Source organism: Eublepharis macularius, chromosome 9 (assembly GCF_028583425.1).
Source record: "Eublepharis macularius isolate TG4126 chromosome 9, MPM_Emac_v1.0, whole genome shotgun sequence".
NCBI classification, from domain to species: Eukaryota; Metazoa; Chordata; class Lepidosauria; order Squamata; family Eublepharidae; genus Eublepharis; species Eublepharis macularius.
Window position 1 is genome coordinate 29,574,678 of NC_072798.1, and position 144,179 is coordinate 29,718,856.

At 42.4% G+C, this 144,179-nt stretch overlaps 1 protein-coding gene across 3 annotated transcripts; it reads right to left on the bottom strand.

Moving 5' to 3' along the window:
* Window positions 1-19,221: 19,221 nt before the first annotated feature.
* Window positions 19,222-115,196, bottom strand: IGF1 (insulin like growth factor 1). 3 transcript variants are annotated; one of them, XM_054988382.1, is made up of 6 exons: window positions 114,893-115,196; window positions 110,245-110,407; window positions 43,945-44,126; window positions 30,006-30,061; window positions 29,054-29,105; window positions 19,222-20,771 (listed from the first exon to the last, which is right to left on the bottom strand). In XM_054988382.1, the coding sequence occupies exons 1-5, from the start codon at window positions 114,953-114,955 to the stop codon at window positions 29,063-29,065; spliced, it is 507 nt and encodes a 168-aa protein (XP_054844357.1). In that variant the 5' UTR covers window positions 114,956-115,196; the 3' UTR covers window positions 19,222-20,771; window positions 29,054-29,062. The 3 variants fall into 3 exon arrangements, with proteins under 3 accessions (XP_054844357.1, XP_054844359.1, XP_054844358.1); XM_054988384.1 differs by lacking the exon at window positions 114,893-115,196 and adding an exon at window positions 112,728-112,795; XM_054988383.1 differs by lacking the exon at window positions 29,054-29,105 and having other exon boundaries at window positions 114,893-115,195.
* Between the last annotated feature and the right edge of the window lie 28,983 nt (window positions 115,197-144,179).

Sequence of the window (144,179 nt, forward strand, 5' to 3'; positions counted from 1 at the left end):
TGAGAGAAATGGGGGAGCACACCTGTGAGTGGTGCAATAATGCCACTTCAGGACCTGATGTCATTGCACTCTTCTGGAAGCGTGTCCAGTGTCTGCTTTCCCAGGTTGCCTGCCAGTGACAGGCAATCACTGGGGAGTTTGCAACTCCCCAGGAGATTGCGTGCCACGGGTGGGCAACTAGAAAGCTTGCTTATCAAGGAAGAGTAGGATAAAAATAGATAGAAACCCACACTTAGAACATTTTAAAAGGCACCCTTCAAAGGCAAAAACAGGGATCAGAAACAGGGACTGTGCTTGGATGGGGGCTCTGGTACTTACCCTTTCTGTTCTCCTTTGTGTGTGCGTGAAGTGCACACATGCTCCTGGCCCAGCATCATGACTTTACTTCTATGATAACATAGCTGGAGAGCAAGAAGCTGGGAGAGCTGGCTGGCCGGCTATTCTCTGGGTGTGCACTGCAAAGCAGGCCAGACAGGCAACAGCATGCTGAGATTCTAGGGTTGCCAGCCTCCAGGTGGTGGCTGGAGATCTCCTGACATTACAACTGATCTCCGGACAATAGAGATCAGTTACCCTGGTGAAAATGGCTGCTTTAGAGTGTAGATTCTATTGCTTTATGTCCTGCTGAGACACCTCCCTTTCTGAAACCCCACCCTTTCTAGGCTCCACCCCCCCCCCCCCCCCAATCTCTAGAAATTTTTCAGCTCAAAGCTGGCAACCCTATCAGAGAGGCCCCAACAGCAGTCCCAGAGCCTTGCAGGGCCTTTCTATAACTCAGGAGAGAGTAGGATTGCCAGCATCCAGGTGGTAGGTGGAGATCTGGAATTACCACTGATCTCCAGACCATAGCGATCAGTTCTCCTGTGGAAAATGGCTGCTTTGAAGGGTGGACTTTGTTGTTATACACTGCTGTGGTCCCTCCCCTTCCCAAACCCCACCCTTTCCAGGCTCTGCTTCCCAAATCTCCAGGAATTTCCCAATCTGGAGCTAGCAATCTTAGGAGAGAGGCAGGACTGAGGTAATAGTAGGCCACAGCTGGGAACAGGCCAGGAGGGTAAGCCAGCAGCACCCAGGGCTTCTTGGAGCCAGAGCAGGCAGGCACAGCATCCTCTTAAAACCTCTGAGGAGGGTGGACAGGAAAAAGGAAAGCCCAGCCAGGGAGGCCGTTGGCCCAGATTCCCTTCATTCACCTTGGACCCATCTCTGAAGAGAGGGTACCTGGGGGAGTTCAGAGTCAGCCTCTCTGCAGCCCAGAGTAGGGCAGGTAGGGAGTGTTGGATTGTTTCCAAGAGAGAGGGAGGTTTTGAGTGAGGGGTAAGTGGAGCAACAGAACCCTCCTCCTCCTCCTCTGATACTGTGGCTTCGGGAAAAAGGGATGCTAGAAGGAATGGTTGCCAATCTCCAAGTAGTGGCTGGAGATTTCCTGGAAATAGAACTGATCTCCTGGCCACAGAGATCAGTTCCCCTGGTGAAAATGGCTGCTTTGGAGGGTGGACTCTATGATACTATACCCCAATGAGGTCCCTTTCCTCCTCAAACCCTGCCCTCCTCGGTCCCCACCTCTAAATATCCAGGAATTTCTCAATCTGCAGTTGGCAACCCTACTTGAAGGTGCTGTGGCCCAAGGCTCCACCCCTGCTGAGGAAGAGTCTGACAAACATATTTAATAACTTCTAGGAGGCTGTCACCTGAGACTGTGAAGTCCAGGTTTTAAAATAAGATCTGTTGTTAGAGTCTTCTGTACTGTCTAGTCTACTGTGATAAAAATAAGTTTTATCCTGAGGTATTTTGGAAGCAATGATAGACTACAGCTATCTTAAACCTCTTAAAGAAGAGGTTTTTGTTCAATTTTTTGTTCTGAATACAAGCAACTACCATTTCCATGTGTGTATTGCACAGGCTGTATATAAAATGTGTGTACTAATGCTTATACCTAAAAAATTAAAACAGTAGTGGGCAGTAGGGTTGCCACCTCCAGACTGGAAAATTCCTGGAGATTTTGGGGGTAGAGCTTGGAGTGGGTGGGTTTTGGGAGGGGAGGGGCCTCAGCAGGGTAGAATGCCATAGAGTACAACCTCCAAAGCAACCGTTTTCTCCAGGGGAACTCATCTCTGTTGGCTGGAGATCAGTTGTAATTCCAGGAGATCTCCAGCCACCACCTGGAGGCTGGCAACCCTAGTAGGCAGGCAGCAGAATGGTAACCATGGTAATCAAAGTCAGTTCAGAATCAGGGACTGCAGCAGGTGAATATGGCAGTTTTACTCTCTACCACTAACAGTTGCTTAGGGTATCTGAATACATAAACATATTTACAGATGAAAGACAATTATGTCCTCACATGAAAGCAGTTTTAGTTTTACACTTGGAAATATTGAATCATATTCTTAAAAGCAAGTGCTGTTTTTAAAAGGTTTATGTTATTTATATGTTGCCTTTCTCCCTGAGACTCAAGTGGGGATTATGTAGAGTAATTCAATATGATCAACAGCTGAGACATTCAGTAAACAATACAATAGGGCAGGGGTGGGCAAATTGCGGCCCGCGGGCCACATGCGGCCCACTACAGAGTTTTTTGTGGCCCGTCAAGACAGTAGAAAAGTGTGATAGGGTACATTTGTCTCATTAAACTGATTCTAATATTAAATGTGCTTGCAGCTATAGATGATATGAAATTAGCACAATAAATAAATTGAATAAAACTACCACTATTTTATTTAATTTATATTTATTGATTTTTAGAAATGCAAAGTTAACTAATGAATGCAATCATTTTAAAAGGTGCGGCCCTTCGCTAACCTCCACTCCCACAAAGTGGCCTCCGAGCCAAAACAATTGCCCACCCCTGCAATAGGGTATAGGTTGGGAAAAAATGGAAAACAAGCAGAAATCTGATACAAAGCTGAAACAGTATTGAAATAAAACTGTAACAGGCTGCATTTTTTAAAAGCTTAGAAGTCTGTACAAGCAGCTGAAGGACTGTGAAGGGTAAATGCTTAACAGAAACCAAGAGATTTGAGTGACAGGTTACTCCAAAGAAATTGGATTCGGCAGTATGAGCTGGACAGACTTCTGAACTGGATGCTGGGGACAGAAAAGTCCGATTTCAGCTGTAGGTGAGAGCATGGGCGTAGACTTGCCAATTCCCGGGGGGGGGGGGGGGGGGCTGGGGTTGGGCCAGAGGCATTGCTATGCTAGGTTCTGAAAAGAACTGGGGCCCAGTGACATCATAGGGAGGGGTCTCTACTATCTATGGAGGTGGGGCCATGGGGGATATAGGGAGGGGCTCCCTACAAATTTAGGAGGCCTGGGTACCCCTGGACACCCTCTTAACAATGCCCCTGGGCTGGGCCAAACCTAGGAAAAGGTGGGAGTTGGCCAGCGGTTATAGTACTATCTCACTGATCTCCTGCTGTGTCCTCTTTTTCAAATTCATTTTTAGGATAGTCACTTTAAGATCTACAAATATACACATCTTGTGCATACGACAAGCTAATGGTCACACATTTGACACTAAGAAAGACAACACAGAAAAGCCTGTAGGGGAACATTGTTGAAGTTTTTCTGGATGTTCATTTACAGGAGTCTTGTTTGTGCCTTATTCATAAGGGTGACCTAGTACTGAAATGTATTAAATTATGGCATCGCAGATGCCTTCATTTGTCCAGTGCATGGTTGAAGTCTCTGGTCCAGGGAAGAATACAAAACAGTTGCTATGCACTCAGTTTCTGAGCAATGTACACAGTTCAAAGAAGTAGGAATCTTCTCACTTCGAACTCATATCCTATAAGTGAGTAGAAGCACATTTTGAGGCAAGTCAGAACAGTTCCCATAGCCGTGACCCCAAAGAAAATTCACAGTTATGCCACCTAGGATTTTAAGTTACACTGAATGTAACTTAACACTGAATTTAACTCAAAGAATTGATGTTCTTTGAAGGAACTCATTAGCTATACCACTAAGATCAATTTCCTGAGAGATTTGTTTATGTCCATGAAGAATAGCCATGTGTTTGAGCCTTGCCTGTCTCATGCTTGACCATAGAAAGTTTTTTATTCTATGAAGGCATGGGAATGAACTTTCTGAGGTACAGGAGGAAACAGGTATGGTAAGGCCTATTCTGATAAGTTTAGCTAATTCTGGTAGCAGCTGATGCAGACATTTTCCTTGTCTGAATATTCTGGCCTGTATACATCAGATGTTATATTTTTGTCCTTGGCATATATATGCAAATGTCTGCTGGGACAGGCTTGCCTGGGTTGTGCAGGCAGGGTGTAATCCCTGGAGCTTCTAAATTTTTGTAAAAGCATTTCAAATTTGCCAAAGTGTTTTATAGCTTTTAATCCAAACAACCACCAGGCAAAGTAAGCCACAGTGCAATATTACTATTATATGCTTGAAACCAGTTTATGCAGTTGTAGTTGTAGCCGCCTAGGTGGTGAACAATTGTCAATACGCACCTACTGGCTATTTAGCCAACTCCTTAGAGTACAGACATTTTTTTAAAAAAATCAACGTTCTTTTATGTTATTCAGATGCAATGTGTTACCTTCCACTGAGATGATGGGCCATTCTAGTAGAATTCCCCCTGAGAAGTGCTATTGCATTCATTGAGTTAACCACATCCTAATTAGACCGTGATTAGACTAAGGGCCAAGCTACACATGACGAATGACACTTGAACAGCAAGTGTATTTCTCCCTGTTCACTTGCCCTCCACTCAATCCACTTGCCGTTCAAGTGTCATTCGTCATGTGTAGCTTGGCCCTTAGATCAGTCAAAGTTCTGATGAAGTGAACTCTGACTCAAAAAAAGTTACTCTGGAATAAATTTTGTTAGTCTCTATAGTGGTACTGGACTCCTGCTTTATTTAGAGGGGCAAAGGGAAATTCTAGAAGCAACTTAAATTGTTGCTGTAACTCTAGGCAGAGGAGCCTTACTATGAAACTCTGCCTCTGTTAAAGGTATACTGCTTCCTTAGAATCTCTCTACACAAGACATCTTACAGGGGGACGCTCAAGTGAACGATTTTGCATTTGTTCTCCCATTGTGGATACACATGCAGTGCTAGGGAGACAGTGTACACTTCAATATAAGACCACACAGAAAGTCAGTCGCTTGAGCATCCCTGTGTAAGTGGTCTTGTGTAGAGAGACTCTTATTCACATGCTTTACAGTCACTGGTTTTTTGGATTCAACACCACCCCTAGTCTGATTTCTGAGTTGTTGTTTTTGTTTTCCAATGAAGTGGAAGTAGAATAGATTAAAACAAGAAGATAGATTTTAAAAAGAAATCTCAGGAAAATATTTTATTTTAGAAGTAGAGTAATTAGATAAAAAAGGAGCATGGTAATGTTAATCTGGCTACTATACAAGGCTTGTCTACCCGCCAAATTAAAAAAAAAAATCTGGCAGGAATATTTCATTTTTGTACCAAAACCTCTAAGACTACAGATGATTTTTACAGATGATTTGAAACTGTGATGTCCATTGAAAATAGCAAAGGGCAGCTGGGAATAGGTGAATAGTCCAGCTTTCAAACACAATTTATTTGAAAAACCAACATTGTAATAATACGGAGAAGGAGGTATGCACATTTAAGACACTGCTGTGACTCCAACAGCTATTCCAAACATTAAAAGACAGAGAAGTTGCTGGAGTCTTTATTATGCAGTGAATTAATTGATAAGATAAGGATTTGATCTGCATTTACTAATACACAACAAATTCACTTATCATTTAAGATTTTTTTCAGTTTCAAACCATCTTCTAGTCAATGTGATCAATCTGCTTTTCAGAGTTGACCACCTAGAACTTTGGTTGGCACCTAACTGACCTGCGTATTTGAACCATTCATATCCTGCTCCTCTTGGCAGCTTTCTATCAAGGCCCATATTATCGATTTAGCCATATTGTAGGATTGCCAGCTCCAGCTTGGAACATTCCTGGAGGTTTGGGGATGTGGAGGGCAGGGTTTGGGAAGCAGCAGGATCTCAGAGGGGATGTGATGCTATAGTCTGTCCTCCAAGCAGAACCAATCCCCAGCTTCTCAGGGACTTCTTGGCTCAGACCCTTTAACAGGAATGGTCTTTTGTGTCATTTCATCAAGTGTCTCCTCCTGCACCGCTGCCATTTTGTGAGAGGAGACAATAGGTGAGCCAATGGCCATATCGGCTGTGCTGGGCTGAGTGACCTCATAGCACTCTGCTCAACAAGTCCCTGGTGGTGGCAACAGGGATGCTAGCTGAGTGGCGGGCGGGACCCAGCTTGGCCGGCTATTGCACTTTCAGGAATAGGTTGAAGAAATCAGCAAGTGAAACTTTACATGGCTGGGAGACCAGCATGATAATCAGCTGCAGTCTGCATGTCATATGGCACAACTACAGCAGCTGGTTGAAATGTGCTCAGACTTTGCTGGCAGTAGCAATTGTCTGCTATTTCTCAGAGGAAAGTAGGAGACGAAAGCCTGTTGATGCATAAGAGGTTCTCTGGGCGAGGTCCCTGATCTAAGCTACGTTGGCAAGAATATGATGGTAAATTTCCTCTGATGCTCCTGTTTGGAGGATTTTAGAAGATCACTATACCAATCAGCACTTTTGAGCAGTAATGAATTCACATGAAAACTACAAATGACGGCTTCAAATTGTCTTGCTTTAGACATACTAGAGAGAACCAGACTATTTAACTGTTATTTGCAGCAGCAATCTACAAGACACTGCTGAAGACTTTCAGAAAAATCTATGTTGGCTTTGAAAATCGTATATTTTGATGCATTGCCCCAACAGTACTGAAATGGTTTCTAGACTTTCCATAAATGTCTACAGACACTTATTGCGATAACCTGAGAACAGTAACTGTGTGTAAAATGTTTGTTTCCTAAAATTAAAACTGCTTTACAAATTATGAATTAAAATGGTATTTTTAAAGACTCATATCCTCCTAAATAATAAAGACATAAAAGTGCATGGGAGAGGAGGTGAAACAGATAAGAAAATATTGAATGAGAAAAAAGAAACTAAAGGGGAAAGAAGGGTTTAGGCCTAAGCAGGAGATAAAAAAGAGGAACCAAAATGTTGTGGAAAAAGAAAGGTATGGGGAAGAAGAGAATATTAAAAAGGGGAGGATTGTGGAGTACAAGAAGGTTGCCTAGATTCAGAGGGATAAATAGGGTTGCCAGGTATCCAGTTTTCAGCCAGACAGTCCGGTATTTTGTTGGACTGTCCGGGGGAAATTTATTCAAAATACTGGACACCTGGGGAAGAGAGAAGAGGAGGAGGAAGGGAAGGCGAGGAAGGGGACGGAGTGGCATGGCATGAAGAAAGCCGGACCGAGGAACAGGAGGGAGTGGACTTGGCCCAAGGACCAGCCACTCACAGGCTGGGCCCACCGTGCCTCAACCTCTTTGTTCCTCGTTGAGTGGTGAGCCCCCAAGAGGGCTTGGCTGGCCAGGAAGGGGAGGGAGCAGTGCGGCATGCATGGCATAGAGGAAGCCATCCCACTTGCCACTGCGGAACAGGTAGGAGTGGACTTGGTGAGGGGGCTGGTGCTGCTCACAGGCCACGCCCCCAGCTCTGCTACCTTTCTACTCCCTGTCAAGCAGCTCATACCCTGGAGGGCTGGGCTGGCTTCCCACTGCCAAGCCCTGGCTGCATGGCCCCACCTCTGAGAGACTTAGGGGCTGGGGCCTGTGCAGCTGGGTGTGATAATGTCACTTTCAGAAGTGACATTATTGTAACGGAGCCAGGGGCATGCTCGTGGGAGGAATGTTCTGAGAGTGAGTATTGCTCCCCCTCTCTCCAGGGTTCTGTTTGAGGAGGGAGACCGTCTGGCAACTCTCAGGATAAATATGCCAGGACAAGAACTGAATGAGAAAGAAATGAAAGAAGACCCAAGTGTGTGAGATAAATAAAAGGGCAACTATTGGAAAAAGCTGGTGACAAGAAGAAAGGAATATAAGAGATATGAAGACACTGAAAAGCTTGTATAGGTGGAGCTTCTTCTCTCTCTCATGGTTGAGCTGCACATCAGCACTCTGCTGGTTCAGATTCCACTCCTGCCATGAGCTCAGCAGGTGGCCTTGGGCAAGGCACTCTTCTCAGCCCCAACTCCTCAGCTTTGACTTTGTTCACCGCTCTGAGAGGGGCACTAATCTGTCTAGAACAGCGCTGTATAAGCACAATTATTATTATTTATCTTAACAAAGACAACCTAAAATTACGATTGAAATTATCATAGCTTGGATGTTGCGCAGTGTTGAGGAGATGGCCTTCCCCTGCAGAGTATGTTCCTCTGGTGCTAGAAGCTTCCACTCATCGCCGTGACCTTGGCTCCTCATATCTGCAGGACAACATCTCCCCCTACGCTCTGCTATAGCAGCTTCACTTATCTGAACGGGCCCTCCTGCAGAGACACCCCTGCAACTGGGCAAAATCGACAGCTGCCCGCACACCTGCTTTCTCTGTGGTAGCCCCCACCTTATGGAATGGCCTGCCTGAGGAGGTGAGGAAATCTCCCATTCTCCTGGCTTTCTGCAAACGATGCAAAACTGAATTATTCAGGAGGACTTTCTACCCAAATGATAGGTCGTGTCATAAGAAGTTGCTCAGAGAGATGCAATGGTAGGGATAGGGATTAAACACTATGCTATTGGGTACTGTCTGCTGATGTAGGTATGCACCTACTAGGAAGTTTCCATGCTACTAAACATGCTATGGAAATTAATTATGCTTTGTTTCAGATAGATTTAATCTCTCTGCTTGGCTTTACACTTGTTTCAGATTGTTCTGCTATTCACTATTGTATCCATTTCCATAAATATCCTAACTGTTGCTCATTATTGTACCTAGCTCAGTGAATGTCCTAACTGTTGATTATATTGTATTTTCACTCGCACTGCGTAATCCACCTTAGATCTCAGTGAGGAAGGCAGACTATAAACAACCAACCAACAAACAAGACAGTAAATCTGGATTTATATCCCTTTGCCGTATGATCATACTAAATTTTGAAGACCTGCAGTCTTCTCACTGAGTTGTTCTGAATTTGACCTAAAGTTTTTGGTTTTGCTAGTTTACGTGATGCTGGACATTTCTGTCAAGAACAGCATGTCTATTGTCCATTATAATCAGTTTACTTAGAATTGGAGGTTGCATCAAGTGGACAGGAACTTACTGTCTGGCAGTTCTTGCCAAAGCTTACTAGCCTATTTGGCTGAGCAAAGGACATTTCCTGGAAAGCGGAAAGCTGCTGAATTTAGAGTTACGATTGATATGATGGATTAGGATTTTCAGAAAAGATGCTTCCTCCAGCTGTTGAATTGTGGTTTAATTTATAGGTAATCTGGTCAACATGAGGTGGTATATATTTCTAGTTTATAATTTTCTATTCTCCGAATGTATTGTTTCATGTATGTTCACATAAATTGTAACATAAAAGTTATATTTGGAATTATTTAGAATGTATTTGGAATTAAGATATAAGATTGTGCCAGAAACATGAGTGTGTATTATTGCCTCTGAAATGTCACCTGTTGAATGAAACTGGCCCAGCTTTATCTTACGACTCTGTCTATTTCTACAGGGAGCTTTTTTCTCTACTTGGCTTCCATACTTGAGTTTGGATTTTTTTTTAATCGGCCACATGACATCATGTTCTAATTATCCTCTTTCCAGGTTCTTTCCATTCTTAATACACTGTTTCTAAAACCTAGTTTTCATTTCTTTGAAAAAGCAACTTCTTCAGTCCTTTTCTCTGTGGAGATATAAGGGAAAGATGCAGGTAGTTTTTTGTTCTGGTTGCCTGAAAATGGAATTTGGGAAGGGAAGTTGCAAGACAGTGGGATGGATGCAATTTCTATGTAAATATGGTGCAACAGTGCACACGGAGAGAGAGAAATGGGTGGTAGTCACTATGGTGACTAGTGATGACCATTTGCAACGGCAATGAAACAATGCAGAGAATCGTCACTATGACAAAGTCTCCACTGTCTGCACGCTTGTCTGTGACCTTCCATAAGGATAGATTCCAGTGATTAGTCAGCACTAGACATGGGCACGATCTGAATTATGATTTCAACCCCCCCCCCCCGATTTTGGCATTTGCGCCATCGTGACTCAGCTAATCGGTTCCGTCTACAGCAACCGATCCAGCAGTTGGGGGTTTGCTTGTTCGGGACTTGATCGGATATATCGGTTTCTGTTCGGAATTGCAGACACTCTTGCGCCAGTAATTTATTCCCGGGGCAACGGAGCCAGGGGAATGAGCTGTGTTTGCCCTCCTTCTGTCGCCCTCGAAACACGAATGGAAGCCCAGCTTTCCTTGATTAGCAGGCTTCCTTCCAACCACGGAGCAGCAACCCAGGGGAGGGAGGGGGAAGGGGTGTTCTGAAGCCATGGGCACAAAGGAAAGGCATAAGGCAGCGCGGGAGGCTGGGAGGCCGCCTGCGCCATTCGTCTTTCCCCAGGACAAGGGGTGCGCAGGCAAGCCAGCCGCCCCTTGTCCTGGGGAAAGGCAAAAGGCAGCGCGGGAGGCTGCCTGCGCCATTCGCCTTTCCCCAGGACAAGGGGCACGTGGGCAAGCCGGCTGCCCCTTGTCTTGCGGGGCAGGTGAACGGTGCGGGCAGCCGCCGAGCCACTCGCGCTGCCGCCATCTCCGCAGTGCACTGGGGCAGCCGGCTTGCTGCGTGGGCGGGGGGGGGGGCGACCCAGGAGCCTGACTACGGTTGCCCTGAGCGCTGGAAACCGTAGATCCGGCCCTGGGAATGTCCCCATCCTGAGGGGAGGCAGCTCGTTGCCGGGTTAAAAACTCCCCCCCTCTACTCTGTGTGTGTGTGTGTGTGTGTGAATGTCCCCTCCCTCCCTGAAGGGAGGCGGCTCATCACTGCCTCCCCCTGCCCGCCAGGCCTGGCGGCCGCTGCCACCAACCAACCATTCCTATATCGCTGGAAACAGTGGGGCGCCCTCCCGCTTTGGCCTTCCTGATTCTGGATCGGAAATGGGACTTGATTGATTAGAATCGGTGGCCTGGGTTTGGCAGCAGCCCGGATCCACAAACAGCTTATTCGGTATTTTTTTTTAGATCGTGCCCATCTCTAGTCAGCACCCTGCCCCTAAACTATAAGAGGACAGGCATTTTCTGATAATGGGAGGAGCTCATAAACTCAATGGATAGTCCGAATCTCTTAACCTGGCACTACTCTTTGCCCACTGGCCTCATGCCATCCTCATTCTTCTGTGGCATCTGCTCCTGGTGGCTGGCTGCAGGATCTTCTGCTTCTTTCAGGGATGGACTCAGTTTTGCTTCCTTGCTCCTCCAAGGCATTTGAACTTCCCAGTCCGACTCTGGATTTTTTGCTGCATGTTGAGCAGTCCTTTAAAATTTGACTTCTGTCGTCCATTGACTTGCGGTGGTTCGATAGACTGTTGTCTACATATAAATTGTTTGCAGCCTGATCTCATTGAAGTCAGTGGGGCTTACACAAGGGTGTTGTTCTGATAAGAGGGTGGGAAGAGATTGTAGAGTGAGTGGCATTCACAGCCAAGTTCAAAGAAGAGATGGCTTGATTCAACTTGATTCCTAATTGGCTCAGTTTTTTAAAGCATTCTCAGAGAACTTTTGAGAGTTCATAGAGACCCAGCTCAATGCAGCTCATTTGCCATATCTAACCTCCCCCCCTCCCCCAATGGTAAACCTGAAGGCTCATCCTAAATGTCTATGATTCTTGTCTGCAGTGAAGACTTCTGAGCATGCTTAGGGGCTCTCTTGTGCCTAGATGTTTGGCACTGGCAGAAAGCTGGTGCCAGCAATGATAAATGTAAGTGGGAAAGTTTGTACCTCAGCATCTCCTTCGCTTTATGAAAGTTGCTGCCCTCACTAGTTATATGCCTGAGATTTTTGTGAAGATATACCTAAATCCCTTGATTTCAGGGGGTTTAGGCACACTTAATTCTGCAAAGATTTGGGTTGTGAGCAGAATAAATTGTGTTATTCTATTAGCTGTGCTAACACATGATGATTTCTTGTGAGCAAGGTGAAAACACAACAAATCATAGAGGTAAGGCAAATGTTGACCATCATCTAGTCTCTGAAGGAATTGCAAGGAAGTATGGCATGGCAGAAAATGTTATTCAGAGTATTTAGGCATTTCAGAGCTTGTAGCCAGATAAAACTGATGAGAACTAAGTAAACCACCCACCCCCGAGTTAACCTGGAACCAGCCCAGGTCAGTTACTGCAAATAATACATGGTAATGGAGTCATGTGCAGCTTCCCAGAGTTTATAACCAGGTCAGCCTGACTTGGGCTGCAGACCAGATTCCTGAAAGCATTCTTATTGCAGTCCCAACTTATTACAAACTCCGGCTCAAAGAAAGAGAGGAAAATGTAGCGATTGCTAAAATAATTCACGTTTTACAAACTATGCTTACAGACTGTGCAATTACTGTTTTACATTTCCTTTACCAGCAAACTAAGGCATCACGTCACCCGCCCTAGCACAGAAAGGCTATTGTTCTTTGTTAACCGTCTGTCTTTATGATTGCAGCCAGAAGCCTGGATACCAAGTTAAGACATTGGGCACTGCAAGAGCGATGTTAGAAACGAACAACAGGAAGAGTATGCACTTGGACCTCTTACTGCACAGAAAGGCTTCCTGGCCCCAAAGCTTTTGACTTCTCCAGGCTGCATATGCTATCATTACAATCAGTACCAATTGTTTCTGGCTTATTCTGCATCTGTGGAATGACAGCTGGTTGTTTTCTTCCCCCCTACAAATCAGCATCAAAGTGATTTCAAGGACAACTCAGCTAGAAACTTCAACCAATGGAATTCAGTTTGTCCGCAAAATGAAAATGTGGCAGCTGAATCTTTTTGAACCAAGGTCAATATACACAATGCTTAATTTCTAGGGGCCAAATCATACATGAGGCTGAGAGATCCATGAGTGATCTCTTGGGACTTTTTATGTAGGAAATCCAGGCTTCAGGAACTGCCAATCTGAACACAGCAGCAATGCAGGGAAAGGAAGATTCATTCTTTCTTCAGGGACTATCTTTATAATCAAGATTGCTCCACCCTACTTGGTTTTCCTCCTGCCCAAGAAAAAAATATAGCATCCAATGGGTTTCTCTACCCTAACCTCCTCTACAGTGAAAAAAGCAGCTTGTTGGTTCATGGCTCAGTAGCAGAGCAACTGCTTTGCGTGCCAGAGGTCCACAGGTTCAATCGATATCTCCAGTTGAAAGGAACAGGATCTGAGTGAAACCCTGGGGCTGCTGCCAATCAGAGCAAATAATACTGAACTTTATGGAAGGATGGTCAGGCTCAGTATCAGGCAGCTTCCTGTGTTCAGGTCATGGGAAGGGTTACCAACTTTTAAAATGGTTTCTTGAGGTGTCCTTATAGTATCAGTTTGATCTGAAGCAATTTGATGGATGACAGTATTTCATGCCATGCAATGAAAAGCTTCAAGCACCCATATATTAAACCGCTATTAAAAGGATTGGACAGCTATTTCCTGGCCAACTGGCAACCAGGAGGGAAAGGAATAGCAAAAATGGCTGCAGTCACTGTTAGCGGTCAGACCTTCCCTCACATTAATAGAAGGCTAATGAGTATGGTAATATCATAAGCCCCTCTCCTCACATGTTTTAAACACAGAAACACTGCATAACAAGGCAGAAAATGTCTGCCAGCTCTGGGCCGGGAGCTGGAAAATTACTGGCATGTGAGTCACCAGGCAAGACTAGCTTTACGCTCTCGGGGAGGTGCAAAGATCCAAAGACAATAAGGTCTTCCAGGAGTTTCTGAATTAATCACCTTCACACCCTGCCAATCTTATCCTTATCCGCTCTCCCTTTCTGGGTTGTTTGGGGATCTGATAAGCCTCACCCATCCAGCCATCACGGCTCATGAATCATCACTGATAACTTTAGTTTTGCACAAGAAAGCTTAATCAAATCTTCCCAGTTCTATTGTCTCACCCTGGAGACAGCCATTAAGTTACTGTTTTCGGGCAGAAGACACAATCCTGCCCTAGGGTATGTTCTACAGTATAATTGGACTACCCGCCATAGTTGTGTGCGTGCCTTTGGATCCAGCATCCACCCTCCAACCCCTATCTGAGCCTCTCATTTTCCTGCCGCAAGCGCTGGTTGTTCAATGATACTCTCTCAAGAATGCCACCTCATTGTATGGATCAGTAACTATCACCCAACCCTCAATTCTCTCCAATTTTTCAAGTTAGCTCTGTGTGTGTGTGTGTGCTATGTGATTTGTGTGCAATTGGTCTTTGTTATTTTATAAATAAAAACTCTTTTTGATTCAACATCCATTTGTTTATTAAAAGAGTTATGTAGAGGGTCAATTCCCGTATATGTAGGTGGAGATCTCGCTTGTTGCCCCCTCTCGCTGCGTCTCTTTGCATGCTAATTCCCCCAACTTGCAAAGAGACCCTTGTTTGGGTAACATCACTCCTATAATCAAATTCTCAGCATCTCCAATAGTCATGGATCTCCCAGAGTCACATATACATGCTGTGTAAGAACAGAGGTGCTGGAGATAAAAACTGCTTTGATGTTGTGCTTTCTGATATCCAGAAGCAAGCCCTGTTGTGCATGGGTGTGGAGGATGGAGTTACTCTTCAGTGTCAGAGGAACACTCTCTGTGCATGCTCAGAGGTACACGGTGGGAGTGCAGACCATGGAAGTATTGCTGTGTGTCACTCCTCCACTTGAAGTCAGCTGGGTGACCATGGGTCAGTCACAGTTCTTCCAGAACTCTCTCAGCCCCACCCACCTCACAGGGTTATTGTTGTGAGTATAATAATAACATACTATGTAATCCGCTCTGAGTGGGTATTAAGTTGCACACTTTAAAATCAGTAAGCGAAGATCTATTTGTTTCTTTAAACAAGTTATTATTAAAGCTTGCTTATTTGGATATTTATACCCTGCTTTTTGCCCCACAAGGAACCCAAAGCTGCTTACAACATCCTTTCCCTTCCTTACAACAATAACCTCATGAGATAGTCTGAGACAATGTGACTGGCCCAAGATCATCCAATAAGTTCCCATGGCAGAGTGAGGATTCAGATCTGGGTCTCCTAGATTCTAGTATGATACTCTAACAATACACAACAGTGACTCTTGCTAGTCTTAATAATATGGTACTCTCAGTGTGCATGGAAATTTACAGAGTCAGCTCTGTAAAAATCAGCTCCTGCCTCAAGGAGCTTACGATCTAAAGCCAGTTTGATGTAGTGGTTAAGCGCAGTGGGACTCTAATCTGGAGAACCAGGTTTGATTCCCCACTCCTCTGCTTGAAGCCAGCTGGGTGACGTTACATCAGTCACAGCTCTCTCAGAGCTCTCTCAGCCCCACCCATCTCACAGGGTGATTGTTCTTGTGGGGATAATAGCATACTTTGTAAACTGCTCTGAGAGGGTATTAAGTTGTCCTGAAGGGCAGTATATAAATCGAATGTTATTATTATTAAACTATACATTTAAAGGCTTTCTTTTCAATCAGTTGTATATTTTCTGTTGCAATACCTTCTCAAGGAAAAGATTTTAGATTAGCCACAATATTTCTCCATTAGTTAAATATTATTGTAATGTACAACTTCATATAATATTTATTAAAAATCATGGGCTTGATTCTACTACTATTAGTTCTGTAGCAAATCTCAGTTCTTTACTTTGAAATGTTTAGCTCCTCTGTTTCTGTTAGTTCTTAATATTTCATAGTATCTCTGTGTGAGTGTGATCAATGCACTTAGCCATCTTTTGGGTTCTCATAACACCTCTGTGGGAAAAGGTCAGTATTCCTCCAGCTCTGCAGATGGGGAGCAGATGCTACAAAACACTGACTGTGCCAAGAGGGCCACCTACTGAAGACCAAACACCCACTTCTAACATCCTATGCATGTTTACACGAGGAAAAAATCCCTCCATTTTCAGTGGGATTTTCTCCCAGATAACGATGCTTCGGATTGCAATGGTAATCCAAGGCAAACAGGATTGGAAAAAGCAAAGCATGGTGCAGAGATGTATGAATTGCAGGGGGAGGGGGCAATCTGTTAAAATATATGGGGCCAGAGCTGATCCTTTCTAGCCATTGTTTATGTCGTTTAAAAAAGAAAAACAGAGATTTATATGCATGTGCCCTTCGTACTTGGTGTGGTGTGTGTGTGTGTGCCTTTTCTATACTTGCAAGCAGAATGGCTGAATCCATATTACCTCCATGCGTCCCAGTGTTGCACTAAATGTTCGCTAAACACCCGGAAGTATAGCGTCTTTCTAGCGCGATTCAGAAATCAGCTAGGATCTAATGCACTGCACAACCAGCGCCACATGCCTAAGGGGACTTTGGACTTGTCCTTCTCACATAGCATCCTTCCCCACCATGCCACCTGGCAAACTATTTTTGAAAGTGAAGAGACATTTCAGTGCAGATTGTTATATGAAAATGGAATCCTCCATTTGGAAAAGAAAAAAAAAGATCCTGCTTGGCATGCCCAGGCCCTTAGATGCACCTAAAATAGCTCTTTGCTTCCTGAAAGCTGATCCTAATTATATCCAGGAACCAGATATCTAGTGGTTGAAGAGTCAGACTGTGACTGCAGACACTTGGATTCAAATCTCTACTTGGCCATTAAGTCCGAGTGATTACCATGGGACAGTTGTTGTTTCTCAGAGGGACAATGCACAGATTCCAAAGGCCCCTTGATGGGCATGCAGGTGCCACAAGGTCTTGGGATCAGATATGTGCTTGGAAGGTCAATTCAGCCCAATTCAGAACTGGACCACAGTGTGCAAGTTGAAAGGGCTAAGCCTTGCCCTCTACTGTTTCCTCAATGTGAAAGAGCCCTGGGGAGCCCTCAGTAGATGCAAGTTTCCTCAATGGACAATTAGCATATCCTTGAGGCCTTTTCAGATTGGAAAAATGGTGCACAGGGGAGATATATAAGCACCTTCTCACTGAACATGAGGTTCTCAATCCACCTCAGGCCCCTGTGCACCTGGAAATCCAGTTCCCACCAAGGAACATCCAGAACACATTTGGAAGGCACATCAACTTTGTAACATGTGAACTGGCCTTCAGCCTAACCTGCCTCATATGGTTGCTGAAAGGATAAAAATGGGGGGAAGAGAAAAGGTGTAATAAATATTAATAAATCAGAAGAGCTGGTCCTTAGAAACTATCGCTATAGTTTCAGGTGAGTAACTGTGTTGATCTGAGGTAGAAGAGTAAGATTTGGGTCCAGTAGCACCTTAAATATCAACAAGATTCTCATGGTATAATCTAGATAAAACCCTACATACTCCCACTTGTAGATGTATCTGAAGAAGGGAGCTTTGACTCTCAAAAGCTCAAAGCCTGGAAATCTAGTTGGTCTTTAAGGTGCTACTGGACCTGAATCTTGCTCTTCTGTTGCTATAAATGCTTCACATTATTTAAATGCATAGTTACATAAGCTGAAAAATGTCTTGGTGAATGTTAGAGTGTACACTCTTTATATCTCACAAAGTGTTTGCTTAATTCAAGAATTGCCAGATTTGGTTATGACTTCTGATGTATTCTGAGGGGGCAGAAGAATGATTTCAAGGACAGTAACCCTGGCACTTGTTTCTTCTCTAGTTTTGCTCTTCGTTCTTCTAAGGCATTCAGGCAGCCTAGATCTGTCCAGCAGACTCCTCACTGGAAGCTGAGCAGCTCAGATCTTGACACCGATGAATTTTTTCCTCTGTCCACTTCGAGAAGTATTTTGACAGACAAAAAAATCAGAGAGAGATGAACGTTTCATTTACGCCATGACTGGAAGCTGGCATGTTGCCACAAAGGGTTGATCTTGAGTTTCATATTTTTTTCTCTCTTTTAACTCAGGACAAGGCTATAGCAAAGGTGACTTGTGGGGAGTTAGTGGTGTGTAGTGGTGCCCACCTGCTGTAGCTTCCTGCTTAGCCCTGTCTTGGCCTTTTGAATACAGGTCAAGAAAGTTCTATTCTAGAGGCTTTTCAAATCAGCCAGCTAGAAGATGGATTCTGCTGTTCACTATTCTGCAAATTTCTTTTGATCCTGGCTCTGGACCCATGAAGCTGCCTTATACAGAGTCAGACTACTGGTCTATCTTTGGCAGTATCCTCTACTCTGACTAGTATTGGCTCTCCAGGATCTCAAGTGGAGGTCTTTCACATCACTTACTTACCTGTTCCTTTTGACTGGAGATGCTGGGGATTGAACCTGAGAACTTCTGAGAGCCATTGTGGCATGGTGGTTAGTGTGTTAGAGTAGGATCCAAGATACCCATGTTTGAACCCCCACTCTGCCATGAAGATAGTTTCAGGTGGGTAGTCATTTTGATTTGCAGTAGAAGAGCAGGATTCAAGTCCAGTAGCACCTTAAATACCAATAAGATTCCCAGAGTATAAGCTTTTGAGCATCAAAGCTCCCTTTGTCAAGTACTACTCTGCCACGGAAGCTTTCTGAGTGATCTTGGGCCAATCACACATTCTCAACCAAACCTACCTCACAGGGTCATTGCGAGGATAAAATGGAGGAGAGTAGAATGGTGTAAGCTGCTTTGGATCCCCATTGGAGAGAAAGGTAGGGTAAAAATGGAGTAAATAAATGCATTCTGCATGCAAAACAGATGCTTTACTGCAGAGCTGTGATCTATCCCCCTCTTGTCTACAGCTGTGTGATTGTTTTCTTGTGTGACTTTATTTAGTAAAATAGTCATAGATTGCCTTTCTACCAAAATGGGCCTGAGAAGGTTCAGGAAGGCCCCTTTTGAGCAGGAAGGTCACGTAGACATTGATTACATTAAATACTAATAACTCCCAGCGCTACCAAAAACTGCACAGTACTTGCACTTACTGGAGCAAGAATTAATTTACATTCATGGTTTGAACACCAGAAAACAACTATTCTCCCAAATGGAAGAATTTGCAAGGCTGAGGTGTTATACAGTTTCCAAAGTAAAACATGGCATCTAGGACAGCCCTAATAGTGTTGTAAGCCTCTCTCCTTGTGTGTGGGAATGTCAATGACACTGAGAGACACTTCTTCATTCTAACTTATTTAGGTTCTACATCTGTATTCTTAAGAGCAGTATGGTAAAAAGTTGTTTGTTTGAAATGTCTCCTTTGCAGTAAAGCCTTCCCTTTGTAGCCCAAGAAACCGGAACATGTTTGGAGAAAACAAAATGTTCAAGAGGCTGATTTTTATTAACCATTACTCTTTATTAGACCTCACAGAGGTGTAAACTATACATACAAATACATTAGAAAGATACCCTCTTACAGTAAATGATTCACATTTTGGACTGGATCCCAAGAGGGTTGACAAACATTTCAGTACATTCTACAAACCAAAGGTTGATGTAGTCTTTATGAATGAGTACAGTATGACCGAGCCCTTTTTTACTGCCGTCAATGAAGATTGTTTTTAAAAAGAATGAAAATCTGACAGCTAACTCTTGAGATCTTTTGTATTGATTATGATAAAGACATATAAAGAGGCTTTTAGGAAGCATGGATACACATTGTTGATGGAGCGATGTTGACCATGTTAGGCAGTTTGCATACATTGGTGAACCTAGCTAAATGGTTCTATGGCCTGTTCTGGCAAGGTTCGTTTTGTTGTATTAAGATGCTTAGATTTGTAGCGTGTCCATGAAAACCTACAAGTGCTATATGGGGAGAATAACCAGATGAATGGTATTGTTGAAGTAATTGGTATGGTGGTGGTCGGGGTAGGGTGGGGTGGGGTAGTTCTGCAACATAGTTATGTTACATACACAGTATGAAATATTATTTAACTGTCATCATATCATGACACTTTTCATTTTGCAAGATAACAGGGAAAAGCTAAACATACAAATCCAGACATTTACAGCCCAACCTACAACGCGTTGTGCTGGAACGTTGCCCATTTACCATGGCAGGATTTGCACCAACGTGAGCAAATCTGTCCCTCATTACTGTCCTGTTTTTACCATTAGAAACAATGGCTTTGTGGATTAATGTTTTTTTTTAAAAAATGCAAATGCCTCCATACATTCCAGTCCCTTCTAAAAACTGCTATTGATCAGACTCTTTGCCTAAGAAACAAGGGACCCACTCATATTTTTCTCTGAAACAGTAGTCTTTTGGGACACATTTTGAATATTAATCTCAACATGTATTGCTTTGGCAGTTAAGTGCAGAAGAATAAGCTAGAGGGATACCTATGACACCCTAGATTTGTATGAGGTCATGGATCCAGGTATCACCAAGTCAAGTTGGCTCTAAGAGTAGAATCTATTGGACTCAGGCAGATGACACTGGAAGTTTAAATGTCATTTCGGTCATCTTACCCTCTGAGGATGCACAAGTAAAAAGTGTGTAGAATTCCAAAGCCTCCCAAGACTTCCATAACATACCTCATCACATTCTGATTTTATTTTGGTTTTAAAAAGGAACAGGTTATCACTAAGAACTCTTGTGTTTGGCTGGCAGATCTCTGCAGAAAAAAACATGCTCGATTGTACCAGCGAGTTGCTTCAGTTGCTTCACAGCTCTCCTTAGGTTGCAATTGATTTTTCCTCGGGTAAACACTTGAGATTGGTTAGATATGCGTCAGAGTCCCTCTGTCATACCTCAAAGTAAAAGTTGTTCTCATTTACTGTATAGTAAAAGGAAGCTTGCCCGTGTGTAAGTTTGATGCAGGCAAGCTCCTTGCTTAAGGCTCCAGTCCTCAATGGGGCTTGTGCCGGCGGAGCGCTTTGGGGGTTGGGCTGCAAGTGGAAATAAACCTAAATTACAACACAGTTTTTGGTAGACTGCTTACAACAGGCATTAAGCGAACGGACTGATTGCGAGAAAGTAGCAAAAAAATCATTAAGGCGCACAAAATCACTGACACATACAGGGTCCCCAGGGCAAAATCTGTGCTAGCACAGAAACCTTCCGAACGTTGGCTGTGTGCTCCGACTTGCCAACACTTATATTTCATTCTGCAATAGCAAAGTGCTGTTCATAAATTAAGGGCAGTGGGATATTTTTTTTCTCTTTGCAAGTAAAAACTGTCCTATCAGATATTGGGATTCTAGATGTAAAATGGGGAATGAAGTCCACAGATTAATATAGACAGGACTTCTGTTGCCATTTACAGCAAATGGAACTCTGAAACTCCAAAGCATGCTGTCCTTAATTACTCTAAATCATGAGTCCAGTGCTTTCAATGGTGTGTGTAGAAAGGTATTTTGAACAATCTCTGTAGTCAAAGGATTTAAATAGTATATATGCACTTTAAGCTCTGAAATAATTTGTCGGTGCTGCCATGTTGTTCAGCACTCCTGGTTTAGGTAACCCCAAAGAATTTGAGGCTGAATCCACATTACCTCCATGCGTCCCGGTGTTGCACTAAATGTCCGCGAAACACCTGGAAGTATAGCGTCTTTCAAGCGCGATTTCTGAATCGCGCTTGAAAGACGCTATACTTCCGGGTGTTTCGCGGACATTTAGTGCAACACCGGGATGCACGGAGGTAATGTGGATTCGGCCAGAGTCCCATTGGGTTGGATCCAATGATTCCTTTCTGGTGAGGCATCTTCCTCTGCTTGAAGGAAGAAGACTTCTCACTTTAGCAAGAGGACTGATTGGATCCAACCCATCTCAATTGGGATATTTAGGTGTTGTGGATTAGGCTAAGGGCTTACACACATTATTTTTTTTTCAGTGTACTAATAAAAATATGTTGTGTGAATGCAGCAGTTATGTGTCACTCGAGGTATGCTTGTCCAGTAGGCGGTGTTGATTGTGGTTCTTGGTCAAATTATATACACTCTGTAGCACATCCTAGTTTTCTGCCACATAATTTGGGGGAAAGTCCTGATAACTTAAATAAAAAGCAAAAGCTGTTAAAATTGCAGCTGTTTTCCTCATGTAATGAAAGAAGGATGATTCATATGCAAAGCACATGTCTGCATGCAAGCTGAGGATAACATATGGTTAAAGTCAGAATATATAGCAGCAAAACTATCTTATTTAGTGATCATTATAAAATGAGCAGACTTGCTTGGCAAAGCAAAGCAAAGCAAACCACAAATACCATTATCCAGGAGCATCCAAAAGGAAGACATTTTGATAGTTCTGAACTAGGAATGCATCAACAAATACATCACAGATTTATTTATTTGTTTGTTTATTTATTTATTTATTAAATATTTCGATTTATAAACTGCCCATCCTCAGGGGCTCTGGTCATCATTTAATGATGACTTCCTTAATATTTTTCTACTTAATGTTTTTACTTGTGAATTCCTGCTCATCTATTAAGTCTGAGCACACATGTAAGATAATCTATAAGATTATTAGCAGCCAATCACCAATCAATCTATTTGGAATGTCCATTGATCTCAATGGAACATCATGTGATGATAGGATTAAAGCCTGTTTTTAGTTAAGTACAACCTCCTGTCTCCATTAGAACACCAATCTTTATGTAATGCAGTGTTGGGAGTGGTCTTGCTGCAGCAGATGATTGCAGTGATATTACACATAAGGTATTATTGAACAGGTATTCACATTAGTAGCAGAGCCAATGTGACCAAGGGGTGCTAGAACAAAATATAGGCACTCCCCCAAAGACTGGTGACACCCACCAACATGTTAGATTCCTCCATGTTTTAGAAATGCTGGTTGTGGTTGGTTAACAGATGTAAGGTTCTGTTGATGCATACCTATGTAATTTGGTACAAATGCAAGAGTGCTGAAAATAATTCAAGAGTCTACATGTGAGAAGCAGATAACTTGTAGTTATGTTGCAGGTTATTGGAGAAAAAAGCAAAAGCAAGGAAGTGTCAACAACAGCAACAACAACCTGTCCCTTTAATGGAACCATTTTGAGGCTAGGTTCAGACAATAGTTTTCCAGTGACTTGAAGCAGTGATTTGATAAAGCTAAAATTGCCCATGGTACACCTGTTCATTTTTTCTGACCCATTATGGTCTCTTTCTAACTAAAGTATCTATCCCTTTTGGGTCTAAATGAATGAAGGTCCTCCTATACCTTTAATTCTGGTTTTGGAATTTAGGTAGAGGAAGTATTTCCTGAAACCCAAATATTGACTTGGATGATGAGACTCTAGAACTTGGTTTACAAATTGCAGACATGAATTTACAAACTGGAATCTAGAAGATACCAAAGTCCAAGTGTACTTCAAAAACTTATATGGCTAGAGATGAGAGTGTTCCAGACGGCTATTTGGAAATAGAAGTGTGGGATGGTAAGCCAACATCGCATCTCTCAGGGGCAGTTTTTAGTTTTTAGTCCAAAGGCATTCTGTTGCTTTCCCTTACCACAATGAAACAGGAAAAAATAAATGTGTCTCAACATTGGTAATGATATTTCTTCAAGTGTTTGAAAGACTATCAGCCCTGACTCTGCCAAAGTTGGTCAACCTAGGCTGAAATCCTTTGCACCCTTATACAAATGAGTAACCTCCATTGAACAAAAAGGGGACTTACTTCTATGTTATTGTGCATAGATTGCGCTGTGTGTCTTATTGAAAGACTGGGCCTTAGTTTAGTAGCTGGTGTTAGCCTCAGTTAACCTTCAAAGGACTGGAGCTGCTATCTGTGCCTAGCCTCAATCTTCCTAGGGAAATGAAAGTAAGGTTTGATTTAGTCTTTGTTAGAGTGGTATCTCTATACTGTATTATATGCAGTCAAGTTTCAGATATTCTTATAACCTCCTTCATGAAAAAGTCAAATAGAAAAAAAAATGTATGTAAGATACTGTGTTTGAGCAACAATAATCTTAGAATATTGCAGAATTGTGATAAGCAAAAAATGTCTATTGCAGGATTAAAATGAGTAATAGGTTTGTATTTAGGGTTGTGTTTCTCTTTAAGACAGGAATTTGATGGACTTGATTGACCAAATGGTGCTTCTATTGCTAAAGAAAATGGTTTGTGAGAAAGATCACCACTGTAGAATTGTGACATTAAATAGCGCCAACTTTTTTTTTTCAAATCCCTCTTTTAAAAATAATCACCACCAATGCAGAGGCATTTAACCTGGAGTGGCCATTTGAAGCCAGAGCCATGGAAAAACAGTTTGGATATATGGGATAGCTACAGCCATGGAAAAACAGTTTGGATATATGGAATACTTATTTTAACTGGAGCAATATTTTTAAAAGAGGAATCAGTGGTATATACTGTGTATTTAATAAATTATTACAATTTATTTCCAGACTAAAAGTAGTTTTAAAACATATTAAATAGACTGGTTATACTTTCATAAGAACAATTTTTTTTCCTATCTAGTCTCTAAATTCAAAGAATCTCTAATTGGGTTTAACTTTTCATTAAAAAAAACCCTAATGGTGTTATTTTTGCACATTATAACGTCTGTGAAAACCGTAGAAAGTTTTTTTAATCACACATACAGACTCCCAACACACACGCACACACGCACGTGTGTGTACACACACACACACACAGAAAACCTCAGCTTCACAGAATGCTAGCCATACATTTTCAACTCTTTTTCAAAAAAACTGGAGCGATTTGTTTTTAGACAATGTGTAGTAGTAGCTTCCTTTCTCCTTGCCCCCTAACACATGCAACTTTTTCCTTTTCTGTCAATTTTGGGGCAGTTATAGCTGTGATCCTCATTCAGACCAAGGGGGTACATCAAACCATGCAGCCCCTCTGATGGAACAGCATTTCTATTTCTGGAACCGGGGTGATGATTTCAGCCACTCTTCTCTCATCCCCTAGACCTCCATGTTCCTGAGTATCTGCTGAAAAGATTTCAGGAACAAAATTTCAGGAGGTTTAGTGGACTGCAATGGGCTAGGGGAAGTGGATGGTTGGATATACCCTAATATCACCAAAATACTCTCACTGACATTCGTGGGACTACTCAGGAGTTATCAGTGCAGCTGAAAATAAACCCAAACACTTTTGCCCCAATCCAGCTCAGAAGGTCCATATGCAGGCTTCCACATTCATATCATTTGCTGGATCTGGAACTCTGGGCATAAATCCAATATGCACGGCAACACATCTGAATGTGGATGTCATTTTTCAGCATTGCACTGATTTTCAATATGAGGTATATTTAAACGCACATCCCCATCTCACACCCAGGTGCCACTAGTAGCCAGCCATAAATGCCTGGGTTTAAAGCATAACAAGAGTTGGGCTGGGGTGCTTATCATGTTTGAGGGTCTGTTTTCGGGCATTTTCACAACGGAACTTAAATCCCCCCACCATTTCCTACATCTGCCAGCACTGTACATTCAGTCCAGAAATTATTCCTCCCTGATACCAGTCACACATGCACTTGAATGGCATGGGTAAGGCTCAAGGGTGCTCTTAGTTAGTGTTGCATGTGAAAATGGAAAAATTGGAACTGCAAGGAGGCAATTGATCTTTTTGATGAGTATCTGGACTATCTCCTTTTTTACTTCAACATAGGTTCATTATCTCTCTCTGTGTGTATTTAAATTGGTTTAGTTTCAAATGGATAGTCTTGCTGGTCTGTAGTAGACAAGCAAGAGATTTGGGTCCAACTAGACCAAATAGATTTCCAGGGTATGAGCTTGTGAGAGAGCTTTGACTCTCATAAACTCATAACTTGGAAATCTAGTTGGCCTTTAAGGTGCTACTGGACCTGAATCTTGCCCTTCTAAATTGGTATACTAATTGTAATTCCGGTGCAACACCATGAGTACAAATCACTTTTAGACAGGGCTTTTTTCAGCTGGAACACAGTGGAACGGAGTTCCAGCACCTCTTGAAAATGGTCACATGGCTGGTGGTCCCGCCCCCTGCTCTCCAGACAGAGGGGAGTTTAGATTGCCAGTGGCGCGGAGGGCAATCTAAACTCCCCTCTGTCTGGAGAGCAGGGGGCGGGGCCACTGGCCATGTGACCATTTTCACCAAGGTGATTTAAACTTTAAAAAACTCCCCCCTTGTTCCAGATGACCCAAAGTGACGTCATTGTGTGGTCCTGAGTTCCACCACTTCTTTTCCCAGAAAAAAAGCCCTGCTTTTAGATATACTATTTATTCCATAGCTGGAGGCATCTGCCATGGTCCAGAGTACCATATCCTGTCCCAAGTACAAGATTGTTTCCTACATTGAACAGAATGGAACCTACATGGAGCTGTGGTGGAGCACCCACACGAAAACCAGATTTGCTAGGCAATGACTCATGAGTGCAGCACACTCAGTAGTGTTGCAGTACAACATCCATTTGTCCCAGTGAGATTTGTGCAGTAGCCCTACATAAGACTCACTGAAACAAGTGACAGTTAAACAGCAGCTGTGCTGAAAGGTTCCTCCCTGGATATTCAAGGGTCTTGATATTCAGTGTAGTATGGTACATCTTGACTATTTTCTTTTCTTTAGATTTAAAATGTAAACACCCTCCCAATTTAATAAGTGTTCATCTCTTTTTTTTTTAAGTGAGAAAAAGTTGAAAGGTTATGGCTATACATGTTTCTATTTTAATAAGCAAAATCTATATATTTGTCGTTTTCTTACCTTAAAATATGTATATGCTTTCTTTTATACTTTTTTTAAAAAGTCAAGTACTTTCTTAAATGAAACAATAGCACCACTTTGGCATTGTTGACCAAACCAGTAAAAGGTAAAGCAAAATTAGTGACGTGATCATTTTGTGATTTTAACTTGTAAGAGTTCTTGCTCTCAGAAATGGAGGAGCCTTGGATACAGCAGATACCACATAAGTATATACATTCATAGGTCCCAGCCATCATCGGAAGGGTATTATGGCACCCGTGCAGATGTCCAGCACAATGTTTACTACTATCTGAATCCATCTGAATTAAGCCCCAGTATGTGCAATGACACACGAGACATGGTTTCTCAGAATTGATTTAATTTTTTAAAAAATTATGTTTACTTCATTTATACCCCACCTTTCTCCCCAGTGGGGACCCAAAGGGGCTTACATAATTCAACCCCCTCCTCCATTTTATCCCCATGACAAAACCTGTGATATAGGTTAGCTGACAGTTTGTGACTGGCCCAAGGTTGCACAGTGAGCTTCCATTGCAGAGTGGGATACTGAACTTGGGTTATCCAGATCCTAGTCCATCACTCTAGCCACTATACTACTTTATTTCAATTTGCTACTTTTCTATATAGAGGAATTTTTTTTTTTACAGAGGGAGCATTCAAACATACAAGTGCCTCATTTGCAGCATCAATTCGTGCAGTACATTGGAAGCTGCACCCAGTGATTTGGCTGATTGTGTAGATGAGCTGTGTGAAATATGTAGTGTGTATGTAGGTTAATTGGTAAACAGCCCTACTCTTACCCCTGGGAATTAACTTTATAAAGCAGAGCCTGGAAGATTCAAGGACATTTCTGAGAATGCAGGAAAAAAAACATTTTTCTCTAGCACTGGGCTCCTAACAGCGCAAGCCTAAGAAGAGTAAGCCCATTGAAGTGAATGGGCTTAGACTGGAGTAATTCTGTTAAAGATTGCATTGTATGACAAATTAACATCAGGGAACTGGAGGAAGATTAAGACTAAAGAGGATTTGGGAGACCCTTAGGTAAGAAACTTAGAATAATGCAGATTGCTTGGTTGTTCCCTGGGTGAAAGGAGGCTAAAGCTAAAAAAACAAACAAACTTAGGAACAACTATGTTAAATTCTCATAGAATGGCTGCAGTTTTTAGAGAATGCTGTTCACTAGGTCGTAAAGGCTGTTTACTATATTACTTTTAGCAGGGCTTTTTTTCAGCTGGAACACGGTGGAACGGAGTTCCGGCATCTCTTGAAAATGGTCACATGGCCGGTGGCCCCGCCCCCTGATCTCCAGACAGAGGGGTGTTTAGTGGCAATCTAAACACCCCTCCGTCTGGAGATCAGGGGGCAGGGCCACTGACCATGTGACCATTTTCATCAAGGGCGATTTAAGCTTTAAAAACCTCCCCCCTTGTTCCTGCTGACCCAAAGTGACGTCATTGTGCGGTCCTGAGTTCCACCACTGAGTTCCACCACCTCTTTTCCCAGAAAAAAAGCCCTGACTTTTAGACTACAAAGGCTTAGTTCAGGCAAAGACCACACTGATTTATGCCAGAGATAAAAGCTGTACACATTTTGATGACAGGAGGACGTGCTCTCTGCTTGCCTCGGGCCTTTTGTCTATGGGTAAACTCCTTTCCCATTTAGAATCCTTGGTTAGCCCTAAGTTATACAGGACCTTTATGCATGCACGATTTAACCGGCCTTTTTCAATAGTGTTGCTGCTGACTGAGGGCCAAGCTACACATGACGAATGACACTTGAACGGCAAGTGGATTGAGTGGAGGGCAAGTGAACAGGGAGGAATACACTTGCCGTTCAAGTGTCATTCGTCACTTGTAGCTTGGCCCACAGTCTTCTGCTTGGGATCCGCTTTTCGGATTGGTTATGTCCCTGCCTCCTCCAGAATACGTCTCTTGTACATATTCTCCTGCAATGCCATTATGTGCTCCAGTTTAAGCTAAAACGATAATGCCTTGTTTTGATAAATGGAATATGTTTCCTCTAGTGACATTAGAACAAAAGCTTTAATTCCTCTTAGAGGATTCTGACTCTAAACGTACTTGTTTTGTCATTTGATTTCTAGAGGCTGCAGAGAATAGTCGAAGGGAGGTGTTTCTAGACACGGGTTCAATGTAAGTTTTCTTTTAGATTTATTGTTCAAGACCTAGGTCTAGGGACAGGGGAAGAAATAAAGTTTCTATTTTAAATTTAATATTGAAATGTTTAATTAAAAACCTTTAAAAAACCCATCTGTATCATATAAAAATAGTTTTAGTTTTCATCCCACTTCCAAGTTTCTTTTGCTTTTACCTCTTACAGTTTTGGCCAAACCCTTTCGTATCACAAGCTACAAACTAGCACCGTTGTACTATGAAACAGTTTTACATACTGACGATATATGTGTTAGTATTGATATGCTAAATTTCTACATACTGCACTATATGGAGAAAAAAAAGACATTTTATTTTATTTATAATTTTTTGCAAAATAACTCATTACCTGAAAGAATCAGTGAGGATTTAAGAGAGCCGACGCACGCTCTCTGCTGATTCTAAACAAACAAACAAACAAGAAGAATCCTATTGTTCATGTTGCATCTATTCACATCTTCATGTGCACGGAAGGGCGTGGGGAGGTTTGCCTTAAAATCTGTCATCCTGATCCAGCAATTTGTTGCAGACGTGGAGCTTCAGCATGTACAGGCTGCCCCATTCACTTCAGTGGCTAAAGGCAGCTTTGTGCATGCAAAAAGAAGGTGCATAGGTATATAGCTGCTTCCTCTGTGAAAGCAAATTATGCTTCCTGTAAATGCAGAAGCTCTACCATGCCTATTTCAGCACATATGGAGCTCTGGGGCAAATGCGTATAACCCATATGCTGTTAAATTGCTACAACTGAAATTAATGTTACTTTACAGCCACTGATACTGAATGTCAGACTGTGCAAATATGAAAGGGGGCAAACAAACAATGTTATCAGACGCTGTAAGACAAACAGTCTGTTGCTTGTATAGAAGTGCAAATATTTAAAAAAAGAGAAGAAACCACTTAGACAAGGCTGACGAATGACTCCAACAGCCAGGGTCCATAAGTTAATTTAGTGCAATTGGATCCATCAAAGGCCTGTACACCTGCTGGCTTTTGAGGGGCTCAGGACGTTATGAGAGTATACTTTTTGCGTGCGTGTGTGTTTGTGTGTATGCATGCAGGACATTTTATAGCAAGTGAATGATTAGAACAGCAATCTACCAGTCTCAAACATTTGAGCACTGAGTTAGTTTCTATTGGAATGTTTACTTGCATTGTTCATTGGGAGAATGCCCATTTAGTGGAGATTTCATCAAGCTTATCAAACTCTAGTGTTTTGTCCAATGTTTGACAAATTTATTTACAGCAAAGTATCCTGCAGATGGCACATTCATTCTTCAATCGTATGGATGGGATTTTCTTACATTCTGTAGTTTCTGTTTCCTGTGCTTCCTCTACTTGTGTTCTTCAAATGCACTTCCTGAAATGGAAAGGAGGAAATATTTCAGTATTTATATAAAGCTTTAACTTCTGTTTACAGCCTTTACAGTCTTTGGTCTTTTGGTTAGCTGCTACTACTCCCATTTTAGTTACTCAACAGAAAGGGTAACTTTCTCAAGATTAGCTATCTGTGGAGTGTTGAAATTTGCCCTCTGCACCTTATTGCCTCTCACGTAGGTGCCTACCAGGGTAGAGTCACAGAGCTGGTTTTTAGAGACAGGGCTACTGTTTGGATGTAGCCTCAAGTCCTGTTGATGCTCTGTCATAGGCTTGGTTCCAACAGAGCATTTTTGTGGATGCTGGACCGATTTCTGTTCACAGAACATGTTTTTTTTCCCACCTTCTCATTCCTGCTACTGCCCCAAATGTCCCCCTCAGATGTCTTGCTCCCCAGAGGCACTATTTCGGGAGGCATTTTGATCTACATTGGGAGAGGGCACTGTGGAATTAAATAGTTTTGTCCACAGCAAAACTCCATTGGATCCAAGGCAGAGTCAATAGTTTTCAAACTGGTTTAGAGAACCCAGAGGTTTTTGAATGAGAAGAAGAATGATGTCAACTTTCTGGAAAGGCAATATGCTGCTTATCTTATTGATACTGGTTGATGTCAATTGATACTGAGAGCCAGTAAGAGCAGTGGGATTCTAATCTGAAGAACCGGGTTTGATTTTGATTCCCCACTCCTCCACTTGTACCAGCTGTGTGACCTTGGGTCAGTCACAGCTCTTTGGAGCTCTCTCAGCCCCACCCACCTCACAGAGTGATTGTTGTTGTGGGCATAATAAAAGCATACTTTTGTAAACCTCTTTGAAAGGACATTAAGTTACCCTGAAGGGCAGTATATAAATTAAATGTTATCATCATCATCATCACCATCATCATCATCATCATATTTGTTTAAAGTATTTATATCCAGTTCTTGATAAAATATTCCCAAAGAAGCTTACAATAAAGCACTAAAACAAATAAGAATTATATAAAAATGGTTGCCCAAAAGGTGCAACAATACCATTATTAAAAGCAAATATAAAGAAAAAGATGGAAGTATACAACCAGCAACATCATCTGTCAAATACTAACAGTAAAAATCGGTGGGAATAAAACCAGCAAGATATGGAAAGTCAATTAACAAATTAACCAAAGACCAAGGAAAATAAAACAGTGTCCCTATGCAGCTGAAAGACAACAGTTTTGGTGCCAGGCAAATCACTGTGGGGAGGAAGTTCCAGAGATTTGATGTAATACCAGGAGAGGCCCTTTCGTTGGTGCTCCTGAAAGTGAGAGCAGAGTAAGGCATCTAAAGACAATCATAGTTGACGAGCAGGTTCATAGGAGAAGGCAATCCTTCAAGTACCCTTGTCCATACCATGCTGGGCAGATAAAATCCCCTCATACAATATGTAGCTGCATTGGTGTGCTATATGATTCGCACTCCAATCACACCAGACAATGGTGAGGCCCAAAAGCCTAGTTAACCCTCTGCCTGAATGGACTGCATACCCCAGAACATGCCTCAGAATCCACAGCAATCTTCAGGGGTTCTAGCAGACAAGTCCATGTGGAATGTGTTCCTTGAAGTGACAAAGTTGCAAAGTCATTGTTTGAGGGGACCCAAGCTGAGAGGTGTTATTATCATTCTGTCAGACAGGCTAGCAAGCCAGCCGGCTTGCCATTCATGGAGGTGTATCTGACTATTGGGGGTGGGTAGGCTAGCTGCTTTGCTGCTTCACTGTTTCCTTTGCTGGGCTTTCGCTACTGTCTCTGCTGAACTATCAGTGCAGGTGGGAGTGAGTGTCTGGGAACTGACCAACCTTGAGGACCCAGCTCTGCATCTCTCCCTGGGTTTTCCCGCTTAGGATCTACGCGCCAACTTCAACTGACTTTCATTTAAACTAGAAGGGAGGAGACTGGAGGTATAACTTTTCTGAGAGGGCTTCGCTTTGGCATTCCGGGCAATTGCTCTATACCGCATTCTACTAGTGGAAGTCTCTTAATAAAGACCTTTGACTCATACAGCTGTGTCTGTTGAAGTGGAGAGTCTGAGTGAGTCCCCTAGCCAGGCCTGACACATTCTTCATAAGCATTTGTGCATATAGAAGGCCAGTCACCATGGCATTCAAGCCCAATGTGGCTAACTTTGCTATAAATCTGCAGTTCTAATGTGAATGAACCATTGGTCGTCATGTCTGGCATAAACACTGGAGAGAAGAGGGGAAGCTTAATATAGGCAGCCAAGTAGACAGACAGATACATACAAATGGAAATGGGGGACCCGCAAAGATTGCAGGGGACATCTCATATTCTGCTGCTCCACCATGTCTTCTTTCTCTTCAGTGCCCCCACAGCCTCTCCCCCTTTCCTGCTTCCTTCTCTCCTTCCCACCCACTTTTGTCTTTCCTCCTCTTTTCACCTTTCCCTGTCCCACTTCAGGCAGCCTCTCCCCTATGGCCCAGTTGCATAGTGTGGGCTGAGCCAGGCCCAGCTGCATGGTGGGGAACCTTGAAGGACTTGCAGTGCATACTTCACTTTCCCCCTGTATTCTCTTCCCCACATTATTTCTTCTTTCCCCCATATGCTCACAGCCCCCATATGCTCACATTTCCCTATGTCCTTCTCTCCTTCAAACTCACCAAACAACTTACCTTTTATCTGTCCCCAACTCCCCATCTTCATCTATATTTACTAATTTATTTCATTTATATCCTGCCTTTCTCCACAGTGGGGACCCAAAGCAGCTTACAGCATGCTTCTTGCCTCCATATTTTCCCCACGAGAACCCTGAGAGGAGGGTTAGGCTGCACGTGTGTGATTGGATTAAAGTCACCCAGTGAGCTGCCTCAGCAGAGTGGAGATTCAGACTTGGGTCTCCCTTCTCCATTCCACTCATTTTCCAATGGAATGAAGGAAGGAGCACACATGTGTGTGCACTTAAAGTGAAAACTGGTTCCAAAAGGGGTGGTTTTCACTCTGTGTGCACTGGATTCCTCTGCCCCCTTCTCCCCTGCCTTTTCCTGACAGAAACCAAGCCTAGAATACTTACCTGTTACTTGGTCACCTAGCAATAGCCACTGGGGGCATCAGGTTAAAGTTACAGGATTTTTAAACCTTCAATGTATTTTTTTTTTGTAGATTTCAGGTTTTTCTGCAAACCTTGGGCATTTTTCAGGTGTGTCGGAAGATCTGTCTTGTCCATTCATGGCTCCAGTCTCCAGATTTAAGTATCCACAGATCTAGGCCACTTCATTATTAGTACATAACATGGGAGGCCACACAAATCTCCCTTAGTAAACAAGAGCCAATGTGCTGCATATAGTGTGCATGTGCCTGAGAAACAGCTAAGGAGAGGAGTGAGAAAAAAGAGCTTCATTGAGTCTACTGCTGATCTATCTGCCAGAGGATGGATTGTGTACAAGGTTTATAAAGGGTGGCCTGTATCCCACCACTCCACTTAGCAATGTGTGAAGCCTTCCTCAAGCCTAAAGCATGTTTCTCCAACTTTAGCAGTTCTTCCTCCAACAGAAGAACCACTTTCAGTTGAACAAAAGCTGAAGGATTCACATTTGGATAAGCAGAGCGGTAGAGTACAGGCCAGTAGATCTTACATATCTATTTTTTAAAGTAACCTTTGTGCCCTCTTTTATCCTGGACTATGTCTTCTGTTGTAAGATAAATTTATGAAATGACCTGCTTTGACATAATTAAGGATAAGTCTTAGCAATAAAAGTTGAATTATATTTAGAAAGAAACTTTTTTTTTCATTTTATCGAACATAAAGCGAACATGTTAACTTTGAAGAATGTTCCTCGTCTTTGCACCAGTGCTTTGATCACCACAGCTAGAAAGGCAAGGAACTGGCTGCCATGGCAGCACACATTGCAAATGGGGCTTTGGTCTGAGTAACACATTTCTGACAAACACAAACAGCTGAGACCATTTAAAATCTGTAGAGGCATCTGGTTTGTGTTTGGATCACTTCCCAAGTCCTTAATGAGATTTTTCCGTGCAGCCAATGATATTTCTAGAACAAAACCATCCGGAGAATTTGGTTTCATTCCCATTGGTTGACTGTCTTAATATGCTCACTCCTAACATTTCTTGACAGGCTGTTGGCTGTTTCAGCAGTAGCCAGACTGGCTTATGGACTATGTGTGGGTCTTGGTTAGCTTAGGAAAAGTTGTTCAAAAGAAGCCAGTATATTTATGTTATTTATTTGAAAGGTTGGTCCAGCCACCTACCTACGGTTCAGAGAAGAATGCAGTGTAAAAACCCGCAACAATTATCCAGTTGTAAGATTTACAGGAGGAAGTGGGGAAACAAAGGCAGTTCAAGATAAATGGATGGTATTGGTAGATGAATTGGATTTAGGGCACACGCACACTCCAGGGCAATTGTTATACAGTTACTCTGAGCCCATTGTAATCAACAGGTATAGACTAGAGTAAATCTGCATAGGACTACACTGTTAATCACTTTGAATCTACAGATATTGTACCACTTGTTTACTTTCTTGAATGAAACCTGTAGCTTCCAGAGTGTCTTCAAGGGCAGCACCATATCAGCTCATTGCAGCAATCTAATTTAGATGTTACCAGGGCATGCATCATAATGGTAAGATCTTTCTGGCTCAGCTGAAGGTGGTGTAAGGCACCTTTGGCCACCACTGCCACACGTTTGTCCTACAGGAGGTCTGGGTCCTGTAGCACCCCCAACCTATGAACCTACTCCTTAAGGTGGAGTGCAATCTCATCCAAAACAGGTGGTACATTGAGGCATAGTGTTAGATTGTAGGACTAGGAACTGCAATGACCAAGTTTGAATCACCTGGAAGCCCACCAGGTGACCATGGACCCATCATAATCTCTCAGCCTAACCTATGCTCACACGTTTGTTGTGAAGATTAAGTGGAGAAAGGGGGAACAATGTGAAAAACCACTTTGGGTTCCTGATCAGGAAGAAAAGTGGAATATATGTACATAAATAAACATAAACATAAGATAACCCATTTCCTAGGTCATTCCCTCACCCCAAAAGTAGCACCTCCATATTGTTGGGACAAAGTTACAGTTTGTTAGCCCTCATCCATTCCAGCAGCTTTATGTAGATGTTGAAATGCACAGGGAACAAAATAGAACCTTGTGGAACCCTGCAAGCCAGGGGTAGAGCAGCACACATTGAAACTTACATTCAAGGTAGCATTGAAACCACAGCAAAACAGGGCCTCTCAATCCCAATCCCAAGAGGTGGTCCAGAAAAATATCATGATCAACATTAAGAGGTCCAGGAGAATTAACAGAATCACACTTTCCCTGTCCAGGACATCCACCAGAGCGACCAAGGCCATTTCAGTTCATAAACAGGCTTAAAACAAGATTGGAACGATCCAAACAAATTGCTTCCTTCAGGGAACTCTGCCACCACTCGTTCAATCAGCTTGCTCAAGAACGGTTTCTTTTTTAAATTTTATTTTATTAAAACTAAAAGGGAATACAGAAAAGAAGGGGAGAAAAAGGAGACAAGCAGGACAAATATATAACTGTGTGCTACAAGGATTATTAAAATATAGAGTACAAAAATCATAACCTTTATAAAGGCCGAATCCACACTACCGTCGTTCTTGCAGCAGTTTTTTGCTTCCGCAGCGCCATTCCTTCATCTGTTCACATGCATCGTCTCCGAAGCCGTCATTAATTCAGCATGGCGTCGCCACAGCCCATTGCACTTTCGCCACGGGTTATCTTTTGACGAATAACTGCCCTCCGTTGAATTCCGAGCCTCTCTTGACCCGCCTCCCAATTAAGGAGTAATTCTCCGCCTTTGTCCCCACCCCTTTTTTAAAAAAATAAAAGAGTACCATGTCGATATGGTGACATCTCATCATATTAATCTCATTTTTAAAAAGCGGGCAGACCTCAAATATCAGAGGAACAATTCCATATGTTAATTCAATTTATATATTGGGGGGGGCATCCACATGATACTGAAATCATGGCTCATGTTACGCCCTGACACGGACTGTGCCGACGAGTTAGGCACAGATGTCAATTTTCCAAAGACAAAATGAAGCTCTGCTGTGGGATGCTGCTGTAGGTGATCGTGACCGCTCACCCATTCCCGGATGATTTCAACCAGCATGCAGGCTGTGATGTTCCGAGTGCTCATCGTAAGTGTCTCGGGTGATTTTTTAAAATATATTATATTAATGGTGTCATTGTACCATTGAACCAGGATGCTTACTCGTCGATATAGCGTCAATTTGTCCTTTTAAAAAAAAAAACCGCTGGGCCATTCGGGTTTTTCCCGCCCCTTTACTCGTCTTTTTGAAAGGGGATGTGATCAACGGATTGCGCAGGAGAAGCGCTATTCAAAGGGTGATGTGGACAAACAAGTGAAGAATGCGCAATAACAGATGGAGCAATCATTGCACAAGAAAAGCGGAAGCTAAGGTAGTGTGGAATCGGCCAAATATTAAAATAGTGATTAGAGTAATAATTAAGCCTATTTAGTGTGTATATCTTTCAAATTTCTAAAACTTTTTTTACATGTCCACCACATATGAAAGAAAGAACCGTCTACTTCCCTACCCTTCAAACATGACCCTACATATTTCTAATCCATTTTTTCAAGCTATTTTGGTGTAATGTACCATCTAAAAAACGTCTTGTACCAATTTTCTCTATTTGGCTTGCTGTAAATTTTATGCCCTTAATCCATAAATTTTCCCACTGTGGGAATATTATTTCTTCTCCAAAATTTTGCATCCATTTCATCATGCAAGTTTTAACTTGTTCTGTTTCTGTATCATATTGAAGTAATAGTTTATAAATTTGGCCCAGAATATGATTTTTTCCTGCATGATTATCTTCTCAGAATCAGTAAGATCCCTCAATTGACCTCTGTAATCCTTGAGAGCTTCCTTTAATCTGGAGATTGCCTGGAGGTATATCAGACATCGTATTTTCTTTCCTTCATCATGAATTTCTTGCCATGATTTTATCTTTCCTTGAGTTTATTGTATTTCGATAAGTTATAAAGTCATTAACTTTTCTCTGATTCTTATCACAAAAGGCATTAATTGGTGACAGTATTGGAATATTGGAGGGCTTATCCTCATTCTTACTGAATCCCAAATTTGAATCAAGCTGTCTCTTATCACGTGAGTTTTATGTTGTGTCCTTACTCTTCTCTTCACCCAAAAGGTATGTAGCCCTTCAGGCAAATCAGCCACATCTAGTCGCATTAATCTGTCCTTTGGGTTTTTAATCCAATCTATAATCCAAACCAGGCCAGCTGCTTTAGAATATAACTTGATGTTTGGCACTGTTAATCCTCCTCTTTTTTCATCTTGTAGTACCTTAAATCTTACACTTGTTTTTTTTTGCTATTCCAGATAAATTGATTTATCTGTATTTACCAGCTTTGGAGTGTCTTATTTTTTATACTGATTGGTAACATTTGAAATAAAAAATTAATTTTTGGTAAAATATTCATTTTGATTGCAGAAATTCTTGCTGTCCAAGACAATTTTAATTTTGATCACCTTTCAAGATCTTTTTGAATCCTCCTCCACAGTACTTCATAATTGTTTTTAAATAATGTTTCCTTTTGTCCTGTTATATTTATGCCCAAATATTTCACTGGATTTACTGCCATCTCACATCCTGACAATTCCTTATTTTCTTCTTCTTCTTGCCTTGTTAAAAATTTTAAAAGTTTAAATTCTTCATCATCCACTTTCAGGCCTATAATTTTAGAGTCTTGTCTTAACTTTGAGGCAAAAATTTCCATTGCTAAGATGAATAATTGTGGTGACAGTGGACAGCCTTGTCTAGTGCCCTTTTCAATTTGTAATTCTTGTGTTAATATCCCATTGATTAAAATCTTAGCTTTTTGCTTTGTATGCATTCCTTGTATCCAGTTCTCAAATTCTGGGCCACAATTTAAATTCTGTACTACTTTTTGTAAGGAAGTCCAAGAGCGGTTGCCAAATGCTTTTTCAGCTTTCAGAAAGATAAATGCTGTCTTATGTCCTCCCCCCCTGCTAATTCCATTGCATCAATTACAAATCGAACATTTTCTTTCCCATCTGATCTGGATGTTATGCATTTTCTAAGCCTTTCTGTCAATATACAAGTAAACAATTTGTATTCCACATTTAATAACGAGATAGGTCTATATGATTGAGTCAGTATTGGGTCATTTCCTTCTTTATGGATTAACATTATATGGGCCTCTTGCCATGTTGGAAGTAAAATATTATCTTCACTTATTTTATTCAACACTTTTTGAAGTGATAGTGTCAGTTCTTCTTCCAAAATCAAAAAGAGTCCAGTAGCACCTTTAAGACTAACCAATTTTATTGTACCATAAGCTTTCGAGAATCAAGTTCTCTTCGTCAGATGCATAGTACAGAAAATCTTTCTTCTTCCAAGCAGTTACAATACATAGCTGTTAACCCGTCTGGGGCTAGAGGTTTATCTTTTTTCATTTTTCTTATTTCTTGTGAGATCTCTTGTATGGGGTGATATTATGATTCATCACCTCCTTATCTTCTGGTTTAAATTCTGGACTTAGCGTATCTTTAATATAATCTTCCATTCCTTGTTGTTTAGGGATTTCTTTCTTGTATAATTTGGAAAAGAAGGAAATAAATTGTTGATTTATTTCTTTTTCTATATGTGTAATTCCATCTGGTTTTTAAACTCCTGTTATCCTTCTTCTTTTGGATTCTTTCCTGAAACAATGAGCCAGAAAGTGACTTGGTTTATCTGCATGCTCAAAATGTTTCTGCTTCATGAAACTTCTTCAGCTTGTAATAGGTTCAGTTGATTTCTTAATTGCTTAATTTCAGCTAATATTCTCTTCTTAAGAGATTTTTTTTGTGCTGTTCTTCCAAGAGTTGAATTTTGGCTGTAATTTTGTTCATCTGTTTTGCTTTCTTCTTCCTTTTTTTTTTTTGAAGTCAAAGCTATCATGTTCTTTCTCATAAAAGCTTTACTTGCTTCCCAAATTGTGGTGATGGAGGCACCATTGGTGCAGTTCATTTTGAAGAACTCTTCTAAGTCTTTAGAATATCATCATGCAACAAAACATTATCATTCAGTCTCCATCTCCTTAAATCCACCTTCTTGCCACTCTATCAGTAAAGGATTATGATCTGTGTAAATTTTTGGTTGTATCTCTACCTTCTTTAAATTCATTAATGCAGTTTTTGATATCTAGCACATATCTATCCTGGAATATGTTTGACGCCTTTCTGAGAAGAAAATATAATATTTAGATTTTGGATGTATAGCTCTCCAGGTATCCACTAGATGGAACATTTCCACATAGTAGAAAACATTCTTGGGTAATTTTCCTCCTCTTTTTTTAATCAATCCTTCTTTAAGTCCAGTACTCCATTCATATCTCTGCAAATAATAATCTCTCCTTCTTGAAAGTCCAACAGTTTTCCAAAAAAAAATTCTCATAAATTTTTCCTTTGGCATTATTTGGTGCATATAATATAGCTAGAGTACTGATTCTCCTTTCTGGAGACTTGATTTTCAGTAATATATATCTTCAGAGTCTTTCAGTTTGACCCCAAATGGGTCAAAATTGGCCCCCTGCAGAGCGAGGGAGCGCTCCCAGGGGTGGCACATGGCCTGTGCGATGACATCACTTCCTGGAAGTGACATCATTGCATAGCCCTGGGAGCATGAATGCACTTTGCATGCATTTGAGGGCACCGTTAAGGTAAATGCCAGGTCTCCAACTTCCCACCCAGAGGGTAAGGGGACCTGGCAACCCTAATTGGAAGCATTGTGAGTAAAGTGCACTATCAGTGGAGGGTTCCTGGTATGCATGAAAAAGGCTACAATGTAACCTGATTCCATGTATATATACTCAGAAGTCCTACTGCACTAAGTAGGAGTCCAGTGCCACCTATAAGACTAACGAAAAGACTACCTATAAGACTCACAAAAGCTCATACCCTACCACAGATTTTGTTAGTCTTATAGGTGCTCCTGGTCTCTTGTTCTTTCCTACTGCTACAGACAGAGTAATATGGTTACCTATCTTGATCTATCTGCACTAAGTAGGGATTGCTAGTCACAGCCTGCATTTGCTGTCTCCTCTCCATGCCCCTAGATCCTAGATCCCTGGATTTCTATCCTAAAATCTTGTTTGGACTTCTCCATTACTACTAATATCTTCTCCTATTTTCCTTCACACAACAGAGTTGCAACTAGCTACTTTTAAACTAAAAAAGTAAAACCAGTTACATTTATTTTCCCATGGCTATGTTACTTTTATGGAAGTCCTGATGACTGATGACTGAATTTGCCCTGTTAGCTTTCTCATAGATTCCAATGTAATGAGAAATAAAAAAGGATCCAAAACTTGTCAAAAAGTCAATTTTTTCCTACTTGTGATGGGATGACAAAACTTTGACAGTTGATTAAGAACAACATAAAAATTTGATTTCTTATGCTAATTGATTCATCACATTGCGAACAGTTTAATAAGAACTTCTCAGTGACCTCAACTTAATGCTGTTAGAAGGAGTTGCTGAAATTATCCAAGGCACCTGTTCTTGTTGGCAAGCATTGGGTGCTATATTTTTTTATTGACTTGAAGTCATCCAGTGATGATGACCTACTTCTAGTAACCAAGTTTCATTCGGGGGTGCTATATTAAAGAGAGACAGAATCATTTAACCTAGGGCTGCCAAAGTTTACTCACAAGGCCATTTAAGTCAATGGCTAGAAGGGTGTAACTCTTCTTGGCATAGCATTGTCAGACAAATAAAGGGATGGACAATGATCTTTTCCTTGGGGACAAAATGATTGCCCTTATCTAAGTAAGGCTGGGCTTGATTTAAGTGATTCTTAGAGATTGTATCTATTTATTTAATTCATTTACAGCCCACCTTTTTCACTGAGATTTAATTCAGGCATCTTGAGACATCTAATAAATAATGAAGTAGGACTAGGATTACAGAACTGGAAAATAAGGCAAACAAATACCTAGGAACCTCAGACTCCAATATCTTACCTAGCCAATGTGTCTCTTAGTTAGTAATGATACATTTAAAAAGGTAAAGGTAGTCCCCTGTGCAAGCACCAAGTCATTACTGACCCATGGGGGATGTCGCATCATGACATTTTCTTGGCAGACTTTTTTACACTGACCTTGGAAGGGTGGAAGGCTGAGTCAACCTTGAGCCAGCTACTCAGTTGAAATTCTAAGAGGAGTGGCTTACCCAAGGCCTCCTACTGAACTCATGGCAGTAGTGGGATTAGAACCCACAGAGTGCTAATTCACAGCCCAACCACTTAACCACTATGCTACACCATTTCTTTTAGTTCCGTTTCTTTCTATTAACAGAGAGCTAGGAGGAATCTATCAACCAATCTAGTCTTTTTGCAACTGTGTTCCAGGGAAGACTTTGATTTCATCAGAGGACTTTCACATTTCATTTATCTGCAAACTGTAGTATGAGGCCAAGTTGTAGATTTTTTTAACCATGTATGCCTGTCTCTCTCTTTCTTTCTTGGTAACCAGCTGCAAAAGCAATTTTCGTAGGTGTAGCTTGCAACAGGGGTCAGAGAAGTTATACCTGCTCAGGTTCCTTCTTCTGTGCAACAATTAGAAGGTACAAGAAACCTTATCCTCCTTTGTTATTTGCTAATTTTCTCTCTACTCTTCTCATTCTCTTAAAAAATGACAAAGAAGCCAACTAAGAAGACAATGTAGATGGTGCAACCGAGCGCATGGCACATTTGTGTAACTGGACCATGAGATGAAGAACAATGCCATGAAGATGTAGCAGATATTAAATGAGTTCCCTGATGGTAAGAAGTTGGAATGATCTAGACCAGATTTTTCCACAAAGCATCCTAAACCAAAATATACACAACCTGATGGTTATGACTCACTTATCAAATTACCACAAACAGGCTGGTTTGTAAAATATGGTAAACTGCAGAAATGTTACATATAGGACTATATTACATATGACCATGCTTAAAAATATGCTGTTGGACCATTGGATTATCTAGCTTAGTAGTGTCTACTTTGACTGGTAACAGTAGCCTAGGCAGAGGATTCTCTTAACTGTGCTCCCCAAGATCTATCATGACTATAGTTCTTCCTGCCTTTATTTTGTCTCATTACCAACTCTGTGATGTATGTCAGGCTGAGAGAGAATGACTTCATGGCAGAGCTGGGATTTGAACCTGAATCTCCAAAGTTGTCATCTAACATTCAAACTATTACACCATACTAGATCACACTAGCATTTAAAAAGGAAAGGAAATTGGAGTCTTTAAGTGGAGATGTCAAGGAATGAACCCTAAGACCGTACACATGCAAAACTTGAGCTTGGTTACTGAACTTTGGCCCCTGTCAATTCATCAAATTTATCAGGGTGTTTTTTCTTATTCTAAAGGACATGTAGAATCCCTCAAAAATTCAGAAACAAAGGGGCTTTCTTGATTGAAGTCTGGTATGGAGCTGGGTGTCAGAAATTTTGCAGTGCAAAACAATACTAACTAGGGGTGTGCATTATAAAATCCCTGAGCCAAAAATATACATCAAAACCATTGTTTCAAATTGTTACAGTGATTTCCTGGAAGAGTAACACAAATCCAGGATTCTTAGGTATTACAGAACCCCCCACTTCCAGAAAATTCCGTGTTGCTTTTTGTGTTCAGTTGCTTACCATTAGCAATGCAGCAGGCATCTTTTTTTTTTTAATTCTTCTGATTTCCTGGGAAACAGCATTTCTCCCTCCCAATAGGATCTTTGCAAGTAAGGAGCCCAAGGCACTCCCAGCTAATCATATTTGGAGACAAACCACAGAGAGCCTCAGTTCTCTTTCCTTCTCCTCTCTGCAGGGGTGAAACGCATTTTTCTTTGGAAGTACAATGGCTGGTAGGCACCTTGTTCAGGTGACCACAGAAACAGAGCCTTTGGTCCAATTTGCTTGAAAATTAGGGTGGTAGTGGGGGTCTTTAGTGGATAGGCAGCACTAGCTCCACTGCAATTCTGGTGTCATTTGATTGAAAAGCAACCATTCCACGCCCCCCCCCATGTCCCCTATAGGGATTAATAGAAAGGAGTGGGGGAGGTTTTCTGTAAAGGAAGCCTTCCGCACTTTGTGAAAGGAAAGAAACAATAGACTGTAACAAGGAAGGATGGCAAATGCAGAGTTTTAAGTGGAAAGATAATTTTTTAAAAATTGCTGGTTAGTCATTGTAAGAATAGCAAAATGAAAGGAATGCACACAAGTTTTTTTTTAATGCTGATGGATAGCTAGTACTCTTCTCCTAGGCTGCTGTTTGACCACCATTTTAGGAATCAGCAGAGAAATGCACCTGTGCAGAAAAGCATCTAGTTTGGGGGTCTGAATAGTCCTACCCTTTCGTTCAATCTGCTTGCAATTTAGGTGGTCGTTAGAGAGAGGACTGCATTCTGTGCAAATTTGGTGCCAAATTTGGATATAAACAGCTGCCCCAGAACTTCATATAAATTTCCCATTGAAACGAATGGTCCCAAATTCCAAGAACTGAAAAACCACATGGATTTGAATCCTTATTCCTGAACCTATAATGTCCTGTCTGGAAATAAGCTATCATGGTACACGCCCCTCTCCCCCAAAGCCTGGATCCAAAATGATAATAAAAATGTTCTCAATGCACACTCCTGATAACACTATTAAACAGTAAGCAAATGTTTATGGCTTTGATTAAATTTCTCGTATGTGAATGCATGAAGAATATATGGTATGTGAAACTCTGGGTGCTGTTTTTTAACAATGAGGGATTTAAATCTAGAGGTGCCTCTGATTAGAAGATTATACTATTTCATATCAAGGCCTACCTTTTGTGCTTTAGGCATATCAGTATGGCGCTGAGCACGTACAGACCGTGCTGATTTGGGTGGTTTGGCAGGTGCACAGTACATCTCCAGCCGCTTCAGGTCACAGCTCTGGAAACAGCATTCATCTACTATCCCTTTGCTGGGGTTTACACGTCTATTGCTTCCATATCCTGCTGGTTTACCTAAACAGAACAACAACAAAAAAGTAGTTCATTAGAAAACTCTCAAGGATCTTCTTCATATTAGGATATTGTTAGTTGGGTGATCTCACAGAATGGGAAACTGAGCAAGTGGTCCAATATCTTTAGCTGGACAACATAGTCAATAAAATATGTTTGAAATGCCTACGATACAACCCATTGCTGAGATCTGATGTGCACATGCATATAAATGGGTTCTGTATATATTGCATGTTTAAAGATGATGGACCTCCCATTGCATCAGTAGGAAATCAAAGTTGTTAGACCAGAATTTTTCAAACATTAGCAATGTGTGGACACTCCCCAGGTTGGCAGCATTTTTTCCAGATCCCCAAGCCCTCTCCTTACTTGCTGGCTTCTGCCGCACTTTTGACAACCCCTTTTTAAACAGCCACACAAAAAGTCACATGTGTCTCATGGGTTCTGCGATCCTTTCTCATGATCAAAATTGTACAAGAAGAACCATAGCAGCTGTGCTGTAAAAGCAAATTTAAGTAAAACGTTTGTACTGTCAGGTACATTGGCTGCTAAGTTAGGTCTCAGGAGGTATCTGTGTCTATAGAACCATGACTCAAAGTGCCTCTTGTCTAAGTTCTAATCATTTCCACTCCTTGATTGGAAGGGGCTTTGCACCAGAAGGAAACTTTTTAAATTGGTTATTCATTTCTAGATAGAGGCTCAGTGAACCAGGATAGGAAGAGGGCTGAAAAAGTCTTCATTGGTGCTTGTAGAAATAGGAAATGACAGGGTTGCCAGGTCCCCTTACCCTCTCAGTGGGAGGAGGAGGCACCCGACACTTACTGTGGAGATCTTGTCCCTCAGGAGCATAGTGCACGTGCACTCCCAGAGGGGCCATGATGATGTCACTCCTGGAAGGGACGTTATCTTGCCCGGTGGCAGGTGTGCTGCTGCACTTCACAGGGGCCAGTTTGTTCCCCTGCAAACACGGGAGCATGCCTGCCACTGTGTGTGATGATATCACTTCCAGAAGTGAAGTCATTGCACCAGTTTTTCCCCCTCCTGGGCCCATTCCCCAGGCCTGCTGGCCAGATGAGTGGCAGCAGGGGGCAGAGGCTGGGAGTAGGGAATAGGACTGGCACCCCTATGAAAAATTATTATTGTTGTTGTTGTTGTTGTTGTTAAAGTTGGATTCCAATGATTAGTCAGGTAAAGCTTTAGGTGACTGATATTGTGATTAAGCAAACTAATGTTTCTATGATTCTTTGAAAGTGGTAAAAGCCTGTATCAAACACCTACAGTACAAAATAGGCATAGATCAGACATCTCAGTTCCTTAGATCTACTAGAGATAAAATGATGAATGAGAAATAATGTCAAGACAAAATACAATAATAATAAACAGTATGGCATTTCTCTATCTTTCTTTTAACAGCAGTTGCATTCTTTGATTCCGTTTTTGGTTGTACATAATTTTTCATAGACATGTGAAGCCAAAAGTTATATTCTGGTTTCATGTTTTTGGACAGATGAAGGATTGAATGCTAGGATTTTCTATTGTTTTTGAGTAAGGAAGCATATATTTTTAAACTTGGATCTTTTCTTTGGTTTCTTAAGAATATGAGTCACTAACAGTTTGGGATGAAAACTTCCAGTCTTTGCTTCTCATCAAAATTTGGGATGTATGTGTAGGTTTTTTTCTTAATTGAGCAGAAAGACATCATCCCACAAAGGGTTGTCAGTTTCCTGGAGTTAGGGGATCTCCCACCCCCAACTCCTGTTTTCCAGCGCCACTCCGCAGGGCAGTAGGAGGAAATGCCTGGAAAAAATAGGCATGATTATTTTTGACCTGACCCAGAAGTGATGTCACCATGCCAGGTGATGCTCTAGCATACACCAAAAGCTCTATGGTTAAACCATGGAAATGTTGGTGAATGCTAGAGCATCTCTCCCACTATGATGACATCACTTCTGGTTTGTGCTGGAAAGGACATCATTGTGCAGAGGATGGTGATTGTCCTGCATGCAAAACAGAAGTCCCTGCCTCTCCCATCTCCTGACAGTGGTCAAGCCATGCCCCATCTCAATTTCTCAAATAATGTTTTAAGAAATTATTCAGACCTATTTATCAATAGTATTACTTTGGTTGAGTAATGGAAGATTTCAAAAGGAGATAGGTCTTGTCAAAGAAAGTACATTTTTCCACAAATGCCGAAATCTGTATACAATTTAGCTGGGTGGAAATCACTGTATCGACATTTTCAGTGAGTTATCTACCACGACTCCAAGATCTCTCCTCTTGGTCAGTCTCCGCCAGTTTGGACCCCATCATCGTGTATTTATATTTGGGATTTTTGGCCCCAGAGTGCATTACTTTGCACTTGGCCATGTTGAACCTCATTTGCCACATTGACGCCCACTTGCCCAGCCTCAACAGATCCCTTTGGAGTGCCTCACAATCCTCCCTGGTTCTCACCACCCTGAACAATTTAGTGTCATCTGCAAACTTAGCCACTTCACAGTTTACTCCCAATTCCAAATCATTAATGAGCACGTTAAAAAGCACTGGACCCAATACTGAGCCCTGTGGTACCCCACTACTTACCACCCTCCACTGTGAATATTGCCCATTTATACTCACTCTCTGTTTCCTATTCATTAGCCACTTTTTTAATCCACAAGAGGACTTGTCCTTTTACCCCATGACTATTGAGCTTACTTAGAAGCCTTTGATGAGGAACTTTATCAAAAGCTTTCTGGAAGTCCAGGTAGATGACATCTATTGGTTCCCCCTTGTCCACGTGTTTGTTCACTCCCTCAAAGAACTCTAACAGGTTCGTGAGACAAGATCTTCCCTTACAGAACCCATGCTGAGTCTTCCTCAATAGCTTTTGTTCATCAATGTGCCTACTAATTCTGTCTTTAATAACGGTTTCCACCAACTTACCCGGTATTGACATTAGACTGACTGGCCTGTAATTTCCTGGATCTCCTCTGGAACCCTTTTTAAAGATGGGGGTGACATTAGCTACCTTCCAGTCCTCAGGAATGGAGGCAGATGTTAATGAAAGGTTGCATATCTTTGTCAGGAGATCCACAAGTTCACATTTGAGTTCTTTCAGAACTCTTGGATGTATGCCATCTGGGCCTGGTGATTTGTTAGTTTTTAAATTGTCTATCAGTCCTATTCAAAATTCTAAAGGTCAAAAATACACAAAACTAAGTCAAATTGCACAAACTTTTAAAGAATTCTATTCCCAATTATACTTCTTGAACTCCCCAAATAAAAAAGAAATCTTGGAATTTTTGCAAACTCATAAAAAACTCAAAAAAATAGCTGATGCACACAGACAAATAATGGAGAATTGTATCACAACACAAGAAGTTAGAGACTCAATTAAAAATTGAAGACTAATAAAGTGGCAGGGCAAGAAGGAGATCCCTCAGAATTCTATAAAAATATGTTGATATATTAGCTCCACCCCTGACAGACACATGCAATGCTATCTTGGAAACAGGAATACTAGCAAGATCATGGTCTGCAGCAACAATAATAGTGATCCCAAAACAAGGGAAAGATCAATTGAAGCAAGGATCTTACACGCTGATATCTCTTTTGAACATCGATTATAAAATATTCACTTCAATTTTAGCAAAACGTCTTAACTCATTCATAGAAAACTATATAAAATGTGACCAAACAGGTTTTATTCCCAAAAGAGACTTAACAGATAATGTACATAAAACTCTGAATATCATATCACACTGTAAACATAATCAAACAGAAGCACTTATTCTCTCACTGGACACTGAAAAGGCTTTTGATTCTATAGAAATTCCATATTTACAGGCTTTATTACAATACATGAATTTTGGCAACAAATCCCTTCAACTCACACCCATGGGCCAAAATAAAAACAAACGGAGTAACGTCAGATATCATCATCCTACAAAGAGGTATGAGATAAGGCTGCCCCTTGTCCCCGATCTTATATGCAATCACCTTAGAACCAGTAGCAGAATCAATAAGACAGAATAATCAAATACATGGTGAAACAATAGGCACCAATACCTATAAATTAAGTTTATTCGCTGATGATATGTTATCATATATCACCCAGCCAGCAAAATCTCTTCAAAATTTACACAATTTACTAAGAGCATTCGGACAAATATCAGGATTAAAAATCAATCAATCCAAATCAGAAATTCTTTCACTAAATATTAAATCAAATAAAAGATCAAATTAACCAGGAATTTAAATTTCAGTGGTCCAGCTCTCAAATACCATATTTGGGGATTTTTATCCCAACCAATTTAGACCTCCTCATCAAAATCAACCATCTCCAAATATTTAAGGAAATAAAAGCAGACATTTACAAATGGAATAAGCTAAACTTATCTTGGTATGAAAGGTACCATATAATCAAATCTTTTATACTCCCCAAATTTATATTTCTTTTTAGAGTGCTCCCAATATACATCCCACCAAGTTTGATAAAACAATGGAAATTTATGCCTAATGGATTTTTATGGCAGTACAAATGCTCCAGAATACCATTCAGCACAATCAAACAGAAGAAACAGCAAGGAGGATATAATTACCCTTACATAGAAATATACAATGCAGCCTCGAGGTTATCTAATGTTATTCAAATTTTACAAGACAAAGCACAAACTGAATGGATAAACATCTTACATGTTCACCATCCCATGACGACACAAGATGTAATATGGTCCAACCAGGGCTTTTTTTCTGGAAAAAGAGGTGGTGGAACTCAGTGGGTTGCCCTTGGAGAAAATGGTCACATGGCTGGTGGCCCCGCCCCCTGATCTCCAGACAGAGGGGACTTTAGATTGCCCTCCGTGCCTGTGGAAGGCAATCTCAACTCCCCTCTGTCTGGAGATCAGGGGGCGGGGCCACCAGCCATATGACCATTTTCAAGAGGTTCTGGAACTCCGTTCCACCGCGTTCCCACTGAAAAAAAGCCCTGGGTCCAACAATAATTACAGACCAAAAAAAAAGCAAAAACAATATCTTTTATGTGAGTATCATCAAAACATGGGACAAATACAAAAACAAGCTAGTTCCAAAAATATCTCGATATTCAACACTAATATTGCAAGAAGAATTCCGCAAAGAATATACCTTGCTTAAACTGCAAAAGAATCTATGGCTAAATGACATACAAAAAAAGGTCTTATTCAGAAAATGGATCTTGAAAATAAACTACACCAGACAATTCTGTGGTACCTTTACTTTCAACTAACCCTTTTCACCAATCAGATAAAATTAAAAGATATAATAATGAGCAAGCCAAAAACAGAATTTGAGGAATTACTAGATGCAAACAACCTTCTTGGAAAGGAACAATTGCCAAAATTTAGAAAATTCTTATACGAGCACGTAATATAAAGAATGCATCTTTATATTCAAAATGGCAACAAAATTGCAAAACTACAATATCAAAAGAAGATTGGGGAAAGACTTGGGCATCAAAGCTTACAAACCTATAAGATAATTCATCGATGGCACCTAACTCCACAAAAACTATCCATGATATCTTCAGCTAAATCACCACTGTGTTGGAAAAAGTGTGGTGAAGTAGGCTCGTTCGCACATTGCTGGTGGCAATGTGAATACATAGAAGACTTTTGGAAGAAAGTCTTATGTCATATCAGTCTAATAACAACCCACACAATACCTCTCAAACTGGATCTTGTCTTTTTAGACTACTGACAAAATTACCCAATCCTGCAAATAAGACAGGACTTGATTTCATCTCTCCTAGTAGCGGCCAAAACAGCCATAGCATCCAAATGGAAGTCAGAGCAACCACCTACTCGAAGCATCTGGTTTGCTAAAATATGGGAGCATCTTATAATGGAGAAGGTAGCGGACAGATTACATAAATCAGCAGAAGACCCCAAGCCATCTAATTTCTTAGAAAAGTGGTACCCGTTTTTAGAATACCTTTTAAGCAACGATTCACAGCTAACAAAATCATCGTATCAGTCACTCATAAATATTGAAATTTAAAAACAAAAGATAAAACATACAAATATAACAATAAAGAAAAAAACTTCCTCCAACCTCAGTTTCAATCTGAATTCACAATGCTATTATGTTATCTAAAAAGGTTAATAGCACACAAAATATAGTAATATTGTTAGTATATCAGATCTTTTTTATATAGTTTGAGTTATGTTTTGTATCTAATGTACTATTACAATTCATGTTTACTTGTATATTAAGTTTGATTTTGAATCTGTATTTGAACTTGAATTAAAAAAATGTTTAAAAAAGCGAGATAGACAAAGCATATCTACTAATGATTAAGGAACATCCAGGCGCCCCTGAAATTTGGCACTAGAAAAGTCTGACATGGGACATTTTTATACCTAACAGTCAAAACATAGTGTGATGGACAGGACTGGCTCTAGTTCTGCCTCTCCTGAGAGAAAGCCAATGGGATCAGGTGGAATGCTGGGCCAGTCTCTAACTCTGAGTCCATTACAGTCCATAAAGGAGGCTTTCGAGAGACTGAGGAAGAGAAGGCTTTGAGATGCTGCTCAGAGAGGCAGCAGAAAGTTTTCTGGAGGATACTGTTCTGTTATTTTCATCCCTTTGCTGCATAACTCCGGTATGTGTTTTAGTTTAAAATCCGTTCACTCCTACCCACCCGCCCATCACCGCCATACATGGTATGGCTACATCAAAACATGGCATGTAATAAGGGCAACATTTCAGCAGAGAACCAACTCAGGCTATATGTCTTGTGGAGATGAGAGTCTTGTTGCCTTTTCAGGGTTGGAAGGGGTACTTCCAGTGACAGCCAAAACCAAAAGTTTGTCACAACTGCAATGATTAGTATAATCCCACCAAAGTTAAGTGAGAATTAAGTCCTGTGGTTTCTAGGACTGACCATAAAGATATTGACTATGATCCTGTGAAGCTACTTACATGCATGACCCTCCCCTTTTTCCCATTAGGCCAAAATGCATGTCACTGCTTTTATGCCCTTGTACCCCCTGAAATCCTAAGGATTGTACAAGTAGAAATTTTCCATAGTTGCCAGAAGGCAGGGGAATGTTCCTCCCATGTGCAGTGAGCAATTTAAGATGTGAAATAATGTAGTGGCTGAGAGGTGGAACTTTCCTAAGTCCAATCTTACGTTGGCCAGGAACTTACCAATTGGCCTTAGGCAAATCACACTTTCACGACTCTAAGTCAGCTCCCCTACCTCAGTTTCAGTTTCACAACCAAGCAGGGGTTTAGGGTTGCCAACCTCCAGCTGGTATCTGGAGATCTCCCAGAATCACAACTGATCTCCAGGTGACAGAGATCACTTTCCCTGGAGAAAATGGCAACTTTGGAAATTGGACTTTATGGTATTATATCCAGCTGAGGTCCCTCCCCTCACCAAACCCTGACTCCTTAGGCTCCACCCCCAAAATCTACAGGAATTTTCCTACCCCAACTTGTTTGGGTTGTTGTGAGTTGTTTGTGGCAGGCACAAACCTGGCTTCTTGTTGTGCTTGTGTGCTCCCTCCATCTTCCCCTCATGCGCAGTGTGTGAATGAAGGCCTCTTGTTCTGGGAAGCTGACAATCAAACTCACAATCAAACTCACATTCCAGTTTGCCCAGGTGCCTATATTTGGACTTCATGGCAAACATTTGGGCATCATGGCAAACTGGAAATGGACTGAAGGCTTCAGAAATGAGGAGAGGAGGAAGGGAGCACATGAGAACAGCAACAAGTCGGTTTTGTGGCCATAACAAACCTCTGTTGTGAGGATAGAATGACATGTATTTATCTATCTGCGTATATAATAATGAGAGGTTTGCTTATATCTGAGGAAAAAAATTGAGCAATATTCAAATGATTGGAATTATATTCAAGCCCGATCAAGATTTAGTTTGGTTAAAAATATTTAATTTTGTCCCAAATCGACAGACGAAAAATAAATTTGGTTGAAACTATTCTCCTACACAGCATTCCCTCTGTGTTGAAGATCAATAGCTCTTATTTCAGTTTTGTCCAGGTTCATTTTCTGTTTGTTGTTGAAACCACTTCTGCTATAAATAGCTTTCTTAGGTAACTATTACCTAAGGTAAGCACTCATCCACGTGCCTGCAGTCAAATACATGACTGGAAATTGAACCTGGGCTCATGGCAAGCATGGGGAATATTATAGCTACCTGTTCATATTATTCCTTTATTACGTGGGCATATCAGTATTCACCCTCTGATTACGTGAATAATGAAAATAAAAACTATAATTCTCAACATGGGCAGGAACTCATCCTGGTTGCAAGACCATTCACACACTTCCTGGTTTGATGTGGTGGAGGAAAGTGTCCCTGTGAAACAGTATAACATATAATAAAATCATCTAAAAGAAAAAAAACAGAGTAAACCATATCAAAAACAAAAAAGAAAATCTCAAGGGCCAGCAAGGGAGAAAACAAAGATATCCAGTGAAACTAATTGATGTTAGTGCCAAATACCTGTTGGAAAAGGATAGTCTTAACCAGCCACCAGTAGGCCTCCATAGATCAGGAGATACTCTGCATCTGAGAACACTGAATTATGTAGTTATATACTGTATCTCTTATGGTGGGAAAATACAGTTTCATGTAGATGTTAAATAGCATGGGAGATAAGATGGAATCTTGAAGCACCTGCCAGGCCAAAGTTCACCTGGAATAGCAATGGGGACCGAGCACTATCTTCTGAGACCTATCTTTGAAAATAGTGTTACCTCTTGTTTCCACTCAGCAAAGTGATTTAGAAGGATGCTATGGCTGATCATATTGAAAACTGCTGAGAAATCTAGGAGAACCAACAGCAATACGTTCCTCCTGTTCATGTCCTGGTGAAGAGGTCCTAGAAGTGTCAGGGTGGCCAACATTGTTTCAAAACCAAACTGTGTTAGAAACCAGGTTCATCAGGAACCATATAAGATAGGACCTTGCTCAAGTACTGTATATTGGATATTGCTAAGAAGTTGTCCAAAATGGAGGTATCAAGGGATGGATTCTGTATGAACACTCTCATGACAGCCTTCATCAAAGCTATGGGGACTGTCCCCTCTCCTAAGGAGGTATTCAAAACTAGACATGGGCACGAACCGAAAAAACCCAAACAACGTGATTTGTGGTTCGTCGCATTTCCATGAACCAGGAACCATGAACTTCCACGAACTTTCCCCAGTTCATGAATCAGTCCGTGGTTAGTGGAATTTCAAACACTGAGCGTTTGAAACAGACAGCCCCCTTCTCCTGCTGCTCGTAGCAGCAGGAGAATGGGGCAGTCACTATCACACACCCCAAGCCAGCTTCAGCCCATTGGCTAAAACCGTCATGGGGTCTGTGAAACTCGCCCCGCATGGGCTTCAGCCCATGGGCTGAACCCGGCACGGGGTCTGTGAAACTGACAGCCCCATTCTCCTGCCACTGGGGTGGAACTCGACATCTTGACAGGAGAACGGGGGCTGACAGCTTCATTCACCTCACGCTGGCTTCAGGCCATGGGCTGAGCCCGGCGCAGGGTCTGTCAAACTGACAGCCCCCGTTCTCCTGCCCCCCAGGATGGAAGGAGAATGGGGGCTGACAGCTTCACTCACCTCGCGCTGGCTTCAGCCCATGGGCTGAACCCTGCACAGGGTCTGTCAAACTGACAGCCCCCATTCTCCTGCCACCCAGGGCAGAAGGAGAACGGGGCCTGACCGCTTCACTCACCCTGCGCCGGCTTCAGCCCATGGGCTGAACCTGGCGCGGGGTCTGTCAAACTGCCAGCCCTTGTTCTCTTTCTCTCTCCCGAGCGGCAGCAGAACGGGGCTGTCAGTTTCACACATGATCAGCTGCGCCAGCCTGTCTGGCTTTACAGACCACTGATGACCCTCACAAACTAGGTAAAAAAAGTCTTGGAGTTTGTGGAAAATGCAGTCCCACGAACCGCGTTTTCACGAACCACAAATCAGCCTGGTTCGTGGGGTTTTTTGCTTCATATTGTGATTCGTGCCCACTTCTGTTCAAAACCTCTTCCTTCCAGTTGTCTTCCAGCCAGGAAGGGCAAGGGCTTAGTACATAGTTCCCAAGCTTCATTGCTCAACGATCTTGTCTAGACATGGGCACGAACAGCATTATGAATGGAAAAAGCCCACAAACAGCCCATTCGTCTGTTTGCAAACAAGCCGTCCGTGAGGCTCCATTCTAAACGAACAAGTGGTCATTGCAAGCCTCGTTCATTGCCTTCGTCAGCCATTCGTCAAGCCAGACAGTCTGGGGCCTTTCAATCAATTCCCCTGCCAACGGTAGGGATTGAACTCTGTCTGAACTCCTTCTGGGTTTCCTTCTGGCTTTAACTCTTCAGAGTACTTCCAGCATAGAGTTCCATTTTTCCCCCTTTTGCCCCTTTGACAACAAAGGGGGTGGGGACACATGGATCAAGTGTTTCCAGGGGTGCAATCTCTCTGAATCTTGGGCAATCTTCAGAGGACAGTGAGGACTATGTCCCCTGCAAATTTGGTGGGTATTGGACATTGGGAAGGTCAGTTTGTAACCCCTCAAAGTAGCTGCCTTCCAACAGGCAGTTCTGTTTTTGCCACTGTGAAGAGAAAATGACAACAAAGGGAATGACCCATGGATCATGCCTTTCCCGGGGTGCAAGCGCTCTGAAATTTGGGGGGTCTTTGGAGGACAGTGAGGACTATGTTCCCTGCAAATTTGGTGGGTATTGGACATTGGGAAGGTCCGTTTGTGGGGTGTTTAAAGGGACCTCCCCCTTGCATGTGACAGGAAAGGGTCCTTTAAACTATCAGCTGGCAGGTGGAAGGGGGGAATTCCCCCTGCCACCTGCCAGCTGATAGTTTAAAGGGATATTTAAGGGGCCACGAAAAACAAACATGTTTGTGAACAGGGTCATGTTTGTTACTATTAATTGTTCGTTGTTCATGGATGGCAACGAACAATGAACAGCTTGTTCGGGTTTTTTTCCCTGTTTGTGGCCATGTCTAATCTTGTCCACATCCTCAGGTTGCACAAAGTGAAAGGCATCCAATAACAAGAGAAGTGGAAAGTGGTAGCACTGTTTTTCATTATTTTCACTGAATGTAATGAGACTTCCAAGTCAGAATGGACAGAAGAGACTTAATCTGCACATTTCTTAGAAAATTGATTGTCATGAGCCCCCTAAACATTAGTCCCCCTGAAGGCCAAGAAAAGATATAATCTCTGACACTATGAAGAAACAACAGTAGTAGAAATGTGGCATTTTTCTGCTATCATTGCCATGGAGTAGGCTCTAAAATGGGCGTCAGACTTTAGTTGCATTATTTATGAGTCTTATCATCCTATTGTTCTGTTGTCTTTAGCTCCTTAGAAAACCATGTAGCCAAGTGGGTTCTAATCAGTGGGACAGAATTCCAGGAGACATTGTGTTAACTGTCAGAACCATTTCCCTATTCCAGAGTTTAGTCAGGGTTTCAACTGGACCTCCACCCATGCCTGTAGGAAAATCCCCCCAAACTCTCAGAAAACCATCAGTATCTATCTATTTATTATTTATTTAAAGCATTTATTAGCTGCCTGCCTTTCCTCCAAAGGTGCTCAAGACATCTATCCATTTCCAAAGGCCGACTATTCTAAATAGTCATCTGACAAAGAGAACTGTGGTTCTCAAAAGCTTATGCTACAGTAAAGTTGGTTAGTCTTAAAGGTGCTACTGGACTCTTTTCTATTCTAAATGGTTCGCTATGTCTGCAGAGATTACAGGCCACTGCCCATCTAAATCCCACCATGGGACGATGGCACTGTTGATATGAAATCAAAAGTATGTTCTGCCATGTTACATTAAGTTTGTGATGTGGGTGTGCATTTACATGTGCCTGCAGGAATTGGATAGCTGCCCCCCGGTAAGCTGAGCCAGACTGATCAGGTGCCTGCTTGAAGCATTGCACACTGTAATGTGCATTGAACTAACAGCATGCCTGGAGCCAGTTTGCAGTCCTGTGAATCAGCTGTTTGGACTACAGCCAAATAAAAGTCCAAAGATGTGAATTGTATCTGTTGACTTGTATAATATGTATGGATCAGTCCTGAAGTGTGTTGTCCCTTCACCTGCTCCATGTCAGAAAGTATTTTATGTTTATTATTATGATTGCCTATACAATTGCTGAAACATCTTGTTGTGTTGCTATAACATTGCACATTGCTCCCTCATGCCACGCATTCCTTTCATCATGACCCAGTTTCATTTTTTTCTAGCTATCATTAATAGGATACTTATGTTTATTCAGCCTTCAGAATTGCTGACTACAACATGTAAGTGTCTTATGGCTTCATTTGCTAATATTATTACTCATGCACTTGAAGTGAGCTTATTCCATTATATTTTTTGTTAGCTGTCATGAGGTTTCCTATCATGTAGATAAAAATGGTGTTTTGGCTATCGTGTTAATCTATTGTGGTCAAATCTATGTATTACTTTTGCATATGCCGCAAACTGACATCATGTTTAGCCATACCATTCTATTGGCTCTTGTACAAAAGAGGTGAGTTATAGAATTCCATGCTTGGAACAGCTGGCATAGCAACAGCACTTCACTTGAAATAGGGACAGTGAAGTAATTCAGAACTGTGTTGTCTACACTACATTTTCCCCATGTCAGCTTTTCTTTACGATCAACATTATCATTCAGTTCTCTTATGAAGTTTACTAAGGCTTGAAAAGCCTTCATAAGAGATACTTCAGTAACAGGTTCAGTTTCCTGGCCCTGTAGGTAGAACTAAGTTAGGCCCTAAGAATAATTATGTAAAACAGCTGAGGACAAGTATATTAATTTAGAAACTGGGCAAAATCAGATTCTGCCAGTTCTGTTTTGTTTAACTTTCAAGCGTGCCCCGCCCCCGCCATTATTGGAGATTTAGTCAGAAGATCCTCTGCAAGATTTTTGGCAAGGTGTAGAAATATTCTAAACAAATCATTCTAAAACATATGACTTCAAAGGAGCAGAAACCCAGTGACAGAAAAAGAACAACCCCTTCAACTCTGACCTCACCAGTTTAAAAAATATTAGAGTCATAGTCATGCACCTCTGCAACCTTACAATTTAGGAATCAGACAGATAGCAATTAGCTATCCTATACTCCCAGATGTCATCCAACCCTGGCCACTGGGTACAACTTTTTCAGAAGATCCTGGAGACAGAGACTCATCTAGATGTTATACGCTGGCAAGATGTTCTCCAAATACTTCCTCTCTAATGACATTTATTAAATTCACAGTTAAAATAAATTTAAATTCTTCAGTGTACTTTTCCAGAGATCATTTACTCTTCAAATTATATACCCAGGGGGACTTAAAGCCTGGACATGGCCAGAGGCGTGTGCACAACCGTGTGCACAACCCCAAGAGTTCTTAGCTTGCAGCTTACAGCCTAGGGCCATTGTGGGAGTTGCCCCACAGTATTCAGAACCTGCTCAGAACGTTGCTTTGTGCCTTTTTGTTGTTTACTTTCTTTGTTTATTTAATTGTAATGTAAGTGGTGTAGTGGTTAGAGTCTTGGACTAGGATCTTGAACTGGGTTCAAATCTCCACTCTGCCATGGAAGCTTGCTGGGAGACTATAAGCCAGAGTCTCCCATTCTCAGCTTAACCTACCTCACAGAGTTGCTGTGAGAATAAAACAGAGGAGAGGAGAATGATGTAAACTGCTCTGGGTCTCCATTGTAGAGTGCATGAAATGGTGGTTTATTTAAATCATATTTAGGTGTATGTATAAGCTGCATTGGCAGGGTAGGACATTGCCCAAACAAACAAACAAACAAACAAACAAACAAACAAACAAACAAACAAACAAACAAACAAACAAACTAACTAACTAACTAACTAACTAACTAACTAACTAACTAACTAACTAACTAACTAACTAACTAACTAATGTGGTACTAAAACTGAAACTGAGCAATTACTGGCTTTATGTGAATATTATATTATGAAAATAATATCGCTTGCTACATTTGCCTTCAGTAAATTCGCCTTCACCTTTTACAACAATTTTGCAGCACAGTAAATTTAAAGATAGTCCTGTGCAGGGAAATGGGGCGGGCTCAATATGCACATGGAAATACTCTGAGATAATTACTCTTCAGCAGAGTCTCCAACCTAGCTGCAGCCTTGTTCTGTAGCATATTCAGAAATGACTAATCTGGCCTTCACCCCCAGTATTTCCAATGTTCATCAGAGAATTTGCATTTGTAGCTGAGTAGGCACAGAAATCTCTGTAACAACTGAACTCTAATGGCTCATTTGATTACTAGTACAGATTCTCTGATCATTGGGTTCACGTTTCAGAATATGTGCCCACTTGCAGTGCAATGTGAGAGAGTGCACAGAACAGAATTCCAGGTGTCATTGTAGCTTATTTGCATGGAATTGCAAAGAAAGAAAGAAAGAAAGAAAGAAAGAAAGAAAGAAAGAAAGAAAGAAAGAAAGAAAGAAAGAAAGAAAGAAAGAAAGAAAGAACTGGATACTGAAAAACAATTTGTTTTTCAATATCCATGCTAATGTCTGGATCCCACTGGTGCAATGAACAATGACTTAGCCAGAAATAGTATTTTTTTAAAAAATCACTGAGTGCCTGTGTCTTGTAGAATGCTGACTTGTCAGTGTTTTAAGGATATTTGTAACATATTGTATTGAATTTGGTGCCTCCTAATCATTTCCTTCTGCAGACTACATTTCCTGCTGTTCAGATTTATAGATTAAAATCCAAGACATTAAAGTTAAAAACCCAGGCTCCTATAATGTATCTCTGATGAAGCATAACAAAAAATTGCTCAGTGCTCAGTGAGCACTGAGCAAGATGCTCAGTGACTTGTGTAGCCTCATCTTAAACAGGTTAACTCAGAATTAATTGGACAAGACATAGCGTTTATGCTTAATTGCTTGTGAAAATACTTAGCTCCTCCATCAACTGTGTCCTGGATGGCAACAACTGTGGTTTCAGAGAAACAAAAGTATGCCAGAAGCAATATATTAATTAACAGCTCTCAGCAAAGTTATGGCTATGGATTCCTCTAAACTACCTCTTCTGAAAACAGGAAATTCTGCCACATCTCAGCCTAGGCATTGTAAAGTGTATGCTCAGGGAATAGAGATTAGTATGGTGATCAAATTTTGAAATCTGATTTAGTCTGAATATTCCCATTTTGATTTTCCCTTGTTAGAAACAAAATCCACTAGTCTTTGTTTTTGCACTTTGTACTATTTTTGCATCTTTCCAGATGGATATCCATGGTTAATTTGTTTTATTTTTGTACTGCTTTCTCTTTTCCTATGCTGAGTCTTCCCCATTAATGAATGCATTTTACAATGCTGTTTTCACTTGAATGTTAATGGTGTAAAAATGGTAAGTATGTATATATGATATATGCATGGCATAAAAGAAACAAAACAATTTCAATGAAAACAATGCAATGAAAACCAGAGGGAGCCCAATCAATGGCATCATGCAAAATTAAAAGAAAAATGAAAATGGCCGTATCACCTTTTCCCAAGCTTTGCAGAAGTTCTAAAAAATTAGTGTTGCTCTTGCCCCTGTTTCAGTCACTAAGGTGCTGCAGTTTACTACAATCTGTGCATAACAACAAGACTTACAAGCAGGGTTTTTTTGAGCTAGAATGTGGTGGAATGGAGTTCTGAAACCTCTTGAAAATGGTCACATGGCTGGTGGCCTCGCCCCCTGATCTCCAGACAGAGGGGAGTTTAGATTGCCCTCCATGCTGCAGCGCGGAGGGCAATCTCAACTCCCCTCTGTCTGGAGATCAGGGGGCGGGGCCACCAGCCATGTGCCCATTTTCTCCGAGGGCATCCCACTGAGTTCTACCACCTCTTTTCCCAGGAAAAAGCCCTGCTTACAAGACTGATAAGAGCAGTCTGAAAAAGAGTGACACTCCTCTGAGACCATTGACTTCAGTGGACTCAGAAAGGTACAGTTTTGCTTAGGACTGCACTGTTGAGAGCACGATTGATTTCAATGGGATTTACTTTTAGGTAAACCTGATCAGGAATCGTCTGTGCATTTCAGTACTTTTGAAAAGTGAGACAGGTAAATGTTTTATATCTTTATTTGCTGGATGTTGTTTTATGATAATTTTTTAGTTCTTTTGCTATTACTGATAATTCTTACAGTGTTATTTTTATGATTTTATTGTATTGTTTTTACTTTGTGAGCCACTTTGAGCAGGTCTCTGGAGAGGTTACACATTTTCTAAATAAACAAACAAATCCCTATTAGAATTAAACCTTTTAAGGGTTAAAGTCTGAAGAGTGCCATCAATTTTAGTTCAGAAAATATTAGCCCCCTGGAAGATTTCATATTTTCAGAACCAGTGTGGCATAGTGGTTAGAGTGTCTGACTAGAATCTGGGAGAACCAAGTTTGAATCCCCACTCTGCCATGGAAGCTTGCTGGGTGACCTTCGGCCACTCACACACACTCAGCCTACCCTACATTGCAGGGTTACTGTGGGGATAAAATGGAGGAGAAGAGAATTACATAAGCCACATTGGTCCCAACTTGGGAGAATGGTGGGGTATAAATGAAGAAAATAAATAAATATCTGTTAATATTAATGCATAGGAGGAGATGGAGCAGGGTACTGGCAATAGGTCCCACGCAAAGGATTCCTGATTATGTTGAGGAGTAGACATGGGCACAAAATGGAAAAAGCCCGAAATGAGAGTTTCATGTTTTGTCATGATCCACTAATCGTGAATCACAAAACTTTACAAAATTGACTCGTTTGCCAAAATGATTGGTTAGTTTTGTGATTTGTCAGAACCTGGGGCATTTCAACGGCCCCCTTCATACCCAGAGATGCCAAACTCACAGGGAGACTTCAGCAGGCTCTCCTCCACCCACCCTCCCAGTTTGCAATACATTGATCGGGAAGGTCAACAGGAAGCATGGGAAGGGAAGTGCTGCCAAAGTGCATGACTGAAATGGGGGCCATGAGTTGCTAGACCAAACAAGAGGTCTGTGGTTGGCTGACAGAACTGCCTAACAGGGTTTGGAAGGGTGAAATTGGTGTGTCCATGGCTACAGAAGGCCCATCTCATTGGTTGCCTAGGGGATTGACCCCCAGCTCCTGGCTGTATAGGGCAGAATGGGAGCTCTTCAAATGGCTAGGAGAGCTGCCAATCAAGGGTAAGTGGGCTATGATTGGGGTTTCCAATGGCAACAAAAGGTCTGAGCCCATTGTTGCCTAGGGAATCAATGGATCAGCACCAGCCTGTCTGCAATCATGAATCGTTCACGAAGCTAACGAAACAGGCCAAAAAGTCGTGAATTTCATGATAATTTTGTGATAACTGGATCCCCACAAAACGTGGTTTCGTGACAGATGAAATGGCCCGTTTTGTGACGAAATTTGCTTTGTATTCCGATTCGTGCCCATGTCTATTGAGGAGAGATATTAATGTGTGAAAAGGGCTAGTATTTCTCAGCAACGGGGAATATTGTACTAGAGTATATATGTTGTACAAAATGGGAATTATTTAAAGCAACTATCTTAATGGAAAAAAGGAAGGAAACTTTGAGCAATAAATAGGAAATATCTGTTCTCTGACTTTTTATATTAGTACGCTGTAGAAAAATACCTTAATATAGACTTGTTACAGTAAGGTACCAATACAAACTCTAAATGAACCACTTTTATATTATTTGAATTTGTAAGAAACTTATTCTGGATTTGACCTCCTGATGGCTTCATTTTAAACCTATATTTTAGCAATAGCAGTTGTAAAAGAAGTATGTTTATAATTGTTTCCTTGTGCCAAATGCAGCATATGTTTGCCTGTTGAATGAATTTATTTGCATTAAACTCTGTTTTTTAAAGTTATTGTGAGACATTTTGTTCTTGCAAATCCTAAGAGAGTTATAGTGGGAAAGGATGTGTGCTGAGTTTGCAGAAAGAAATTAAAATGTGGAATCTATCAGAAAACTACCTAAAATGTTCTTTCTGATTGTTAGAGAATTTAACATCCAGGTGATATGCCTAGTCCTAAATGAAATGATTACTGAAATAATCAAATATTTAATGGGGATGCCACATGATTACTATTTGGAGAAACCCTGGTTGGATCTCACAAATCTGTTCCTCTGGCAGGAAAAGCCTTCCATTCATGCAAGAGGTTCTTACATCAGCAAAAGGTTCTTTACTTACTTACTTACTTACTTACTTACTTACTTACTTACTTACTTACTTACTTACTTACTTACTTACTTACTTACTTACTTACTTACTTACTTACTTACTTACTTACTTACTTAAAACATATATGCTACCTCTCCACCCAAATAGGGTCCCCAAGGCAGGACTCCCCCCCCGGCAAGAATCTGGAGGATCCAGCCAAGCACAACACAGAACAAAACCAGATGCTGCCCTCATGGTTGGGCAGGGGGCTGCACAGCAAGGGGTCCACTGTTGACTGGAGCGACAGCCTGCTACCACTCCGACTTGCTGTTGCAGTTGATTGCTTCCTTACCTGCTCTCTCTTTGCTAGAAAGGGAAGACAACAAAGGTTGAGGGAGGGAGAGCTTGATCAATAGGCCAGAGCACTTTCTAAAGATGGAAGCCTTGGGGAATTTTTAAATTGTAATTAACATATTTATTTTGAAATAATTATATACTACCTGTGTGACAGGACTCAAAGTATTTATGGTAGGTAGCTGTATTGGTCTGCATTGGAACAGTAGGAATTGAGTTCTGTGGCATCTTAGAGACCAACAAGATTTTCAGGGTATAAGCTTTAGAGAGTCAAAGCTCTGAAGATATTGGAAGAAGGTATCTGAAGAAGGAAGCTTTGACTCTCGAAAGCTTAAACTCTGAAAATCTTGTCCATCTCTAAGGTGCCACTGGACCCAAATTCTGCAGAACTTAATGTGGCTTACAAACTTTAACATCACAATCCCAACTTTGGGAGGTCCCATTCAGCTATCATGGTTAATAGCCAGTAATAGGCTTATTTTCCATAAATTTGTCCAATCCTCTTTGAAATCCATCTAAGCCAGTGGCTATCATCATTGTGGGGATGAGTTTCATGTGTAGTAGTGCTTCAACTATTGATGTGTTTGCCTGGCTAAACAACTAGCCTATGTTTATCCCCAACTGGCAAATGATGTTCCTTCAAATTTCATGTTTTTGGAGAACAGTGATGCTGGCATGGGAAGGACTCAGGCAACTGGCTCGACCCTTTTAGAGATGTGGCTGGATTGGTGTACTACTCAGGTATGCAAAGCAGCTAATATGTTGCTTTACCTATGAGCATTGATCAAGCCTTCCAGAACACTGGAGTCACTGCATCACGGAGTGATCGGCATTAGCAGGAAAATCTTAGCAGATCCATGAAGCAAGAGTTGGGAGCTTCAGCTGGGGAGTGGGCTATCAATCCCACAAATAAATGAACAGGAATAAGAATAGGCTATAATATTTGTGGCAAACCTAGAACCTTGGCCATGGGCAGTAAGGTCTGCTGGCAGCCATGCAAACAATGCAGAAGAACAGACTGAAAAATCAACAGGGTATGTTAATTTTTAATTTGTTTGCTAGACAATTTGTCTCCTAATAGGACAGGGGAATAGACTTCACTTCTCAAGGAATCTGCTTTCAACTGCAATTTTCAAATTGCTTAATCTTAAAAAAAAAAGAGCAACTTGCTCTTCTTAAACTTGCTATAAACTCTGTACTTTGGAAACTGTTTACTCTCACACATACTCTGTGCCCTCCTCCTAAAGCTGCTGTTAGGAAGTTCTTAAGTTTATAAAGCATGTGACCTGTGTCCTACACACAGTAGTTTCTGAAGCCAACTGGGTGGTGTGAAGAGCAGGGCCTATAGGCAGTATTGATCTGGGATGCGAAGTGGAAATTTTATATCATTTAGGATTCTTTGGGGAGAGGGGCTGGCAAAAGAGTGGGAACTGATATGATGTATTGCTTTAGACCAATACAATGCTCTAGAGGGTATAAGTGTTGCCAACACGTCAGAGTTTACAAGCCCAGGTCAGATTCCATGGCTGGAAAGTGATAGACTCTGCCAAAAAAAAAGAGAGAGGATATTTTGGCAAGAAAAATGCTGTGCTGGACAACAGTCATTTTGAAGAGAATTGCCAGATTTATCAAGGACTGCGATAAGATAATTAGAAGCTAGTAGATGATTGTTGCATTTTGGTTCAGGATTGAATAGTGGAGAATAATAGATGTTTTTTAAATGGGAGAGAGGGGCTTAAGCATTCAGTGCATCAGACAGGAGCCAAAGTCTGCATCTTCCTACTCATCTTTCCTTATTTTAACATCCCTACCACCACCTCTGTTAGTCTCTTGCCACGGAAACCCCACCATGGGTTGCCATACGTCAGCTGTGACTTGAGGGCATCCCACCCAAATCACACGCTCTCACCCCTTCCCCTATCTCCTGCTGGGCCCTGACCCTCATTCAAAGCAACATATCTGGCACCCACATAGAGGTCTATATGAGCAGAAGCTGCCCCTGTTAATATCAATTCATAACCAACCGAGAAAGCTTCCTTAAGCGCAACAAACCAATGCTGCAAGATTCTCCGAAGCATTCCACCTCATCTTTCGAAATCTGTTGTCATAGAGACTTGCCAAATAGTATATTTCCAGAGGCTACACACTGTTTTTTAAGATTCAAACTAGCTTTTCATGGCTGTAACAGGTTTTTAAAAATTACATTTACCTACCCCGTGTCCAGAGGATGAGTCTAGATAAAAATTCCAAATTCATAATATTATAGGAGGCAGCCCTGATCATGTACAAATTGGAGTTTGCACAACTGCACTGAAGCCTTGGACTGCGGCTACTGCCTGTACATTTTCAGGTATTTCTCAATAACCATGCTATCTAGAAATGTGATTTTAAAATTATCTTTCCAGAATCCATATTCCATCCCAGATATCAGAGTCTATAAGGAATCTAGCACTCTTGTGGAATAAAGGAAAATGAACAGGAGTCCAGTAGAACCTATAAGACTAACAAAATTTGTGCTAGGGTATGAGCTTTTGTGAGCCACAGCTCATAATGTGACTTCATAAAATATTCAGAAATATCAGTCAACAGCCCTATGATTCCACTGACCCCACTCATTTCAGAGAAACCACAGCATTCATGGCAAACTTTGTTTTATTTTTAGTTCAGCAGTCAAGAAGACATTGAAAATGATACTTTAAACTCTCGATTCTGATAGGTGTTGAATTTTTTGTAGTTATTTACTTCATTTATACTCTGCTTTTCTCCCCATGGTGACCAAAGCAGCTTACATAATTTTCCTCTCCTCAATTTTATCCCCACAACAACCCTGTGAAGTAGGTCATGCCCAGAGTGCATGACTGGGAAAAGGTGGCTCAGCAAGCTTCCACGGCAGTGTGGAGATTCAAACCTGGGTCTCCCTAGCCCAACATTTAAACATTACACCACCCTGGCTTTTTTGTCACAGGTTTCTCTAGATCTTTGTTGCCTTTGACATGGAAATAAAAAAACAAAATAATTTTCTGCCCTGTAAGGATATCCTCAAAGTCTGCTGTCTGAGGTGGGCCATCTTGCTCTGCCTAATAGTAAATCTGTGTTTACCACAATCTGTTGTGAGGCCATAACCAAATACCCATCAATGGTTGTTACTTTTTAATGGTGTGTTCATTTTATGGGATTATACAACTCTCAGGGCTCTTTAATATTTACTTTATTAACAATAATTCAAGAGTTTCTTTTATGAAAGCAAAAAATAGACACCAGTCGTTCAAAACTGTTAAGTAGGTCTAATGTTCTCTGGATCATGCCTGTAGTCTTCATAAATTAAAATAAAACAATCCATTGAGTTGTCATGGCTTTCCTACCGATTTATCAACTTTGGAGGCCTATTTTTGGTGCAAAAGCAGGATATAAATCTTTTAAAGGAAACAAATAATCTATATATATAAAGACGAGTGTCCTGACTGACTCATCAATGCCCAGCCCAAACTCCTGGACCTAGAACCTCTGTCTGGCCTGGCGAGGACCTAGATATGTGAAATTTGGGGAGACATTCCTTTCATGATATAAACACCTATTAGGAAGGGGTTTTAAGGAATTCACCCCCTAAGGGGGTAAAAAGGGGTAAAATGTGTTTTCCCAAAGGGATACAGTTTCCCTATGTGGCTGGCAGCTGCTGCCTGCTTGCGCCCCCACCCACTACCAGCTCAGCCACTCTTCTCTGATTGGACAGTCTTTCAAGGTAATTTGCATATGCAGATTGATTGGGGCTCACAACATACCACACCTCATCCCCCCCTGCCCCCAGAGACAGTTGGAAGACAGAGGTCACTTGCATATGTGGCCTGATTGGTCCTCACACCCTACATTCTAAACAGTATGCAGTTGCTATTGGGAGTCATTGAAGGTGTCCTGAGGTAAAATGCACCTCCTAGTCTTCCCCTAAAAGTCCACTAGGGTTGCCAATCTCCCTGTGGGGCCTGACTTTCCTGTGTGGCTTGCACCCCCTCTCTCTGAATGGTCAGCTGTAGAACTCTGTGTTCTGAGGTAACAATCAGGTAAACAAAGCTGCAGACAGTTAAAGATGGTACAAGACTCCTAATAGGGATTTTATATAAAAGTCAGTATGGCAACTGAGTTTTTAAATGTTCATGAGGAAATGGTACACGGCCTTTCTAGGGGCCATTTCGATGCGAACCTCTCACACGAACCTGCCAAAGTACCCACCACACCATACCTCCCTCAGTCCAACCCCACGTCACACCTCTCGCAGCCATCACCTCTTACTGCCCCCAAGAAGCCTCCTGACAGACATCGTGCAAGATACACTGATGCTAAAAGGAGGAAGCAACTTAGGGATGTGGCAAAGAAATATGCATATCGTTTGACTTCAGGGAGGACTGCTTCTCACATGGGCAGTTCTACGTAGCCTGCTCCAGAGTGACCTCACCCAGCAGCCTGGTGATCCTAGCACCTGAGGGAAAAACCACCAATGTGGTCTATGAAGAGGGAAGGATGGATCCGCTGCCACCTCTGCGCCATTGCCTCTGGGGCCCGCAGCAGCCAGCTGGCCAACGGGAAAGGCTGGAGCTGCCTCCTCTGCCCCTTCTTGCCCCTCAAATGGCCACCACAGCAGCCATTTGAGGGGCAGGAAAGGCCTCCTCTACTGCCTATGCCACCGTGGCAGCCATTTGAGGGGGAAAGGGCCGGAGAAGGCAGCTCCATCCTTCTCCAATGACCAGCTGGCCATTTCAGGCCCCGGAGGTGCAGCGGCCAGATGGGCCACAGGGAAGGCTGGAGCTGCTGCTGTGCCTCCAGGGCCTGCAGCAGCCCACAGTGGCCAGGCGGGCAGGGGGAAGGCTGGAGCTGCCTCCTCTATTACCGCAGTGGCCCTGCTGGCCCAGGTAAGTGGGGGTGGGGGTGAGGGGTTGAGCAAAGTTTAAAGGGTCCTGCCACTTGAAAGCAGCAGGAAAAGGGCCCTTTAAACTTAAGCTGACAGGCGGTGGGGATCCCCTCCCGCCTGCCAGCTGAAGTTTAAAGGGCCCTGCTGCTTTAAGGGCCCTTAAAGGGCCCTTTCCCTGCAAGTGGCAGGGAAAGGGCCCTTTAAACTTTGGTTGGCAGGCGGGGGGTGGGATCCCCCTGCCTGCCAACTGAAGCCAGCCCCAGCCCAAAGCTTCCCGAATCAACCTGAATGCTTCAGGAAGCTTTGATTTGGGATTTCTGTATTGGTGCCAGCATGCTTGCTCATATCCGTAAATCCCAGATCTTTACAAATTGGGTCCAATTCGAGTTTTTCCCCTGAATCAGAAGCCCAATGTACACACTCCTAGTTTTCAGCATCAATACACTTCACTTTATTCAAACATCTTTGTTGAAGCTCAGGTACTATGCTATTATACTACGAAATCAACTAAAAAACCCCCACAAACAAAAAAAAGTCTCACATACCCATAGGTTTTATAACTGGATTTAAAGTAATTAAATATTGTAGCAAGCACGACTAGTGAGCTTAAAAGAGAAAGGAGGTTTTCTACTTGAAAGTGAAGGAAAAGTGGAAATCACAGTGTCAGAATGCATGGAATGTAAGGTTAGAGTAGGACTTTAGATATCAGTTGATTGGCCACTTTGGAGATTAAAGTTTCATTTTGACACTTATACACATACCAAGGAAGTACGAATAATGTAATTATGTATTTCATAAACATTTTCAACACACTTTATGTTCCTTTTTGTGGAAATAGATTTATGCTAATCGCTGTTGCCCAGAGCAGATGAAAAATGTATAGGGATGAATCCAAAGGTCATTTTCTGCCTGTAGAAGGGAAAGGCATTTTTGCCAGTTCCCCATCCCAATGTAGACATCCAGTTGACTCCCATGAAGATACTGAGGGACTCCTCCCCCCCCCAATAGCATTTCAGGAGCTCAGTGGGCTGCTGTGTGAGGAGGAAATTGATGAAAATCACCCCTACCCTTGATTTACAGTGGTAGAAAATGTCCTTTGGAATCAACCCCTTGTTTAGCTCAAACTATAATATGTTGACCATCTCAGAAATGAACAAAGGAAGAAATAAAAAGAGAGAAACTGATGTTTTGTCTTCTTTCCCCTCATGAGTGTTTTGGGCTTTGAGCCATGATGCTAACACAAAATCTTTAAGCAATCTGACTGAAGGAGGAAACAAGGCTTGAGTTTTGTAGACCTAAGAAAGTCCCCCTATTCTATGATAGGGAGGGGATTGGATTGAATGGGAGGCAAGGGAATTGCTGGTAAGCTTTTATATACAGAAAAGAAATTCCATCATCTTTGCTGTTATAGTACCCCCCCCCCAGATCTTCCCAGATTTTCAGTGCAGATAATGTTCAATAAATACAGTTTCCCCTCATGGTTAGGTTCATAAAGTAATCATAGTAATTATTTCTTTGCCTTATTTTTTCTACTCCAAGTTTTCTGAGAGTTTGACATGCATCCTAAGAACATTTAAAGATGTTTCTCAGTGATATATATATTTTTTGAATTGGCAGCTCTTCTTTCCTTTTGTCTCATTGGATTCAAATTCTGGATTAAACAAACATCATAAATTATAGAAAAGCTCAATCGTGCTGAAGTTTGATCCAGAAAAGAGTAGAGTTTTCACTCTGAATTTCCTGTGCCTGGTCTATGACTCTTACAAAACACCCTCCTTTTGTTTTAGATTTTACTTACACACTCATTTTATTTTGTATGTCTTTCCCCATAGGGGGAAAATGGTCTGGACAACTATATCATGATGATTGTTTCATAGATTTACAACATAATTCTAAAGACATGGAAGAATAGAAATGGTTTGTTCTGATGTAGCTACAGTAGTATTCTGTTTACTGTGTTGTCTGTAAATTATATCATTCCATTTCAGCATGTTGGTTCATGTGTAGCTCTGTACCAACATACCTGGGTTCCTATTGGTTACAATCCCATTTGGACAGATGATTAATGCCTTGTTCCAACCCTATTTTGCTCCTGCCATACCTAATCTCCATCTATTTTGTAGGATGTAACATCATTGTGAATACTAGTTATTTTCCTTACACTGTTGCTCCGGCATAGTAATGTCTTGGGTTGGCACAATACCTGCCCACTGGCACAAGCAGTGATGCTATATTGGTGTAGCAATTATTAGTTCTTATTGCTTAGATACATCAGAATGTTGATACATACAGTGATTTCTGAAGCTGTGTATGCAACACAAAGATGCCGCAACTGCCATTTAGATGTTGCAAAATGCATACATTTCCCAATCTGCAAAGGCTAAAGCAGTTTATGAATTATCAGGCTCAAAGAACAGGCACAGAATCTGTAGCCCAGGTGACATGATCAGTGCCCCTACACCATTGCTTGGGACATCATGGGGTGGCTTGCAAGAGATGCATATTGTATGAACCAGCAGTTCCATACTGTGGTTATACTCAGGAGTTGGACCACTGGGCGATCACAGATGCTTGAGAAAAGGCCATTGTGATCACACAAATCATAGTAGCCATCTGTATAGCTCCAGCATGGGGCACTTTGTGATTCAGACCGACTCATGAATCCACTACTGTTTCTTGCAAGTGATTACATGGACACTGTGTGTAAGTAGTAAGAAGAACCATAATCAATGGCCATGATCTAGAAATCTGGTCCAGAGTCGAATGGATGAATATTCCCAGTATGTCCCCATTTGGCAACATCCGTTCAACATCATCTACTTATTCCCTCCTGTAGGAAGGTTAGGTCCGCCATGGCCAGACCTCATGCGCCGTTGGTTGTTGCCCTTACTTTGTGAAATAGTCTTCCTGAAATTGTCAAGAAGATGTTCTCTTTGCTGAGGTTCTACAAATTGTGTAAAGCAGGCTTTCAGAACCAACATCTAAGTTTGTGTGAGTATCATCTAACATTATATGGTATCATATGGATGTCTACCTTCAGCAGCATCATTTCCCCCTTAATTATGATGATCATGTTATTTCCAATATCACTGTTACCTGCCTTCATCATGTTATTTGTATGTATGAAGTTGCTACTAAGAACACCCTTGAATTAACTTCCTTATAAACTAAAATAAATGGAAAGTGATTGCTGTAAAACATTACAGACTGGGGAAATAAAATTCACACATGTATAAAGCTAGCATTATTGTGTAATCAGCCTTGGCACCTCTGTGGCTGTGCCCCTATTAATCTAAAGAGTTTTCACTGCACTGTTTAGAGAAGAGGTCACTACTACCCGTGTTGTTCTTGACTGTTTTAAGTAATTTTTGTCTATCACCCCTGCCATCCTTAAAGGTGAAGGACTTCATTAACAGATATATGGGGCATCTGCCATTCCTCTGAGAGAGGTACTTTGGAGTTTTGGTAGCATTTAGCACATTTCCTTTGGACTACGTGAGCATCAAACTACTGTATAGCTTACGTGAGAGATCTCTGATCAGATCTTCTAACATATATTTTACCATTAAAAGGCAGCTATGGGAGCTCCTTGTTTGTATCAGGACTGTATGGCGAAAGACCTGCCTGTAGGTGAATTTGCCATTAGCCTTTACTACAGGTCTGTGTTAATTGAGAACCACTTCTATCAATGGCTAATTCTGACTAAAGCAGTTGTCTTGCAAGTAAAAACACTGAGTTGTACCCTTTCTGTTCATTGAACACAATCTGTTGAATCCTGAGGCAAACATAAATCTCTCAGGGTTCACCTCATACCAAGATAGAACTTCCCCCCTCCAGAGGAATAGACAGATTTTATCTGTCTCTTTTCCTTGAAGGACTTACTTTCACTAGGTACAAAGTATGAGTAAACTTCTTGTGCCAGTACCATGGCAGCAATCCAAACTATAACTCCCATGGATTTTTTAAATGTTTAAAAAATGTTGGGAAATCCAGTCACACATGTCCCCTGTAATTTGTCGTTTGATCCAAAGATTAACCTAAGCTAAAGACAATCAGACAATAATTGCTTAGTGAGTTGAAGATGTATGGAACAGGTATGACTTCCCACAGACTGAATCAATATTGAGAGCATGGATCACAGCAGCAAGTCATCATGATCTGACTTAGGTGCATTCAGCCCAAGGCAGGAGCAGGCAAACTTTTTGGCCACTACACTAAAAAAAAGAGTTTGGATTCAGTGCTGGCAGACAAAGGGATAGGGGTGGGAATGAACATTGCATGGTCAGACACGCTAAGTGCAAGCTGATGCTCATATCTGCAAGCCCACCATTGCTTATCTGAGAGGGACTTAACACCCTGCATATTGACAAGATCAACCACTGCCCATACACACACATTCTGTGTTCTGGCCCCACCTTGTTGAATGACTTGCCTGAGAAGGTGAGGAAGCCCTTGCCCCTACTTCTGTCATTCTACAAACTATGTACAACATAATTTTTCAGGAGGGCATTTTAATAAAGCCAATAGGGCTATATTATAATGCAATGATTCAATAAGGAGGTTTAATAAAGGGAACAGGTCCGTGGCCTGCACTAATGCGTATACATATTACCTGGTTAAAAAAGGTAAAGGTGCAAGCACCGAGTCATTACTGACCCATGGGGGGACGTTGCACCACAACGTTTTCTTGGTAGACTTTTTACGGGGTGGTTTGCTATTGCCTTCCCAAGTCATTTACGCTTTACCCCCAGGAAACTGGGTACTCATTTTACCGACCTCGGAAGGATGGAAGGCTGAGTCAACCTTGAGCCGGCTACCTGAACCCAGCTTCCGCCGGGATCGAACTCAGGTCGTGAGCAGAGCTTGGGCTGCAGTACTGCAGCTTACCACTCTGCGCCACGGGGCTCTTATTACCTGGTTACTGGATGAATTATCTTCCTCTCACTTCATTGTTTTTTACATGTGTAATTCCACTTTTTGGCATTGTTAGCATATCAAGTCTAATATTTATGCTTTGTTTCAGATTCCTGTATACTAGTTCTATTACTTTGCTTATCAGATGTCTTATTCTATTGATTGCACCTATTTTTATTATGTAATCTTCCTTGAGTCTCAACGAGAAAGGTGTGGACCATAAATAATGTAAAAAAATGAAATCAGTTTCAGTGTAAGTATGTGTAAAGTGATGCTCATTTATTGGAGCAAAAAATCCTAGTAACATATATACTGCCATTAATGAAATCTAATTGAAGGAGATAGACTGAAAGATATCTTGGGATGATGCTTCGATGAGTACCCTACCTACGAGGCAAGGCATATGATCCAACTTACACAGTTGGTTGCCCCATCTCAAAATGAGTACTGGAACTGGAAAAGATGTAGCAAAGGGCAGCCCATATGATCTAGGGTCATAGAACTTTTTTTTATGAGAAAAGGCTGAAGAGTTTTAAATCTTTTATTTAAGAAGGAATTTGACCAAGGGAGTTATTGAGGTTTATACAATTATGTATGGTGCAGAGAAAGGAATGATTTCTCTCCATCCTCTCCACAAGTAATAGAAGCTGGATACCAAAGGAAGTTGGTAGCAGTAGATTCAGGAAGGAGAAATGCTTTGCCACAGAATGCAGAGACGGAAACTAGCATAAGTGGCTTCAAAAGAGGGATTAGACCAATTCATAGACGATGGGCCCATCAATGGCTGTTAACTATGATGGTGAAAGGGAAACTCCATGTTAAAAGATAGTACGCCTCTTTAAGGCCACTTACTAGGACAACAACAGGGAAGGCGTTGTGTGTTTGATTATGGACCTTTTGGGGCATCTCCTTGGCATTGTGGAGAAGAGGATTCCTGACCAGATGGACCATTGGCCAGTACCAACAAGGCTCTTTCATGTTCTTAATGCTCAGACCATTTCACATTGGGGGTGGGTGGGTGCAATCTGTGGCTCAGTGGTACAGCATTTGCATTGCATGCAGAAAGTCTCACATTCAAGTCTCAGCCAGGGCCGGATCTGGGGGGGGGCAGGGGGGTAGTCTGCCCCCAGCACCGCCAGGGAGGGGGCACCGGGAGCAGCTCTCAGCTGCTGGAGCGCGCAGGTGGCAGCGTGGGCAGCCTCACAGCCCCCCACGCTGCCTTTTGCCTGCCCTGGAGGGCAGGGGGTGCACGGCAAGCTGGCTGCCCCCTGTCCAGTGGGCCAGGCGAAAGCAGCGCAGGGGGCCGTGCTGCCTTTTGCCTGCCCTGGAGGGCAGGGAGTGTATGGCAAGCCGGCTGCCCCCTGTCCTCTCCTGCAGAGCAGGCGAAAGCAGCGCGGGGGGCTGCGAGGCTCCCCGTGCCATTCGCCTGCGGGGAGGCGAATGGGGCGGGTGGGTTCTCAGCCCCGCACGCTGCTTCCATCCGCCCTGCGTGATGACATCACCAAAGTGACATCATCACACAGTGCGGGGAGTGCACACGCGGTGCATGCTGCGCGTGCGCGCGAGGCAGTCAGCCAAGGGTTGCCCCGGGTGTGGGCAACCCTGGATCCGGCGCTGGTCCCAGCATTTCAGTTAAAAGGACCAGGTGAGTAGGTGATATGAAAGTTCTGCACTTGAGAGACCCTGGAGAGTTGCTGCCTGTCTGAGCAGACAACACTGACTCGGATAGGCCAAAGGTCTGATTCATTATAAGGCAGCTTCCTGTGTTAATCAACCTTGTGTCCCAGGAGCTTTCCCAGGCTTATGGAAATATAGAGTGATCTATTTGCACTCTGGAGACCTCTCAAGCATCTGGGAACTGCTAGACTGTAGAATAGGTGCTGTTCTAAAAAAGTTAATTTTTCTCCACTGCGTGTTGTTCTAAGCAAGTTAAACTTTCTCCAGTTCTGTTTTGAATTGTGGCCAATACTTTTGTGGCCAATACATAAATACAAATTCACTTAGAAAGCAGCTGATAGATATTTACATTTTCTCCACCTCTCCAGATATGTAGAGAGGATCTTTGGCAAAACAAATGCAACCTTTTAAAAACATGCCATCACTTTTTACATATGTTAACTTCTCAACCCTGATTTTTGCTAAACATCATTGGATGTCTTAATATTTATTAATAAACGTCTGGCAATGAGGCATCTGAAGCTGTTGCAATTTATGAATTTGTTTGTTCCTCTAGCATTCAGACTACAGCAGGCCACAGAATAAATGTCAGTTTTGGGATGACTTCTATACCACTTTTTCATTACCTGAGAAACTTCCAGCAATTAAAGCTTGACTACATGATGTTGATAAGAAAATAAAATTTATATCTGGCTTCCAAACTGGGAAATAGTGTAACCTGTAATTCATTTGAACCTTGAAAACATAATACCCAGGAGCAGCGCCTGGGTTTCCATAGCTCGCAGCTGGCCAGCTGGGCACACATGTACACATGCACACACACCAGCCTGCATGATGATGTCATGTGTGACGTCATCATGGGTGTGCACATGAGCCAGCCCGATTGCTGTGGCGGGCAGCTGGGATGACGTGCGGGTGGCCTCCCAGCTCTCCCGCTCAGTTGCCCTGTGCTACCCCAGATACCTGCCTGCGGCTGCTGCGCCCAACCGGGGGCGTGTGTTGGTGGTGGTGGCAGTGGCAGCGTGAGGCAGGAGGGCTGGGAGGCTGCAGCACTGTGGCACATGCTCCCACCCCCAGCGCCTCCTCCAGCACACCCTCCGGCGCCCCGCACCTTGAGGCAACTGCCTACGTGGCCTCAATGGGTGCGCCGGCCCTGATAATATCCATATATAAAACGAATGTTGTTGTTGTTGTTGTTGTTATTACAAACAAACTTGGAGGGGCTAGTTGGGCAGACTGGACTGCTTATCTGTAACCAATTTTCATCTCACCATAAATCTTCCCACACCCCAAAACACCAGCCAATGAAAATAGGGAAACAAGGATGAAAAATCTTACAACATGATGTGCTTAGATAATTATTTTAGTTCTGCAGATATTACTGTGGGGAGAAAGATGAACGAACTGCTACTTATGGGGGCAGCCATGCAACCTCCATTACTTCTAATTTTAGTCTGTGTTTCAGGATTGTAGCTCAGTTCTTTCCCAGCAACTTGTATCCTTGAAGGAGGGCTCAATAACGGAGCATCTGCTTGGCATACACAAGGTCCCAGGTTCAATCTCTGACATCTCTGGTGAAAAGGATCAGGTAGTAGATAACGTGAAAGATGTGAAATATCTCTGCCTGACACTCTGGCAAGCCATTGCCAGTCTGGTGCACTAATGGTCTGATTCAGTATCATGCAGCTTCATGGGAACCTTTTTAAAAATAAACAATTCTTAAATTCAGATTTTGAAACCACTGGGTCTTACTAAAAGCTATGTGCCCAGGCTTTTAGTAGTTGTTGCTGGCAATAATTTGGTACCAGTGATCAGCATAGTCTTACCGCGCTCGTGTTTTTGTCTCTTCCTCGCCCCCCTTCAGTTGGAGAAAGTTGTAAAGCTAACACCTGATTCTGCGGGAAAGCACAAGCTGAGGCTTGTTAAATATTTTTAAATGCTTGAAAACTATTGCAGTACTGTAGGAAGACAAGACACTTAGAGATGCTGAAATCAGGAGGCGTTGTTTATGCAATCTGTCTGCATAGAGTTCCAAATCAATTCTAATTAAATATATGCAACGAGCCGAGAGGTGTATTCATCGGAATTACTGATTGTTCTTCAATAATACAACAATGAGAGTGAGAGATTATCTTCCCTTTCCCCATGGTGATGTTGCTACATTAGGTCTTTTGTGCTGATAATCACGACTTAGGAAAGATTTTATGGCCTTAGCACTAGCCTTTCAAAAGCCTAATACTGATTTTTAATGTAAGAAGAGTAGACAGAGCTTTAAAGATTTATCTTGAAAGATAAGTAGGCAAACCTTTTCTCTCTTCACTTTGGGAGGAGGAACAAAAAGAGGAGAGAGTGAGAGAGGTGATATAAGGATACGCTAGTTCTGGACTGCAGTGTTCCCCAGTCGTTCTGTCACATCTGGCAAAGATCTGGAATATCATCCAAACTGATATGCCATAAAAATTCAGCATTCGAGAGTATGAACATATTGCTAACATTTCAGAGCTGAAGCTGGCAATAATTATACAGCCATTTAATAATGCAGGCATTCTTAATTTATGAGTTTAGATTGTAAACTTTCATACCAGACTCAGACATTGTACCGGATGAAGATTTAGTTGCAATGATATGGTACTTGAAAGTTTTCAACCTAGTTCAGGAGAAGCAAGTGAGCACTGCACTTAATGTGAAACACGCTAAAGAACATCCTGTCCTGTCCTGCAGAAACCCTCACGGACTCCCTAGTTCCCCAGGCACCCCTTGTTAGTCACCACCAACCACTACTAGCAAGCACTTTTGCTTCATAATTTTGAATTATCTAGTTCACCTCCTACTTGGTTGTTTAAACCTCTATTTTTGAGCCAAGTTCTTAGGACACAAACACCTGTTTGGCATCGACTCACATTTGGCTGAGGGAACTATATTTGCATTTCTTTAGAAAACACTCTTGTTTCAAAATTAGTAATGTAATTTTATTTACATCAGGAGTGAAGAATGTCAGACCCTTTCCCTGTTGGTATCTTCCAGTTTGCAATTTCCTTAGAGCTCTTATTAATTTATCTCCAACTTGCTTTGTATTTTTTTCACAAAACCATCATTTTATGAGCTGAGTCAATCAAGTTTGTGGTTGAGAGCCATGGGGTGGACCTGATGCATGAGGATTTTCTGAAATATATGAAAGTAGTATGGAAAGTCAGGCAAAATAAGTAATTTCGGCTACCCTCGCATTACAGGAGATGGAGTGGAGTGGCAGGCTCCTTCATCATGGGAAAGGACTTGGGGACCTGGTAGTGTCTGAAACAGGCCTAAGCAAAGTACAGATGGAAAGACTTCAATACACATCTTAATTGCTGGAGTGCTACATCGTAACAGGTACAATATATACATATAGGGAGGGGTCATGGTCAGTGACAGCATCTGCTTCGTGTACAGAAAGTCCCAGGTTCAGCATCTCCAGCTAAAAGGACCAGGTGGTAGGTGATGCGAAAGACCTCTGCCTGAAACCCTGGAGAGCCATTGCTCTGAATAGGCAATACTCATCCTTCAAGTACATCTTTTCCACCTTCATCATTCCTAACCAACCAATGGTCCTTCAAACAACTCTTCCCTTTTTCTTCCTTGCTGCAACTGCCTTCCAGAACACTTGTGTGATTCCACCTTTCTCACTTCCTTCACGTCCTTTCTCAAAACTGTCTTTTTAGTATACTTTTGGGACTCCGTCCCTTCCATATGGAAACCAAGCCTAAGGCCCTATAAACAGAATGAATACTAGTTCTCCCCGTGTTTAATCCCTCTGACCACCTCCTTTTCTTTGATGTCTTCCATGTAACCAATTTAGATTGAGAGCTGGACAAGGAACCGTCTTTTTGAATGCTCTAGAGCATCATGCACCTTTGTAGCACCATATAAATGATAACACTCATGACAGTGCAGTGTAGTGGTTAGAATGTAAGATGACAACTAGAGTGATCTGGATGCAAATCCTAACACTGCCATGAAGTTCACCTTGGGACAATCACTTCCCAGCCTTACATACCTCATGAGTTTGCTGCAGGAATTATATAAATAGAAGGGACTAGGTACTCTGCCTTGAGTTTCTTGGATGGAGGTATGAGATGTAATTATTCATACAGGCAAGAATATAGGCTTACTTGAGATGGCTTGTATACTGCTGAGCCTGACTACTTTCTTTATTGTTTTATGCAATTAGACAGGAGTTCCCAAATCTTGCATCTAATATTCTGGCATCACGGGCTTCAGAATGCCATTCATCAGGGTAAAATAAGCCAGCAACTGAGTGAGTTCATACTTCAGAAAATCACCTTGAACTAAATATAACAACACGCTTGAGTTTTACAATCACAGGATGTGTTTGCCAAAAATTGGCATTGCTATAGTTATGAGTTACACAACCATCTGATGTCAGCCTCTTGACTGGAGTCATACTATTGAGCAATTTAACTTGGATGGGAGGGTTCACATGCAAGAACCTTTCCAGCAGTTCTAGGAAATTTATATCTTTTAAAACACTCAATATATTTCTCTTTCTGCTCAGGCATAAGCCTTCCAAACCTTTGCTGTTATTTTCCAGAAATGTGAATGAACTTGGGGTGACTGAATTCTCACTAGCTGCATAAGAATTGAACAGTAACCTACTTCCTCAAAGACATTCTGTTAAAAGGATTTTTAAGGTGAGCTCATAAATTAAAGATATTGTTGGTTTGGCTTGGCCAGCACACACTGTGACTCCTAGACTATATACGAATGTCACGATAAACTGTGATTTGTTTAAAACACAGTTGTACAATAAAAGTCTGATTAGTCTATCAATGTCACAAATAAATCCTAGTTTGTGCATAAATCCCAGTATGTTCGCTTCTTGCCTTCAATCCCACTTCTCAGCAAAGAGGGACCCTCCCCCATACTGCTATCTCTGAGGTCAGGCAGTTGAAAGAGATGGTGCTACTCAATAAACTATGGTTTATGGATTCCAGTATTAGTGCAAACTGTAGTTAACATACCATCTACAAACCATAACTGGAAATCCTATTTGTACTCCAATCAATAAACCTTGATTTGTTGGACCCTCTGAAATCACATGTCACAACTATGAGTTTGATGGTTTATAGTTAGAGATGGGCATGCACAGCAATACGAACAAAAAACCCCCACGAACAGCCCAATCTACTGTTTGCGAACAAGCTGTTCGTGAGGCCCCATTCTAAACGAACAGGTGGTCGTTGCAAGCCTGGTTCTTTGCTGTTCACTAAGCCAGACAGTCTGGCACCTGCAATCAATTCCCTTGGCAATTTAGGTAGGGATTGTCTGAAATCTGTCTGAACTCCTGCTGTTGCCTTGGAAACCCCAATTGAAGACCAATTTAGCTTGATAGGCAGGTCTTCCTTTCAAACGTGGAGCTCCAAATTTGTTACAACAAGGGAGCAAAGAGCAGTGGGAGGGGGGTTCCCAGCTCTGACTTTGCAGACAGTGGAGAGGGAGAGAGTTGCTGTTGGCATTTTGATAGAGTGCATTGGAGCTTGAATTTTCTTTGTGTGTGGTGGGATAGGGATCTACCCCTTCAAGTTCCAGGGCTGCTGCCAGGCTCTGGGCCAAGCTATTATTTATTATTGGTACCTTTCCTGGTGCTTGCTCAGATCAGGTTTCTGGGAATGGTGCAGTAGGGATCTTGACTTGGATGATGGCTGGAGGAAAGCCTGCTGGCCCCCCACGAACAGCCAACCACGAACATGTTTGTGAACAAGGCCATGTTCGTGGTTGTTCATGAGTCCCTGTTCGAGGATGGCAACAAACAACTAACATCATGTTAGGGTTTTTTTCTGTTCATGCCCATCTCTATTTATAGTCATGTCTGAATCCTAGTTTCTGGCATATAGTATTGTTTGTATAGTCAGCATGTAGTATGTTGTCTGTATAGTATTTTCTTTGTATATGCATATGACACTTTAGCTAGTTCCCAGATCTGATAGAGAAAAAAACTCTGAAGAGAGGAGGTCTATCTGGAAATCATTATAAAACTGTATCTCAGTTACTAGTTATTTTCATGATTCAGTTCTATGTGACTCCAATGCTCTGCCCTCTATGATTCAGTACATAAAGATAATTCACAGATTTATCTCATTGACAAAGGTCCTTAATAAGTTTTTTTAGAGTTTGGTATAGAAGATACAATAATATTGCAAAACATGCATTATGGCAAAAGTCCTATATTTATTACAGAAGTCCCCCCCCCCTTTTTTTTCTTGGCAGTTTCCTGTTTCTGTGTAGCTTGCATCATTTTGGGGTGGCAGGATTACTTGAAACCTTAGGAAAAGCCCAACCACTTTAACCCAGACTGACCTCTGTGAGATTTTAAAATGCTGACACAGAATATGTTTTTCCCAATTCCAGCCACTATTATTTTTAGCTTGTGACATAAATTATTAGCTTTCATTTGGTGCCACACATGTTTTTGCTACAGCTAAGCAGATTTTATTCTAAGCGTATTACACTGCAATCCTACACAGAGTTACACACTTCTAATCCCATCGTCTTCAATGGATTGAGAGGATGCAATTGTGTTTAGGATTGCACGGTTGGTATGTTTCACGTCACTAGGAATCAAGTCTTTAGGTTGGTTGTTATTTTGGCTGGGCTTTGTTCACACTGGATTTTTTTTTAAAAAGGCATTAATTACAAGCAAGTCTGATTTGTGTATCTCAAAGCTTATAAAACGATTTGTTGATTTTTTGGGTTGGCAGCAATAAAGCCATATGCTTCAAAGAGATAACGGAGAAAGGCTAGGTAACAACAACGACAACAACAACTGAGCTTATGGATTGCTCTTCTAGACAGATTAGTGCCCCACAGTGGTGAACAAGGTGTTATTATTATCCCCACATTGCAGCTGAGGAGTTGGGGCTGAGAGGAGTGGCTTACTCAAGGCCACCTACTGAGGTCAGGGCAGTAGTAGGATTCAAACGAGCAGAATACTGATTTGCAATCCAACCACTTAATGATTGTGCAACTGATAAAATCACGCCCCTGCAAAAAGACAGATCAGAAATGGGCGTCATTTATACATCATGTTTGTAATATGCAAAAAATCACAGTAAACATTAAAAATCATCTTATGGCAATGGGAAAAATAGTCATGTGAAAACAGCAGAGAATATTCAAGGAGAATGGCCCATATTAGATAAATTATGCAGCCACAGGCTACTTTGGCTCATTTGGGAAAATAATATTTGGAAATATGCCAAAAGAACTTTCATGAGTAGCTTTGATTTTTCAAGACCTTGAAAATATGCATTGGTCTGGGGACTTTCATGAGCTGGTAATTTTGTATGAAACAATCAAATTATCTTTCTTTCAGATTAATTTCTTTTTTCCATTGATCGCAGTACTAGTTCTGAAAATACTTTGTACTGTCCTCTACCTGGTAACTGATTTCTAGTTGTCAAACGTGTGAAGATAATCATTTTGACTTCTGCTCTTTTTTGTCATTAACATTCTCAGACTTTTTAGCTGTTCACCCTGTTTTACCCTCTACCATGACTTGGCTGATTTTTGGCGTCTACCAGAGGAGAATGATTCATACAGTTTCAGCTTTGACCAGGGTCAAGAAAGAAGTTCGGTTTCAGTTAAAAGGTCTGACAAACTTGTTTACGTTTCCAGGGCTGACATATTAACAGCCTTGAAGCCCTTATTTCTTACATTCTAGTCAGTTCTTCTTGTCTGTCAATCCTGCCCTTGTAGTTTCTTTGTTACATCTGTTCTGAGCAAGTCAAGCTGTATTTTTGATATTATTAAAACTGGGTGGCCATTGATTGTGTCATAATTTTAGAAATAATTGAAATCAAAATCTGTTATTTATTATTTGATTGTTAATAGTGTCATCAAGTTGGATTTATTTTAAAATTTAAGTCTGTTTTGACATTTTAAAGTTTCATCTGTTTTGAATCACAGATGATCCTTGGGAAGAACTACATTTGAATCAGTCATGTTAATGGGAAAAAGTGGATTTATTCATCAAGATCTTAGTAGGGACGTGCAGCTGTTTTCAATAAGCATAGCTCTCAATAATCAAGATACCATACCAAGCCTAATAAGGTAACTCTGTTATGTACACCAAAATATATTGAAAGACTCTCTCTCTCTAACCAAAATTTGTGCCACCTGAGTTCCTTTCAACAGCATCTGCTTGCTCTTCTGTACTCTAGGAGTATACAGTAAGCCTTGGCCAGACCTTTGGCCTTTTTGGTGTTCATCCTAACCATGTTGACCAGCTTACCTGAAGAGGTCAGGAGGATACCATTCTTAATTTTAATGGGGAAAGATGTCCTATCAAAAGAACTGCTTTGCATTTCATTGGTGATATGATCTCAGTTGTGGAATCTGTTGTTTGCAGAGTTGCATGTTTTAGCACATGAATGATTGTTTTGAGTTATTTTAATTACTGAATGTTTTAATCATATGCCTATCAGCATCTTTTGTAAGTTGCTGTAAATGGCTAAAATTTATTAGGTGAAGCAGTTAGTTAACACTGTTACAACACTGCATTTACAAGGACTATCCCTGTCTTACACTTGCTGGATGGCCCCAAATCCCATTTTACTGGCACGTAGCCTGGGAACACCTTCAGGGCCTGTGGGATGATGCCACTTCTGGGAGTGTTGTCATCACACTGCACCGGGAACATGCCCTGGGAAGCCTGTTCCCATGCCTTTGCCCCTGCTGGCCAGATGAGTGGGGATAGGGGGAGGAGTCTGGGAGTGGGGGATCCCCTGCCCCCACTGGGAGACCTAGGCTAGCAACACCAGGCTAGTGCAGGTATCATCTTTATGCTGGTGGGACCCTGCAAGTATAAGGGGCAAAACTGAGCAAAGTTGAGCATGGAAGTGGAGGAACAGGCAAGAATCCTGTACATGCTCTGGAACTAGTTCCAAACCTGATACTGGTGCAACATTACACATACCCAACAGATAGCCTAAGTTACCATGCTTCCATTAAAAATAGAGAGTCTCAGATGACTGCATCAAGCTCCTCCCAGTAGCCACAGCAGAAAATAGAATTGTAACTAACACTGTGGCCAATTTCAGTACACCACCAAGAGTATATAAGCCCAGCCAGGGAACATAATTACACATATCAAGGCACATGCCATGGAGTTGCATCACTCTGATCTTATATCTAGAGAATGTAAAGCTAAGAATGGGAGAGCAAGTTTGGAGTAGCGATTAAGAGCATGGGACTCTAATCTGGAGAACTGGGCTTGATTCCTCACTCCTCTACTCCGCCAGGATAGAACTCAGGTTGTGAGCAGAGCTTGGGTTGCAGTACTGAACTGCAAAGCAATATAAAGCAAAGAACATGCAAATTTATCTACTCAAAGCAGACATAAATCTTTCATTTTCATTCTTCTGCCATTCTCAAAGAACTTAACTATTAAAAATTGGCAAGATGTGACCAAGTACAGTTCACAGAAGGCCCACACCATTGACTTGGAAATTGCAACCACAGCAATTAGCATTTCCAATTTCCAGTTCACTGAAAGTCAGGCAAAGGGGTTATCCTGGGAGCAGTTGCATATTACCTCAAATGAAAGGAAAAATGGAAATGAGACAGTAAGAGGGACTTTGCACTCTTGGTATAAACACTGACAAAAACATTATCATTCGCCAGCTTTTTGTTTATTTTAATGAGCTTTCTGCATTCAGCATATTCATGGTTCATCTACTCACTCCATACCCAACTGCTCATTGTTCTTTGTTAGAGATACCTTCTTCTCTTCATGAAGTTATAATTCTTAAGGATTCTTTGGCAGGGGAGATGTGACTTTGGGTATTAAGTTGTACTACAATACAACTGAATATAAAATCCATCCTCAAAACCAGCAAAACCTGTCAGGGTCCATCTTCAGATCTGTTCGAAGCCACCAGGTTGTATTCCTAGACCTGCCCAAAACCTTACCCAGGCACTAGAATTTTTGAGTTCAAAGGCTGACAATCCTAATTCCTAACCATGTGTACACAGAAGGAAATTCTATTGATTCAAATGGGAATTACTTCCAAGTAAACGTGCTGAGGACAAAAGCAATGCAGCCCATGCATATTGGGGTGAATCCTAACCCCATCCTACCAGTGGTTGCCCAATCCAGCCTGGAATCTTGCTTGTGATTTGAGGTGGTGAGGAATTTAGGGAGGGATTTCACCTGGAATATATGGTATACCACAGAGTTTGCCCTCTGAAGCTGTCATTTTCTCTAGGGAAGAATTTCTCCCAGAATTGCAACTGATCGCCAGGCAATTCTTCTCTAGAGAAAATGGCAGCTTTGGAGGGTGGACTCTATGGCATTAGAATAAGAGTGTGGGTAGCTAAGATGCTAACAGCAAAACTGCACGTGCTTGAAGGGTTAAATTCTCTTTTCCCTCCCTCCATTTCCGTGATCCAAATTGCACTTCTGCATGTGCACAATTTATATTTTACTGACTGATGGAGATTTGTGATATTTGTTACATCTGTTCTACTGTTACTAATGCCTGATGTAAAGTTACCCCTAAGTTTAAGATTTCTGAGCCATCTTTCTGCTAACAGAGGTTCTAAAGGTGGCTTAGAAACCATTTTAAATCCATTAAAAACTTAAAACACCAATATAAAACCGGAGTTTAAAATCAGGGCTCTGAGAGCACCCCAAAGCTAGATTGCTATGAGATAGGCAACAACAAGAAAGAGATTAAGAGGAGAAAAACAAAATTTTAAAAGCCCTTACATTTTTGCTCCATACTACAGTAAGATGGGTTTGAAACAGTAATTCAGGTATTGACAGAAGACAGGAAATTGAAAGCATGCTTAAATACAACTCAGGGGTATAAATTATATACAATGAATGAACAACATTATTGGAGCACAAATAGATGGAGCATGTCTCACACTTTACAAGAATTGTTGCTGATTAATTCCCTTTCTATTCTCCCCTTGTGAGGTGAGGTAGACCAGGACCCCAAGGGGCTATTTTAATAGGGCAGCAGCAATGGCAGCTAGTTATCTGCAGCAGTGGTACTAAGTTTATAAATTCAACCCTCTTCCTTTTGGTGCAGCCACCATCTAGCAGTGCACCAGGAAGTATCCCCAGTCATTGGTCTTTAAGGTGCCACTGGACTTAAATCTTGCTGTTCCACTGCAGACCAACATTGGCTACCTACCTGAAACTATTCCCAGTGGTGTTTCAGTTTATTATTCAATGTAGTAGGGATCTGGTTCAAACAATAACAATTAAAATAGAAATACAAGTCTAAATAAACCCTGAAATTAATGTAATAACAATGTACTACTAGGATATGGAGAGAACAATTCTAAGCAGTTGTATTCAGAATCCTACTGAGGTCTATTCAGTGGAACTTACTCCCAGAAAAGTGTTCTACGCATTGCACTGGTAGAAATAAAGACCTTAGTACAGAATTCCAAAACATCTGAAGAGTCATTCTATTTAGCATGAAGCCAAATATAGATATAGCCAAATATAGATATAGCCAAATATAGATATGAATAAAATTCAACAATACAAGTCACACTTGACTTTAAATGTTTATATATTTGAGAAAAACCACACAGATAGGTACAGGTACACATAAAGCTGATACAGAGAAAAGTAAACATTGGCTTAGATTTTTGTAAGAGAATGATTGGATTCCTCAAACTATAGTATTGATCTAAAATCTCCTTGTTACTACTACCATTTACCCAGTGCTTGCTCCCAAATTACACTAAGAGAAATCAGATACATTCCCAGTAGCTCATTCTCAAATCTTTTCCATGAGTCACTGTTAATCCTTTTGCCAAACCAAATATATCTGAGAAAGGTTGGAAACTTTAATGGAAAGAAACAAAACACAAAATATGTAGAGGAAAAAAATCAAGCTCTTCCATGGATTGCCTGTTGAATCATAATTCAGCAATTTAAGGGATGCAGAGGTGAGATATAACTCAGTTTAAAGGGCTCTTGATCAGAATAGTTTTGAACATGCTAAATTGAAATCCAATAAATGTAAAAATTAGCTATCCAATAACCTTCAGGGATTGGTGAAGTAGTGCACATAGCCTCCTCATGATCAAGCAGGGCTTTTTTCTGGAAAAAGAGGCGGTGAAACTCAGGACTGCACAATGACGTCACTTTGGGTCAGCTGGAACAAGGGCAGAGTTTTTTAAAGTTTAAATTGCCCTCAGCGAAAATGGTCACATGGCCAGTGGCTCCACCCCCTGATCTCTAATCTAAACTCCCCTCTGTCTGGAGATCAGGAGGCGAGGCCACTGGCCATGTGACCATTTTCAAGAGGTGCTGGAACTCCGTTCCACTGCGTTCCAGCTGAAAAAAAGCCCTGTATACAAGTAAAAAAAAATCAAAACATTTATGTGTAAAGAACTAATATCAAGATAATGCGGTAACTGTAAATCTCTTTAGAAGGTTGAAATCAGTTCAGGAAAGCTGTAATGAAAAGACTAGGGGTAGGAGAAGACATATGCCCCCTAAACCAGAGTGAAGGGGATTTACTTCTATACAATGAATTGCAGCAGTGGAACCCGGTAACATGAAAATGGTGCTCTAAGAGCTAGAGGCAAAGGGGGAACAAGGTTTCTGGTCTGACTGGGAGACTACCAGAGACTTCAGAGGACAGTAGTGTGTTAGTCAAGAACAAAAGTGATAAACATTTAAAAATTATCTAATAATATTAATATGAAACTACTTCAGGCCACTTCTACGGTTGGATCGGGAGCCTTCCTTCTTAGAGTGTTCTCTCAGCTCTGCAATTGCCAAAGCCCTCCTCTTCAAGCAGCCAGTACAGCTATAGTGAAGTGAGGAATTTCATTAATTCCCTCCCACGTTTTATATACCATTCCAACCTGTTCACTGTATTCACTAGGTGCCCTCCCAACAGCCTCGACAAATGTGCAGCTATTAGGTAAAAGCTTTTTGAGTAATTGTAGAATAGCAATTTCGTAAGCAAATTTGCAGTGGATGCTTCAAGTGGATTCAGATATGATAAGCCATCTGAACTCATGGTCGGGCCTCAAGGGGAAGGGCCATGGCTCAGGCCCAGATTCAGTCTCTGGCATCTCCAGTTCAAATGATCAGATAGCAGGTGGTGTGAAAGACCTCTGCCTGAGACCCTGGAGGGCCACTGCCAGTCCGAGTAGACAATACTGACCTTGATGAACTGATGATCTGATTCAGTATAAGGCAGTTTCATGTGAAAGTGGATTTCTATGTTTGAAAGGGAATATTGCCAAGATTTATACAGAGTTACAAACCACCCCAAATCCCTCTGGAAGTTTCCTCTTGAGCCTGACTAATAAGATTTGTCTGTTAATTGCATGTTTTGTAATTTTTGTAAGGTACATAAGCTTTGTGGAGATGATCAGGTGAATGCTCAAAGGTTAATACAGATAGCCTAGTAGCTGGCTTTCTGGCCACTGAAGCAAAAAAAAAAAAATCACAGCCCATAGAAGACAGGATATTGTTGCCTAATGTTTTGGGAATATTTGCTGTCTAAAAGATATGAGATGAAGGCAAGACTATTATGTAGATAACTGCCATTCAACCATCACAGTGGCGCCCAGCTCCTCCGTGAATGCCATGAAAGCTCTCTTGTCTTGGGAGGAAGAGAATACTAAAAAGTTCATTCAGAGGTAGGGGTTAATATATATGCCTGTCTTTCTGAGCATGTCCACACATACAAAATGACCTTGACAGGTTGGATGGAAAACTTGCAGAATGGAAAACTTGCAGCCCAGCGTTGATAGGTGGAGGAGGGGGGCGAGGCAAAGTGACAAAAACTACCAACACAGCTGGATGGAGTAAAAGGAGGCCACAACTTTATTTGGAATACATACCGCTTGTGGAGCATTGGCAATGCATAGGGATCGGATCCTGAGCATTGGCTGACCTGCCTGCCAGCCAATGAACCGCTACATCCCCTCAGACCAAAGCTGAGGGGAGGAAACCAAGGAATGGCAGCCAGTGGGATACCATGTGGGTATAAACCCGTGTGGATCCTCTGCCACCTGTGAGTGAATATGCCCCAGCAGCCCAAGATTCCTTGGGGGGATCCCCTTACTAGGGAGACTGAGGCACGCAGGCCACAGTCTCCCCCAAAAGGATCGGCTCCCAATGCCCAAACCATAAATTGTGACAAGGAAAAGTACAGCAAAGAACTGGGAGGGATGCAGCAAAACCAAGTGTGAAGTGTGGAGAGGAGGAGCTGGCAGCCCTATTTACGCCCAGCTGCTGGACCTGAGAGAAGACTTTGTCTCCCAGGTCTGACGCCCAGCCCTGCCCCTGGCTGGCTGACCAGGCCAGCCAGGATTGGCTCGGGTTTTGAAATTCCTGAGTGTGGGGACACTGCAACGAGCCACCGGGAAACAGGAATGGCGGCCTCTATGCCTCAGCTTCCCTCCGCTGCCCAATGGGCTGCAACTCAGAGCGGAACTAGAAGTGACAAAAGGCACAGATTGGACACTTGTCAGCTTCCCTCAAGTTTTGATGGGAAATGTAGGCAGCTTGGCGGAATGTTGGACAAGTGACAGTTGAAAAGTCCATTGGACAGCAGTCAGAGAGCCACGCTGCAAGACTAGGACGCCTACATTTCCCATCAAAACTTGATGGAAGCTGACAAGTGTCCAACCTGTGCCTTTTGTCACTTGTAGTTCCGCTCTCAGCTCCAGGTGAGTCTGGGGCCAGCATATGAGGAAATGAACACAATGAAAAGTGAGGGCAGAAAGTTTGGACAGAGGTTAGAATGCTGGTGAAATGACTGTTGCCTTGACAGGCATATAACCGCCACTCCATTTTCAGAACCAGTGTATAGGCCATAATGGAAAAAAGGATTAAGGAGTGAGGAGAATTTCTTATAGTGAAGAAAAAACCAATACAATGTCCACATTAGGAAAGCAGCAATACAGAATAGCAATTTTGTGAACATAGATATGGAGAATGGAACGGGCAGAATATGACTCCAAAAAATAGCATGCTAAACCCTATGAATCAAAAATGTAATAGTTAGTTTATACACCAAAAGTACTGGTGCATAGCTAAGTAGATGGGAAAACTTTATAACTTGCGGAAGGAAAAGGAGTGTGTGTGTATGTGTGTGTGTGTGTGTGTGTGTGTGTGTGAGAGAGAGAGAGAGAGAGAGAGAGAGAGAGAGAGAGAGAAATCCTCAGACTTACAAAATAATAGAAAAGCTCTTGAACAAACAAAGAAATGTTAGGAGCAAATTGAAAAACAACCATATAAATAGTAAAGATATTCAGTTCAAATAAGGACAGCAGGTGTTGTCAAAGTTCATTGAAAATGAAGAGCAAGAATGACATAAACAAGACTGAAAAAAACTGAGGAAAGAAGGTTAAAATAAGTTGATAAATGCAACAACATGATGTCTAAAATGCTGAAAAGAAAGTAGAAGGAAAAATAAAATAAACAGCATAATAAATGTGATGGGAGAGATCTAGAAGCAGTCAGCAAAGCATAACTAAAGTTGTGTACAGATGAAAAAAGGTGGGAACATGTACCATAGGCAGAAAGAGCAGACTGGACTGGAACACTTTTGTTTTTCTTTAAGTGAGAAGAAGTTAATGAAGATTCAAAAGAGAATGACAGTAAAAGAACCATGAGGGGGAAAATATCCAACATTTCTGTGATAGTTTCAGTCTATGTTGTCACAGAGACAATTTAAAAACGAGTAATGGTGCAGACACTGTAAAACAGAATGCACCTGAGGGAATTAAAATAGTCTGGTATGTCCAGAATAAGATCCTCATTATCTAGAAATTAAGCCATGACAAATGCCCATCCATTTAAAAGATGTAAAAGAAATATGCTTTAAGTGTGATTGTTAAAGAAATTTTCAGATTGTAAACTGTAAGGACGTAAAAAAACCAAAAACAGCAGGGTGTATCCAACCATCCACAGACTTCACTGACTGGGAACTTCCCTGCTTCCCGTTCCTACTCTGTCCCTTGAAATTTTGTTTCGGAACGTCAGTGGACCCTCAGGAACTACATAGGAGGCAGAGTGGAGGGGTCTACACTGTGTGCGGGGGGGAAGGAATAAAAAGGTATTTTAAATGACAACCAGTTTCTGTGCATATTTACTCATAATTAGAGATGGGCACGGACCGGGAGGCGGCCACGGACCACCAGTTCGGGGTTCGTGGACTTCCACGGACCACGGACCACGAACTTTTAAATGGACCGGCCTGGTTCGAGAACCGGTTCGATTCATAAAGGCCTTGTTTTTCCCACAGATTTTCACTTGAGTAGACTTTCCCCACCAAAGGTTCTCATGTAACACTCCTCGATCATCACTTTTCCAAAGAGACAAACAACAACTTCCCCTCCCCTATTCTGACTGACCCTTACCCGCCCTTGGTGGAAGGAGGGAGACTTGTGCTCCTGTCCAGGAGAGGTGGCTGCCCACAAAACCCACCCACATGGGGCTGCATCAACAATAGATACCCTCCCTGGGGGCAGGGAGACCAACTACCCATGATGGGAAATGAATGGATGTACTTGAGTGAAAGCCAACTCCGCAACAGGAGATCATGTAGCAATTCAAAGGCCCCTTGCTGGAATGGAAGGCACGGGAGGGATGGAAAGGATGTCTTCCGCACCTCAAGGAAAGGAGACTTATGCTACCCTGTTCAGAGGGAGCCTCTTTGGGCAGTGGACAATGAGTCCCACCTCAGTGATGTGGTGTGTCTGCTTGCTTGGGTTAGGGGCAGGGCTCTGACCTGGGCCACTGTCCTACTTGTCACTGGACTTTGAGGATTGAGCCTCAGAGGGGCCCTTGCGCTCGCAGGAGCAGGATGGTTGCCGATGACACCCACTTCACCGAACATAGTGGCGTCAACAAAGGAAGGACATGCGAGCACTGCGGACCCCTCCCCCACACCTGGAGGAAGGGAGCAGAAGCGGACTCACCAGTTGGAGGGGCCCTTGTGCTCACAGGAGCAGGAAAGTCACTGACAACACCCACTTCACTGAAACGAATGTGGCGGTGTTGGCAAAAGAAGGACATGCGGGCACTGCAGCCCCCTCCCCCATGCCTGGGGGGAGGGAGCGGAAGCAGGCTCCCCACTCAGAGGAGCCCTTGTGCTTGCAGGAGCAGGACGGTCACCGATGATACCTACTTCCCCAAACGTGGCGGCGTCGGCAAAGGAAGGACATGTGGGCACAGCAGCCCCCTCCCCCACAGCATATCCACCTTCCTGCCTCACCAGAAAAGATGGGAGGGACAACAGTCGTGCCTTAGACTGTTTTGCCAATATACAAATTATAATGGAAGTAGTTGCGTTTATAAAGAATAAGAGAGGTACTTAGAAGATACCAGTGACAGGGCTTGTCATCAGGAGGAGGATACCAGGGACAGGACTTGTCATCATGAGGAGGATACCAGGGACAAGACGTGTCATCAGGAGGAGAATATGAAGGACAGGGCTTGTCGTTAAGAAGAGGATACCAGGGACAGGGCTTGTCATCACGAGGAGGATATGAGGGACAGGGCTTGTCGTCAGGAGGAGGACACCAGGGACAGGACTTTTCATCATGAGGAGGGGGAGGGGGAGGTTCCCCCTGTTCCCAACAGGCCAAAATAGAGCATGCAGGTATTCTCACCGAGGGGGGAAAGGAGGGAACATTCGCCTGGGGGAAGCCTGATCCCACAGTTACCAGGTGACCGCACCTGAAGCTCCATCTTAGCGTAAACTTGGCGGCAGCTGACCTCACCCACCTTCCTGCCACGCCAGAAAGGATGGAAGTGACAGGACGTGTCATCATGAGGAGGACACGAGAGACACTACGTGTCGTCATGAGGAGGGGGAGGAGGGGGAAGGTCCCACAGCTACTGACTGTCCTCCTTAGCCGAGGGTCCCACCGAGGGACATTGTGGCAGCGGCAGCAGATCCACCTTCCTGCCTCACCAGAAAGGACCAGAGTTGCAGGACACATCCCCACCCAACTGAAAGTGGTCCCGTCGGGGAGCCTCCACATTGTCAACCAAATGTATCCTCACACAATGCAGTCGGCCGCTGTAAAACCAAAGAGTGAGCAGCACAATAGCCAAAAGCAGCCGACTGCACCCACACACCTTCCTGCCTCACCGGAACGTTCCACACACAGTTGCAGCACGACACATTCCCACACAGCTGTAAGAGGTCCCGTCGTGGATCCTCCACATTGTTAACCGACTGTATCCTTCGGCTGCGGGATCACACAACCAGGCTAACCAAAGAGAGAGCAGCACAGTAGCTGACATCACCCGACTGCACCCACCCACCTTCCTGCCTCGCCGCTGAGGTCCTCAGTTGCAGCATGACACTTTCCCACCCAGCTGAAAGAGGTCCCGTCAGTCCCGTTGACAGGGGAGCTGCCACGTCGACAACCGATTCCACCCCTATATGGTACAATCGGCAGCTCGATCGCAACCGTGTATGTTACCAAGGAGGGAACAGTAACAGGAGAGTCCCTCGTGAAGTGGGAGTAAGACCGGATCTGCCGTCCTGCCTTTATGGAATGTGGGGGATGGGCAGGACAGGAGACATTGCTTGGATGGGTCAACGTGATTCCTGAGAGGGGGGGGACAGAAACATGACAGCAGCATCAGCAATAGAACTCAACCACCTTCTTGCCTTCGCGGGGTGGGCATGATTCAGGGGACCCATTCCCCCCTGGCCAGAGGGGACAGCAGGTGCCCATGCAAAGGGGGGGGACAATGCAGAGATCCCCCCAAAGCATGAAAGGATTAGAAAGAAGTGATGCAGAGAGCCCCCCAAAGCATGGTGCTGGTCGTCAGAGAGCGGTTGTTTCACAGAGGCCAGTAGCAGCCCCCCCTTGCACCTCAAAAGTGAGGTAGGAAAGCTCCTCCTAAGTCACCCACTATTTAGGGAGTGAAAGGCTTAGAAAGAAGTGAAGCAGAGAGCCCCCCAAAGCGTGCTGCTGGTCGTCAGAGAGTGGGTGTTTCACAGAGGCCAGTAGCAGCCCCCCCTTGCACCTCAAAAGCCAGGCAGGAAAGCTTCCCCCAAGTCACCCACTATTTAGGGAGTGAAAGGCTTAGAAAGAAGTGAAGCAGAGAGCCCCCCAAAGCGTGCTGCCGCTCGTCAGAGAGCGGGTGTTTCACAGAGGCCAGTAGCAGCCCCCCTCTTGCACCTCAAAAGCCAGGCAGGAAAGCTCCCCCCAAGTCACCCACTATTTAGGGAGTGAAAGGCTTAGAAAGAAGTGAAGCAGTGAGCCCCCCAAAGCGTGCTGCCAGTTGTCAGAGAGCGGGTGTTTCACAGAGGCCAGTAGCAGCCCCCCCTTGCTCCTCAAAAGCCAGGCAGGAAAGCTTCCCCCAAGTCACCCACTATTTAGGGAGTGAAAGGCTTAGAAAGAAGTGAAGCAGAGAGCCCCCCAAAGCGTGCTGCCGGTCGTCAGAGAGCGGGTGTTTCACAGAGGCCAGTAGCAGCCCCCTCTTGCACCTCAAAAGTCAGGCAGGAAACTCCCCCCAAGCCACCCACTATTTAGGGAGTGAAAGGCTTAGAAAGAAGTGAAGCAGAGAGCCCTCCAACGCATGCTGCCAGTCGTCAAAGAGTGGTTGTTTCACAGAGGCCAGTAGCAGCCCCCCCCCTTGTATCTCATCAGCAGCCAAGAAAGAACGTGGGGGAAAGAAGGCAAGAACTCAAGCAGACAGCGCCCAAAGCTGCCTTGCACCTACTGTGGGTCTGCGAGTGGGTGGGTTCAGAGCACAATAGAACTCACCGGCAACCCAGAAAAAAGGAAGAGATTTTTTGGGGGGAGGGGGGATTAAGCCCCAGGAGAACCCAAGGACTCGAAAGCGGAAAGAAATCAGCGTAACCCGATAGTGCGGTAAAAGGATTTTTTAAAAAGTGCTCTCAAGAAAACCAGAATTGAAAGGAGAAAAAAATTAAACAGGAACGGAGAATAGAGTAAGCTCTCTTGCAACCGAAGCCCCAAAGCCCTAAGGCACAAGCCACGCTCTCACAAAAAAACCCAAAAAAACTTCCCCACAGCAAGCAGTTGCTAAGCTAACTCGCGTCCCCGTACCAGCAAAATGAAGCGGGGCTTCGCGTGCTTTGTCTTTTATGCAGAAACACTAGTGATCTCTGTTTGGCTGACAGAGCTGCCAATCAAGGTTTCCTGGTGGATTTGGATTTGGTTTCCTGGTGTGTTCCAAACGGGGAAGGTGGCTCCACACTGTTGCCTAGGAAATTGTTTGAGCGAGGACGGTGGGAATCCTGGCATGACGGGCCAATGGACAGATGGACAGAAAGCCCCAAAGTTTGGTGCTTTCGTGAGAAAAACACATGCGAACGACGAACTGGGTAAATTCGTGGCGAAATTAGGTCCGTTATGCGGACCGTGCCCACCTCTACTCATAATTAGTCTTAAAGTCTTTTATTGGGAACATGTGACCAGCTATGCAGTTTCAGAATCCTATGATGTGGAGGAACGCTGCTTCCAGCAAAGGAGTGGAGTATAGGAGGGTTATATAAGAGCTGCTGTAGCATAGTGGTTAAGTGGTTGGGTTGTGGATCAGCACTCTGCTGGCTCAACTCCTGTTACTGCCATGAGCCTTGTGTAAGCCACTCTTCCCAGCCCCAGCCCACCAGGTGTACTGTGGGGATAATAATGACACTAATTTTGTTCACTACTCTGAGTGGGGGACTAATCTGTCCAGAAGAGTGATTTATAAGCATACTGTTATTATGATAGCACGCTGTTATACATATGAGCAAGCAAACATATTATAATATGAACAAAGTACACAAGCTGCAAAACTTTGTTGCAAGTTCATATCTGTCACTTTATTTCCCTTACAATGAGATGGAGCAAGCTTTCCGACTATGAATGGCTCATTTTTTCCCCTATAACTCTCCTCATAAAAGAAGCAATTGCTGGACAAGGGGATGACCACTATAATTTTCAGTAGGATCAGTTCTCAATCCTTCTCCCCATCCTTTATCCCACTGTGGGGAAAAGTAGAGACCAGAGATGACCCGGGCTAGACCGTGACCTAGAGGGAACAGGAAAGCCCATCATCTAAACTCTCCTATTCTTGATGGAAGCCCTCAGTGGAACTAGTGTGGAACTGCCATAAGGCCTGTGGAGGCCTCACCATAGAGAGGTTGTGTTTCAGTTTGGCAAATAGATTTGCAATTGTGAGGCAAAGCTACATCAGAACCTAGGTCAGTGTTCTGTGAGCGGCAGAAACAAGGACCATTTCCACATGTCCTTAACATAGCGGAATGCTGGTGGCTTTGTAGTGCAATTTCTGATGTCGCCTGGATGCCGGAAGTTCTGAGGGTGCCAGCATCATGACGGGATGACGTCAGCATCATGACGGGATGACGTCAGAAATTTCACCATGAAGCCACCAGAATTCCGTGAGACTTGTGCTATGTTAAGGATGTGTGGAAATTGCCAAAATTAAGGCAAAGGAGCAAGGCCTTGTCCAGAGACCACATATGGGGAAGTGTTGTTCCAGTGCTGGTTTGAAGCTTACCTTGACAATTTTCCCTGAGAGAGTGGAGGGCCTGAAACAGCAGAGAGAAACACTCTAACCTTATAAGCACTCCTTTCTATGATCACTCTCTATTAATATTTTAGGTATGAGAATTTCTTATACTAATTACTGGAAGGGAGGATTGTGTTTATGTTAGTTGGCTGTTAGTTTGTATTTTGATTATTGTTGGGACTTTGAAATGGGTATTATATGTATATTTTCCCTGAGAGACTGGATAGCTTGAAACTGCAGGGAGAAGCATTCTCACCTCAGAAACACTCCTTTCTATGAACACTCTCTATTAATATTTTAGAAACTCCTGTAAAGAACAGGACATACCAATGCAGAGCACGGCTACAAGTTGGTGCATTTTCAAGGGACTGCTAGACACGTCAGAAAGACTGAGACCTGGGTCTGCTTGAATACAACTAGAGTTCCCAGGTGCTCACCAGTGGCGAGCAAACTCCTGGGGGTTTGCCTCCTTGTCCACCGACCCACCAGTGGTTGTCAGAAGGTGGCAAGAACCTGGAGGTTGTGTGCACCACACACGCTCCCAAGGAGGCATGACAATGTCACCCCCCAGAAGTGATGAGCCGGCTGCGGGAGTGTTCCTGTGCTTCGTTTGGGCCCCAAATGGGCCAAATCAGCCCCACACAGAGCATGGTGGCCGGTGTGACAACATCACTTCTGGGCGTGATGTCATCGCATAGGTGCTGGAGCATGCGCACACAAAGAAAACCTCACTGCCAACACAAGGTAAGTGCCAGGTCCCCCCTCCCAGTAGCTTCCTGAAATTATCTGGGAAGAGAAACTCTATTCTCAAGTTCCTTAAAAATATCCAAGATTAAGTTTGGGTCATAAAACCTATTTTCTAATAGATCAGAATCACAGACAAAATGTATTCCACAGGAAGGGTGGGACAAAATAGTAGCCTGAGTCTCTTGGTTTTATTTCTTGTTCATTCATGTATGGGCAGGGCTTGGGATGTGTGAACAACAGAAGAGGGCCACACCAAAGAAGGTGCAAAGAACAAAAAGAAAATGGTGCAGTGAGGAAAATAATGTGTTTATTCAGTTATACCTCCTCATACTTGTGTATGTGCAACAGCCAGAAAATTGTAAACAAGAGCCATGATAAAGCTCACACATTACTTCTTTATGTCTTCTGTTCATATGTCACCCAGTAATTTCCAGGACTGAATATGGATTGAAATAGTGAAGAAATAAACATGCTGCTGTTTGACACACTGACAGATTACTGATCCAAGGATATAATTTTTTTTCTGAATTGAGTCAGGGCCATTTCACACATTACGTGAAACCTGGCTTTGTCTCTTAATCAGGAGCCTCAGACAATACTGGCTTTCTGACAAACCTACTTGTATGTCAGATTTTAAAACCTTGTTTGTTATATTGACGTAGAGACAATTAAAAAATCTTATGCAATGTGAAACTAGCAATGTGTGTAGAGGTTCTAAATTCACTGAAGTTTATAGAAGCAGGATCCGGAGTGCAGCAGTTGTGTAGATTGCCTTATATACTTGAAAATTTGAGCAAAAGGTTTTAATTAAGAGACTGTGTGGTCTTGGTTGACTATGATTTGTCTGAACGACTCTTGCTACCCCTGCTCAAATATTGCAAAGCCATTAATAATATCAGGACAAACACAGAAGATCATGTGCAAAGGTTTTTGGCTGATTACATAATGGAATGTGCCAGAAATAAAACAAGTCAAGGATTTCTTGGTATTTAAGGTTCTGTGAAAAAGTGAGAGGGGCAGTTATGCCAAGAACTGATGCTAGGCTTGCCAAGTGCTTCTTTAAGAAGCTTTTGCCAGCATGACACTAAACAATGCATTGACAACACGCAAAAACTAGCTTCAATGAAAGAATCCACTTGAGTAACTCTGCCCCCCCTCCCCCAGTATTTCCATTGATCAAATACAATAGAAGATGTTGCAGTGCTTGGTCTAAAATAAAGGGCAAATGTGATTTCACTTTTTAAAATACGAATTTATATTCAGAAACATAAAGATTTATCTGCTTGAAATGTTGCCTTTGGCTCATGTTCAAATCAGCTCATAACTACTGTAGCAGTAATAATTTCATGCACTGAAAAAACATACTATTGTTCAAAAAAAGGTAAATTTGGCTTGCCCCTCTACGTGTGGCGTCTTTTATAGTTACCAGCTCATGGTAATCTAGTGCAACTGGGTTGTCAGAAGATAGCCATTGAAAAATAGTCTTTATGGCAGCTAGGTGGGTTCCACTTGTTGCTTGGTTCATAAATACTGGTGGCGGACAGGGAGTCAAAATGGTTGACAACCTTTGTTCAGTACATTGGCTATAACTTCATTATAAATAGTCATACATTAGCATCCATGCCTCAAATTTATGTTCTTTAAAGTTTATAGAAGATGTGAGTTGAGTAAAATTAAAATGGTGTATACAAATTGTATATGCCTATGGAATGACTGACCCTATGCCCTTCAACGTCATCCTTGTTATTGCCAGTTTTACTGGCTGAAATACCAATGATTTTTGTATTTTAAAAAGGTATTAGCACTCATATATGCCCAGATCTTGGAAGCTGAGCAAGGTTGGCCTTGGTTAGTAATTGGGTGGGAGACCCCCTGAAGATCAGGGTTGCAGAGGCAAGCAATGGCAAACCACCTCTGTTAATTTCTTGCTATAAGTCTGTTATGACTCATGGCACTCTCCACCACCACTCATATGCCAATTTCCACAGTTCATCCCTCAGGATTTCGGAGAGCCTCAAAAAAAATAAAGTGTCAGTACTTAGTACTGGTGAATATCACCACAAAAGAGCCTTGTGATATACAATACGATCAAGGACCTGTAGATTCATTTGCAGCTAGTTTGCTGGGATATATACACTCATATATGAAATATGTCAAAAATATGAAAGTATCTCAACATGCATAAAAAATGTCTTAATTGTTTTTCTGGTATACCACCTTAACTGAATTTTTATTTCCTCATGGGAGAAGGCTAGCATATTTGGAGGAGGAGGAAGCTTTCAAACTGGATTGCCTTGCGTGGCTGCAACCCAAACAAATCAGTTTGCTGTATGGACTGGTGGGGGGGGGGGAGCTTTACAGTTAGAATAACATCAAGGTTTGAGGAAATCCTCAAGATGTCAAGTGGAGTGGTTTACATTCTCACACAATTTTGTTCTGGGAAGACTTAGTGAAATTCTCCTTCAGATTAGGTAGCCATATTTGGGGACAGGAAAGATTTTTCAGTTTGGTCAAAGACTCTGTGGGATGGGGAAGCTTTATTTTCCCCTGTGGTATACAACTTAGCTTATTTGTTTGAATACTCTGGAGTTATTTGTGTTGTAAGCTCTTTGTCATAGTGCACATTTTGTTTCTGATAGTGGTCAAGCATATGGCCATTTGATTTGAGTGAATTTGATTTGTGGAAGATGCTATCTTGGGCAGAGGGGTGGGCCTTGCTGGCCTTCTGGTTTGTTCTAGTTCTCCGATTATATAATTGCTAAATTCAAACATGTGGTCTTAAAATGTTATGAATTAGCAGAAATTCATCATAACTGTAATAAGGAACTTACTATTACATTTGATGTATTCCCATAGTCTGATCAGGGACTTTTAGTGACAAAACTTACTCCTTCCCAATTGTCATACACAATAATCCTAAATCAGTCTACTCAGAAGTAAGTCACATTTTCTTCAGTGAGGATTATTCCCAGTAATGTGTTCTTAGGATTGCAGCCATGGACAGCCAAGTTTTAAAATTTGGTAGGTGTTCCTAGTCCATCTGTTGATTCATTGCATTTTCAAGAAGAGTCCAGTAGCACCTTTAAGACTAACCAATTTTATTGTAGCATAAGCTTTTGAGAATCAAGTTCTCTTCGTCAGATGCATGGTACAGAAACTGGTCAAATATAGAAGAGGAGGGGGGAGGAGGGGAAGAGAGCGAAGATTCTCGAAAGCTTATGCTACAATAAAATTGGTTAGTCTTAAAGGTGCTACTGGACTCTTTTTGATTTTGCTACCACAGACTAACACGGCTAACTCCTCTGCATCTATTGCATTTTCAGAGACCAAAAATCCCAACATTGTCTCAAAAAAGACTGCACAAGTTAAAAGAACAATAGTTTAGAAAAAAACAAAATGTGATTATCAGAAGGACTGCATGACCACAGAACTGTCTATTGCTGGTCTTTTGTTTTTCTGCTTTGCCTGGTTCAAATTCCCTCATCTAAACTTTCTTTTCAGATGGTACTGGGAGTGTGATAATGGATCACATCATCACCACAGCCCTTGCTATGTCAACTTTTGTGACTTGCTGACAAAATGAGGGGCCCGCTGATTCAGTATTCTTAAAGGGTCTGTTCCAACATTATAGTATTATCTGTTCCTTGGAATTTCATACAACCGAGAACAAAACTATGCATCTTTCCAAGCATCACATATGTAATGGATTTGTACTGAATATGAACTATGCACACATGAAAATATTTGCTTATCTGAATATTTCTATGTAAACCTCATCTTTATAATACAATCAAGACTTATGTTTTTCAGGGCTATAACTTAAGCCTAGTGTTGTAAAGTGTGTTCGTGTGTGCATGGAATGCATGCTCATTTCTAGATATAAGGTATCAACTCAGGAACAAGAAGGATAGGTAGGAAAGTATATTAGAATTAGCATGCCCATAGAAAGAGAGGTCATTTTCCATGTGTTTTAGTAGAGATTGCAAAATGTGGAAGTAAAGTCCATCAGCATCCTGAGTGATACACATTGTATTTTTATTGTCTCAGTGACAAAGAAGCCAGGAGTTCAATGACATCATGGATATTTCTCTAATGATGATCACAGGCCTTGCTGACTACTGAATATCAGAGAAGCCTAAATATGCCCAATTCTTTTATAAAATTCCTTCTTCTGTCCAAGGTAGCATGTGCTAGATCATTCTTCTAGCTCAGTGCCAAACCTTCAATTCCATCTTACGTCCCCCCCCCCCTTTTAAAGCAAGTGATCTTGTGAAGGTTTGCTTCAGCCTACTGAAAAAATGCATTTCATTTTTCAGTGAAAACCTCTGTGGTGCCTTTAGATTTACATTTGGTTTGTTGAATGAATCATTCAGAGAACCATTTGCCACTTTTTTAAAATAGCATCAACACTGCCATTCTTTCTACTGATTTCTACAGATTGTTTGACTCTGTCCCCTATGGGTAAGTTACATTCTTTTTATTGGGAAAAATTATTTAATGGTTGACAGTTTTCTAATTTAGGAACTGAATAACAATTTATCTTTATTGTCCTCTAGTAACAAAATCTAGGTCTATGACATTTTTCCAGGCACACATGCAGCCTTCCCTCTCATTTTCTCTGACCTTCTGAACAAGCCAGTGTTTTACCTAGCAGGTGCTGCTCTGGGTAGAAGTAACTCACCATAGCTGACTAATAATATTGCAGGATGGTCTCTGGCCCCTGAGCAATTTTGCTGGGTGGGGGAGATAGATAGCCATGGAATTGGCTCCTAAGGATGTGGTGGGTTCCCCCTCATTGGCAGTTTCCAAGGAGTGGCTGGATGAATACTTGTCAGGGATGCTTTAGGCTGTTCCTGTATGGGGCGGTTGGACTAGATGGTCTATAAGACCCCTTCCAACTCTATGATTCTATGATAGCCTCATCCAGGTGGAAGAATTCAGCAGTTCCTGGTGCAATGGAATATTGAGCTTGCATCTGGAAGACCTAGGTTCAACAGGTCTTCATTGTTCAATGAACCCTATCTCACAGGGCTGTTATAAAATCAAATAGACTCTCTGTATGCTACTTTATGCACCTGGGTGGAAAATGTATTCACCTAATAAGTCCTTTTGGTCCTTGAGATTTTTCCCTCATCTGAGAATGTGGTTTTCTTTTATCTGACTGGTTATTATATTATTTATTTGTTTAAAACAGTTCTATGCTGCCTTTCAATGGGAGAGCTCCAACGAAGACCAGGATTGCACCAGCAGGCAACAGCAAGCCACCTCTGTTAGTCTCTTGCCATGAAAACCCTGCCAGGGGTTGCCATAATTCAGCTATGACTTGAAGGCACTCTCCACCAGCACCACTCATTGAAAATGTATTGAGTAAGACCTTTTCTCCTGCTTTGGATCCCAGATACCAAATCTATTCAGAAAGTATTCAGTTTGGGGGAAATCAAGGTGTGAACCCTTGGCGTGTTTGCTAGCAAAGTGTCTATCACGGAAGTTGTGGAAATATGGCGCTATAACTGTTATATGGGAAGAAGTTATCAAAAGTCTTGTCTTGAATACCTGCGGGTTCCTTCTGCTTGGGCCCTAGGGGCCATCCAGTTTGGACACAAAGATTTATACTTGATGCTAATCATTTTATTCCATCAGCTTGGAAAGACCTAATTTCACCATGGAATTTGTGTCTGAGCAGCTAACTTGAGTGGCAAATAAAAGAAAGATAACTTGGAAACATCTGATGCCATTTGGCAACGAGGACCAGATTGCTTTGTTCAGTGAAGTTCAGTCTGTTCTTTACCACCTAGGTGCTTTTGGCTAGCTCTCCTTTCTGTGTTTTGTGTCTCTGTCTATTCTCCCCCTCCTTTGCATTTGTGTATTTTGTGTATTTTTTGTGTATTTTGTGTATTTGTGTATTTGTTACATTTTGTGTATTTTCTCTCTCTTCAGTTGTGTACTAAGTCATGCAAAAATGATGTAGTAGCATAGCACAAGCAAGGGATCCACAAGGACTTGCAAGGGGCATCTCATTTTTTCCTTCATCACTGTTTCCTCTTTCCCTTTCTTGAAAGCCCACATAGCCTCTCTTCTTTTCCTGCTTCTTTCTCTCCTTCCCATCTACCAGCCAACCTACCTTTACCTACCTGCTTTCCCTCCTGTTGCCCACCCTGGGAGCCTCTCCCTGGGAAAACTGTGCATGGCTCTGGCCATCAGACTGGGCTGGACCCAGTTGCGTGGTGGGGAATCAGCAAGGACTCATGAGGGGCACTTCACTTTCCCCTCTCCACACCTTTTCCTTTTTCTGGAAAAAAATGTGTTCATATGTTCATCATTCCCTGATTCCTTTTCTCCTTTCCTCCAACCTACAAATCTTCCCTCTACCTTCAGCTATATATATTGTTTATTTAAGTTATACCCCACCTTTTCCCCCAGTGGGGACCCAAAATGGCTTACATCTTTCTCCTTTCCTCCATTCTACCCTCACAACAACCTTATGAGGTAGGTTAAGCTGAGTGTGTGTGACTGGCCCAATGTCACCCAGTGAGCTTCCATGGTAGAACAGGGATTCAAACCTGTCTCCCCCAGATCCTAGTCTGTAACTCTAATCACTATACCACACTAGATTTCACATGATGGCTGCAGCTGACCTGTAGCAAGCAGCTGGTCCGGAGTGAGTCATGCAACTTAAGTGGTAGCAAGTCACCTAGTGGTTGCTGACAGTTCGGGCCCCAATAAAGTCCTCCTTGAATGGCCAAAACAGCCCTGGAAAGGGCCCTACCTCTTCCTGCCTCTCTCTAACATAAACCAAGGCTTGAAGGCTGTCAATAGTGTTGTAGCCTAGCAACTGCCACTGATGGCATCCTTTTTTTAAAGATACAGGCGTTGCTCCTGTCTTGGGGAGGAGGAGAAGCAGGTAACACTCAGGTGGTAGGCTGTAGAGTAAGAAATACCTCAAAGAGATCCTTTAGTAAAGGGATGGGTACCGCAGACTACGCTACTGAGTACTGTCTGTTGATGTAGATATGCTCCTATTGGGTAGTTTCCACATTGTTACATATGTCATGTTTAATTACTTGTGCTTTGATTCAGTAATGTTTAATTTTTATATCTGGATTTATGCTTGTTTCAAAATTTATGCTTGTTTTCAAATTTCTGCAACCCATACCATACTGTATTGTTCATTGAATGTTATAACTGTTGATTGTATTGACTGGCACTGTGTAATTTGCCTTGAGTCTCAGTAAGAAAGGCAGACTATAGACAGACAGACAGACTAATGGACAGCTCAGTGAAAGTGTTAACCTAGTGTGCCACGGCAATGAAAAAGGCAAATTATGCTGAGGATTATTAGCAAAGGGACGCTATGCCCTATTGTTGGCCCTGCAGAGTAACTGGTTTGCCACTCTGTGATACAGCATGCTGGCATAGATGGTCCAGCAGCGATCTTTTTATATTCTTATGAAATAATTGTAAAACTGTTTCACTTAAAGATGCCAGCTCCACGTTGGGAGATTTCTGGAGATTTGGGGAATGAAGCCTGTTGAGGGAAGGGAGCTCAGCAAAGTATAATACCATATAGTCCACCTTCCAAGGCAGCCATTTTCTCCAGGGGTACTGACTAGAGATGGGCACGAACTGAAATACAAACCAAAATTAAGTACAAACCAGGCCAGTTCGTGGTTTGCAAACCACTGTTTGTCAGATCCCATTTCTGACAAACCGCCACGAACTTTTAGGCTGGTTCATTTGGTTCATTTTTTGGTTCATCACTGCAGACAGCCTGGTGCCAATCAATCAGTTTCCAGGGCAACAGGAGATGGACTTCCTGCAGACCTTCTGCTGACCCAGAAGTGAACTTCTGCTGACTCAGAAGTGATGATTTTCTGACCTGGATGTGACGTTTTCACAAACCAAATGAACTGGTTCGTGAACCAGAGGCGGGTTTGTGAAAGTTCGTGGTTCGTGACATTTGATGAACCACGAACCACATGGTTTGGGTTTTTTTCGGTTCGTGCCCATCTCTAGTACTGACCTCTGTTTTCTGGAGATCAGTTGTAATTCCAGGAGGTCTTCATCCATGACCTGGAGGTTGGCAACACTTGCACTACATCCTTGCTACCTACATTTCACGTCATTTCTGGGATTATAAAAACCTTATTGCTAACTGATTTTTGCCCTTTTTACCATGACTACCACATTGTGCAATATTATATCCAAGAAAGTACATTTTCTTGTATTTATATTATATTAATATGCATACTTTAACTTAACAGCATCCTTGTGGGTTAGGTGACACCATTGCCAGATATGGTAGTGCAGAAATACAATCCAAGATTCTATTCCTAAATTGCCTAGTAAATCAGTAGCAAAGCCTGCCAGCTATTAAGTCTCAGTCATAGCTTAATAATTAGGTAGTATTTCCTTTTATAGTCTATCAACTGTGCAAAGTATTTCTATGAAAATTGGGTGAGAAGTCCTGACTTCAGTAAACATTTTCAAAGCCCTTGAAAATTGTTCCTCATTTTCAGCCATGCCTGCACACTCAAAAATGTTCATGGTTAAGGGTAAGATTCCTGCATTTTTAGCAACAGGCTAAAACAAATTCCAGAGCTGATTTTAAAGCCAGACATTTATGTACAGTGACACATAGGAAGAGTTTTTAAAATGTCTTTAACAGTGCAGTCCTAAAAAGAATATTCTAAATCCATTAAAGTAAGCGGGGGCTTAGAAGGTGGATCTCTGCTTTACGTTTCACTATTAATGTGCATGCACATCAGCTCACAAGAACAGGACTAAAAAGGGCAATGTTCTTTCAGGTTAATGATGACTTCACAGGTACAGAATATCAGGGGAATAATAGTTACATATAGGCATGAAAAAGGTACAATAGTGCAAAGTAGGGGATGTTCTTACGACCTTTTCCATACTCTTAGCAAATGATATTTTTCACATCAAAAATAACATATCACAAAAATTTAGCACAACAGCATTGTGCTGTCTCTAGATCTGAGGATGGCCACATTTGAAGCCACATATGAACCACTTGACAAAAAAGAAATGCAAAGATTTTTACTTTTTTAAGAGCTTAAGTTGTCGAATAGTCTCCAATTTCTCACTGTATGGTTAACACATTTCAGCTTTATAGGATGGAGCGTATCTTCCATTGTACTTGATTAGTATGCAGAGCATGGCTTTGTTGTTTTTGACCCTAAATATATTTATTTATTGAAAACGTTTCTGTGCTGCCTTTCCACCCAAATAGATTCCTCAAGGCAGTGAACATCAAAACATTTCAACTTTAAAACAGCCTTTAAAATAAAGTATCTATAAAACATTTAAACAATTCAATAAAATATATAGACATACAAACACACATAACGCAAACAGGGAGGAGGGCCAACAGTAGTTATTTGGGGGTATGCCCAAAACATCCAAAAAAAGTCTTCACTCACTGGTGAAGATAGACAAAACTCCCTGAGGAGGGAGTTCCAAAGTTTTGGCACTATGTCCAAGAAGCCCTTTCTCATCAAGAAGGCATTTTTCATCAAGGATGACCAGAGTGAACAGGCAGATTCATATGGAAGGCGGTACTTTAGGCATGCTGGCCCCAAGCCATAAAGGGCCTTAAAGGCCAATAACCAGCATCTTGAATTGAGCCTAGAGGCAAATTGGGAGCCAGTGTAGATGGAAAAAGACTGGCGTGATATAGTCCCTGTGGCCCACTCAAATCAACGTTCTGTACCAACTGCAGCTACTGAGCACAAATTGCAGTAATTAATCTAGATGTTACCAGGGCATGTTCCACAGTGGCAAGACCTTTCATGTCCAGGAAGGGCTGCAGCTGAATCACCTGCTGAAATTGGTGAAAGGCACCCCTAGCCACCTCTGCCTCCTGTTTATCCAACAAGAGGTCCAGGTCCAGCAGCACCCCCAAGCCATGAATGTGTTTAGTGCTTTTTTCTAAAAGAAAGAGATGCCAGAACTCATGATGTCCTCCCCTTTTAGCCCAAGTCCTGAATGCTCAAGAGGTGCCAATACTCTGCATGCCCCCTAAAAGAAAGCCCTGAACCTATTCATTTATGGGGAGTGTGGCCCCATCCAGAACAGGAGTTATCCCAATTTCTGAGTCAAACCGTCTCCACCAGTAGCACCTCTGTTCTTTGAAGATTTAGTTTCAGTTTGTCAGTGTGCATCCATCCCACAACTGTTTCACAGTTTCCACAGCCTCCCTGGAGCACAAGATAGAGCTGAGTGCCATCTACGTTATTGGTGGCAACCCAGCCCATATCTCCAGGTGACCTACACAGATGTTGAAAAGCATGGGGCACAAGATACACTCTTGTGGGACCCCAGCATCCCCCCCAGCCCCACATTCTGAAACTACCACATAACAGAACCTGCAGTCCTAACTGCCACTAAGAAGTCCAGGAGAATTAACAGGGTTGCACTTCCCCTGTCCGTCTCCTGGTCATCCATGACCAGGGCTTAACCAGACTGGAACAAATCCAAAGAATCTGCTTCATTCAGGAATCTCTGAAGTTCCCCAGCCACCATTCGTTCAAACACATTGCTTAAGAATGGTACATAGGAGACTGGATGGTAGTTTTGCGTGTCACTTTAAGAAAATCAGGCTTTCTTAAAGGCAGCCTTACTTGTATATTTGAAAATTACAGTTCCGTACCTTTTTCAATGGCTAAGATGTCTCTTTGTCAGCGAATGATAGCCTCTCTCTAACTTGAGCATGGACTGACTCAGATGGCAAAGTAAGGTCAACTGAATAAGCATTTCCTGCAGCAGCTTGTTTTCCTTGGAGACCTTCCATCTGAGAAATAACTACTAGACTTGACCTTACACAGTTCACTAGTTTTATAGCTGGCATCCACAAGTCAGTACATCCTCATCTGCAGTATTCGGTCTAGTGGCCAATGGGCATGTATCCGCATAGGAAAAACCATCAACACAGTATGCATTACTAATTAGTACGCTTGTTGGCATTCTCAACATAGAATTCCAAGGAAAGAATCAGCATGCAGAAGGAACTGAGAGATGGGCCTTCCAGGTCAGTGTTGAGGGGCATTGACTTGTATTGCCATTGCCCATTCCGACTGCCACTCCAGAACCTATTATGAGCACTACATTTCCAGGGGATTAAACACCAGTCAAAAACTTGAATATCATGGCTGCAATTGAAGGTCACTTCAGTATATGCATCTAATATTGAAGTTTTAAATGTGCTTGATAGGCATTCCCTCTTCCCAGGGAATCCTGTAAACTGTGTTCTGTTAGAGGTGCTAGGCATATCTCATAAATAATGAAACCAGAAATTTCCAGTATTTGTTTAGAGAAACCATGACATTAAATAAGCATGAAAATAATTTTGAAGTACGCATATGCCATAAGACTCATGATTTGAGAAGGAGATTTGAGCTGCCTTATTAGTTTATACGAATATGACTGGTACTTTATACACCTAAATACCTTTATGTGAGCAACTGTAGCATTGTGGTTAAGCGACTGGGCTGCAAATCAGCATTCTGCTAGTTTGACTCCACTACTGCCATGAGCTGAGCAGGTGGCCTTGTTGTGTATTCATGCACAATGCGCATATTCCCCTTCCTGCAAATGGAGTTATTCTGTCTTAGGGCTCAGACTCTCCCCTTGGGATCCAATTGGTTGGTTTCCATTAAAGAAAACAATTACAGATATAGTTGCCTGCTGCTGCCGGCCCAGTGCCTGCCTGCCTGCCCTGCCGCTGTGCTGAAAGAACTGAACCAAAACACATTAACTTTGGATGGGTGTGTGTGTGTCATTACAGCTTCATTTCCTGAATTTGTTTCACCATTCCAAAGCCACTTTAACTAACCAAAATAGCAATTTCTGGGTGAATTTCTGGCTCATTTGTTTTATTTTGCACACCCCTAGCGTTCACTGTGGCCCATTCGCACATGCAGGAAAATGCAAATGCCTGCTTTGCATCCCTTGGACCTATGGATCCAGAGATACCTCAAGTCTGTTGGACTCAATGGGAGAATTACTAGTGGTTTTAATGAAACCAATATTAGAATCACAGTTAATTGTAGTTTGCAAGAGACATATCAGGAATTTCAACAACGTAAGTTCATAAAAATCATCATGCTACTTTCTGTCTGAATAGGGAGTAGGTGTTCTTGAAAGAAATAAGTGGGAATTTTTAAAACTTATTTAGTTTTAAGAGAGAAAGGATTGCATTTTTGAAGAATTAACACAAATTTAAATTCTGCCCAAGCTTATCTTTAGACACATAATAATCTGGGCTGGAGAACTTGACAAAATATTGGAACAATTTCATATTCCCCCACATAGCAACTTGCCTGCTGGATACCTGGTTGAGTTATTCCACGTAGAGAAAGCTGTTGCTGGGTTAGAAGCTATTGCTGGGTCTATAAAATACTGCAGGATGGCAAAAAAGCTCCAGTGTTTGCTATTTAGCTCATACTAGTTCCCTTGGAATGACTGATGATTAGAGATGGGCACGAACCTGGAAAAAAACAAACCATGCGGTTCATGGTTCGTCAAATTTCATGAACCACGAACCACAAACTTTCACGAACTTGCCCTGGTTCGCGAACTGGTTTGTTTGGTTCGTGAAAACGTCACATCCAGGTCAGAAAATCATCACTTCCAGGCCAGCAGAAGGTCACTTCTGGGCCAGCAGAAGGTCTGCAGGAAGTCCATCCCCTGTTGCCTAGGAAACTGATTGATTGGCACCAGGCTGTCTGCAGTGACAAACCAAAAAATGGACCAAACGAACCAGCCTACAGTTCATGGCGTTTTGTCAGAAATGGGATCTGACGAACTGTGGTTCGCGAACCACGAACCGGCCTGGTTTGTGCTTGATTTTGGTTCGTGTTTCAGTTCGTGCCCATCTGTACTGATTATTAGTTTTATGACTCATTCTTTTGAATATTATTTCTAATTCTTCATTCAGCCTCTTGATACAGGAAAGACAAACCACATATCACAATTCTCATTTACAATTATTGCATCCCTTGATAGTAAACTGCTAACAACTGTTGATGATCGAAGACAAACCCCCTTGCTCGACAGGATTAAAGTCTTATTGACAAAAGTAACCAAGCTGTGAACTGAATTCAACTTAAAATGAGATGCAAGAAACTGCCTAATACTGATGGCTTGGTCTAGCTAATCAACTATTATTATTCTGGCAAAAATCTGAAGCCCAGCTTTCCAGAATTCCATGTAGAGGCCTTTCCTACTTTCTTTAAGGCAGGACAAGGGCAGGGACTGACGGATGCAGCAAACTCTTCTCCTAGCAATTGCTTTACATTATAATTTTCTTCCTCCTACACTTCCTATTTTGATGAATGTCAATTCACAGAACTACTCAGACCAGATGTTATAGCTAAGTGGCACTATAATATGATGCGACACCCAGTTCTTAACTTGTTTAAAAGCATTGCAATGCAGTTCTAAGGAGTTAACAGGTGCAGCATCTTGTGCCTCTCCATAAGAAAGTCCTTAAAAAGCAGTAAATACAGCAAGAGGAAAAAGGGAGTGATTAAAAGGCATAACATTTTTGAAAAGAAAAACTCATTAAAGCTTGGAGGAGAGGAGAGAAAATGCTGAAGTCAGACCAAACTCTGTGCTTTGTAAAATCCTTGAATTTCTTTCAGGTTTGAAGAAACTCAAGAGGGTAGCCAGCCACATTTTTGCAGCACAGTTGGGCTATCTCTGAAATGTTGTCAGGGAAAAATATTAAGACTTTAGAACTACAGAAATAATAGTGAACAGTCAACTTACTGAAATAGAAACCTCTTTCTCCGCACACAAACTGTAAAGCATCAACCAGCTCAGCTCCACAAAGTGTCTCCTGGCCAGCAGCAGCAGCAGCAGAACTGGTTAACGTGAACAAACACAGGCCAAAGTAGAAGAGATGAACGTAGGACACAGTGTGCATCTTCACCTGCCAAAGAAGCAAAAGGACTGCATCAGCATTTCCCTCTAGAACCCTAAAGTACGGCCTTTGGTGGACAAGCGGACATTTGGCACATTTGATCCTATGCTGTGCCTGTTCCATATCCCCCTTACTTCCTACTTCACTGTAGGCTTGATTTGTCATTTTCTCTGAGGTGGGGAAATTGCCACCATATTTCCAATTAAAGCTAAATTTGTAGCAAAGTTGTCCCCGCCCTCCCCACCTCCCGGCTAGGAAACATGATCAATTCCAAGGGAAGTTATAAGAAATGAGTATCAAACAAGAGAATAACATTTGTCACAGGGCTCCCATGCATGCTAAAGCAAATTCAATTTAGAACTTCATCTTCAGGCAAAACATGGCAGCAACAAGTTTAAGTCACAACAGCATGACAAACTATATACATGGAATCCTGGCCATATTTCCATGCTGTCAAATATACACATTGTTATCATTTGAGGCACAATAGGTCAATGTCCCCAACAGCTTTTTGTCTTTTTTTTTGTTACGAACGTGCAGAACAATGAGGTTGCCATTGTGACACTAACACAAGAAGCTGAACTTGTCAAAATTCTCTCATTTGTCTGTTTATAAAAATAACAACATGGGAGCCCTAACCTGCATATATTATCCTAGCTAGGGTTGCCAGCCTCCAGGCAGTGGCTGGAGATCTCCTGGAATTACAACTGGTCTTCAGGCTACAGACATCAGTTCACCTGGAGAAAATGGCTACTTTGGGGGGTGGACTCTATGGAATTACGCCATGCCAAGGTCCTTTCCCAAACCTCACTTTCTCCAGGTTTCTCCAGGTTTCACCCCCCAGATCTCCAGGAATTTCCCAACTTGGAGCTGGCAGCCCTAATCCTAGCAGCTAATAGGTAAACCCATGCAGTTTTACTATTGTCAGTTTCATGGCATTTAAAAGACCAGTTAGCACAGTCCAACTGTGAAGAGCAAGGCCAAATGGATTGGGTGTGGTCCAACTACCAAAGCAGCTCTACACCCTTGTGTAAATGCTGTTTAAATTAGGATTAGCAGCTGCTTTGTGTTACTGGAGCAGCACAAAGCAGCTGCGGCATACTGATCTTTCCCGGACATCAGTGGAAATTTAATCACATTCTTCACAGATTGTTTGAAGAACCAGACGGAAATAATCTATTTATTGCAAACACAAGCACCATCTAACTGTGTGAAGTGCAAAGGCACCTATGTTTCTACGGCTTCACCAGCAGTTGGGAGCCCCACAACACTTGTTTGGTTGAATAGTTTTCTCTGAAATATATAAAAAAGCAATGGCTAACATTCCACCCCATTCTCCCAACTCTAGTGTGACCAACCATCAAAATGGAGTTGTGTTGTGGGGTTGTTCATTAGTACTGGAAAGCAAGACTAGCCTTCAACCCAATAATCTCAAGTGCAGCACTTAACCATTTCTTATATAAGAGAATGACTACTGTTTGCCCTTATGGGAAAAGTAATACACTGGATTTTGAAGTTCTGTTGTTGTATAGAGAAAAACCTGCCATAGGCACTAGGCGATCCTTGGTTCACTGGCCGCTCCTGTAGACAGGTATAATGTGTTCTTGTATGAAAAGCAAAGAGATATCCTTTATGCCTCCAACGCACACAAGTTCTTCAGCATAACCTCACACAGTAACAGAACAAAGGAAAACAATATAGAAGCAAGAACCATCACCATCATTTACCATGGCCATAATGAAAACATCCAAAACACAGCCAAAACACCTAACTCATGAAACAACTGCTAATGAACTCTTTTCAATTCATAACAAGAACCATTGGCCTACTTTGCCATACTAAAAATCAACAAAAAAGCTTGAATTGCTGAACAAGATGTCAGTAGCAGCCAGAAGGGCTATCTATTCTGAACAGCCCATGCTTCAACAACGTCACTTTCCCCCATTAATAAAATCTCAAAGAGGTTTAGTGTAGAGATACTTCACCTGCTGTCTATATACTCCCCCTCCCAAGGAGGCAATTCAAATACCCTTCCATGGCATAGTCTCTATGGAACGGCACTGCATATATCTAAGAACATTTAGTATTTAACAGTGTGTCCCTCAATTACAGCTGGGCTTGCTTGTAATATAAGCCTCATTTCACAGGTTTTTGGGGGCAGTGAGGTGAGGAATTAACATGTTTATGGCCAATCGGACGTTCTACCTGGCCTGTAGAGTGCATAATTGTTCTTAAAGATTCTTTAGGAATCTGACACAAAACATACACTCTGTTTGGTACCTTTGCAGTTCCTTCCTATTGAGGTGAGATGGTGGGATTCAATACTTACGACAATCTAACAATTTGGATGCTGGTATTTTCAACAGGTTCAGGGTGTGTCCAATTTATTGTGTGTCCAAATTGAATGGGAAACAGAGGCCTTTAAAAGCCTGCCCTGGCATGTGGGTGGAGTTTCTACAAGCATCTGATTACATTTGGACTCTGAGTCCAACTCTCTGCAGTCCAAGACTGGCTAAACAGCCCTCTAATGAATGACCAATTGTGTATTTCACAGCTGGAGTTTCCATGGATCTCTCCTCCAGTAGACGATCCCATGTCTGTCTACTGCATACAAAGTGGAGCAGTCCAAAACAGTGGCACTTAAGGAAGCCAACCCATGGCTCATTGCGTTGCTTTTACACCTTCCCTGCCGTCCCCCAACTCCTCCCTTCAACAAGCCGCGCATAGAAACATTCATGCAAACTTTGGTGGATGCTGACTTTTGATCATTTATTCAATGACATTCCATTTAATAGAAATACCTATTTTACATTTTCTAAATTGCCTGACTACTATGGAACTGCAAGAACGTCCCTGCCAAGGACATACTTATGTAAATTGTTGCGCATTCAAATACAACACCACTAGTAGTAAATATATATGTAAGTACAGTGGGTATGATCAAAGTAAGGCAAAGAAGGATTTGAAGGACTTGTCTTTGATACTTCCATATGGAAAGTGTTTCTGATTGACACAAGCCACAGCAAAGTAGATAGCTTTTGATCTATGGAAAACTGGAGATCAGCTGGATCCATGCAGATGGCATAATTCAAAAGAATGACTTTGTGAAGAAGTTTCATGTAACTTGATACCTTTCCCTCAAGGTGCCTTTATCCTCACTTAGTAAAACATGACTAAAGCTGCAGTCTTAGATTAGGGAATACGAGCCATTGACATCAGTAGAACTTACTTTTGAGAACATGGGCAGGATTATCCTAAACATCAGCCATCAAGAAGCTGTCTTTTATTATAAATTGAGATAGCTAGAGAGTAGCACAGCTATTTAGTAGAAATAAGGAACATTTACTATACAGGAAGGGGTTACTGAAAGTACTGGTTTATTTTATTTCTTCCTCTCCCAAGTAAACTCTACATTTGAATGGCCATAGCTTTGGGGTTCCAGTTCTGACCCTTCAGTGGCTATTGCCATTACAAGACCTGAACTACATCTTGTTTTCTTATACTGTCAATTTTGTTACAACCCCCCTCCTACTCTGTATTGAAAAAAATGGATGAATCCAGCTTAAGGAAGGCAGTTCTAAAAACTGAATTGGCACCTACTGCATTGGAGATGGTGTCAACTGTATAAAACTCTGCCTACAAATGGAAAAAAAACCCTTAGTTCTTGAAGGATATAATTTTGCTGAGAATGGAAACTTGAATGAAGGCCAGTTGAGAGAAACAGAGGTCAGTGCATCCACTGGAGCCAAATTTACCTTAAAATAGTTTATGTTCTTAAGTAACAAGTAGTAACAAAGTACACAAATTAACAAAGTTTGCTTGACAAAACCCTCTCTGCAAAGGACAAAAGAAGACAGAACAGGACAAAGGAATCTTTCCATTTTCCTTCCTGCCCAGTTACCTAAAACTTACATGAATATGCGTGGCCAGCAAAAGCTGTACATGGTTTCTATTTTAGAAAAGGAAAAACAAACTTCACTTAAACAGGAAAGCAACAAAAAAAGTAAATGCAAAATAGCGCCAGCACACATCTGCAGTGAGAGCGGTGTGTTGCAACCTTCAGTGAGAACTCTAAGCATATAATATTCTTAGAGAACAGAACCAGCTACCTGATATCTAATGGCTATCATGTCATCATCTGCACCTGCAGAGAAATCCAACACTTCTTACTCCCTGCTCAGTAGCGTTAGCTATAGAAAGTGATGTAAGTGGAAATTTCAGCTACAACAGCCAGAATTTTGCAAAGTTTTCCCAACGCAAGTAAATTCTTAAATACCTGCACAAGATTTACCTTTACAGTCACTTAGACGTACTAAGACCAATCACATGCACTCATTCCTCAGCTCTGCTCAAAGTGGTCTGCTCAGCAGTTTAGAAATAATGCACAGTAAAAAAAAATGTCCCTGAAAAGTGCATAACAGTCTTCAGCCAGAAACAGATCACACACAATAAAATATTTTTTAAAAAAGAAATCAAATAGGAAGAAAGATTTACCTTCAAGAAATCACAAAAGCAGCACTTAAATAATTGTGTTGAAAGACTGTTGATTTTATCCATTGCTTCTTAAGTGTAAACTCTGGAAATGAATTGGTTAGCAGTAATAATGAGGAAAAAAAAAGAAAAGAAATCCAGAGAGAGGTGAGATGCTGAGAGCAATGTCACATTTCAATATTGAGGACTTTATTCCATTGCGCAGGCTCTATCTGCTCTGATTTTAGCAGTGACAGTGAGATTTAGCAAACAGAAGAGGGATTTAGAGAAAATCCTCACATTTATCTACATTACATAGACACTGTAGACAGGAAACAGCTGGGGGAACAGTTGCCTTCTCTCTTTCTCTCTCTCTCCCTCTTCTGGCAAAGTTACCGAGTAAGGACTTTTTTGGGCATGGTGACAAATAACATCATACCTTTGCATTTTGAAACTGGAGCACTGAAGCATGTTTTTTTTCCTCCCTCCTTAAAAAGAATGTGCATTAGTGATGGGGAGAAAAAATGGTTTAGAAGATGAAGAAGCACAGGCTGCAATACGAGACTAACACAAGGTGGTCATATTTCAGCTAGTGGCTTTATCTGCATGTATACATATGCATGCATTTGTACACCTCTGCATTGTTTGAGCAGAGAACCTGGGAATGACTGCACATAATCAAAGCCAGATCCTACTAATTTTAACCCTGAAATTATATCTTGTAGTATAATCCATAACCAAAGGCTAGACTTCCTAACTTTTACAAAACCATGTGGAAATTTTTTTTGCAGTCATATATTTCATTTAGGCTGGTACTGATTTCCTAAAAATCTCCTGTCAACTGACTGTGATGGGGCAGTTTCCATGCCATTGATTCCCAGATTGTGATGACGCTGTGAATATTGAATTATTTATTTATTTATGTCATTTATAGTCCACCTTTCTCACTGAGACTCAAGGCAGATTACACAGTATGAGCTTAGTACAATCAGTATCAAGTACATTTCCATACAGTATATCAAGTACATTTCCACACAGTATCAAGTATATTGCCATACAGTGTCAAGGACATTTCCATAAACAATGCCATAGGGTAAATAGATACAAGTTTAAAAAGACATAGCGTTAGCAAAAATCCAATACAAAGTGGAAGAAAATACTGGAACAGAACACAATCACTTCTAGGACTGACATTAGACAACATAAAGCACAGTACACAACGTAAAGCACAGGTAGTACATAGGAGTACATATATAAAGCAACAGATAATATGTAAGGCAACATAGTGGTGAAGTCTATGGTCCCTTACTCATTAGCGAAGAATCTGAGACCCCATCCCTACAATACAGCCTTCCCATTCGAGTAAAAAGACTTTTTGAATAATTCAGTTTTGTATCGTTTGTGGAAAGCCAGAAGAGTGGGGGCTCTCCTGACCTCCTCAGGCAGGCTGTTCCACAGGGAAGGGGCCACCACAGAAAAAGCCCGGGAAGGGGTGCTGTTGATTTCACCCATGTGCAGCCTGGCACCTGCAGGAAGACCCTGTTCAGATGAGCGAAGCTGCCATAGAGGAACATAGGGAGGGTGGCGGTCCCGCAGGTATGCCAGACCAAGGTCATGAAGAGCTTTGCATGTAATAACCAACACCTTGAACTGAGCACGGTAACTGATAGGTAGCCAATGGAGTGACTGTAGGATGGGAGTGATGCTCCTGCTCCTGCTCCCTCCTGATAACAGTTGAGCTACAGCATTTTGCACTAATTGGAGCCTCCTAGTTAGCTTAGATGGGAGACCTATGTATAATGCATTACAATAGTCAAATCTTGATGTTACCATACATCCTGTGGTGACCTAGATAGTGAGATATAGAGTTGGGTGTCATCTGCATATTGGTGACAACCAACTCCATAGCTGTGCATGAGTTCTCCTAAAGGCTTTATGCAGAGGTTGAATAACATGGGAGATAAGATTGCGCCCTGGGGAACCCCGCAAGATAGTTTCCTTGATCCATCAAATTCAGTATTGTCCACTCAGACAGGCAGTAGCTTTCCAGGGTCTCAGGCAGAGGTCTTTCACATCATCTGCTACCTGGTCTTTTCAACTAGAGATGCCAGTGTTTCAATGTGGAACCTTCTACATGCAAAGCAGATGCTGTATCACTGAGCCACTACCCCAACCGAGGTTGGGATGTATATATATATATATATTCTGGTGCTGTTCTTTTAGCAGCAGAAGGTGAAGCTTTTGATGGCATGGAGACAAACATTCTAGCGCTCGCTGACCAAACTGCCGGTAAAACTGCAGGAGCTGGTAAAAAAACATTGGCAACCCTAGTAGGTGGATTATTAATGTTGCTGTTCTATCAAATGCCACTTGATACGAGATATGTGCCTTTTACTTCTTTATCAACTCCCCTCTCCATGTGTATATTATAAAGAACACCAGCTGGCTAGCAATGTGTTCTCATTAGTTATAACGTCATTCAAATTCATCAGCCCTGTTAGTGGCTTACAACACACTCCGAGACAGCTGTTTTTATATTTATAATATATATTTGCCTTTCAGGTTTTACTTAATGAGAATACAAAGATGAGATGTTAGAGACACAAGTTGTACTGGATATCTGTTTGTTGGGGGACTTGGTTGATGAAACTATTCTGTGGAGAATGACCACATGCTTGGAGACAGCACGATTCCTTTCAAAGCTGAATTTGTTGGATCTTTTGGTCTGTCTTGCTGGTCTGAAACATTTGTATACTGCAGAATAAAGTACTACTATTTCCATTTTGCAAAAATAGATCTGAGGCTGAAAAGTTTTGCCCAAACCTGTCTAACAAGCTGAAGCGCAATGGAAGTACTGGATTCAGTACTTTCAAAGTTACTCATGTAATATGACAGCTACCTAAACATAAGAGCTACTTGACTGGATACAACTACAACACCATCTAATGTATTAGTTTAGCTCTAACTATGGTTAGTCAGTGTTCATTTTTTTCATCTTTTTAAAATACTCGTTTTAGTTTCATCACTATACCCGTTAATTTCATTATGTAGTATATTATTTCCTTCCCTTATTTACTGTGCAGGCTGGGGCCAAGGCTGGACTTAGCCTTGCTGCTAGGTGGATCCATCCCACCCCAAGTCTATCAAAGGCTGAGAATCATTCTTTAGCTCATTGAGTGCCATTTCTGGTGCATCTTCTCTGGTTCCACATGTTGGTGATTCTGAGAAATTATTACTCAAATATCAAACCCTGAAAGAAGAGACATCAAATGGACCCCCTTGTACCTTTAAGACTTGCGTAGAAGGAATATCAGTGCAGCATTTCTTATCACAGTACAACCAGATCATAGGCAGTCTTCATTGTTGGGTAGGGCTTCAAATAAACTCATAAAGAATGGGTGATTTGATCATAACGTAAAGAAACATCTATAATTCCCTTATCAAGCCCCAGTGCCTATGTATTTCATGGCCTTTGAAAAGTTAGCATTAGAACCAGAACTGCTCCGATTGAACTTATAATAAGCACCTTCCAGGAATCAATAACTTCCCTTAATCTGTCCTCCCTTTCAGCTATCTATCATGCTCGCGCTCATAGCAGCTAAAGAGAAATATTTCAGGATAGTCTGAGCATGATAAGGGTAAACTGCTTGGATAAAAATGCCTTGTCCCTTTAACAGAGACTTAATTTGTAGAAATGGGCACCTGAAGCTTTTCATGACCTGGAGATAAACAACATCACCTGGTAAATAACAGCTCCTTAAACCTCTAGTAAAGGGACTGCACGTTTTTTCTCCAGGCAGTTGGCAACACTAAATTCCACCAGGGGAAATCTTGGGTGGGTAGAGCTGGACAGATGGGGGGTGTCATTTGATACACTACCAGTTTGAGGAAGGGGGCATGACTACTAGCAGTTTATTTGAATTGTATGTTTTCATGTTCTCAGTCTTTAAACAGAAATTTCACACATTTTTTTTCAAAAATATATATTGGCACAGCGAATCAGTACGCTAGCCCCACCTCTAGCCCTGCTTTGGCTGCTATGATTGGCAGCAGTTTTCCATGATCTTAAGTAGAGCTCTTCCTCCTCATCTGCCCCTTGGGCTGGTGATGCTAAGATGCATTTGGGGGGTGGGGCTGGTATACTGGAGTAGGTGGACCTTTGGCCTGATCTAGCAGTGCTTTTGTTACATTTTACAGAACTTGCTCTCTTTGTACCTGTCTGTTGTCAACTTCTATTTACAGTCATGGGATTAGCAGTGCAATCCTAAACAGAGTTACATCTTTTAAACCCCTTAATGTCAATAGATTTAGATAGGTGTAACTGTGCTGAGGATGGCACTGCCAGTTTCTTATCACAGTAGTAGATGTTGACCCATTACACAGCCTATTAGAAATACATTTATTTCATTTTTAACCTGCCTCTCTCCCCAATGAGGACCTAAATTGACTTATATAATTCTCCATTTTAATCTCACAACAACCCTGTGAGGTAAATTAGGTTGAGAGTGTGTGATTGGTCCAAAGTCACCCAGCAAGCTTCCATGGCAGAGTGGGGATTTGAACTTTGGCCTCCCCAGATCCTAGTTTAACCCTCTAACCATTATACCGTACACACAGCCTGAGGTGGTGCAACAGGAACAGGAAGCAACACAATGACCAACTGCCATTGGATAGCTGATATACAAGAAGGTTATTTTGATCTTTGGTCTGTGGGATTTCTTTTGTCTATTCAATGTAGAGAAATGCACTAACAAGACAGGCAGCCTTTGGGACAATTTTCACTCCTGTGCCGTTCTTAAAGACACAACACACTCTTAACCCTGCTCCTTTGGAAGACACGAAATGCAAGCAATTGTATTCTTGTAAGCCACAGAGCATGTCATTTCCCACTAATAACCATGGATGGGCCTGTCCTCCATGTATTTGTCTACACAAATAGACAGGAATCCTGTCAGGAGTTCTATTTGTGCTGAGTTACCTATTTCCCAGTCACATTGACAATGATTTCTAGGAAAAAGTGTCAACGTTCAAACATTTGTAAATAAATTTCTTATCAAATCTCACACAGGATTCCTTCAACCCCCTGATAAGATAAAAAGCAAGAGAAATTGCCAACTCTGGATGCTGCCGCTGTGGAAATGTGTAAACTGGCTACTGCACAAGACAAAGCATAGAGTCCTTGCTATAGTTACACGCTCTCCCCTTGCTCAGTCTGCATAAAAAGAACCCTCTAGGATTGCCAGAGGCAGGCCCCTGAGAAGGTTCCGATGGTTTTAAGAATCACATGGAAGAGAACTTTCTACCAAGAATGGCAGCACTTAGATAGGGAAAGGTGCATCTGGTACAAGAGCCTTCTCAAGGAGAAGACCTGGCTTTGGATAAGTTTCAAAGTGTCCTGAGAAAGAATAAAGCACTGCAGGAAGTGACAGACTTCAAAAGAAGAGAGAAGAAAATAGGAAAGGAGAATTGCAGCAAATAGGAACACATGGAACTGCCTTATTCTGAGCCAGGCTATTGGTCTATTCAGCCCCATTGTCTGTTATGACTGGCAACAACTCTCCAAGGTCTCAAGGGCAGATCCTTCTTATCACCTGCTATAGGAATACGATAAGATGCTGAGTTAGAATCTGGCACTTCCTACATGCAAAGTTTGTGCTCTGTCACTGAGGCTCACATTCTACCCACAGTGGTCAAGTTGGCAGAAGAAACCAAATTATTCAGCTTAAGCTGCTTCCATGCAGACCTTTGAGCACCTTTATTTTGGAGCATCCACATGTCATTGTCCTCTAATCATCCTCTTTCCAGGTTTTCCTCTTCCTCAGTACAATCCTTCCCAAACCTGCTGTCCTGCCAGCTTTTTGGAAATAATACTGTCTGGATGGAAAGGTGTGGATTGTCACATGTCCTGCCTGCATCAGTGCTAGTTTCTTGCCATCAACTCTTTGTGGCAGCTGTTTTCCCCCATGAGCAGCTTTAAAAAAAATCTTTCATTGTTACAGCCCTAAAGCAATTACTAACTTTAAAAAAAAATCATGGTGGGGAAAATAGTGGCAAGCATATTATAGAACTAGAAAATGAGGAGAAGAGAGCAAACAAAGCGATCAAAGGATTAGAGCACCTCTCCTGCAAGGAAAAGCAAAAGGGTTTCAGACTTTTCAGTTTAGAAAAAAGACTAGTAAGGAGGAGGGCCATTAAATAACATCTATAAAACAATGCATTATATGGAGAAGGCAGATAGCAAAAACTTTCCCCCTTTGTCTCGAGCACCCGATTACGATGGCATGCAATAGATTTAGGACAAAGGGAAATGATTCTTTCATTATGCACAAAAGCCTTATGGAATTCACAGCCATAAGATATAGTGATGGTTGCTAATTTAGATGGCTTTAGAAAGCAGATCAGACAAATTTGTAGCAGGTGAGGGCCATCTATGTCTCTTTAGCATGATTGCCAAATGGAACTTCCATATACAAAGGCAATCCAAATCTGAATTTTGCTTGCAATTACAAGGAGGGCTTTGGCCTCCGTAACCCCATTTATAGGCTTTCTTGCAGTGTCTGGTTAGCCACTGTGGCAAACAAGATGCTAGACTTTTTGGTTTGATCCAGCACAGATGTTCTTGTGAGCAAAAGCCAAGCCATTTCTTGTGAGCTTCTCACAGATAAAGCATGTTTCTGATTATAATTTAAAGGCAGAATGATGAGTCACTCCACTCTTCTATGGAAGCTTGCTGTTTGAGCTTGGGCCAGTCACACACTCGCTGCCTAACCTACCTCACAGGATTGTTGTCAGGATAAAATAGAGAAGAGAATGACGTAAACCACTTTGGATCTCCACTGAGGAGAAAGGAGGGTGTATAAATGAATAAATAAAGGCAGTAAAACATGTAACTTTGGTCAGTTTAAAAGATCTGTAAAAACATAGAAAGGTTATCCCAGGGCTTTTTTTCAGCAGGAACGCAGTGGAACGGAGTTCTGGAACCTCTTAAAAATAGTCACATGGCTGGTGGCCCCGCCCCCTGATCTCTAGACAGAGGGAAGTTTAGATTGCCTTCCGCGCCACTCCAGCGGCGCGGAGGGCAATCTAAACTCCCCTCTGTCTGGAGATCGGGGGCAGGGCCACCAGCCATGTGACCATTTTCTCCGAGGGTAACCCACTGAGTTCCACCACCTCTTTTCCCAGAAAAAAAGCCCTGGGTTACCCCTTGATTTTGTGACTTGCAAATCAAAACGTGTGTATAGGATACCATGTCAAAAGCTGATGAAAAATACTGAGATTATATATACAATAATGTATGCCCTCCCTTTGCTTGCAGAAAGTCTCCCTTTCGATGCTCAGTATCTAGTTAAAGGATCTCAGTAGCAGGTGTGCGGAAAATGTCTGTCTTTGCTTCAGAGTCTGGATAGCAACTACTGTCCAGAGTAGATTCTCATGAACTAGAGATATCAGTGGTCTGGCTTGGAGTAAAACAGCTTTATATATCCAGAATGGTACAAGAAAATGCATGTGATTCTTGATCAACAGAAATGGTGTGTGAGACTTTTATCTTCTCCACATTAAAAGATCCTGCTTGCCTTTTAAACAAAATTTCATTCATTCATTCATTCAATTTTTATACCACTTCTCTTCAGTTAAGATCTCGAAGCAGTTCACAACTCTTACAATGGTTAAAAACAATACAAAAATACAATATTCAATAAAATGACAAAAAATCAGTCTAATACAATAACTAAAAACCACTCTAATCCCAACCCCAGTGTATAAAACCCTGCGAATAACATCTGGTGTATCAGCCAGTTTGGTGTAGTGGTTAAGAGCAGCAGGACTTTAATCTGGAGAACCGGGTTTGATTCTCTGCACCTCCACTTGAACCCAGTTGGATGACTTTGGGTCAGTCGCAGCTTCTTGGAGCTCTCTCAGTTCTACCCACATCACAGGGTGATTGTTGTAAGAATAAAAAGAACACATTTTGTAAACTGCTCTGAGTGGGCGTTAAGTTGTCCTGAAGGGTGGTATATAAATTGAATGTTGTTGTTGTTGTTGTTAAAAATTGCAGGTAGATAGGAATGTAGTGCAATTTTCTCTGCCTTACAAAAGAATATTAGATAGTAAAGGCATGCTAGAATAGTTCTGCCTTACAGAGTTTCCAAAGTATCAACAGGTCCAGCTGAGCACCAATGCCTTCCGACGGGAGGGCACCACAATCATATAGGCCCTTTTCCTGGTGGAAGAAAGACAACCATAAACACAAGAAGCTGCCTTATACTGAATCAAACTCTAGGTCTATTGTCGACTCAACCAGGCTGGTGGTAGCTCCCAGTGGTTTCTAGTGGAGGTCTTTTGCATTACCACCTACCTGACCTTTTAAACTGGAGATGCTGGAGATGAGACTGGGAACCTTCTGCGTGCACATGCTTCACCACTGAGCCACAGCCCCTCTCTGACAAGGCAAGTGCCAGTAGCTTTCCCCAGCCACTTTCCTCTTGCGCCTCATCTGTCTGCTACAGCAGGGAGGGGTTGTGGTAGATGAAAGAGCCAGTAAAGATTTTTTTAAAGGTAGATCAAAGAACCTCCAAAATAAGCAATGTTATGGCTGCCTTATTTTCCTATTCGATAGTGATTTGCAACACCCCCCTATCTCAATTCCCAGTTGTCAGTTATGAGCACCAGGGCTGGGGGAAGCTTTCTTTTTTCAAGGAGTTCTAAGTTTCCTCACAACATCAAACAAGAGTCCGCACATGCTCAGAATGGGATTGCTTGTCGTAGCAGGTGGGCAGAGATGAGAGGAGAACTGAGAGGGTAGAGGGAAGGAATCTGGGCAGGACAAGCCACATTTTTTCCACACTTTTTGTAGCTGTGGTGCTCTTAGATAGACAGACAATCTCCAGGTTTTACTTGAAAAGGTTTGCCAGCTGGCTGGGAAAAAAAATGACCAGGCTATGATTTTTATCAGCTGCTCTGTATGGAATTATCCACAAACCTGTTAAATATAAGCAAAAAACCCCAGCTACAGCAGCCAGATTCAAACTAACAACTCTTTCATTTACTAAAATCACTATTTGAGTGGGGGAAAAAATCACCATTTTGTTTTCTTTAAACAAACAATGAATTATGTTGTTGTTATGTTACATGAAACAGTTGTAGAGGAAGCTATTTTGAATATCTGAAGGCTTCAGTGTCTGTTCTCCCTCAGACATCATCACTTGCACTTATGCCTCTTCACATTTCCCATCCAACAGCCTCCTTTCTTGGATTGTTTTTAATCCATTTCCTTTGGCTTCCTTGGAGATGTTGTCTGAGTAAACAAAGTTAACTAAATTATTCTGATATAAGTTTCAGCTCGCCCACCGAGATCATTTTGATGTTTCCAAAAGACACGTATAGAGCCCCTTTAAACCAAAAACAGCTGATACAAACTGATGTCTTTGTCTCTGACCTATTTGTGGCTGCTTTGCTCATTGTCTAGTTAACAAATGGGTTAGATGAATTGATTTTAAAACTTTTTATTGACTGAAGGATTGCCACTGATTAATAGAGCATCAGATTTTTAAAATGATTACATGGATAAGATTAAAAAGATGTGCCTTAGGAGAGGCGTTCATCCTTCTCTCACCTAGGAGGGAATACCTTATTTATTTATTTAGAACATTTCTATGCTGCCTCATCAGAGTCCTGCTTGAGGCAGCTTACATTTAAAAACCACAGTAAATAAAAGCAAGCCACCTTAAAAAAGAGAGGGCTTGCTGAGATACATGTATATAATTTAGAAACAAGGGTGCTGTACTTTGCTCATTTGCTACTAAACAATTATTGAATTAGCTAGTCAACTTAGTCATTGACTAAGATTTCTTTAAGTGGGTGACAGTACAAGGACATTATTTTTATTTGCCTGTGTTATACATCTGGGAACAGATGAGCTAAGAAGCAATGTACAAAATAGAAAATTTGTGAGCCCTCTGGTGGTCAATACTCATAAGCACCCACTTCTTATATTTAGTACATTACTTGCAAGAGAATCTTGATTGTCTACCAAATTGGAATTTTCTGCCAAAGTAATCCAAATTTTACCTCAGGAAAAGTTTCAGCTTGTAAATTATGGCTGGAAGCCAACATCTGCCACACAGCTCTTTCCTGGGATGAGAAGGTAAGACAACTCTTGGCTAAATGGAGAAAGGCCATGCTGTACCTCCTCCCCACCCTGGCTTACCCCACTTGGAAATGGGAAATGGGAAGAAGTGCAGCATAGTCTTCTCTCAGGTTTTCTGTGGTATCTGGCCTTATCTTCATGGTAGAGGAAGGATCCATACCCATACCAGAAAGTTAATTTTGAGAATGGGCCCTTTGAAAGAGCAGTTCTTCATATTTTACAAATTGAAGAAGTAGAATTCTGGTCTGTATGTTACAAGTGAGCAAGCTATATATATTTTTTAAAACTTCTCTATATGAAACACACAAATGCACAACCATCCTGCATGGAGTGAAACTGCATACCCGGAAAAATATAATGTTAAACATTCCTCTGTTTTAAAAAAGCTCTCTGTTTTTAGCACTCTTTATAAAGCATAAGGCATACATAGGTTGCAGTATAGGAACTGAAAAATTAAAAGTGTGTGTGTGGGCGGGGAGGTAACAACTGAGTAGACATTAGGGGTGTGCACTGAGAAAATTTTCATTTCATTTTTGAATCTGGGGTTTCCAAATGAATTATTTACTATTATTGGCGTTTTCCAGTGAGGCATTGCAGGTTCTTAACTAATCAGTTAGTTTTTTTCCACTATCATTAGTTTTGGCCTTCTTCTTTGCCATGAAACTTTCAAGGCTCTTTCAAGACAGCTGTTTTTCCAGTTAATGGTACCAAGATGAACTTTCCCCCCTAAACTGGTCTACTCAGACATAAGTCCTATGTTATTCAACAGTGCTTACTCCCAGAGAAGTGTATTTAGGATTGCAGCCTATGATTGAAGTAGGGTTGCCAGGCCCCCTCAACCTCCCTGGGGGGGATTGGGGCCTTGCACTTACCTGTGGGGGTGGGGGGTGCTTGCGCACGAAGTGTGCACTCCCGCAAGCGAGATGATGTCACTTCCAGGAAGCGATGTCATCACGTGGCCCCTGGGAGTGTGCCCACGCTCCGCAGGGACCTGGATCGGGGAATGCTGCGGAGCGCGGAAGCACTCCTGCCCTCCACAGAGGCCCAACACACACCCATTTTGGCATAGATCGGGCACGTTTCAGGCCTGTTTTGGGGTGGATCAGGCCCGTTTTGAGCTGCTGCGAAGCACAGGATGCGCTCCGCAGCAGCCCAAATTGGGCCCAATCAGTGCCAAAACAGGCCCGAAATGAGCCTGATCTGTGCCAAAACGGGCATGTTTTGGGCCGCTGTGGAGGGCAGGAGCGCTCTTGTGTTCCACAGCAGCCCAAATCTGGGCCTGATCTGGGCCAAAATGGGTCCAATCCAGGCAGCATCACAGGGGAGTGAGCACGGAAGGTGCGCTCCCCCACTGGCCAGGTAAATTGGGGCAGGGGGCGGGGGGCAGGGGGCGGGGGATCCTCCACCCCTGGTGGGGGTTTGGCATCCCTAGATTGAAGTCTTCCAGGGGTTTTTATGCACCCCACCCAGCAGCAATTTTCCTCTCAGCAACCAACTGTCCAAGTGGGGGTAAGGGAGACAGACCAGTGCCTGAGTAGTGCCACAACCGTCCCCCGCACCAAGATGCACATTTTCCTTCTGTCCAATAGAGTTAAACAAATGTTTCCAAAACTGGTAGGCTGAGAGGGATTTCCCCTTGCTAGAACCTGATTGGCAGGGAGAAAATGCCATTGTCTGGGTAGCACCAGAAGAAAAAAAGTTGTACTCGTGCATTATGCACATTCCCCCTTCCCAATGGAGTTAATTAGGTGACATAACATAACGTAAGGGCTCTCTTCCTTGGGATCCAATTAATGAATGCCATTAAAGGAAACAAGATGCTGCCATGCTGGCCTGGTGCCTGCCTGCCTGCTCCTGCTGCATGATAAGAAATGAAATGAAATACATGAACTTTTGGGTGGGAGGGTGCTATTTTAACTTGTTTCACCATTCCAGAAACTACTTTAGCAAAATAAAACAGCCAATTCCAAGTGTATTTCCTGTTTGTTTTGTTTTGCACACCGTTAGGAAACATAGCATGATATCAGCATATGCAAAGACAATATATAACTTCTGAATTTTACCTCCGGTATATAAATATGTGTGTATGTGTGTGCACATAATTCAGATTGTGTGTAATGAAAGGAATATATATTTTAAGAGACAATGCATAGGAGGTATGATCATAGCTCCCCTGAGTCTCAGGCTTTCATTGTGACAATAGTATGTTATTTTGATTGTGCTTTGTGCATTTTTGGGGATTTTGATCAATGCTGATGTCTTTCTTCCCTACATGTGGGGAATTTTATTTTAACATTTAGAAATTAAAAAAAATACTGGTAAGGAAAGAGTTCAGAATCCCTTCCCACTGTGCTGACCTCTTGCTTTATAGCATAGCATAGCATTCACAGCTGCGGATCATATGAAATAAAAATGCTGGGGGAAATCTACGTGTGTCTAGTTCGGCCCTTGATCTGACATCTTCTGTATAATATGCAGAATGGCTCTAGAGGCATGGCCTAGAAAATAATACCCTATGATAGGTGGCTGATTGTTCAAAGGTCCCATTTTGCTATTCCCTTTCTGCCTGCTTTTCATGTGTAGCACAGCATTCCCTTTACTGAAGAAAAAGAAATCTAAAGAAAGGTCCAAGCACCGGTTGAGTTGCAGTATAGCCCACTTTGGCTTATAGCATCTTAAGTAACTATGAGATGAACAGAACAGTTCTGGGTGAACTTGTGAGTTATAAGAACATAGTTGAAGTTCATAATGTAACCCTGTTAACACTTGTTATAGCACTGGGAGAACATGCAGTATATTGTTTAATATGCAGCTGTTTAAAGAAAACTGCATACACTCCAGATGTTGCTCATATAACATTTCTCATGAGCAGCAGCAGCAGAAGAAGCCTCTCGTCAATCATATCCACTTTACATTATTCTGACTTGGTTAATACTGCTATCTTTCTCTGTGAACTGTAGCAATAAGTTCTATTTAGCATTCTGTATTTGAAGAAGAAGCTGCCTAGAAAAGCATTTTCTCTTGCTATTGGCTTTTGGTTCTCTGTGGCTGACAGCCCAATACTACAAAACCACTATATTTCAGATAGCTTGGCAAGGCTGGTAGTTTTAGTGGTCTCCCATTGTCAAGCCATAACTTCTTACAGTAAATTTGTAGAAGCTATAAAATTTGGCTAATGCCAAAGATTGAAACCACACACAGACCCAATCATTCCATTAAATAAGAGGGTTTTTTAAGAACTATAAAGTTAAATGACCTATAGTAACTGGAGGAAATAGCATTTATTTATCTCTTGCTTAAATTTCACAACTTCTTCCAAAGGAAACTTGACATTCAATGCCTAATGAACAGTAACCCTTTTATTAGGCTTACTGAAGATAGGCATATCAACTTAAGATTTTTGAAACATATTGTGAAAAAGATGACTAGAATTCTGGGAAATGGGGAATTTGGCACTGGTGAGATAATTGTGAGGTAACTGGGTTGTAAATGCCCAATCTGCAGGTATTTTGTAAGATGGGATGAGGTCAGGATGGTCATCTCTTGTGCACTTAAAATGTATGATGCAGATACAGTACATGATGTGTCAAGCTATATATCCAGCCCCTTTGCTGGTATAATCATGAGAAAGCACAATAGTTTCAAGTTCATTCCTTCCATGTGCTATGTTTCTGACAGTGTTGGGTAAGCTTCCTAGCCCAATTCAAAATGGACTCACCTACAACGAGCAAATCTGAATTGATCCCAAATGAGTTAATTTTAAACTAGGCTCCATTCCAAGTTTCAGGTCTTGTATTCCTGCCTATGTCATTGGGAACATAGAAATATTTTAAAATTAGCTAGCTGGATGGATGAGTCTGGAGACATATTCACTCCCTTGTATGCTTCCAATGTTTCTTCCAAAAACTTACCTGGCAGCTTTGATAATAGGCCCTAGAGAACTACAGGAATATTCACCCTGATGCGAAGATCCCTGATAGATCCCTGAAATTATATTTTCCAGCACTTCTGGAGACTCAGCTCTTCCTAGTGTTGCTGCCCACTGCCAGGAGAGTTCAATGGGTAAAGGAAAAAGAAGCATACAGAAACAGGCCAGACTAAGTATCAGCTGATCCTGAACTTTAAAGAGATTTGGGCTTGGCTCATAACTGGACTGGAAGTACTGAACAGGGAAGGTCAGTACTCTGAACTGATAAATGTGGCCATTCTGGTACATGTAATGAGAATTATTCAGTCATTTAAACTGACACTTAAGTTCATTATTACTTTTGACACATACAAAATACATTGGGTTTCTAAAGTTTCAAGTGTTAGTTGCTAACAGTGGAACAAAATTTGAGCCCAGTAGCAGCTAAAAGACCAACAAAACTTACCAGGGTATAAGCTTTCATGAGTCAAAGAGTACTTTGTCAGATACAAATAGGATTCAATATCCATCTGCCTTTATATCCAGGTCAGAAGGCAGGAGGGGTGTTACTCAGTGGCCTTATGGTGTTACCAGAACTGCTTTTTATTATAAGGGGGAGATTAGCTTTAGCAGTCTGTAACTAAAATTAGCGCGGATTTTAACCTATGTCTACGGAGGTCCCGATTCCAGACACTCTAGTGAAAAAGAGGCAGACTACAAATAGGTTCCAAACACGTGTATTTGCTAACAATGTGGCGTAAGCCTAAACTTGCACAAGCATACAAGAGAACACACAAGATCTAAGAAATACAGAGTAGGAAATACAGAGACTTTCGCATTAGCTGGTTCCCAACGATGATAGGGGGAATACTCACTTATCCTGGAGCGAAGCAGAGACACGACAGCGAGGTGTGACCCAATGCCAGCACTGGGACCACAGACGGGCAGCAAGGAGGTCTGGATAGGATGGCACGCGCGCCATGCGGTCGGGGAGACCGGCTTAAATACCCCAAAACGTACCCTGGGGCTGGTGCTGTACTTGGTGGTTCTCACAGATTAAAACAAAGACTCTAATGGGTTACTGAATGGCTTGGATGGGCCACTTTGGTAATCAGATTGTGATAAGTGACACCTCAGGAAGAGGGGACAAAAGAGGGAGGGGGAAATCCGAGTGGGCTGAAAGGATGTTCCAGCGGACAGGGCTTGTCCTGATGTCATCAGCTCTGGAATGCGGAGGTTTCTTTGAGATGCATTCTCTAAGTGCTTGGGATGGTCGGCACTTAGTTCCTTCTCCTGGGCGGCTCCTAAGATATGCAGAGCGGGGCGAGGTACTCTCGCTGCGGACGTGGTGTGCCCGCTTCGCCGAAATGGCTTCCCAAAGCAGTCTTTTCCTCTGGGTCTTCTGGCTGCCTAAGAACATGGATGCCGGCTGGGCATAGCTGGGGCTGGATAGCAGGCTGCCCGGTAGCGAGGGCAAGCTCGGCGACCGGCTCGCGGGAGGCTCCAGGCGGGAACTGACCAGGGAGCGCCTAGCCAGGCTCGCTGGAGGTTTCCCCGGCAGGCGCCCGGCTGCTAGCAGCGGCTTGGGCCCATATGAGACAGGCTTCCATGGAGGCAGGGGGAACAACACTTTAAAACACAGTCCAAGGCAGGGAACAGGCACGGTCCGTGGCAGATGGCAATGCAGGCACGGGGCACACTTGTAACACAGTCCAAACACACACTGGGAAGTCCAGATACAGGGCAGGGCAGGGCTGCCCAGAAAAAGAGTCCTTTGTGCAGTTAACCAAACATGGAGCCAGGGAACTACACAGTCTATTGCATCAGCAAGGTAATTAACAAGCAAGCAGGAAACTGACACGTGTATCAGAACACACACGTGTAAAGCAATCTTTGTGCAGCAGTAAAACAGTAATGCAGGAAACTTTAACACAGTTCATGGCAGGCTTTAAAGCAGGGGAGGGGGCCTACTTGGCAACAATGGGTGACATTCCAACAGTTGGGCAGCTGCTGATGGCCGGTGTTCTTGGCCCAGTGTCCAGGAGGGTGGAAGCACTACTCTGAGGAAATGGTAGAAGGTGAAGTAAATGGGTCCTAGTGAAAGTCAGAAAAAATGTCTGGCATACTAGCATTTATGGTAGCTCCTGCAGCCACTCTTCTGCAATGCTGAAGGGGCCTTTCCACTACCCCCAATGAGTCCTTTCAGCAAAGGGGTCAAGGAAAAGAGCCCATACCAGAGTAGATATTTTCAGTTCAGCAGTTATATCGGTGAATAATAGCAAAGAATAAAAAGGTGTGAGCAGAGAAGAAGATTGGGTTAAGATTAAATTGGTGGTTTTTAGTTATAGTAGGAAAGGTAAAGAATTCGTATGGACCAGGAAACTAGATAATTTAGAAAGAAAGTTATATTTTTAGTGTAATATTTTATTTTTAGAGTAGATAGTGTGTTAGTATTTTTTGCGTGGGTGAGGAGAATGGATGGAAAACTTGTCTGGAGGAACAATAACAACTGTGCTTATATACTGCTCTTCTAGACAGGTAATGCCCTACAGATACAGTAGTGGTGATGGTGTTGCACCTTTACCTTGTTGGTTTTTCTTATGATGTTGATAGTTATAGTATTTGTATGTATTTGGTAATCTTCAGAGGCTCTGCTTCTGGTGCTCTGCCATCTGAGGCTAGATGGGGGGCAACCTGAGAAAGGGCCTTCTTGGCCATGGTGCCAAAACTTTGGAACTCCCTTCCCCAGGGAGATTTGTCTGTCTCCATCTCCTACTGTCAACTTCCCCCAAAAGGAGAAGATTTTTTTGCTTCATTTGGCATAGCACCCGTAACCATTATTAGCCCTCCTCCCTAGTTTTGTTGTTGTTGTGTTTATATGTTTTTATTGAATTATTTAGGTATTATTTGAAATGCTGTTTTAACATTCAAATGTTTTAACATTTTGATGTGAGCCGCCTTGGAGGCACTGAGTGGAAAGGTGGCCTAAAGATTTTTTTTTTTTAAATTTAAAAAATATCCCAGAGTTGCTACAACCCAAAACTGTTGCCGAGGCTGGATGTTTGTAAAATAAACAGAAGAGACCATGATAGCACCGGACCAGATGTTCCTGCTAGTATGTTGCCAGCAGAAGAGTGCTTGTCCTTGAAGAAAGTTTTCTAAGTGGTCATGACACTCTCGGTTATGATAGGTTAAAGGGGTTTCTTTGGAAAGGAGCTCATTGCCTGAGATGACTCTTCAGACTTGGATAGGGATCTGCTTGACACACATATGTACAAACATATATAAAAATTTATGTTGATTGTCATGTGCAGAGATTTAGAGTCAAAGAGATTTTGTTTTGACTAGCAGACCAGCAGACAAGCTGGTTCTGCTGCAGACATTTCTGTTAGCCAAAACTCTGAATTAAAATGAGAATATGTATGGAAAGTCTGGATCTGGGTGGCCCAGGCGAGCCCGATAGTGTCAGATCTCAGAAGCTGAGCAGGGTAGCCCTGGTTAGTACTTTGTTGGGAGACTGCCAAGGAAATCTAGGGTCACTACACTGTGGCAGGCAATGACAAACCACCCCTGTTTGTCTCTTGCCTTCCAAATTCCATTGGGGTTGCCATAAGTCAGCTGCAAAATATGGAAAATCTCAATATGGCCACCATATGGAAGCTTCTGGAAATGGCTCTTTGCACTTCTGATAAATTCCTTGATACGTCCATTATTCTTTATGGTACCCTGTTGAGTCTTGCCGCAAAAAATTAGCACAGCTATCCCTCTTTTTTGTTTTATTTTGTTGCAATTTTGATCTACTCCTCCTCCAAAAGCTTAGCTCACCACACTTTTACCTTTGCAGCAACTCTCTGAAGTAGGTTACGCTGAGAGAAAGTGACTGGCCCAAGTTCACACAGTGAGCTTCGTGGCTGAATAGGCACTTGAATGCAGATTTCCTCACGTAGTCTAAGGATCTAACCACTACAACACACTGACTCAGTAATATACATCCCATGTTTGCAGGGGTTTCACACTTGAAAGGCAGTCATGGGGACGCAGTACCACACTTTGTCCACGGCATCCCTGATTTTTCTCCCTATGGACATACCTCGATGTTATTTTTTAAGCCACTGCCAAGTTGCGGCTGGCCTGACTTATGTCAGTGTGAACACTTTTGTCCCCTTTTTCCTTCTCTTCCTCCCCTCTCCTTTTCCTTGGGAGCTGATTGGTCTGTGTGGAATTAACCACTCCCACCTCAGCTCTCTAAAGTTCCTTGTCTGCCATTTTTATCAGTAAAGTGAGGCAAGGGTCATAAGGCTGCTTCTCCGTTGGCTTCCTTCCCCCCAGGTTTGCATGCACTCTCTCTTTTTTTTTCTTCCAAAGCCAGGAACCATTCTGAACCTTGCTGCTTATTCCCTGCTGGCTTTAAAAGTCTCAATTACAAAAAGGAAGGGGAAACGCAGCTGCAGTAATACGTTACAAATAAATACAAACCGTGAAAATAATTATGTACTTAAAGTGCACTGTGCCACCAATTACCGATTGTATCTTCCTTTAAAGTACACTGCACTTTAGAAGGTATTCATGATGAGCCTGTGGCTCCTTAATTAAAGGAAGATACAATCGGTAATTGGCGGCACGGTGCACTGTAAGTACGTAATTGTTTTTGCTGCTTTAAAAGTCTGGAAAGAGTTAAATGGCTGCTTTTCCCTTCCTCCCTCTAGGGTATGCGCAAACAATCTCTATTTTTAAAGAGAATGAGATTCTCTTTGTTTTAAAGAGAATGGTTTTTAACATTGCTGCGTAGAAACATTACTGCTGATTCCCTCCTAGCTTTAAAAGCCAGGAAAGGGTTAAATGGCCGCTTTTCCCTTTCTTCCCTCAGTGGTATGAGCTCACTTTTATTTTTTTTCAAAGCTAGGAAAGTGTTGTAAAGTTGCTGTGTTGTAATGTTACTGCCCTTTCCTCCTGGCTTTAAAAGCCAGGAAAGAGTTAAATGGCTGCTTTTCCCTCTGTCCCGTAGGGAATGAACCAGCAGCATTTTAACCCTTTCCTAGCTTGGCTTTAAAAAAAAATGAGAATGGAACAAGCGGGAAAAGTACATGTTTTCCTCCAGAACTCCACCACTAATTGCCTCTCCAGTGGGCAGGGGACAGCCCAATCAGCAAATACAGGTGGGGAATGGGTATTATTACGCATGCTCAAAGTAAAAAAAAAAATCAGTGACATGAATTGCAAAGCCCCCAAAGCCCAAAACTGCACCGAGGCTTCAAAGCTAGTTTAAAATGAAAACAAGATGCCAAATCGAAACTGCCTCGGACAGTGTGGAACATGGGAGTGCCATGCCAAAGCCATTGTGATGGGGGCGAATGCTCATGAATGGCGGTTTAAACCGTAAGTGTGAAAGGGGTCCAAGATCTGCTAGCAATGGCTGAATAAACAGACCATAATTATACAGTAGATATTTTAGAAAGTATGGGAAGATACCTGCCTATTTTTTTTTAAGTTATACCCCATTTTTCTCCCCAATCAGGACCCATACCAACCTCATTTTAAACAATTTTCAGCTTCCCCATTTTATCCTTCCAACTGGTAGGTAAGGTTGAGTGATAATGAATGGTGCAGTAAGCTTTCATAGCCGGGTGGGGATTCGAATGTTGATCCTAGTCTGACACTCCTATGTCATGCTGGGTCTCTCGGCCTGGCCAGTGGGAGGCACCTTGCACCTGTCTGGCTCCTGGGAAAACCTAGAAGAAGGATGGTTATGGACAGAGGCTGATGTAACTTCCTCTAACACACTCCAAAGTCCCTTCCTTAACCCAGCAGGATACAGCAGGACATATCTTTCAACCCACTAAGGAAGACCTAGAACAGATTGAAGGGAAGTTTTCCCTCTGGTGTGCATTAGGAAAGCCTCTTTGTCACTGTGTGATACTAGCCATATGGTAGAGGAAGACTTTGCAGTCTCACTGCCCGAGCTCAACCAGACCCAACAGATCTATTTGATCCCAGCATGATCCTTCCAGGACAGGGTACCAATGAATCTCCACTTGCGTATGGAAGTATCCATTATTTGATTTCTTCAATCTCAGCCCACGTTGGCCTTGTTTAAAAGAGGTTTCCTGAAATCAGCCCTTCTGCACTTTTATGGCATTTGAACTGTGAGTTTTCACATACATCCAGACATATATTAAGGTGTCCTCACCACAGTACAGCACTATGTGAAGAAAGTATTGTGAATCGGGGCACCACTTTCCTCCATGTCAGAGCAATGATTGATGGCTATTGAAACAGCCAGATAATGAGCAGATGTATACACTATATGACTATGCAAGAGGTTGGAGGTCAGAGATGCTAGAAATATTACTGCTGGTATTCTAAGGGGAAAATATCCTGGCTCTCACTATAGCTTATATACCTTAGAGATGAATGTAGTCAGCCAAACAACAAAGATTTGGCCAACCTTTCAAAGGTCGCTAATTGGTAAGAGTTGGTGCCAAAGAATAACAATATTGTTTTGGTCAGGAGGACTAAATGACACGTAGATATTTTAGAGAGTATGGGAAGATTGCCTTATTGATGCCATATGGCAGGCCCCATCTATGGCCAGCATTGCTATAATGAGTATTGCAGATGTGTGTGTGGTGACTCTTTCTAACCACAATGCTTTCAGAGCTGCATGAAAACGGAAGGGTTGCTAACATGCTACTCAGTAATCTACACTAGACCACTTCATGTTTGAACGTTGAGAGCCAAGAAACTTAATGTATTTTGTTTAAAAGTATAAATGCTTTCTAGCCTGGTCATTTTAATGCTATTGATGACTCACCTTTGTCATAATGACAACAGGAAAGAATGGCATGGATTCAGATATATATTTAAAAGTCCATAGTCCATGGATGAGCATGGACATTTGGTATTCACACAACTAACATGACCCAATATGCACATGCTCATTATATCACATCCTCAGACACAATTCTGTTAGGCAGGGGTCATGGCTCAGTGGTAGAGCATCCGCTTTGCATGCTGGAGCCTCCAGGTTTGATCCCTGGCACCCCCAATTTAAAAGGATCAGGGAGGAAGACATAAGCCCTGACTTGAGAGCCAGTTTGGTGTAGTGATTAAGAGCGTGGGACTCTAATCTGGAGAACTGAGTCTGGTTCCCCACTCCTCCACTTGTAGCCAGCTAGGTGACCTTGGGTCAGTCACAGCTTCTAGGAGCTCTCTCAGCCCCACCCACCTCACAGGGTGTTTTGTTGTGGGGATGAAATAACATACTTTGTAAACTGCTCTGAGTGGGCATTAAGTTGTCATGAAGGGCAGTATATAAATCAAATGTTGTTACTACTGTCAGGGCTTGCCATCGCTGCCGCTGGGCAGGGCACCAGCTAGGCCATCCCTGACATCAGAGGGGTGCCAGGGATGCTGCCGGACCCTGCTCTGTGGAAGGAGGGGCAGTATACATCACCCAGACTCCCTCTCAGTCCACTTGCTGGCCTGCTCAACCTGGCCTGCTTGCGTCCTGCGTCCTGCGTCCTGCGTCCTGCGTCCTGCGTCCTGCGTCCTGCGTCCTGCGTCCTGCGTCCTGCGTCCTCTCCTCCTTCCAGAACTCTCCTCCAAGCCTCCACTCTCACACTGCTCTGCTCCCACTCCACACCATCACTCCTTACTCACCCCCACCACCCCCAGAGCACTTCCCAGCCATCCTTTATAGGGCTTCCTTTCTCTGCCCCGCCCTTCTTCCAGCCTGGTTCTGGGCTGCCCCAAGTAGTTGCAGCTGGGGTAGCTGATCTGGCTCCACTGACCACCACCAGCTGAGGCTTGTTCGCTGGCTGTCAAGCCTCCCTGACTCTGCTGATTGCCAAAGTCAGGTCCAGCTGCAACACCCCCTGCCCCGCCCTGCCCCACTGGCTGCCAGGCCTCTCTGGCTGAGCTGATTGCTGAAGGCAGGCTCAGCTGTGGCCCCTTGGCTGGCTGCCCAGCTCTTCCAGCAGAGTGCCTCCAGCAGCTCCACCTGGAGGGGCTTTGCTCTTGGCATCTCCTGAGCTAGGTTACTGTCCTCTAGCTTGGGCGTGGCTCTGGGCTCTTGGGGCTGCTGCTCCTTCTCTTCAGGTAAGAGCTCTGTTTGGGCGACTGCTGGGTCCCTAATCCTGCTGTCCTTGCCCCCTTCCTCTGCTTTGCTGAGCCTCCTGTCTTCTCCCTGGGGGGTGGGACTAACTGGCCTCCCCTTGCCCCCTCTAGCCTTCTGAGGCTTTGGAACCTTGCCCCTTCCCCCTGGCACAGCCAGGTTCTGGCTCTGTTTGCCGGCCAGAGCGGTTGAACTGCTGTCTCCCGGCTGCCCCCTGCCAAGTCTGGGGGCTGGGCTGCTGACCCCGGACAACTACTAGTACTATTACTACTACTACAACCCAGGCTAGCCTGATCTTGTTGGATCTCAGAAACTAAGCAGGGCCTTGGTTAGTAATTGGATAGTAAACCTGCAAAGACCAGAGTTACTATGCAAAGGCAGGCAATGGCAAACCACCTCTGCTAGTCTCCTGCCTTGAAAACTGCAGCCAGGGTGGCCATAAGTCATAAGAAAAAGGCGCCAATACCCCAGCACAAGTGGCTCAAGACTTGCCAACTGAAACTGGTGTCAGTCTGCATATTGTCATGTGGTGGCACGGAAAAAAGCCCTGGAGTTTCCAGTGATTTCTAGAGCTACACTCTGTCATGCCTGGGTTTTCCCTGGAAGTGACATCGCTGTACATACTTCACTTTGGCCCCCTCATGTCCCCACCCCTGAAGCTCCTGCTGGTTGCGAGGCATCGCCTGGATACTCAAGCTGAGCTACTGTGTGCCAGTTAACTGCTGGAACTGGAACTGTAAGAAGCCAAATAATTAAAACGCAGCCATTACATTTCTGGCCTGTTGTCTTGTCTTTGGCCAGGTCCCCTGGAGCCCAACCTGGGGGACAGTGTCACATGGGGGCATGAGTGCATGTGTGTACTTTGGAGTTCTTACTTGTTGCACTGGGAATGACATCATTTCTGGTGCTCCAAGGAAAGGAAGCCTCCTGTGTGCTCCAGGGACAAAGCACTCACAGAAGAGGGGTGTCACTGCAGGCATCAATGGAGATGCATGTGTAGGGAGTCAGCAGCAGTGGGCTCCACCAGTAGGCACAGGCCCTGGCAGCTGCCCCACCTTGCCATGTGCTGATGACAGCCCTGTTCTGTCCCATGTTTTAGAGCACTTACGATTATTCCTAAGGAGTACCAAGATACCTGGACTAGACATGGGCACGAACAGAAAAAATCCCGAACATGGTGTTCATTGTTCGTTGCCATCCACGAACAATGAACACTGATGAACATGATCCTGTCACGAACATGTTCGTTGTTCGTGGGGGCCTGCAGGCTCTCCTCCAGCCATCAAGATCCCTACTGCAGCACTCCCAGAAACCCTACCTGAGCAGGCAGCAGGAAATGTACCAATAATAAATAATAGCTTGGCCCCAGAGCCTGGCAGCAGCCTTGGAACCCAAAGGGGTAGATCCCTACCGCGCCACTCCCAGAAACCCTACCTGAGCAGGCAGCAGGAAAGGTACCAATAATAAATAATAGCTTGGCCCCAGAGCCTGGCAGCAGCCCTGGAACCTAAAGGGGTAGATCCCTATCCCACCACACACAAAGAAAATTCAAGCTCCAATGCACTCTCTAACAGCAGCTGCCTCTCCCTAAAAGCCAGAGCTGGGAGCTCTCCTCCCCGCTGGTCTTTTCCTCTTGTAACAAATTTGGAGCTCCAGTCCACACTTGGAAGGAACACCTGCCTATCAAGCTAAATTGGGCTTAGATTGGAGTTTCCAAGGCAACAGCAGGCATTCAGACAGAGTTCAGGCAATCCCTGCCCGAGTTGCCAAGGGAATTGATTGCAGGTGCCAGACTGTCTGGCTTGACGAACAGCAAGGGATGAGGCTTGCAACGACCACCTGTTCATTTAGAATGGGGCCTCATGAACAGCTTGTTTGCGAACAGCCAATTGGGCTGTTTGTGGGTTTTTTTAGTTTGTATTGCTGTTCATGCCCATCTCTAACCTGGACCACTCACTGCTCTATACACTATATGAAGTATGTGACACCAACTCTCAAGCAAAGGAGTTGGTGTCACATCCATCCAGAACAAAGAGGAGCTGAGCCTTGTATTCCATTATGTGGCTGCCAACCTCCAGGTGGGGCCTGGAAATCTCCCAGAATTACAGCTGATCTCCAGACTACAGAGATCAGTTCCCCTGGAGAAAATGGCTACTTTGGCATTATATCCCAATGACTTCCCTCCCCTTCCTAAATGCCTCCCTCCTTTGGCTTCACCCCCTCAAATCTCCAGGAATTAGCCCCCATCAGTAGCATGACCACTGCATTTTGAATCAACTGAAGTCTCAAGACAGTTTTCAAAAGCAGCCCAAGTAAAGCACATTACAGTAATCTAAACTGGATGTGATCAGAGTGTGATCCCTATGGCCAGACCATGTTTTTGAAGGCATAGTTATAGCTGACATACCAGCCCAAATGGCTAAAACATGCTATGGAGGAGAACAACAAAGCTTTCTAGTGTAGGCCAAGGTCTAGCAGCACCCTAGAGTTATAAACCTGTTCCTTCAGGGAAAATGTCACCTTGTTAAGGGACAGAACCCTGAATTTTGCTCCACTGGAAGCTGTCTTTACAACAAGGTCCATCTTTCAGAGCTTATTGTAGTTTCAAAGTCATCGAGTTAAGAAAGGCAGCAATGGCCCCATCTTCGTTATCATCCCCACCATTTAATCTATAACACCTGATAGCCTTCAGCCTTCAGCTAGCATATGAGATGTCAAGTGAATGCAAAGCAAGAATGATTTCTGCAGCTGAAAACAAAACAAAACTCCTATTTTTGGAATCAGTTTAATTGGTATTTGCTTATGTACACTGATGTCTGGAAAGATGTCTTTTTTCACAGTCATCTTGACACAAGAAAACCAAGCGGAGAATAACAAGCAAAAAAACCTCTTCAGGAGTTGTTTTTTTGCAGTTCTCTGCAAATCTGGTGAAATACGGGTTTGCATACGGTCATATGCAAAAAGTGCTATTTCTCCCTCCCTGAACTGAGGAAGACTAATGCTACAGAATCACATGGATAGTCAGGGTTAATGGGGTTGAGCCAGCTGTCAGGGACTGAATAGTTCTCCATCATACTGTAAGGGAGAGGAGGTGGGGAGGGGTGTTGCTGGAACTAGAAGCCAAATCTGCTTTTCAAGGGGAGGGGGCAGGGAGGGAAAGAGAAAGGGAGAGACCCTGACTGCAGAAAACCTAGTTGAATGCAGTTTAAACACTTTGACTGTTGGAAATCATGTTTGTTTATCCTCAATAGGGAACTGAAACCAAGCTAAAGGAAGCAGTTTTTTATTTTAAGAGATCTTCTTTTAGATCCTGACAGTGGGGTGTGTAGGGATGGGTATTGTGACGGGGCTTGGAAAAGCTAGACTTGAAATTAAGTTAACCAGCCATTGCTGCTTATACACCACGAACAGGAAAGCAAACAGTTCAGATGCAAAAGTGGCCCAAGTCCCATCATTTGCCTTATGTTTGACCTTGGCAAAACTCTATCCTCAACCTCTCATAGAGATCTGAATGGTCGCTGGCCCCCGTTCAGTCCCTGGCTAACTGGCATCAAGTTTACATTAAACAGAGAATGGTGAAATGAATTCTTAAAGTTTTCTTAGATGAGAAGGGAGTGAGGCAAAGATTTTTGAATTAAGATTTATGGTTTGGTTTCATAATCTGTGTGATTTGACAGCAGCTGCTGATACAAAGTGTGGAGTCTATTGGATTAATTTATATAACAGATGGTTCTGTTTTCAAGTTTACCCCAAATGTTGCCAGCGCTTAACTAAATTAATATTTTCCATCTGATAATAACCTGTGAGCTAAACTTTGCACTTGTTGGTTTTCCAGCTATGACGAGGAGGAGATCTACAAAAAGGAGTTAATAAAAACCATCAGGAAAGGATCATTCATGTTTGATTGTAAAATAATAACCTGGAGATACTTGGACCGGATGCAAAACCAGGGGAGTCAGAAATAAATTTCTTTTCATGGGATCGCCTCTATCAGGAGTGCAGAAAACTGCAGCAGGGAGTGTGCCGGTGGACTCCTGAATCCTGGATGAATCTGTGGGAGAGTCAGGGCTCATTTTGAGGGGGAACGTGCCGGAACGCAGTTCTGGCAGGTCCCCAGAGGTCACATGACAGGTGGCCCCGCCCACCTGACTCTCAGCCATTTTGGGCCTGGATCAGGCCTCTGACGGGTGGTGGATCTCTCTCCTGCTCACCAGTGGCCTGATCCTGACCATTTTGGGACCCTTTTCGGCCATTTTCAGCCCCTTTTTGCCATTTTGGGCCCAACTTCGGCCCTGAATGGCCACAATTGGGTCCAAAACAGCCAGGATAGGTGATGGCAAGGGGTGTGGCATATGCTAATGAGTTATGCTAATGAATTCCTCCAGTTCTTTTTATACGAAATGACCCCTGGGGAGAGTATAACTTCAGTACCTAGCCAGTCACTGATGCTGGGCAGTAACAGAGGGATAGGAGGGGCCCCTGTCCATCCCAGCAGGAATCACTTAGGGCCAAGCTAGACATGCAGGTTTTTAAAGAGTTGGGACTGGGTTCCCTGAACCCAACTTGAGTTCCCTGCAGCCACCCAGCACCTTTGGAGAATGGCTGTTAAAAATAAAGGAGAGCCCAAACAGCCTCAGAATGCCTCCGAGGGGGAGCCCCTCCCCCCTCAATCTCCCCCCCCCCCGTGTCAAAATAGCAGGGGAGGAAGGTTTTTTCCTGTTTTTTTCTGCTCTGCACGAAGCAGTAAAAATGGGGGGAAAGACCTCCTCCCATGCTATTGTGATATGGGGAAATTGCTTGAGAGGGGATGAAGGGCTCCCCACAGAGGCATTCTGAGTCCGTTTGGGCTCTCTTTTATTTTTTTAACAGCCATTTAATTTTTAATTGCTGTATGGCTGCAGAAACTTGCATGTCTAAAGAGACTCTTAGTGTCAAAGGAAGAGCTACATTAGCCTGAACAATGCAAGCTCTATCCCCTGAGAATGTCTAGTAGCGCCCAGTATGAGCTGGAGAAGTCTCTCTGGGCATGAAATTGCACCATATATTCCAGCATGGTCTTTTCCCATAGTCCTAAGAAAGCCACTTGGTAAGGCCCTTCCTTCTCCTTTGATTGTCATGTAGTAATGGCAGCTGAATAGTGAGTTCATAGACACCCTACATAGCACACTGCTGGTAAATGTATATTTTAGCTTTATATTTGAAGTTGAGGTACCTGTATACTCCTAGAAGACAGACAGAAAAGCATTCATTATTTTGTACATCTCAGTGGGAAGGCAGCTAAATACTATAGCTTGAAGGGTTTAAAATATATATCATCAGACAGCTGGTTGCAAAAATCCTATGTTGGCTCTGGATCTCCCATGCCATCTATTTCTTGCTATCTACATAGCAAAGAGCAGTTGGCATGTAGTTTTGAGCACCTCTGTAGCTGGAATCACAGAACTGAGGAATGGAAAACCATTGTTAGATCATCTACAAAAGATTATTTCTCCTGCTAAGGCAAGCATTTTACTGCTGAACAATTATTTCTTGCCCAAAGCCACAGAAAGATTTAGAATGAGAGCCAGGATTAGAACCCAGGAGTTTCTGGCTCTTCTTGTTCTACTCTGAAAAGTGGAACATGCTGTAGTAAAATTACTTTCTCCAAACAGTAATGAAAAGCATTTGAGATGACTTGACCAATTTGCTTTTGGTTGCTAAAATACCTCCAGTGGTTTGGACTAGCCACATCGACCTGTTAGAGCTTACAGGGCAGCATCCCCTGTAGTTCAGTTTTTCGTTGACATACCTTATTTAGTTTTTTGTAAAAGAGGAACTTTGAGAAATGTGCAAGCAAAAAACAGAACTCAAAATGATTTCTGTACTGCAATTGATTATCATTACCAGGGAACTTATTTAACAGAAATGAATGGCTGAATTGACTCACAGTACAATCCTGGAGTAACTCTGCTTAGGATTGCGCTGTCAGTATAGCAGCAATCGTAAGCAGGTTTGCTCAGAAGTAAGTCCCAGGCAAGTATTCTTCTGGTTGCAGCCCATATTTATCAAGATTATCACAGTGCCTCATCAGGACTCAAGACAAGGGGAAGGGATGGAAATGGCTTGTACTATATTGGGAAAATTCACTAGTTCTTAATGTGTTCACAGGTTTATAAGAATGGTCAAGGAGAAAAGAAAAACCAAGAAGAAAAAAACTGGGGTCAGATGAATGATGAGCTTGTTCCATTTTGTACTTGTTCAATAGCATTATTCTGCGAAGAATATTGTTCTGTATCCTGGTGATCCACAGCAATTTTTGAGATGTTCATTTTGATGCACATCTCACTTTCAAGGTACATAGCAAAAGAAATTTAGTATGGATTTATATGTATTTAATTTGTGCAGTAATACATACTTTCACAGTGCTTCCATAATTATTAGATTTCCAGACTCCTATGCAAACCTGGAAAATAGATGAAAAGAACATGCATGCAGTTCCCTTCCACATTTACTTACTTATTTACTTATTTACTTCATTTATACCCCACCTTCAGGGCTTTTTTTCAGCTGGAACTCCATGGAACGGAGTTCCAGAACCTCTTGAAAATAATCACATGGCTGGTGGCCCTGTCCCCGATCTCCAGACAGAGGGGAGTTTAGATTGCCCTCCCCACCGCTCGGCAGCACAGAGGGCAATCTAAACTCCCCTCTGTCTGGAGATCAGGGTGCAGGGCCACCAGCCATGTGACCATTTTCTCCGAGGGCAACCCACCGAGTTCCACCACCTCTTTTCCCAGAAAAAAAAGCCCTGCCCACCTTTGTCTCCATCGGGGACCCAAAGCAGCTTAATTTGTTCTTCTTGCTTCTATTTTATCCTTGCAACAATCCTCTGAAATAGGTTAGGCTGACAGTTGTGTGACTGGCCACCCAGTAAGCTTCCATAGCAGACCGAAGATTTGAACATGGGACTCCCAGACTCTAGTTCAACACTCCAACAACTACAGAACACCACATGAATAATTTGGATCACAATGAAATACCCTGGTAGAATTCTTGTACGGGAGAATTTTGGAAGCGTTCTTAGAAAAAGAGTCTCTCACTCACTCACTCACTCACTCACGCACACACACACAGAATGTCAAGGAATATCTAATTTTGAGGTCAG

Excerpts from the sequence above, each read along its gene's own strand:
- IGF1 (XM_054988382.1), bottom strand. The coding sequence starts at position 114,955 with ATGGATAAAATCAACAGTCTTTCAACACAATTATTTAAGTGCTGCTTT. Across the intron at positions 110,408-114,892 it reads GCTTTTGTGATTTCTTGAAG|GTGAAGATGCACACTGTGTC; the intron begins GTAAATCTTTCT and ends CTTCTTTGGCAG. Across the intron at positions 44,127-110,244 it reads AGAAAGAGGTTTCTATTTCA|GTAAACCAGCAGGATATGGA; the intron begins GTAAGTTGACTG and ends TGTTCTGTTTAG.